Source organism: Martes martes (assembly GCF_963455335.1).
Source record: "Martes martes genome assembly, chromosome: 7".
Classification (NCBI taxonomy): domain Eukaryota; kingdom Metazoa; phylum Chordata; class Mammalia; order Carnivora; family Mustelidae; genus Martes; species Martes martes.
Window position 1 is genome coordinate 32,635,750 of NC_137894.1, and position 121,896 is coordinate 32,757,645.

The following is a 121,896-nucleotide window of genomic DNA, read 5'->3' on the forward strand; positions in this document are numbered from 1 at the left end:
TGTGGACATCGTATCTAGGTGGGTAGATCTGTCTCAGTGGCCCAAGAATGAGATAAGCTTCCTCCTCCTTGTATGAAAGAGCAAAATTTTCCTAGATTTGCCTGGTAGAATTTTCTCAATGGTTATTCAGGTAGGAGGCAGGTTCTTATTTTTCTGGTTCATCCTCTTCCAATTATAATTGATGGAATCTAAATGTAATGCCCCAAATGGCATCAATACTTTCATTTCACATCTTTTCATCCTGGGATGTTTAGGGCTGAGCACAAGATGGGAAAGAGGACTTTTGGGACCTGATATTGTACAATATGGTAGAAAATATGGTGAATCTTTATGTGTAGAGTGGTTGCAGATGGAATGTAAATGCCCTAAGTAGTGGTACCCTATTTAAACCATGATACATAGTATCTATTTGTCAAAGGGAAAACTACATATCATCTTGATATCTATTTGTCAAGAGGAGAGATACATAGTACCTTTAATTTGGATTGCCTTTCCAGGACCTAGTGCTAGTCAGTTTCTTGGCTCAAGAGTGGGTGTTCTATAGACATCTTTAGGTCTAGTAGCAGATGCTGTTAGTGCCCTTCCCATATCTCTTGGGCCTTAACACTCCAGTGTTTTCTGGAAGCCTTCCAGTAGCCAACATCTGTACCTCTTTTCCTAATAGCTTCTCTCCTTAACTGACCCAGATGTTCTGGGGAATTAACACCTAGTTGTGAGTAGCCCTCAACTAGCCCCCTACCCCTGTGTGTGGGAAGTGTAATTCTGAAGCTTAGGTTTTATATTGTTTCCCATTATCTCTGCAGGATTAAGCTCCAATTGACCATAGTGGTAGGTATATCCTTTATTGAGTGCCTTCTCTCCCTTTTTTCATTTCTCCTCTTTTCCACTTTATATACAGCCTAACATCCTGAGATGGAGAACAAAGTGTGAAAGGGAAAAAGTATTGATGCCAGTTGGAGCATCAGCTCCTCCCAACATTCCATTTCATTTTTCAAATAACTTACTTATACTTGAACCTCTGTCTAAGATTATCTCCAGGAGGAACTCAAAGACAGGTGACACACTGGGCTGACCCAATTAAAGAGGCAGAATCTAATGCCTGTTCACAAGTGTAAAGGTTCTTAATCTCAACACAAATGAGGGAGATGACTAACTTCCAAGAGAAACAGTATGATGGATCCTCAAGATAATCCCAGGTATGGCAAGAGAATGTTTGAGGAACCTATGAACAGCAGACCTACAAGAAAGTCCCTGCAATGGGAGGCAACATGCATCTGACCATTCTAACAAGTATCTTACATTGAATCACAGAAAAACTAGACAATTGCTATCTAAGTTACTCAAGACTACAAAAGTTGCCCTATTTGGGATTAGTCATATTCTGTTTCTTACTGGATATACTAGAACAACCCTTTCTTCCTTTTTAGAAAAATTTGGAAATAAACTGTAAATTTAGAGAAAAGTTGCAAGGACAGTAAAGGAATATCCCATACTCTTTATCTAAATTCACGTATTAATATATTGCTCCTTTCACTTTAATATTTGTTCTTTTATCTATCTATGTACACAAGGACCTTTTCAGAAGGCCTATTCAACTTCTATTTTTACCACCATCCAGCTCATAGGTGACAATAGTTCATTTCATCTTTTCTGTAGGACATGGGGCTCTTCTGTTCCTGAAAATAGTCTCCAATTCAGAGGTGATGGTAGTATTTGACTAAATATTTATGTTATTTGGGGCACTTGAGTGGTTCAGTTGGTTAAGTGTCTACCTTTGGCTCAGGTCATGATCCCAGGGTCCTAGGACGGAGCCCCACATCATGCTCCCTGCTCAGTGGGGTGCCTGCTTCTCCCTCAGCCTACTGCTCTGCCTGCCTGTGCTCTGTCTCTCTTTTTGTGTCAAATAAATAAAATCTTTTAAAAATATTTGTTATTGAAGTCTTGTCAGGACCTTTTACTTTTGATCCTTTCATCAATTACCCTTCAGTTTTATATGGATCTATTGTCAGTTTAAGATGCTCCTTTTTTTATTTGATTGGAGGTGGTATTCACATGTTGGTGTCAGCTTCTGACTGACTACATTTATAACAGAACAAATTATAGTTATTTCTTTACATACTTGAACTCTTGCCTTGCTCTTTGGGATCACCAGTTTTATAGCTTTAGTACAAATACATGAATCAATGCATTCAACAAATGTTTATTAAGTGTCTATGCATTCTAGGCACTGTTCTTGTCACTGACCATATATAGTGGTGAAAAACCTGACAAAGTCCTTGCTGTGCTGAAGTTTACATTCTAGAGGGGTATATCAGTCAGCTATCATTGCAACAGTGCTGCATAATAAACCCTCCTGGTGTTCTAAGTAGCTTACAATAGCAGGTACTTATTCTTCTCACTCACAGGTCTGCAGATCAGATGAGGTTTGGCTGATCTTGACTGGGTTTGCTAGTGTTTGGCTGGGTGAAGCTGAAGACCAGGTTTCAAGTCAAGTTCAGGTTCCCATCACATGTCTTCACTATTCTGGGACAATCTGCCTACCTGAGGCACATTCTCCCCATGGTGGATGACAGAAATATAAGAGACGTGAGTAGAAATCTTTTAGGTCCTCAACTCAGGATTGTCACGGCCACCTCTGCTTACACCCCATGAACCAAAGCACACTACACGCTATACATATACATATACATATACATATACATATACATATACATGTACGTATACATTTCACTGAGGTAGGAGGCTTTGCAGAGTCACATGGTGACAGTTTGGGCAGAAAAAAAATGATTCAAACTACCATGATGAAGGGTGGGAGAAAGGAAACAAATAAATATATATACCAAATATGAAGCAAGTTAATGACATAGAAAATGAAGAGAAGGAGTAATCTTTTGGATAGGATGGTCAGGGAAAGCTTTTCTGAAAAGGTGACATTTGAGCAGAGTCCTGAAAGAAGTGAAGGAACAAGATTTGTGGATTTCTGGGATACACTGTGGGAAGAGAGAACAGTAAATGAAAAGGCCCCAAGGTGGGAGCTTGCCTGAGGGGATCAAGGAATTTCAAGGAATCCTGCGTGACTAGAGTATAATGAGCAAGAGGGAAAGCAGTATAAAATGAAACCCATTCTTTTGTCAATAGATATTTAAGTTGTTCTAAGTTTTCACTGTAACAAAAAGTGCTAGACTGACTATCCTTACATGATGCCTTTTTGTGCATATGATAAAATCTTTCTTTAGGGTTAATATCTAGAGATGCAATTACTAAGTCATAGGGTGTACACATATCTTCGAGTAACTGTAACTGTTGTTACATTTTGTATTACAGAAGTTTTAATTTTAATTTTTAATTTTAAATTAGTCAAATTTATAAAGATTTTTCATTGTGGGTTATAAATTTTATTTATATTAAAAATGCCTGAAGGGATAGAGCCCCACATTGGGCTCTCTGCTCAGCAGGGAGCCTGCTTCCTCCCTCTCTCTGCCTGCCTCTCTGCCTACTTGTGATTTTCTCTCTGTCAAATAAATAAATAAAATCTTTAAAAAAAAAAAGAAAAGTTATTGGGGAACAGGATGTCAAATTATCCTTTCACTGAGTACTTATTAATTTCAAAGGGGAAAATGTACAATAGAACGATTTGGCAATCACAATTGTAACTAAGTCGTCAAGCTTGGCATCATCAACAGAAGGTTAGCTTAACATCACATGCTTCATGATGTAGAACAGTGGGAGGTGTGTACCATCATCTGTGAGGGGTTTTTGCTAGAAATGTTTGACTTGAGTTTAATGATAGTCCCACAAAACAGGAATGTGGGGCATTCTACAAGACAACTGACCCAAACTATTCAAGGATTTAATGTTGTGAAGAACAGAGGGAGGTGATAGGATTGTTCTAGCTGAAGGAAACTACAGACATAAAACAGATGAAATTCACTGATTCTGAATTTTCTCTAATTTTTAAAAAAACATTTTATTTATTTGAGAGAGACACAGAGTGAGAGAGAGAGAGAGAGAGAGAGAATATGAGTGCGGGGAAGGGTAGAGGGAAAGGCAGACTCCCTGCTGAGCAGGGACCCTGATGGGAGCCTATATTTTAGAACTTGCTTGACGTTCTCCATAAATAAATAAATAAATAAATAAACAAACAAACCCACAAAAAACTGTCAGTCTTTGTTTGGAATTGCATTGAATCCACAGATTAATTTAGAGATTTGATATCTTAATAGTTCAAAATGTTAAGTAGACACTGACAGGATTACAAAGAAAAAAATGGGAAAAGTCTAAAGCCATCATGGGAGATTTGAACATAGAGAAACACACAAATAAAGAGTAGTAAAGAAACAGAAACATTTTTGTATCTTTTTAAATATTTTATTTATTTGTCAGAGAGAGAGAGCACAAACAGGGGGAGCGGCGGGATAAGGAGAAGCAGGCTCCCTATTGAGCAAGGAGCCCGATGTGAGGCTCAATTCCAGGACCCTGGGATTATGACCTGAGCCAAAGGCAGACACAACCAACTGAGCCACCCGGGCATCCCGAAACAGAAATATTTTTAAAGTTTTATTAAAAGTCCAGCTATTAACATACAGTACAACACTAGTTTCAGGTGTACAATATAATGATTAAACACTTCCACACATTGCCTGGTGTTCATCACAAGTGCATTCCTTAATACCCATCACCTATTTCACCCATCCACCGCCCCCCACTGCTAACCATCAGTTTGTTCTCCATAGTAGTTACAGGTCTGTTTCTTGGTTTGCCTCTCTCTCTTTTTCCCCCTTTGCTCATTTGTTTTGTTTCTTAAATTCCACATATGAGTGAAATCATATAGTATTTGTCTTTCTTTGACTCATTTCACTTAGCATTATACTGTCTAGCTCCATCCATGTCATTGCAAATGGCAGGATTTCATTCTTTTTTATGGCCACATAATATCCCATTGTATATATGTATATACCACATCTTTTTTATTCATTCATCAGTCAATGGGCACTTGGGCTGTTTTCATAATTTGACTATTATAGATAATGCTACTATAAACATTGGGGCACATGTGTCCCTTTGAATTAGTATTTCTGTATCCTTTGGGTAAATAGCTACAGTACAATTGCTGGATCATAGGTTAGTTCCATTTTTAACTTTTTGAGGATCCTCCATACTGTTTTCCACAGTGGCTACACCAATTTGCATTACCACCAACAGTGCAAGAGTGTTCCCCTTGCTCTACATCATTCTCTCCAACACCTGTGGTTTCTTGTGTTGATTTTAGCCATTCTGACAGGTGAGGTGGTATCTCATTGCAGTTTTGATTTGCATTAAACTGATGATCAGTGATGTTGAGCATGTTCATGTGTCTATTGACCATCTGTACGTCTTCTTTGGCAAAATGTCTGTTCATGTCTTCGACCCATTTCTAAATTGGATTATTCATTTTTTGGGTGTTGAATTTTCCAAGTTTCTTGCATATTTTGGATACTAATCATTTATCAGATATGGCATTTGCAAATATCTTCTCGCACTCTCTAAGTTGCCTTTTAGTATTGTCGATTATCTCCTGCACTGTGCAGAAGGTTTCTATCTTGATGAAGTCCAAGTAGTTTATTTTTGCTTTTGTTTCCCTTGCTTAGGAGACATATCTAGAAAGACGTGGCCATGGCCATTGTCAAATAAATTACTACCTGTGTCCTCTTCTAGGATTTTTATGATTTTCTGTCTCACATTTAGGTCTTTAGTCCACTTTGAAGTTTTTTTTTTTTAAGATTTATTTACTTTTATTTTAGAGAGAGTGGGAGAGGGGCAGGAGAAGAGGGAGAGAGAGAATCTCAAGCAGACTCCCCGCTGAGCACAGATCCTGACATGGGCTTGATCTCATGACCCTGAGATCATGACCTGAGCTGAAATCAAGAGTCAGATGCTTATCTAAATGAGCCATTCATGCCCTCTTTAATACATTTTGAATTTATTTTTGTTTGTGGTGTAAGAAAGTGGTCCAGTTTCATTGTTTTGCATGCTGCTGTCCAATTTTCTCAACACCATTTGTTGAAGAGACTGTCTTTTTCTCATTGAATATTTCTTCCTGCTTTGTCAAAGACCATGCAGTTATGGATTCATTTTCGAGTTTCTATTCTGTTCCATTGGTCTATGTGCCTATTTTTGTGTAAGTATCATACTGCTTTGAGTATTATAGCTTTGTAATATAACTTGAAGTCTGGAATTGTGATGCCTCCAGCTTTTCTTTTTTTCTTTTTTTAAAGATTTTATTTATTTATTTGTCAGAGAGAGAGAGAGAGAGAGCACAACAGGGTAGAGGCAGGCAGAGGGAGGAGCAGGCTTCCCACTGAGCAGGGAGCCCAATGTGGGACTTGATCCCAGGACCATGGGATCATGACCTGAGCTGAAGGCAGATACTTAACCAACTGAGCCATCCCCAAGTCCCAAGCAAAGCTTTGGCTTTTTCACAATTGCTTTTGCTATTTGGGGTCTTTGGTAGTTCCACACAAGTTTTAGGATTGTTTGTTCTAGTTCTGTGAAAAATGCTGTTGGTATTTTGATAAGGATTGCATTAAATATGTAGATTTTTTTGTATAGTACAGACATTTAAAAAATATTTTTTCTTCTAACCCATGAGCATGGAATATCTTTCCATTTCTTTATGTCATCTTCAATTTCCTTCATCAGTGTTTTATAGTACAAGTCTTTTACCTCTTTGGTTAGGTTTATTCCTGGGTATCTTATTGTTTTTGGTGCAGTTGTAAGTGGGACCGATTCCTTAATTTCTCCTTCTGCTGCTTCATTATTGGTGTATAGAAATGCAACAGATTTCTGTATGTTCATTTTGCATCCTGCAACTTTACTGAATTCGTGTATCAGTTCTAGCAATTTTTTAGTTGTGTCTTTTGGGTTTTCTGCATATAGTATCACATCATCTGCAAATAGTGAAAGTTTTACTTCTTCTTTGCCGATTTGGATACATTTTATTTCTTTTCATTGTCTGACTGCTGAGGCTAGGACTTACAGTACTGTATTAAGTAACAGTGGTGGAAGTGGACGTCCTTGTTTTGTTCCTGATCTTAGGGGAAAACTCTCAGTTTTTCCCTATTTAGGATGATATTAACTGTGGGTTTCTCATATATGGCCATTATTATGTTGAGATATGTTTCCTCTAAATCTACTTTGTTGAGGGCTTTTCATCATGAATGGATGTTGTACTTTGTTGAATGCTTTTTCTGCATCTATTGAAATGATCATAAGGTTCTTATCCATTCTTTTATTAATGTGGTGTATCCTGTTGATTGATTTGTGAATACTGAACCACCTTGCAATCCAGGAATAAATCCCACTTTAAAACCCCACTTACATCAATGGACAGATCATCTAAACAGAAAATCAACAAGGAAACAAGGGCTTTGAATGACACATTGGACTAGATGGACTTCACAGATATATTCAGAGCATTTCATCCTAAAACAGCAGAATACACATTCTTTTCAAGGGCACATGGAATATTCTCCAGGACAGATCACCTATCATGTCATAAAACAGGCCTCAACAAATACAGAAAGATTGAGATCATACCATGCACCTTTTCTGACCACAACACTGTGAAACTAGAAGTCAACCACAAGAAAAGATCTGGAAAGACCACAGATACATGGAGGTTAAACAGCATGCTACTAACAATGAATGGATCAACCAGTAAATCAAAGAAGAAAGTAAAAAACAAAAAACAAACATACAGACAAACAAAACACATGGAAACAGACAAACAAAACACATGGAAACAAATGAAAATGAAATCACAACAGCTCAAAACCTTTGGGATGCAGCCAAAGCAGTCCTGAGACAGAAGTATGTAGCAATACTGGCCTATCTCAAGAAGAAAGAAAAAATCTCAAATACACAAACTAACCTCACAACTAAAGGAGCTAGAAAAAGAACAACAAATGAAGACTAAAGCCAGCACAAGGAAGGACAAATAAAGATTAGAGTAGAAATAAATTATATAGAAACTAAAAGAACAATAGAACAGATCAATAAAACCAGGAGCTAGTTCTTTGGAAAAATCAGTAATATTGATAAACCTCTCTAATCAGACTTATCAGAAAGAAAAGGGACCCAAATAAATAAAATCAGGAAGTGAGAAAGGAGAAATAACAACCAACACAAAAGAAACAGAAGTTTTAAACAATAAGATATGTTTGAGTAATATATATTTAATGTTAGGGGCGCCTGGGTGGCTCAGTGGGTTAAAGCCTCTGCCTTAGGCTCACGTCATGATCCCAGGATCCTGGGATGGAGCCTCGAATCTGGCTCCCTGCTCAGTGGGGAGCCTGCTTCCATCTCTCTCTCTCTGCCTGCCTCTCTGCCTACTTGTGATCTCTGTCAGATAAATAAATAAAATCTTAAAAAATATATTTAATGTTTTATATATCTATATAACATATTATCATTCCTGAAATTATTTATGTATGCTTTTTCTTTTTTCTTCTAATTAAATTGGCTGGTAGTTTGTCTTTTATTTTATTGTTTTCCAAAGAATTAGGTATTAGGTTTTTTGAGCCTAAAAACCTTTTCATATTTTACTGTTTACTTTAAATGTTTTTTCTTCTCCTTTTGGTTTGTCTAGTTATTCTTTTTCAAGTTCATGAGTTGACTGTATAATCATTTATTTTAAACTATTTTTTTAAAGATTTTATTTATTTATTTGACACAGAGAGAGATATCACAAGTAGGCAGAGAGACAGACAGAGAGAGAGGGGAAAGCAGGCTCCCTGCTGAGCAGAGAGCCCAACGTGGGGCTCGATCCCAGGACCCTGAGACCACGACCTGAGCCACCGAGGTGCCCCTTAAACTATTTTTTAATGTTTATTTTGTTTTAAATAAATGCACCTGTGGGCTTTTATGGTAGCAATTCTTTTATTGCTCTCTTAGATATTTTGTCATTTCCATTGTGATTTCCTCTTTACTCATGATTTTTTTAGGGAACATTTTTAGATAAAACACAGAGAATATTTTTTAAAAGTATTATTTTTATTGAATTCTAACTTAATGTCATTGTGGTCAGGAAACACAGACTGATTAATATAGCCTTTTAAAATTGTTGAAACTCGGGGCACCTGGGTGGCTCAGTCAAGTAAGGACCTGCCTTTGGCTCAGGCTCAGGTCATAATCCCAGCGTCCTGGGATAGAGCTCCCAGCAGGGACCCTGTTTCTCCCTTTCCCTCCGCCTGCTGCCCTGCCTACTTGCTCTCTCTCTGTCGAATAAATAAAATCTTAAAAAAAAAAAAAGAAAAAGAAACTTATCTTAAAAATATTGTTGAAACTTTCAGACATATTATTTGGTGAAATATTCTAGATATATCTGAAAATAAAATATTTCTCTCTTTGTTGAGTGTACCATCTAGGGTTTTATTTATTAGATTTTTTATTTTAATAACTACTATATTTTTCATTTCTATGATTCTACTGGGTTCTTTCTCATTTGAAACTGTTCTCTTTTTTTTAAGATTTTATTTATTTATTTCACAGAGATCACACATAGGCAGAGAGGCAGGCAGAGAGAGGGGGAAGCAGGCTCCCCGCTGAGCAGAGAGCCCAATGCAGGGCTTGATCCCAGGACTCCAGGATCATGACCTGAGCCGAAGGTAGAGGCTTTAACCCACTGAGCCACCCAGGCGCCCTGAAACTGTTCTTGTTTTACTTCCATATATTTTTGTTTCATAGTTTGGGGTCTTTTTTTTTTTTGGTAATATATGATTCTGTCATATATTTCTTTATGTATCCTAAGAATACTTAAAGCCTCTACCATACTATACTGCAAATTAATCTGAAATGAATTAATATTTTGATTGTTGATTTTGAATTTTTTTTCTTAACATTTCTTTACATGTTTGGAATTCCTATTTGCAAGCACACAAAATTTTTTGTTGCCTTTTTTCTTTCTTTTTTTCCTCTCCCTTTATGCTCATTCGATTGAATGGTTTTGGGGTTTCCTTACTTTAGCCAAGTGCCCCAGTCCAGAATCAGTTCTCACAATATGGTATTTCAGATTTCCTGTTCTGCTATGTTGTCAGGGAATATCACAGACCTGGTTATGAAACAATGGGTTTTTGGTTAAGCAAGGTTGTATTTGTGTCCTTTTACCTCTTCAAGGATGTGGTTCCAAGTAAGCTATAGCCCCAGTCAGGGCTTGGTGGCTTTCCATAAGGCCCAAGTTTGAGCTAGAATGGTGAACTTACCTCTAGTCCATGTCTTGAGATGTACTTTAACTCTTTTCACTCTACAGGAGCTATCTTTCTGTTCACTTCCACTAGCTTTAGGACTTAGAGCCCATTAAATCCATAGCGTAAGTCAAATCACAGCCTTGTGTTTGGGTCATTTTTCTAGTTTGTGAAAACGCTTGTCTTGTTTTAACCTGGCTATACTTATCAATCTTGTATTTCTCTCCCTCCTTTCTTCTCCCACCTCCTGCCTCCCTCTCCTACCCCCTCTCCCTCTCCCCTCCACTTTATCTATCATGCAATGTGTTTCAAGTAGAGGGAAGATATCAGAAGGGTGATTTACTGAGCTATCTTATTGGAAACTCACCTAAGCTTTTAAAGGAATTCTCTACAAGCAAAGAAAGAGAGAAAGAAGAAAATAGAGCATTCAGCTTCTAAAGGAGCAATGAAAGGTTGTCTCTTTCTTATAAAATAATGATCTTGCAAAGTAGAAAGCTTAGTTATAATTACTACCCATTCTCTCCTAAAAGTCACAGTCTTTATGGTTACTTTCTTCTTCTTCTTCTTCTTCTTCTTCTTCTTCTTCTTCTTCTTCTTCTTCTTCTTCTTCTTCTTCTTCCTCCTCCTCCTCCTCCTCCTCCTCCTCCTCCTCCTCCTCTTCTTCTTCTTTTTATTTTTTAAAGAGAGGTTTCTTCCTTCCTTCCTTCCTTCCTTTCTTTCTTTCTTTCTTTCTTTCTTTCTAAAGAATATTTATTTATTTATTTGAAAGAGGGAATGAGAGAGAGAGCACAAGCAAGGGAAGCAGCAGGCAGAGGGAGAGGGAGAAGCAGGTTTCCCAAGGAGCAGGAGACTGACACGGGGCTTAATCCCAGGACCCCAGGATCATGACCAGAGCTGAAAGCAGTCGCTTAACCAACTGAGCCATCCAGGTGCCCCTATGCTTACTTTCTTATAATCTAGCATCTTCCACTCTCAGACCTACTTTCTTCTTCTCATCCCACGTAAGACTTCCATCTCCTAAAGAGTCATGAACACTTAACTCTCTTGTCAGTTTAGTCCCACAGGTAAAGTATTCAAACTGAATTATAAATTAAACTTGTGACCTTAATGAACTCTTCATCAGTCAATGTGTGGGGTATACTTAGTGTATGAGGGGTGTGGGAGGAAGGGGAGCTGGACTTCGATAGATATATGTTCTTGCAAAGGCTCTGGAATTGCCTGAGGAGCCTCTGAAACGAGGCCCCTTGAAGTAAGGAGGCACCGGTCATTTTGCTATAACTAAGGTCACCTGCTAGGAAGAGGAGCCAACATGGAGAAAGAGTTTTCTAAGACAGGGTCGAAGTGCAGTGTCAGTATATATGTGTGTTTGTATGTGTGTCTCTAAGGGGGGTGCACACATGCATGTGTTGCTAAACTCCTATCCTTAGAAATAAAAGCTAAAATATTAATCTAGGGCGCCTGGGTGGCTCAGTCGGTTAAGTGTCTGCCTTTGGCTCAGGTCATGATCCCAGGGTCCTGGGATTGAGTACCTCATTGGGCTCCCCGCTCAGTGGGGAGCCTGCCCCTCCCCACCATGCTCTCTCTCTCTCTCTCAAATAAATATCTAAATAAAATCTTTTTAAAAAGATTTTATTTATTTATTTGACAGACGGAGATCACAAGTAGGCAGAGAGGCAGGCAGAGAGAGGGGGAAGCAGGCTCCCTACTGAGCAGAGAGCCATATGCGGGGCTCGATCCCAGGACCCTGGGATCATGACCTGAGCCGAAGGCAGCGGCTTTAACCCACAGAGCCACCCAGGCGCCCCTCTAAATAAAATCTTTTAAAAAGATTAATTTAATGGGCTTTCAGTTACCATGTGGAAATGTTTGTGTATTCCTGATCAGGGACCAGGATTATAAAAACTCAAGTAAAATCCTCTTAAAAAACAAACAAACAAAAAAAGAACTACATAATTGCTCCATGTCTGCTATGTTTGTTTTCTACAAAGGTTACCAATAAATCTCTAAATTAAATCAAAAGGATCCAAAAGCTTATCTTTAAGAGCAGCAAGGGGTGAAACCGGGCATTTTAGTCCATTCCGTTGCCAGATTTGGGGAGGAGAAGTATGGAACCTGAACCAGTAGAGTCGTAATAGTAGCTTCTAAAGGAATAAAGGACAAAATGAATGTGAGAGACTTTCTGCATGGAATCTGGTTTGGGTTTGAAAAGGATCTTTAACCATCAAAAGACTTACGTGGTGGCCTGAAATCATCGGCACGCCCCCTCACTTAGTTTTACAGGGTATATAAAACATGGAAAAAAAATCTTTCAACTTGGTTCACATATATACGTAGGCTGAAGAGAGTCAGCATCATCTGGCTCATTAAAACAAAATTGATACCCAAGGAATCGAAAGAGTCACAGGCCTACGAAGAATCTGATGGAGTCTGTGGCTTCCTTCACAGAAAAGTGCATACATAAATTCTGTGTAGAATTTCAGAGAGCTTGTGGGGGGCCTGGTCTCCCACCTAGGGAGAAGCAGTGGGTTCATGTAATAAGACTGTAAGGGTTTCAAATTACCAATCCTCATAGGAAATGGGATCTCACGGATTCCCCAGAACCCACTCCCTACCGCAGCACCCTTCAGCTTCTTTGGATGGTAGGTATTATCTCCACTGGTATTCATTCCATTGTCTGCAATTCAGATTCAACAATATTAACTAAATGTCTTCCACCCTGAGCGTGCTCAAGGCCACACACAAAAAGAAAATTTCAAGTAGAATTAGGTGGCATCTTTCTCCATGAATCATTCTGGTCTGTAAGATCCCTGATGCCCAAAGAGATCTCTGATCTACACACTGTATCCGTTGCTAGTTTCCTTCCTTCATGACCCTAACCACTGCTGTATTCTCTTAGAAATTTTTTCTTAAGTAAACTTCTATTATTCTATTATTCTATATATGTACTATAATACATATTTTAGATCCAGTGCACACAAAACACATTTCAGCAGGTTTAATGCTTTCTCCTTCAGTAACATGGACATGATATTAGGAGAGTTTCCTAGAATCTGCACCATCATTTCCAGTTCAGCCTCTCCTCCGTTTTTCAGACAAGTAGTAGTTGGGTTTTCCTATCACCATGACGGTTCTGATTCTGGGGTTGTTTTCTCTTCCTCAATTGTAGATTCCTTATCAGACCTTAAACTTTCATCTTCATCAGGTACTACTGTAGTCACCGGACCAACCCCCAGCCTTGACTGCTCTTTGGGAACTGCACTGACATTTTGATCAAAGGAAGGAAATCTGAAAGTTATGTGGTTGAGGAAGGAGATGATCCCTAGAGGAGAAGAATTTGAGGTGAGTTTCAAAACAGAGATAGTCTTTTGACTTTTAAAATTCTTACTCATGCTTTCCTCAGTTCTAAAAGCCAACCCTCCTCTCCCTCAGCAGTTTCTTCATCCTCCTGTGCTCTCATTGCAATACGTTATTTCTTACATGGTAAAGACAAAGCTTGAACCTCCTGGATTCAATGATAGTTGATAGTTCCACAACTTTCTGTATAGTCTCAGGCAAGTTGCTTAACCGGGGCATGCCTCTGTTAATGGTAGAACAGGTTGCTAAATCTAGGTTTTCAGACTCCAAAATCCATGCTTTCCTCACCATATCATGCTGCTTCTCCATGTATGAATGTTCCAAATAGGAACAGTCAGTGCTTCTATTTCTCCTAGACTCTACCTCCCTTTCAAGAAGGGACTTCCTTTTCTATCCTTCTTGCATTAGGCAGGGGAATGACTCACCAGAAAACGTGTATAAGAAGTCACTCCACCAATTAATATGATAGGCCCATAGGAAATCAGGCTCCAAGGCATCCTTAGCATGCCAGTGAACCTGTGCCAGAAATAGGACGAGGCAGAGGAGCAGGGAGATGGCTAGGACCAGAAGAAAAGATGTCACAGCGTATCAGTGTCTTTAGCCTGCCTTGACCATCACCCCCAACTCTCCTTCTGCTTCCAGATGCCATATGTATGGCAGAATTTAAATTTAGGGATTGACCAAGATGGGAAAGAGAAAGGGGCTTCTACCTCTCCCCTGGGCTAAGTCAGCTTGAGGTGTGTTTTATACAGTAAAACAGGGCAGGTAACTGGTAAATGTGATACTAAAGAAGAGGAAAGGGACAAGAAAAAGAGGAGGAAAGCCCCACCGGGAAACTTGGTTTGTTTGACAGTTTCACCCTGGTATTACCTTGCCAATCTAGGTCTGTACCTGCAATGAAGCTGAGCATGGAGACCTTCAGATCCAAGTTGGTGGTTAAGCCTCCTCTTCTCGGCAGGCAAGAGCTGATGAGCCAGGCAAGGGCAACGACTATGGAGAAGAGAGAGATGAGGAAGAAAGCCCTGGAAATTTGAAGGTAATCTGCCAAGAAGGAGGAGAAAGGGAAGGCTTGGTTAGTCCAGCAGAGGACCTCTCTTAAGAAAACCAGACAGAGGCTTAGAGAAGTGCATGAGGACTAAGGAGGATGAAACAGAGCTCGCCATGTGGCAACCAAGGCATAAGTAAGGATTTTATTTCCCAGTTTTTCATTGATAATTGTAATTATTTACTGTGAAGGTAAAGCCTTTATTGTAAAACTGAAGACGATATACAAATAGTTCTGGTTGCATTAACCCATTTAACTTAGATGTAAACTAAGTTGTTTGACAGAGAGAGTGATCACAAGTAGTCAGAGAGGAAGGCAGAGAGAGGGGGAAGCAGGCTCCCCGCTGAGCAAAGAGCCTGATGTGGGGCTCGATCCCAGGACCCTGAGATCATGACCTGAGCCAAAGGCAGAGGCTTAACCCACTGAGCCACCCAGGCGCCCCTGTAAACTAGTTTCTAAGAGGTGTGACTCCAACATCATGACACAGATTAAAACATTTTCTTATTCCTAATTCTAATTCTAAAAGTAATACATGTTCAATATAAGCATTGGAAAGGCTAGAAAAGTACCAAGAAGCAGGAAGAAAAACAGCTACAATCCCACTACCAAGGGCAGCTACTGTTAGCATTTTATATTATTTCTTTCCAGTATTTTTCTATCCTCTGTACATAGTGGATATGATACTAAAAATCAAGTGATTTTTTTCCTTAAGATTCTATGGTAAGATTTTCCCCCCAAATTACCTGTTGTAAACATCATTTTTAATTTTATTTAATTTATCATATTAACATGTTTCACTTAATGATTTAATCATTGTTGGACTTGTAGTTTGTTTCTATTTGTTTTTTCTCTTTTAAATATATCTGACTTGCATGTGCCTTGTCAGCCTATGACTACAAAATGAAGTCCTATTTACTTAAACTCCCATACTGTAATGATTTCAAGCTTGAATTTACTGGATTGCAGGAATTTAACATCCTAAAAATATCTTCTATTTGCTTTTTTTTTCCTGAGAGTTCCTCAAGACCCTTCCTCGGGGTTGCTCAGGGAGAGGTCTGCTAAAAAAGTCTTTAGCTCCAAAGCCTTTCATAACACTTCTTCCCTCACCTTCTGGTTCAAGATCTCTGCTCTCTGCAGACCGGATGTTGGTAAGAGAGAAGAAGGGGCATGACAAAAATTACTTTTTGCTACAACTTCCCTAATATGAAACAGATCCTTCCCTTGACTTCCACAGCAATTTTTTAAGATACATGCACCCCAGTGTTTACAGCATTATCTACCAATAGCCAAATTATGGAAACAGCCCATGTCCATTGATTGATGAATGGATAAAGAAGATGTGATCTAGATATATAGATATATACACACATCTATCTATATCTATATTGTGTGTACATATCTATATCTGTGTTTCTACATCCATCTATAGTGGACTATCAGTCAGCCATAAAAAACAATGAAATCTTGCCATCTGCAATGACATGGATGAATCTAGAAAGTATAATGCTAAGTGAAATAAGTCAGAGAAAAGACAAATACCACATGATTTCACTCATATATAGAATGGAAGAAGCAAAACAAATGAGCAAAGAGAAAAAAGAGAGAGGGGGCAAACCAAGAAACAGACTCTTAACTCTAGAACACAAACTGATGGTTACCAGAGGGGAGGTGGTTGGGGGTGGGGGATGGTGAAATAGGTGATGGGGACTAAGGAGGGCATGTGTTGTGATAAGCGCTGGGTGCTGTAGGGAAGTGTTGAATCACCATATTGTATACCTAAAACTAATATAACACTGTATGTTAACTAACTGTAATTTTTAATAAAAGCCTTTAAAAAAAAGAAATAAAGGATAACACACAATTGCAAGTAAATAAAGCTCTTCTGAGATGCTACAGATCCTGCAATCTCTTCACTAACCTTTAGAGGGTGCCTCCTTGTCTAGCTTCTTTCCTGTCTCAAGGTAGCAGGGGCCAGCTCGTCTCTACCACTGAAAATTCTCTAAGCACTTCTATGCCTGAGAATCCTAGTTCAGCTTCCAACTAACCAAGAGAGAAGAAAATATACTAAAACTTATCCCAGTTTAAGATCTGCCTCTTAAGTCTCATTTTCTTCTGCAGAACTCAGCACTTACTAACATCATTGATAATAGTAAAGTCCATGAAAGGAAACCACATGCCTACCCACAGAGGTGAGTTGTTCTGTGACCAAAACAAGTTAGCCACATTAAAACAAGATAACTCGGGGTGACTGGGTGGGTCAGTCAGTTAAGCATCTGCCTTCAGCTCAGGTCATGATCTCAGGGTCCTGCGATTGAGCCCCGCATCAGGGTCCCTGCTTAGGGGAGAGCCTCCTTCTCCCTCCCCTTCTGCCTGCTGCTCTGCCTACTTGTGTTCTCTATCTCTGTCAGATAAATAAATAAAATCTTTAAAAAAAATGATAACCCAAGAGCAACGCATTTCCTGAAACTTGGGTATCTCAGAATTAGCAAGATATGTAGCCAGTCAGAACCACCAGCCTGCTTTTAGCTGCATGAAGCCCAGTGTGATAGGCATCGTTCCTGGTATTTAGCCCACAGTCCCCCAGAGGACCTAGCAGCCCTTGCCTATAGCCCTGGCCCTTTGCCTGTAGTCCCCCAACCATAGCTAATTGGAAAAAGGAAGGAACTCTGACTTATGTTGGACTAATTTGATTCTTACGTTTGGAAATTTGGATTTGAGACTGATTGATGCTACTTTCCTCCTATATAGAACTTTGTTTTCTTGAACCAAAAAGATAGATTGCCAGTGATACAGAGATATCACTTTTGGGGCATTTGCATACTAATAAACAGGAAAAACTGAGCTGTAGTGATAAAGCAAAGTATAAACAAAGATGAGCGTCAAAGCATCTCTAAAGAGACTGAGTGGTTGGCTTGATTTTTCTTTGTCTGAGATCCCAGTCTCTTCTGGAATCTCCTAAGGTACAACAAACTTCCTGCCCTTGGGAATCTATGAGATTCTTCTGAATCTTCATAAATAGGTTCACTCTTTAGCTTATGCTAGTTCAAGTGAAATACAACATAAAAGTGTACTGAGATACCCAGTCCAAGTCCTGTCTAAGATATGTTACAGTCTAGTCTTTCTTCCACCAATGTGGGGAAGACTTGTCTTCATGTTCTTACAATCTTCTCTTAGATCCTCATCTCCTGAAACTACATAAACAAGATCACTCACACCTCCAAAGGAACAACTGAAGATTTACATCATAGAATAGTCTCACCTCCCAAGGAAACAAGTCAACTAGTTATAATCATACAAAACTAATTATCTGACCAATCTAAACACTTGGCTCCATAATATAAAATGGCTGCATTTGTTTAACTTCATAGTTTTTTTTTTCTTATTCACTGAGCAAAATAAAAGAAACATCCTAAAGCTGAGTTTGAACCTCCATCTCCTTTAAGACCAAAAGCCATCAGCTTTATTTTTAAAAGATTTTATTTATTTATTTGACAGACAGAGATCACAAGTAGGCAGAGAGGCAGGCAGAGAGAAAGGAGAAAGCAGGCTCCCCACGGAGCAGAGAGCCCGATGTGGGGCCCGATCCCAGGACCCCAGGACCATGAACCGAGCTGAAGGCAGAGGCCTCAACCCACTGAGCCATGCAGGCGCCCCCATCAGCTTTTAAACATCAGTTTTTACAGCAGCTTACTTGTCAAAGTTTCAAAGATCTTAGGACCTAAGTTATAAAAGGCCCTACTTTTCGGTAAGAAGCTTTGGTCCAGTGAAAGAGAAGTGTCCTAGATATAAGAAACACCCACCTAGGTCATCTGTATCCAAACATTTCTAAAGATTTCCTTAGTCCTATTCTTGGATGTGGGCTTGGGTTGCAAGAAAAGCAAAGCAAACATCCCAGTTTACTGAAGGCAATGAAGCTAACGCCTTGGGAAGAGAGGGGATGTCGATTTCAATCTGGAGAGGAAGAAATCCGAATGTTTGAAAAGCTTGCTAAGATCCTCGGAGGGTCCTCAGGGTCATCCCAGTCAGTGATTCTGTACTTCAGAGCACCATCAGGTAGGACATAAAAGCTACTGGAAGGAATACGACCCTACCAGAAAGCAGTAATGATTCTCAGTGAACTGAGAACACTCACCATTTGGCGGTTTGTAACTGGTGGGCAGGATCTCCTACTGTTATGAAAGTAAAACTTTGTCCTGCAGGCTCTGGAAGGTGAGAGGGGCAGGGCTATACATCACCTTGCTCTTGCTCTCACAAATAAGCTTAGTTAACACTAGATGCTCTTTTCCTTTACAGGTGTTGACACTCTGAAGAAATCAGGGGAGGAAGCCAAGATGACATGAGAAAGAAGCAGCATAGGAGAGAAGCCAGCCATAGGAAATGCTAAGCACCTGGTACTCCGCTGTACCAAAGAGATTTGGGGGTGGGATTCCTCTCACTGCATCCCAAGTCCTTCAGCAAAAATCAAAGCCAGGATAGGGAGGTAGTGCTCTGAAAGGATCAGGCTCCTTTTAACATGAGGGAGCTAGACTGAGTGGAGGTGGGGTGTGGATATGGATAAAGAAGGTGCTGCTGAGGGATTGACCCACTTATTTAGCCAAATATAACCTCCACACTGTTGATATCACACCTTCATTCCAACCACACAAAGGCGAGACAAAACCTCCACAGACTCAAGGAAAAGAAGGTGGTTTGGGAATGGAAAAAGTCGTGGATGGGGACCAGCACCCTGGAGAGGAGGCTGTGAAACTGGCTGAGGATTCAGGTTCCCTGGTAACCCCACTGGAGTGCCAGAATCAAGCATCCCCACCCAGCTTGCCTGTGTCTCACGTGCAGTGGTTCCCAGAGCCTGGCTCTGGAGGCCCCAGTGTTCTGACTAAAAGACCTACCCTGCTTCCCTACAGTCCTCCAGATGGTTCAAGTTACCCTCTGCGCCAAAACATTCCTTTACACTACGGTCTGTTCTCACCTGTGCTATAGGAGAGTTAAGAGAAGGGTCTGTTCCACACTTGAGACTTAGGAATAAAAGTGAAGAATGGTGTCTACTACTCCCCACTCCTTCCCCATTCCATTAGCAACAACTACAGCAGAGAAGCCATCAGTCATCTAGAACCAGGTCAAGGCAGAGCCAGAGCCACAGTGGCCTAATGGGAGTCCAGGACACAAGACCATGAGCACACATACTCTTGAGAACACCTGAGAGAGTCCCCATGAAACTCTTTTTTTTTTAAAGATTTTATCTATTTATTTGACAGACAGAGATCACAAGTAGGCAGAGAGGCAGGCAGAGAGAGAGAGAGGGAAGCAGGCTCCCTGCTGAGCAGAAAGCCCAATGCGGGGCTCGATCCCAGGAGCCTGGGATCATGACCCGAGCTGAAGGCAGAGGCTTTAACCCACTGAGCCACCCAGGAGCCCCCCCCGCCATGAAACTCTTAGAAATGACAGGTTTACCATGGAAAAGGGGGCTAAATTCTCAGTCAGTAGGTAAAAAATTCAAAGTTCTTGAATTTGGATAATAATGTTTGGGGCAATGATAATATATTGTCACAGGTTGATGAGACCTGGACATACTCATTACATTTGGGGACTTTATTATGAGTTCTGTATTGCAGACTACTTACTGATCTTAGAATTGGTACTAGTGAACATTGGAAATAGGGTAGATACTTGACTTATAATTGTGTACTTAAAGGAATCAGTTGACCTTCTCTAAATCATTAACAGTTGGCATCAGGTGAATTCCAGGCTGCAAGAAATAAACTATTTGCTACTGTGACAAATTCCAAGATTTTTAAAAAAGATTTTATTTATTTGACAGGGAGAGAGAGAGAGAGAGAGAGAGAGAGAACAAGCACATGCAGGGGGAGTGGCAGGTAGGGGAGCAGCAGGCTCCCTGCTGAGCAAGGAGCCTGATGTGGGGCTCAATCCCAGGACCCTGGCATCGTGACCTGAGCCAAAGGGCAGTTGCTTAACTGGCTGAGCCACCCAGGTGCCCCAAAATTCCAAGATTCTGACTCATTAAACATTAAAATAATAATCTCAGGTCCTGAATTTTAGCCTGGGCACAATATGATTGCAGTTCAATTTTTATGCCTCTATCTTCTACTCCTTTTATGCCTGTATCTTACACTCGTGAATTCCTAGATTTTCTCTAGAAATGGAATTTGTGAGTGTAAATCTCTGGATACACATAATCATATTGCTTTGGTTATACCCACTTATGGTCCCCAGTGTATGAGAGTGTCTAACATTGTGCATCATTTAAAAATCTCTGCTAATGTCATGTTTGAAAAATCCTATCTCATTGTTCATTTGATTTGCCTTTCTTTAATGATCGATTAAGGTTAGATGATTTTTCCTATTAGACATTTTTAGTTTCTGTTCTGTGAACTGTTTATTAAGAATTTATTTATGGGGGTATTCACCTTTTTATTAATAATACGTTTTTTAAAATATCAATGCCATTTAGCCTTTTATCTTTCATATTTGTTGCAAATATTTTCCCTAGTTTTTCTTTGAAGCTGAAGAATGCAATTGAATTATCTGCCTGCCTTTTATTTTAGTTTCATCTCAAGATCTTGCTCCTTAGCTCCACACGGCGTAGATGCTCTAGCTCAGGGTGGAGCCTAGGTGCAACCCCCAACCCCACCTCCAGCATCTGGGGCCCCTGCTTGTCTGATAAGGAGACATAAATGCTTCTTTCGTGCATGTTTTCTTTCACAATACCTGTTTCTCTGTGTAAATGTATTTTTTGAGGATGATGGGGAAATTGTTTATGGTAGTTATGTCTTTCCTCTAAGTTTTGGTTCTGATTTAAAAAACTTATAGGGGCACTTAGGTGGCTTAGTTGTTAAGCATCTGCCTTCAGCTCATGTCATGATCCCAGGGTCCTGGATTCGAGCCCCACATCGGGCTCCCTGCTCAGTGGGAAGTCTGCTTCTCCCTCTCTCACTCTCCCTGCCTGTGTTCCATCTCTCTCTGTCAAATAAATAAATAAAATAAAATTTAAAACCTCATGCATATAGTATCTTCTGGCCCTATAAACTTACTTTTAAATGTTTTGTATTGCATTGTTAGATTTACCTAAATTCATGTAAAATTTGACGTTAATAATTTATTCTAAATAGCTGGCATTTGTTATACCACATATCTGACATGCATTTGTATTCCCTTCTACTGTTAGCAGAAGAACAAATTGACCTTAGAAGTTAAATCTGGGGTGCCTGGGTGGCTCAGTCGGTGAAGAATCTGCCTTTGCCTCAGGTCATTGATTTCAGGGTTCTAGGATTGTGTCCCGCATGGGGCTCCATGCTCAGTGGTGAGTCTGCTTCTCCTTCTCCCCCTACTTGTGCTCTCTCTCTCACTCTCTCTCAAATAAATAAATAAAATCTTAAAGAAAAATTTTTAAAAAGTTAAATCTGATGGAGGCTGAGACACTTCACTTTGTTTCCCAATTCTGATCAATTACTTGTATTTCTACAACCACATTAGAATACTCACCACATTGCTTCGCAGTGACAGCTTATAAAGGCCCAGAGTTCTTCCCAGAGAGTAAAGAGAGTATCAGCTACTAAGCGGGGAGAGGAAGCAACCAGGAGTCAGAGGGAGAAAGGGTACACTGAGAACACCTAGGAAAAGCATGGCTACATTCACAATTTGCCTGAGACCTGTCTTGGACTCAAAGAGGTGAGGGTAAAGAGATCTTGAAGGAAGAGAGACAAAGAGCCAACGTGGCTGAAAGCTCTGGGAACTGTGGGGCCTGGTTCGGTGGCACTCACAGGGTGGTTTGGGTGTGCGGCTCCAGCACAGTTCATGGCTGCATGAGATCCAGAGTCCTGCGTAGAGCTCAAAGCCATTCTTGATCACCAGGAATTGCACCCAGCTCAGTGGGGTTGTGCAGATCAACATTAGGAGACCAAAACCACACAGGCTGCCACAGAACATTCGGATGTAGATGTGTGTCTGATCCACATGCTGCTGCCGCCTCTGGGGTGGCATCGTGACATTCAGATGTTTGCTGACGGGGAGGGTAGGCTACAAGGATGAGGGAAATATTGCCTACCGAAAAGATCACCCTTGATCCCCAGGGTCTCCTACTCAGCTCTCCCTTAAGCATCCCCATGTGGGTTTGATCTGTGGGTGTCTCTCCCTACCCAGGGTGATCTTTTCTCTATCTTTAGGACACTCCATCTAGGCCCGCCTTTAAGAAAGTCCTCTTCCTCCCATCTGACCTACAATTAGGTAGCTCCTCACCCTTTGGTATTTCCGGTTCCCCTGAATTTTGGGAGCCTTAGGATTATGGAAGGTCAAGACTAAATGTTGCCTCTTCTCCATCTTGGCAGCCAGCTTGCTTTCTAACTGCCACGGAATTTGTCTCCGCACCTCCCACACGTGCCGGCAGATTCCAGGTCTGTTTCGTATTCTGGGTCTGATTGGATCAGGAACAAATCATCCCATGTTAATCAGGTGCCTGTGTATATGATGGTCCCTACCCTCCCTTTTCTGACCCCTTTTAGCTCCTTCATTAAATAAATCCATAAATATTCTGTTGGCAGTTACTGTGTGTCAGGCTTTGTGTTAGGACCTGAACTAGAAAGATGAATCAGGCACAGCTTCCTAACAGCAAATAACGATGTTAACTCGGATGTCTTCAGGACTCAATAGCATGTGGTTAGAATTCAAGATTACTGGTAGCCACTCTTACCCCTCTGCTAAGTGGAAGGCCACAGGTGTGTCTCTGTAGGTTCAGGAGCCAGTGGATCAGTCACGGTTGGGCATGAAGCATCCAGCCTTTTCTTCCTTTCTTGCTTGAGTTCCCGTTCTTCAATGCCGTCTACTCATGAAGCCACTGAAGGGCGTTACACCCCTGCCTTCTGCTGCCAGTGCTGACAGGGCCCACTGTGAAAATGCCAGTCTCCCCAGCGCAGGGGGCTACCCGCCAGCGTGCTGAAAGCTACCATTCACAATCCGGCTGCAGGGTTGGGCTCTGTGAAAGCAAGGAGAATGGCCTTTCCCTGCTTCCAGAGGAGCTCAAAGTCTTCTTTTCAAACAACTCTCTCAGCGTTGGTCCTAACTCCTCCTCCCACAAGGGCTCGAAATTAGTCCAAGATGCTGAACAGACGCCATCCTGTTCCCCATCCTGGACATTTATTCAAATAAATGCCCAGCTGCATTGCCAGCTCTTGTTTTCCGTGAACAGATAAATTCTGAGTCCTAAATTTGGGCTGAATCAGAATGCCCCATCACACTTTTCTCCTAGCATGCCTTCTCGCCCGCCCCAACCTGTCGAAACCTATACTTTATGTCAGCTGTGGGGGACAACTGGCACTTAGCTTGCTTATGTCCATGCTTTAGCATGAAGTCCTCTTTCTCCAAAAGTGTCATTTGACTCTCTGATTCCCGGTACTTAACCCAATGCCTGGAAAGAATAGTATTTAATGTTAAAGGAATGAATGAGCAATATATATATATATATATATATATATATATATATATATATATATAAATACTTTATTTATTTATTTGAGAGAGGGAGATCACAAGCAGGGGAAAAGGGTAGAAGGAGAAGCAGGCTCCCCCTACTTGAGCAGGGAGAGCCTGATGTGGGACTCGATCCCAGGACTCTGGGATCATGACCTGAGCTGAAGGCAGATGCTTGACCGACTGAGCACCCCACCATATATTTTTATATAAAAGATAGAGGTTGGTACACAGGACAGCATGGTTAACATTGTCAGAGGAAAATTAGGGAGGGTTTACTGGAAGAGGTATTAGCTAGATTTCAAAGGAATTTTCCAGGTAATTGAGGTGACGGTGGCGGGACATTTGAGGCGAGGAGAATAGTACGTCTCAAGGCAGGAAGCCATGGACAGCATGAGGTTCTTGGGGCACTAGAAGCAGTGGTTCTACTACGTACAAACTCCAAGGGGAGAGTTGAGGGTTGCAGATAGAGGCCAGAGCTAGATCATAAAAAGTCCTATTACATTGTGATGTTTCAATTAACGTAATATGCTAGCACTACTGGCTTGATTATAGGAAAGACTTGTCCATCTGCAGCAAACTGGCTTGCATGGCATGACTATGAGATGCACGCGCATGCCTAGGGAGCTAGACATAGGCATCGAATATGCAGGCCTGCATTTCAGTCCCCATTCTAGCACTTACTTAGTTCCAACGCTCACTGGCTAGGTCCCTTGGGGCAATTTCCTTAACCTCACTGAACATCAGTTTCTTCTTCTCTAAAACTGGGTTAATAATCATTCCGCCTCATACAATTTTGTTAATATTAAATGAGATAATATGCCTAAAGCTCTTAGCACAGCGCCTTAATATGTGCTCAGTAAATACTATTATTTTTTATTTTTTTTAGTATTCTCTACATCTTGTGATCAAGAGTCACATGCTGCCCCAGCTTAGCCAGCCAGCCTCATTATTCTTTTTTAAATTGTCTTTCCAAGTTTGCTGGAGCATGACCTTGGAACAGGCCACCCTGAGACAGATGAAATACTAATGTTGATGGATAAAACATGTCACCCTGAACTGGAACATCACCGAAGACAGGATATTGATGTAATGGGGGATAACGGGTCATTTTGTGACCAGTGTCTGATTGGTAAATGATGCAATTTTCCAGCTATTGAAAGAACAGGTCAGGCACCACTGGACTCTAGGGCCTACTGAAAGGTAGGATGCTCTGGCCAGCTGGGAACTTACTAGGGCCTACATGCATATGACAGAACAAGCATTCGTGCATAACTGGGGGCTGTGTATCCTGCCATTTCCCCACTTTAAAAAGCAATTTGGGGTCCCCAGCCTGTGCAGCAGCCACTGACCTGCAGCCTGTGGGGTCCAGGAGGAGCCTCTACCACCAACCTGACACAACGTGGAGCTGCAGAAACCAGATTATAGGGGATCTTTATGCTCCCAGCCCCTCCCTGCAGAATCCTGGAGCTCTGCTCTTGCATTGATGCCCTTCAATGTGGAACCGGCTCAGGCTGGTTAAAGACTCAGTCTTTGAGAAAACAATTAGACTGATGTGAATGCAGTTTTGAAAAAAAAAAAAACAAAACATGTGGATGGTATATCCTGTAACATTCCACCACAGCAGCCGGTGGCCCGTGAACTAGGGGAGGCACCAGAGGAGGCAAGCCCCACTCCTGGGCCCCAAACTGACCTCGCAGAGCCCCAGGGGGAATGAAAAGCCAGGCCCCCAACATGAGGGACTGAGGGAAAAAAGCAGCTGGGAAGCTGCCATCAAAAGATATACTCTGACTAAAATATGGCTTATGACAATCATTGGTAAAGGAGACAAAATTTGGATGACAAAGCCTATCATAACACCAGGAACTGAAAAACTATGCTGAAAACGCACAGACCTCTCCTCTTCATTTAGCACTAGAACTACTGGGTAGAAAGGAACTTCATAGAGCTCATGCCACAAGTCTTATGGGAAAAGCACAGGGCATTGTCACATGCTTGAGAGCAACGCCCCATCGTGGTAGAAGGAGAGGGGTGTTCCTTCCCTTAGATACTTGTATGTTTGACAAATATAATACATGGTGTTTCACAAGAGGATTTTCTATGGAAGAACCAAGATATAAATGTGAGGGATGAAATATTTGTGTCATTGCTAGCCCAGCATGCTGGCACTTAAAGCATGCTAGGCCCTTCCGCAAAAGCGTTCTTGTGAAAGCATTTCCTGCTTTTCTTCAAGTTGCTCTGGAGGATTACTTAAAGAAAATCCAACAAATAAATTTTTATATATTCCAACCATCTTTACAAAAGAATGCTTCCATTACTTCCATTATTTGTATATTCAGTCATGAAGAAAAAGAACTTAATAATTTCATGGCATTGGAGAAAAAAGCAGTTTGGATAGAAGAAAATAGAGTAATATGTTTGTGACCTTGCAGTGGGCCAAGAATTGTTTTTATTTTGTTTTGGTTTTTTTTTAATAAACATATAATGTATTTTTATCCCCAGGGGTACAGGTCAAGAATTGTTTTTAAACAGGGCGGCTGACTTTGGCTCAGGTCATGATTCTAGGGTCCTGGGATCAAGCCCCACTTCAGGCTCTCTGCTCAGTGGGGAGTCTGCTCCTCTCTCGCTCTGTCTGCTGTTCCCCCTGCTTGTGTTCTCTCTCTCTCTCTCTCAAATAAATAAAATCTTTAAAAATAAATAAACAAACAGGACTTCTAGGGATGCCTGGGTGGCTCAGTCAGTTTGGGTGTCTGCTTTCGTCTCCATTCGTGGTCCTGGGGTCCTGGGATTGAGCCCCACATTGGGCTCCTGCTTCTCCCTCTCCCTCTGCTGTTCCCCCTGCTTGTGCTTCCTCTCTCTCTCAAATAAATGAATAGAATCTTAATAAGATAAAACAAAATAAAATAATGAGGACTTCTATTCACAAGAAGATACCACTGAGAACGTAAAAAGGCAATCCATAGAGTGGAGTAAGATCTTTTCAATATGTGTATCTAACAAAAAACTCATAGCAAGAATATATACAGAACTCCTGCAAATCAATGAGAGAGACAACCTAATCAAGAAATGAGCGGAGTCCTTAACTGATGTTTTGCCAGACATGACAACAGCCAATAAACATAAAAAAGGTGCTCAACTTTATTAGTCATGAGGAAAATGCAAATTAAAACCATAATGCACCAGGACACCTGGGAATTTGGGATTGATTTAATAATGAATGACTTTTGAGATAGATGATTCTTAATAGGAATAGAGTAGTAGTTATGATTGTGCCTCCATTAAAATTTTGACAGTCCTACTTACTAGCTCTTTGATGTTGAGTCCATTATCTAGCCTTCTATGCATCAATTTCTGTATATGTGAAATGGGAATGACGGTACCCTTCTCCCAGGGCAGTTACGAGAATTGTATGAATTAATGTTTGAAAAGCATTAGAATGGTGCTCAACGCATAGTATGATATTTGGGTTTCTTAATCATGTAACACCTAAAATTAAGTAAAAGTAGCCTCTGATCATGTATATGCAGAGAAAAGAATAAACTTTAATTTATACAAAATTTTATTTTATCCTTTCGAAACTCCTGTTTTGTATTTATTTATTTATTTTCCTATTTTGTATTTAAACGTGCTTCTTTAAATGACAACTAATCTGTGTCTTTAATTTATAAATTGTAGGGGGGCTGTGCAATTACTTTTTGTGCTGTATCATGACAATTTGACAACTGCTATTCCAGATTAAGAATCTGGAATATATAAAACTGAATATAAAACTGAAACAGATATTGTATAGGAATAAGTTATGTAGAGAGCATCACTGTTCTTTCAACATGATTAATATCAGGAGATATTAATGTGTCTTGTCCATTTTTAAAAGTGTGTCCTGGAGAATCTGAACTTCACAGAGCCTTTCTAAGGGGAAACCTGATGTACCACGTGATCACTGTCAATTACCTCTATTGGGTAATAAAAGGGTTAACCACTTGGAAAAAAGAAAGAAAGAAACCATAATGCAATATCACTACACATCCACCAGAATGGCTCAAATGAGAAACTGTTGGCAAGTATGCAGAGCAACTAGAACCCTCATACACTTCTTTTGGGAGTATAAATTGGTACAATCACTGAAAAACTGCTTGGCAGTATCTGCTGGAGCTGAATAAACACATGCCCTTCTCATTCTAGGTAGGTAGGCCACACAAAATTATCCACGTGTTCACCAAAAGACATGTATTACCATGCCCATAGCAGCACCTGTCCTAACAGTCCCAAATTGGAAACTACCCAATTGCCCATCAACAGAAGAATGGAAAACCATGGTACATTCATGAACCATGGTACATTCAGAAGAATGGAAAACCGTGGTGCAATGAAAAAATATATAGAAATATGAATTATCTACAAGCACACGAGCAATATGGGTGAATCTCATAAATACAATGCTGAGCAAAAGAAGCCAGATACAGAAGACTACATAGGTATGATTCCATTTATATGAAGTACAAAACAGGCAAAACTCTGTGTTTTCAGAAGTCAGAAATAACCTTGGGAGGAAGATGACTAGAGACTAGGAAGAACACACAAGGGGATTTTGGGGGTGCTGGAAATGTTCTATTTCTTGATCTGGGCATTGATTACCAGAGTCCTATATGTATACCATATTTTAATAATTTCAAAGTTAAAATAATAATTTGCATGTATAAAGTCAAGGATCTTAAAAATTTATCTTTTGTCTCAGTAATTTCACCTTTAGGAATCTATGAGATCAATATTATTTTTATAGCTTGTTAATATAACCTCTTATCTACTAGGAACTGTGCTAGGTGCTTTACATACATTAACCAACTTGCTTTTGGGCATCACATTTTTCCCATTTCATTTTCTAATTATTATTGCTAACATATAAATCAGCTATTTTGTTTATGTATTTATCTTTTATCAGGCCATTTGACTGAGTTATTTTAATTTCAATAGCTCCTTTGGCTAATTATCTAGGGTTTTCTAAGTAAACATTACATCATCATCAAAGAGTAGTAATTCTGTCTCTTCCTTTACAAAACTTACCTTATTGAATTGATTGGACCCTCCCAAATAAATAAATAAATCTTTTTTAAAAATTCCACATGTGAGGGGCGCCTGGGTGGCTCAGTGGGTTAAAGCCTCTGCCTTTGGCTCAGGTCATGATCCCAGGGTCGTGGGATCAAGCCCTGCTTCAGGCTCTCTGCTCAGCAGGGAGCCTGCTTCCTCCTCTCTCTCTGCCTGCTTCTCTGCCTACTTGTGATTTCTGTCAAGTAAATAAATAAAATCTTAAAAAAAATTCCACATATGAGTGAAATCATATGGTATTTGTCTTTCTCTGACTGATTTTGCTCAGCATAATACTCTCTAGCTCCATCCACATTGTTGCAAATGGCAAGATCTCATTCTTTTGATGGCTGAGTAATATTCCATTGTATATATACTCCATATCTTCTTTATCCATTCATCAGTTGATGGACATTTGGGCTCTTTCCGAATTTGGATATTGTTGATAATGCTGCTATAAACATCAGGTGCCCCTTCGAATCAGTATTTTTGTATCTTTTGGGTAAATACCTAGTAGTGCAATTGGTGGGTCATAGGATAGCTCTATTTTCAACTTTTTGAGGAACCTCCATACTGTTTTTCAGACTGGCTGCACCAGTAATATCAACATGTACTGTTAGTAGTCACCATTAATAATGAAAATATAGCATTGTTGAATTAATATATTAGCCATTATTTATGTAATATTAATTTTTTTTCCTATCTGAACTTGGGACATAGGGGAACTTATTCTAGTAATTTGAATATTATAATCAAAGCACAAGCTTTCTAGTATGTTTAGTATGTTTAGTTGTCCTTTTATTTTTCTATTTTTTAAAAGGTTTATTTCAGAAAAAGAGAGCACAGAAGGGGACAGTGGAGGGGCAGAGGAAGAAAGAGAATAGAATCTCAAGCAGACTTCCTGATGAGCACAGGGCTCAATGCAGGGCTTGATCTCAGGACTCTGAGATCATGACCTGAGCCAAAATCAAGAGTCGGACACCTAACCAACTGAGTCAGCCAGGCACCCCTTCTTTAGAATTTTAAAAATATATCCATATGGGGCGCCTGGGTAGCTCAGTGGGTTAAGCCTCTGCCTTCAGCTCAGGTCATGATCTCAGGGTCCTGGGACTGAGCCCCACATCGGGCTCTCTGCTGCGCAAGGAGCCTGCTTCCCCCTCGCTCTGCCTGCCTCTCTGCCTACTTGTGATGTCGGTCTGTCAAATAAATAAATAAAATCTTTAAAAAAATTTTTAAAAAGTATACACATGTTTAGATTTTTTTCCAGTTTTAGTATATTATAATCAAAGAACATGTCCTATAAGAATTCTACTTTTTGCTTCTCATCACAAGAAAAAAAATGTAACTATGTATGCTGATAGATGTTAACTGGACTGTTGTGATGATCATTTTTCAATACATACCAATATCAAATCATTATGTTGTACACCTAAAGCTAATATAATGTTATATGTCAATTATACCTCAAAAAATGAAAAAAGGAATTCCACTTTTTGGAATTTAGCAATATTTGGGTTTTTTTGACCAGTTTTTCTCAATGTCCTATAAACATTTAAAAACAATATGTAAGATACAAAGCATTGAATTTACTTGTGTAGAAAATGATTCTAAATCTATTACAGTCACATTATTAATATTGTTCAAGATGTTCCCATTTTTTACTTTTTCTGCACTTGATAAAATATTCCCTGATAAATGTTAATATATCTCAATTATAGTTTTTTCCCTTATAATTTTTCCAGTTTTTGCTTTATATTTATATTTGGTTTTTGTTGTTAGGTGTGTGATGGTTCATGATTTCCACCTTCTTTGTGACTTGAACCCTGTATTATTAAAAATATTCACCTTTGTTCTGTTTAATTTTTTGCCTTGGTTTCTGTCAAATCTTAACTTGTTCTTTTTGTTTTCTTTTGGTTTACATTATCTGTGATATACCTTTTTTTTTTACTGTCATTGTTTTGGTATCATTTTATTTTATTTTTTAATTTTTTTGAGTATAGTTGACCCACAATGTTATATTAGTTTCAGGTGTACAACATAGATATTCAACTTCTCTATGTTATGTTAGGCTCACCACAGTTGTAACTACCATCTGTCATCATATAACACTATTACAATATCATTGACTATATTCCCTATGCTGTACCTTTTATTTCCATGACTTATTCCATAACTGGAAGCCTGTATCGTCTACTCCCTTTCACCAATTTCGCCCATTGTCCACTCCCTTCCCTCCAGCAACCTTAAGTTTGTTCTCTGTATTTAGAGATCTGATTCTGCTTTTTGTTTATTCATTTGTTTGTTTTTTAGATTCCATATAGGGGTGAAATCATACAGTATTTGCTTTCGCCTGTATTATTTCATTTAGCATAATACCCTCTAGGTCCATCCATGTTATTTGAGTGGCAGTATCTCATCCTTTTTATGGCTGCATAATATCCTATTCTCTATATATACATATATATGGGATATATATATATATATGGGATATATGTACATATATGTGTGTGTGTATATATGTATGTGTGTGTGTATGTACATCTTCTTTATCTATCAACACACACTTAGACTTGGCTATTGTAAATAATGCTGCAATAAATATAAGGGTGCATAAATATTTTCAAAATAGTGTTCTCATTTTCTTTGGATAAATATCCAGTAGTGGAATTATTGGATCATATGGTATTTCTATTTTTTTTAAATTTTTGAAGAACCTCCATACTGTTTTCCACAGTGGCTATACCAATTTATATTCCCACTAATGGTGCATGAAAATTCCTTTTTCTTCACATCCTTGCCAACACTTGCTATTTCTCTTCTTTTTTATTTTAGCCATTCTGACAGGTATAAGATGGTATCTCATTGTGGTTTTGATTTGCATTTCCATGATGATGAGTGATGCTGAACATCTTTTTATGTGTCTGTTGGAAATCTGCATCTCTTCTTTAGAAAAATGTCTATTCAAGTCCTCTGCCAATTATTAAATTGCATTGTTTGTTTTTTGGTGTTGAGTTGTATAAGTTCTTTATATATTTTGGTATTAATCCTTTATCAGATATATCATTTGCAAATATTTTCTCCCATTCAGCAGGTTGTTTTTTGTTTTGTGGATGGTTTCCTTCACTGTGTAGCTTTTTACTTTGATGTAGTTCCAATAGTTTCTTTTTGCTTTTGTTCCCCTTGCCTTAGGAGACGCATCTAGGAAAATGTTGCAATGGCCAACATCAAAGAAATTACTGCTTATGTTCTCTTCTAGGAGTTTTATGGTTTCAGGTCTCATATTTAAGTCTTTAATCCATTTTGAGCTTATTTTTTGTGTAGGGTGTTAGAGAGCGGCCCAGTTTCATTCTCTTGCATGTGACTGTCCAGGTTTCCCAGCACCATTTATTGCAGAGACTGTCTTTCCCCCATTATATATCTTTGTCTACTTTGTCATAGATTAATTTGGTATCATTTTAATATTTTTTAAAGATTTTATTTATTTTTATGTGTGTGTGTGTGAGAGACAGAAAGCGAGTGAGCATGAGTTGTGGGGGGGGCAGAGGGAGAAGCAGACTCCCTGCTGAGCAGGGAGCCTAAAGTGGGACTTGATCCCAGGATCCTGGGATCATGACCTGAGCCAAAGGCAGATGCTTAACTGACTGAGCCACCCAGGTACCCACTATCATTTTAAATATTTCTTACCAACAACATTTAGACTGTTCTTTGTTCAATGGGACAGTCTTTGTCTTTGATTAGTGGAATTTAACCTATTTAAATATAGTGTGATAATTCAGACAGACTGGGCTTAGTCCTATCCTCTCATTCTTTCTATTTTCTGTTAAATACATATTGTTGTTTCCTCCTGTCTCCCTTTTATTTTGCCAGAATGATCCAATTTTCTTTGGTCCTTCTCTTTTTCTATAATGACATGGAAGCCATTATGCTGTTTCTGTCTTCCTAGATCTTACTTATTAATTTTATTACATATATTTAAAATAAATTTCAAGGCATTAACAGTAGCAATGAAAGGATAATACTAATGTTGAAAGAGAGTGACGAATACATCATTGGTAAGAATGTAAATTTTTATCCCATGTTTCCAAGTATTTATAGAGAGTGGGTGGGGAAAGTAGCCCTGACTATATGGCTTAATCCAGGAAGGGCCTAGGGCTGTGATCAATCTCATCCAAGGCACGAAACTGAAAAATGAAACTCTGAAGTGAAAAACAAGGTGTTAATGGTGGGAAAGTATAAAAATAGATGCGGGCATGGCAACCAATATCCTCTATAATGGTCACTGTAGTATTGCTTATATGTAAGAAAATTTGCAAGAAACCTACATGTGCACTAATGAGGAACTTATGGAACTTTCACACTATTCCCCTCTGTCATCTTGGGAAAGTTATTTAACCCCTCAACACTGATTTTTTTAATCTATAAAATGGGAATAATAAGAGCATCTATATCAATCATAAAGTTATTGTGAGGCTTCAATAAACATGTAGAACCCTTAAAACAGTGTCTGGCACATAAGTACATAGTATTTGGTAGCTACTATTACTATTATTATTCATTTTTAAAAAATAGAATATTATAGGGAGTGAGGTGAAGGGAAATTGGATGAAGGTGGTCAAAAGGCACAAAATCTTAGGGATGCAACGTACAACACAACGATTATAGTTACTACTGCCATATGATATATATGAAAGTCATTAAGGAAGTAGATCCTAAGAGTTCTAATCACATATATACAATATATGTGATAAATTACATATATATGAGATGATAGATGTTAACTAAACTAATTGTGGTGTTCATTACATGATATATGTAAATTAAGTCATTATACTGTACAACCTAAATTTATAGAGTGCTGTATGTCAATTATATCTCTATAAAACTGGGGAAAACTCCAGAGTATTAGCTTTTACATAATGTTTCTTTAAAGTTTTAAATTCCAGTTAGTTAGCATACAGTGTAATATTAGTTTCAGGTGTACAATATATTGATTCAACACTTCCATACAACACCGGGTGCTCATCACAAGTGCACTCCTTAATCTCTCTCACCCATTTAACCCATCCCTCATAACTCCCCTGGTAACCATCAGTTTGTTCTCTATAGTTAAGAGTCTGTTTCTTGGTTTGCCTCTCTCTTTTCTTTTTGCTCATTTGTTGTTTCTTAAGTTCCACATATGAGTGAAATCCTATAGCATTTGTCTTTTTCTGACTGACTTATTCCACCTGGCATAATACATTGTTAACTGAAAAATTACAGCATGATGGTAGTGATATCATGCTCTAATTTTCTGCTGTTAAAGATTATGGATGTGTGCATATAGAAAACGGTCATCTACAGAAATGACCATACATATTATGTCATACATATATATACACGGAACTATGTACTGAAGTGCCAGCAGTCTTTCTCTTTCTGGCTTTTATGTGGTCCCTTGGCATGGTAAAGAGCTCAAGAGTATGAAGTAAGCCCTGGGAAGGGTATGAACATCAGGAAGAACTATGGGGACATTTTCTTGTAGGCCCTCATGACCCAGCTGTCATGAAGTTAGACCATAAATTATCCTGGAAAACAAAACTGTAATTCCTGTATAGCTGAATTTGTGAACTGAGAATCATACCTTCTACCCACAACATTGTGCTTCTTGAATTCTTAAAAATAAGCATACCTTACTCTTATAATAAAGAAATGACAGTCATTACTTCCCCCACATACTCCCTTCTAAGTGAATCTATCCCTCACTAGCATCATCTCAAAGACAGAGCTTTGATCATCTACAGATTAGATGACTCTGTCATGTCTTACCTATAGCCACAGTTGTTTTGATCAAGAATGACATCTCTTCCTAGCTGGTCCAGTCATATTCTCTCTCTGAAGAACTTAAAACCGGAATATTAAGGGAATAAATTAGGAAGAGAAGGATAACGAAACAGATGCAGGGGTGGGGATGACAGGCAGAATGGGTCCCGAGAGACCCAAGGGGGTGACCTTGATTCCTAATAGATATTACAGGCCATTTGACCTTAGCTATAACTAACTTCTTACGTCTAGATGCTTGTAAAGATAAACTCCCCACTGTTGGGGGCACCTGGGTGGCTCAGTGGGTTGAGCCTCCACCTTCACCTCAGGTCATGATCTCATAGTCCTGGGATTGAGCCCTGCATCGGGCTCTCTGCTCGGCAGGGAGCCTGCTTCCCTTCCTCTCTCTCTCTGCCTGCCTCTCTGCCTACTTGTGATCTCTCTCTCTCTGTCCAATAAATAAATAAAATCTTTTAAAAAAAACAACTCCCCACTGTTGAGCTAGCTGGGTTCTGTTCCTTGCTACTAAAAGATCTCTAACAAGAATATCAAGTGTCTAAGCTTTTGCACATAGAATGTGAAGAATCATTTTGATTTCTGAGACATTCTTATATTACATATATTACATATTACATATATTATATTCATAGTAATTATAAGGATCACTATTTATTTGACCTTTATCTCCATGGATAGAGCTCTGATGACCTCATAATTACCTGTGTGCTCACTTGTTGACTCTGAACAATTCTTTATCCTTCCACGGCCTCCTCCCACTATCTGGCTAATGTGGACTCAAGAAGATTAACGGATTTTATTATTTTCCTAAGCAAACTTTAGGGAGTCAGCTGCTGTCAAGGGAGAGAAGCACTGGCCAAACACAGTGACTTCTGTATTACTTGCATCGTTTCTTCTTTCTAGCTCTAAAGTTAATTGAAAGTTGCCATGCACATTCAAATCCAGTGATCATTCCTTTCTAGAATAAGGCAGGGGGCTAAGAACAGGATGTAGGGTTAGTGGACTCCATGATTCAACTGCATTCAATCTCAAGGAGACTAGATGACTGCAGGCATTTCCAGAGGCACAATCCAGTGGGGTAGAGAGAATCCCAGTCAGGAAGGCCACACATCTGTGGTCTGGTTCCAGTCTTACCACTCTCTGGCTATATTTGCACCTAGCTGAATAATTGCAGTATAAAAATTTATTGGTGTGCCTACTGCATGCAAAGCACTGTATTATGTGTAGCAAGGAATGGATTTAGTCATTTGACAAACTTTTACTGAGCGTCTGCCATGTACATGTCACTAGGTGCTGTAAGTTTCACTATGAACAATATCCTACTCTTGCTCTTGAGGAACAGTCTTCACCTCTCGTTCCCAGTTCTCTTACCTCAAATAAGAAGTAAACTAGATAATTTCCAAGGTCACATCTAGGTCTAAACTTGTATGCCTCTCAGAATTTCCTCCTAGACCTCTGTACCCCTTTGGGGCGAGGGAAGGGCAAAGAGATTGGTTCGCTGTTGTTTTAATTCAAGCAAAAGTTTACAAGGGAGGATTAAATAGTTTTCAAATACGCATTACAAACAGCATATACACAAATTTTTCATTTCTTAAAAGATTTTATTTATTTATTTGAGAGAGAGAGAGCATCAGTGGGAAACAGAGGGAGAAGGAGAAGCAGACTTCCACCTGAGCAGGGAGCCTGGAATAGGGCTCAATTCTAGGACCCCAAGATCATGACCCAAGCCGAAGGCAGATGCTTAACCAACTGAGCCAACCAGGCACCCGTACATATTTCTTTCAAATAGCATATATTGATTTGAGTTCAGTAGCATAGTGTTTCTCCCTAAATCTTTGTTAGAAGTTGAACCTATCTCTATGGAATTTCATGAATGCTTGATCTTTACTGATGACTGCATGAGGCCCGGAGCAGAATATTCAAACCACTGAATTTTGACCAACTGCCTATTTGTGGTAGTAACCTGCCAGGTCCCTATGGAAGAGACATGCTGAGGATACTTCAGGAACACTATAGCTGGGGCCTTGATCCAGATCTTGAATGAATACTCTACACAGGCAAGCTAGGCATTACTACCCTGGTACCACAGGGACTGCTGCTAGCTTACATCTGCATCGTGCTCCTCCCTTTCTTCTGGACACCTCCTGACTCTCTCCCCAGTTCTTTCTCAGGTGGCAGGAAGCCCCAGGGCATTTTCTGTGTCACCTACACGGCAGAAAAATTCTAAGAAGGATAATCAATACTGAGATATAGAAAAAAAAAAGAAATCTAAGAGAAAGATCCAAAAGGCACTCCCAACAGAAGACATTTTAACTGTGCTCTTAGGACAAAGAGGTCTACCCATCACATCAGTGAAATTGGACATTTGGGAAACCTGAATCAGTGTAGTATGCCAGTAATGCTTTCTGAAGTCAAATGTTAATAGATGGCCAAAAACAGACGTGTTGAAGGGATCTGTGCTAGAGCTACAGCTACAGCTGTTAGTCAAGGAAGGAAAATAAAGATGGAGGACCCAAGCAGGAGGAGGATGGTAAGGCGGCAGGAAAATGAGTAATAAATCTTTAGGACTGATTGGGGAATTCCAGTGTGCAAAGGGGGTAAATTACTTTCCGTAAAGGACTTACATAATCAGTTTAAAGTTGCATCAGTGCTCCACCTCCTTGAAGGGGGCTGCAGATTACATCTGTGGGTTTGGCTAACATAAGCATTTATAACCACTAAGGCTCTAGGCAAAAGGCTTAAGAGATCAGACTGGAGCCAAGATAATCCTTAACCAGAGCAGCCATCAGGTTGCCTGGAGCAGGATGTAGTTTAAGCCAAAGGGGTCCTCACTGAAAGGGCCTTAAACATCACACAGTGGTCTTAACTATAGAAACTAGCCCTTTTTTGGTCTAAAACTCCCAATATCAGAGGCTGTTGCCCTGACCCTGGATCGGGTTGAGAGATATAAGCTTAAAGTAGGCGAAAACCTACAGTAAAGGGAAACTAACATCTTTATCAGTATTTCTCTTCATACATTATTGATTCTAGACCAATAGAACTCTCACCGCCCCAGTATCACTCCAGATTCCTCAGAGATCTCTGTCTAGGTTCAGTGCCAAGTCATTCTATTCATTCAAAATCATTCATTAAATGTCTGTGTGCCAGACACTGTTCTAGGACCTGCTGGATCCTAAACCAAACACGTTAGATGAAGTTCTCCTTCAAATTTCTAGTTCTTCTTCGCAGACTGCTTTTTGTCTACACACTGAAATTCTCACTGTCTTTAAAATTTAAACACAAATGCTCCTTCATTCATGCATTCTTTTTTTTTTTTTTTAATTTATTTATTTGACGGACAGAGATCACAAGTAGGCAGAGAGGCAGACAGAGAGAGAGGGGGAAGCAGGCTCCCCGCCGAGCAGAGAGCCCGATGTGGGGCTTGATCCCAGGACCCCAGGATCATGACCTGAGCCGAAGGTAGAGGCTTTAACCCACTGAGCCACCCAGGTGCCCCTCATTCATGCATTCTTTCAACAAATTCTGGTTGAACACTTAACTACGTGCAGAGTCCTGGCTCAGGCAGTAAAGAAACAACTGTGAAAACGGCACCATTCACTCAGCATGTGGTCTGTGCTGGATACAAGAAGCTAAAGTGAGGGTGCCATAAAGAAGTACTCAAAAAGGGGTGCCTGGGTGGCTTAGTGGATTAAGCCTCTGCCTCCGGCTCTGGTCATGATCTCAGGGTCCTGGGATTGAGCCTCGCATCAGGCTCTCTGCTCAGCAGGGAGCCTGCTTCCCCCCCCCCCCTCTCTGCCTGCCTCTCTGCCTACTTGTGATGTCTCTCCCTCTCTCTGTCAAATAAATAAATAAAATCTTAAAAAAAAAAAAAGTACCCAAAAAGAGGTAATGTATAAGTGCTTCTCAAAGTTCCTCATAGCACATACAGGAAGGAGATTGCTCTTGGCTGGAGGTGACCAGCTAGGATAGCTAGCTGTCCCAAGCTCTGCCTGGCCAACCTAAGGACTGAGGGGATCACTGTCTCAGCACACTTGTACCCCATTTACAGCATAATTGTTGGTCTAGTCTAGGCTAAGTCCTGAAGGAAAAGTAGATGCTAAATTGCAGAACACATATTCAGAGTCCTACAGGTACTCATTTAACAGGTCTTAATTGAGCAACTGCTATATGCCAGACACTGTGCCTGGGGCTAGGAATACAACAGTGAACACAGAACCCGTGCTTAAGAAGCTTTTACTCTACTGGGGAAGACAGACAAATGGACAAGCAATTAGAATACTATGACATAAATTCTCTCCTGGAGGTAAAATCAAAGGGTTATAGGACTTTACCCAGGTCTGAGAAGTCAGAAATTTATAGGGCGGTAAAACAAAAGTTAAGACCTTCTAGTAGGTGGAGTGGGAGTGGGAGGTAGGAAAGGCATTCCAGGGAGAAGAGTATGGTAAAAGTGAGATAATCATGGCACATCTCCTTTGGCTATCCCCATAAATGCTATGCTCAATACAGATTCCTCGCTATCTAAAAGTAGAGCATTCCTAGGACACCTTTCATAAATCAAAGTAGTCTAAAGCAAAGGCAAAGCAATGACCACTCATTTATATGGAAAATTGAGCATTCCCAGACCTAAAAAACAATCTCTTAGGCTTTTCTGATACCTTAGGACACATCTTGCTAATGGATGCCCAAAACAAACTGAGATAACACACAGATGTTCCCAGACACAGTTTAAAGCTATGGCGGCGAGGCCACTCTTGCTGCTTGGGACATGCACTGCCTCTATAATGACTGGGTACAAGACAAATGCTGAACAATGCTATTTTCACTTTTTGCCTTTTTTTTTTTTTTTTGGTAAAAACAAAAATCCTCCAGATTTCTTTAGGTTAGTGAAAACAGGTACTGATGTAGGTCTTTTGTAAAAGGGAGTGGCTTAATGGCAACTTTCAAAAACCTGTATGCCATATTTGTTCACTCCTCTGTGCTTTGCCCATGCTCCCTTCCCTGCTTGGCTCACTCATGCTTTAGGAGCCAGCTCAAAACTCACCTCCTTTGTGAAAGACTTCCTCAGGCAAAATCAGTCATTCCCTCCTCTCTGCTTCTACAGTGATGGCTGGATGAACCAAAAATGTGGACTCGTTGTCTGACAACGAATTCTTTTCCTGATATGTAAACCAATTTTATAAGAAGACACAGATATGAAATTAAATCATGTTTTATTCATTTATCAAGCTCTATAATAAAAGGAAAAATTGAGAAAACAACCAAATATCATATACTATATTATGTGTCATTATTCTTGATATTCATCTAATTAAAATTGATGGCCATGTTGAATTGAATATACACTAATTTAAAGAATTCATATTGTTAAATAACTAACTTACTTTTGCTACCATCTCTACGCCAGTCTCTAAATATATGGATTATGTTTTTTAAGATCGTATTTATTTATTTGAGAGAGAGAGAGAGAGAGAGAAGTAGCGATAGAGATAGCAATAGAGAGAATGAGTGAGGAGGAGAGGGAGAATCAGGCTCCCCGCTGAGCATGGAGCCATGGCAGGGCTGGATCCCAGGACGCTGGGATCATGACCTGAACTGAAGGCAGATGCTTAAATGAATAAGCCACTCAGATGCCCCTAATGGGTTTTTTGTTTTTGTTTTTCTTTCTTTCTTTCTTTCTTTTTTTTTTTTTTAACTTTTAATAGTTGTTCATTACTTTTCTGATTGATATACTGGTCAGAGAGAGGTAACTGGAATAATATCTTGAAATATTCTCTCAACAAAAATCTCTTGGGGGGACGCCTGGGTGGCTCAGTTGGTTAAGCGGCTGCCTTCGGCTCAGGTCATGATCCCAAGGTACTGGGATCCAGTCCCATATCGGGCTCCTTGCTCAGCAGGGAGCCTGCTTCTCCCTCTGCCTCTGCCTGCCACTCTGTCTGCCTGTGCTCACTCTCTGACAAATAAATAAATAAAATCTTTTAAAAAAAATCTCTTGGGGTGCCTGGGTGGCTCAGTGGGTTAAAGCCTCTGCCTTAGGCTCAGGTCATGATCCCAGGGTCCTCGGATCGAGCCCGGCATCCGGCTCTCTGCTCAGCAGGGAGCCTGCTTCCCCCCTCTCTATGCCTGCCTCCCTGCCTACTCGTGATCTCTGTCTGTCAAATAAATAAATAATCTTTTAAAAAAAATCTCTGCATTTTCATTAGTAATTTTTACAATCTCTTTATTCAGAGTCCAGCTCCTTTATTTTGTAACTTAGGTAAATGACTCCTCTCCTTGTCACATAAATCACATAAAGGGGTGCCCTGCACATGCTCAGTCCTGAAATCGTACTTTGACCTACTGTTCCTGTATTAACACCTGTCCTTTTGGATACCCACTATTTTCTGGCTCTACAAGTCCTCTTCCTTTCCCACTGCTGTGTTCAAGCTCCCATTACTTTCCACCCCCAATAAACAAGGGCTCCCTAACTGGTTTATCCATCCAACTATTCGACGTGAGGTTTCTAAAATGCAAGCCTTTGGGATGATTTTCACTAGCCCACAGGATTGAAGTGCTGAAGAGGCCTGTCTTATTTCCGGGTATTCTCCGTCTTGCATCCAAAGTCTAAGCAATGTCTTAATGCTTGCAGTAAGTACGTACCCCAGTTCGAGGAGTTTTGTTTTGGGGGAGGGGGCTTTGGGCGGCATTTACTAAAAGATTATCAACCACGGAGGAAAGAGCCCACACCCGAGGCTGGACCTCGGATGCCTCCAGCTTGCTCTGAAAGTACAGATTTTTTCCAGTCATAAATACATCACATTCTTGGGGTCTTGTGATCCCTCTCTAGCAGAACCAGTCAGGCTACCCGATTCCAGCCCCCTCCGCCCCACGGCGCTTCCCATTAAAACCACCAGCGGTTTGCATCCTCCCATTTTCCCGCTCCTCAAGTTCCCTGAGCCCGGGACGTCCTCTACCTCCCAGCTCGTTCGCCGTTCAGGCTGGGACAAAGCCTCTTCGCGTTCGCACGGCCGAGTACGCCTCTCGGCCCGGAAGGCCGGAGGTGCACGGAGGGGGTCGTCCGGGGTCGCGGCCGAGGAGCCGGCCGGTCACGTGGCACGCCGGTAGTCACGCGGGCGCCGCTCAGCTGACCGGGGGCTCACGTGGCCCCGCCGGCCGGGAGCGAGGAGACCGGCGGGCCATGGCGGGCTCGGGGCCCTGGTTTTCGCTGCTGCTGGCGGCAGTGCTCGCCGGCCGGGCCGCGGCCCTGTGGCCCTGGCCCCAGTACATCCAGACCTCCGAGTCCCACTACGCCATCTTCCCGCACAACTTCCAGTTCCAGTACCACGTCAGCTCGGCCGCGCAGCCGGGCTGCTCGGTCCTCGACGAGGCCTTCCAACGCTACCGCGACATCCTCTTCAGCTCCCAATCTTGGCAACCTCCTGAACCCACAAGTGAGTCGGACCTGCCCCGCCTCGTTCCCGGCTCCGAGAGAGCCTGCCCGGGGGCACCTCCCCAAAACTCCCGAGACGCCCTTCTTTTGGCTTCTGCCCTACCCTGTCGTCTAATCTCAACCCTCTGGTCTCCACTTCCTCCTGCGCCTTTTCTCCAGCTGCCATCTCTTGATTCCCCCCTGTCTAGCCCCCAGCTCCATTCTCTGCTTCACTGAACTGACTTCTGGAGCCAGGATTTCCCCGGAATCCTGCCCCTCCGCCCCCGGGCTCTGTTTCACCGAGAATGCCTGCTACAGGACTGCAGTTCAATAAGGATATCAAATTGCTGAAAACACTGTGCCAGGACACATCGAAGGTGATCCCTCTGACCGTGTTCAAATGTCTCAGGGTCCTAGAATGAGGCCAAAGAATGGCAAGATAAGACATTAGCGATGACTTGACCCGTGCAAAATTACATGAAAGTGCCTGACACATGGCATGTCCAGTAAATGTGAGAGAAATCGGAGAAGACTTCCATAGGGAAATGAATTTTGAGCAGCCACTTAAAGTGGGGTCATGGATATAACTGGCCAAGACTGAAAGAGTATTCCAGGGAGGAAGAAAGGCTTGAGCAGAGCCACAGTGGTTGAGCTCAAAGTGCTTTGAGGGGGTATGTGATGAGGATGGGGCCTGGGGAGTGGGAAAGAATGAGGTTGGGCAGAAGTGTGGGATTGAAGTAAAATCAGGAGTGCTTTGAATATTGGTTTCATCTAAAACAGCAGGGGTGAGCAGTTTTCTTTAAGGCAGTTGCTGAAAATTGTGTTTGAGGATTATTTCACAGCAAATTGGTAGGAAAGATTGAGCAACACAAAGGAATAAAATTCTACTTTCAGGGCTTAAAATTGAGAGGTTTTTTCCACACTATTTTGGAATCTGGTTCCCTCGATATGATGTATAGGTTGTTGGGGGGGGGGAGCCATATTTATGACTGGGTCATATGGTAATATCGTCTTGTACTGTGTTTCAAGTGTTTCAAATGTTCTCATTTGATTTATAGAATTAAAGGCATTTCAGGGGCGCCTGAGTGGCTCAGTGGGTTAAAGCCTCTGCCTTCGGCTCAGGTCATGATCCCAGGGTCTTGGGATCGAGCCCCAATTAGGGCTCTCTGCTCAGCGGGGAGCCTTCCCCCCCCCCATTTGTGATCTCTGTCTGTCAAATAAATAAAATCTTTTTTTTAAAAAAGGCATTTCATTAAACAGATGGTACTTAGAGCATGATAGATAATTTAGGGAAAGAAACAGAGTCTCAGCTTCAGGGTAGTTCTTAACTGGCAAGATAGATTAGGCCAGGGAGGATAAAAGGCCTGCTATTGTGTGTCATAGATCACATATTTCTATGAATCCTTTATGACAAGTAATGCCTTAGACAAGATTGGCACTCAGAATGTGTTTATTTTAGTACAGAAAAGTTAGGGCCTGGCTTCTGCAAAAAGAAAAAAAAGATCTGTCATCTAATTGGTGTGTCCCTATTCCAGTGCTGGGTATTCTGGAGGTTACAAAAAAAAGCACGCTCAAAAGTAGACTCAGGGCACGTAGGTGGTGCAGTCGGTTAAGTGTCCGACTCTTGGTTTTGGCTCAGGTAATGATCTCAGGATCCTCAGATCGAGCCCCACATTGGTCTCCACCTTCAGCGGCAAGTCTGCGTGAGATTCTCTTTCCCTCTCCATGCCCCTCCCGCTTATGCTCTATCTCTCTTTCTCTCTCTAAAATAAATAAATAGGGGTGCCTGGGTGGCTCAGTGGGTTGGGGCCTCTGCCTTCGGCTCAGGTCATGATCTCAGGTCCTGGGATTGAGCCCCGAATCAGGCTCTCTGCTCGGCAGGGAGCCTGCTTCCTCCTCTTTCTCTGCCTGCCTCTCTGCCTGCTTGTGATCTCTCTCTCTCTCTGTCAAATAAATAAATAAAATCTTTTAAATCAATCAATCAATCTTAAAAAAAAAAGTAGGCTCAAGCTTGAAGTCCAGTTGAAGAAGTATGAAACAAAAGGACACAATGTGTTATAAAATGCTTAAAAGATAATTAGAATGTTTGTTATTATGGTATAAATTAGGATAATTCCTACAAATCTAAATTAAGTTATTACCTCCATTGCTATAGGTCTAGAGTGTAATGAAGAAAATAGAAATGGGGATGATATGTGACAATGGTGTCCTAGTAAATTCCCTAATGAAAGATTTAGAGACCAATAAAAAACTAAATAAGATGTTGATTTCAATTTGTTACCTTACTGTGAATCAGTTTCCTATATTTGGAGGTTCTTAACCCAGTAAGAGATCATGAAAACTGGTTTGGATCAACATTACCAAAGACACAGAAGTAAGTTCCTTCTCTATCGTTCTTCCTATGCAGCCTTCCCTTTGGAACATTCATTTCCTGGAAGGCTTTCAGATGACTTGAACTGTAATCTTCTTTCTGCAAAAACAAGGGATGAATCCCTGGAGGGAAAAGCAATGTTAGCACACCCCAAACCAGACTGTATTTCTCTATGGGGTTGATTTTAGTAAAGAAAACAACATATGCAATTTAAATCTTAGCTTTAAACAGCTTTCCATCTCCTCCTTCCACATAACTTCTTTGTAGGTTCTGGGCCAATGTTCTTCTTAATATAGCACAACTTCTGGTTTTGATCTGAACCTGGAATTCAGTGGAATCCACAATTCCCTGAAAAACAAACCTGTTACTGAGGTTTGATTGATTCTGAATTCACCTTCAAGGATTAGCTGTAGTCCACAACTGCTGAATGGTCTATAGAGGTGTTTAGTATTTGCTACCTGTCTTTGTCATTGAGAGGTGTTTCTGCCAACTGGAGGGTGTGTGTTACATGTTGTTAAACCTGTTAAATGGAATTAGTTTAAGCTCTGGATACCTGAGTGAACCTAATTCTCTGTTTTGATTATTGAGCCACATCTTGTTTATGAATCAAAGATCTGTTCACTTGGGATAGCACCTATCCGATGTTGCCCCAGATACTTTTCTGGGTGCCTGATGGAGTTGATAAAGCCCCAGTTTTTCAGGTAAAATGGCTAAATCTGATTTTGCATTTGACTGAATTCTTTGCCTTCTGAAACTAGTTGATTGAAGCCACAATGGTTTTTAAAAGCCATAATGGAAAAGTTCGCATCCAGTTGTGATAGTCACACACATGTCCCTATGAGTTGCTTAGGATGGCACTGTCCCTGAATAGAATAACTCCTTTTATTTTAGAATGGAAGGAAGATTATTATATGAGTATCTGGCTCCTTCTGTAGCCATCATCAATATTTGATTTGCTCATTCTCAGACATGAAACAAATGACTGATAAGTGGCACAGTTGATTACAATCTAAATCTCCTAAAATACCTCCTTTGGCCATTCCTTCTATTACAATGCCTGGGACATAAGAGATACTTAATTATTTGTTGGCTATATTAACTTTAAAGGGCACTTTGTATAAAAGAAAGTCTCATGATTTTTGTCTATTTCTAAGAGCATCAAAAAGATGATTTGCAGGTTTCATTTAGAAATGATTGCCTTTCAGGCTTCAAATTTGGAATGTTATGTGAATTCCAGAGAAAGGAAGATCACTCTGTGTTGTGGTCCTAGCTCAAACTACTCTTATCTCATTACAAAATTGGAGATGCCTTAGGAGTGAATCTAGGGAGTGTAGGAGGGAAACAGATAAGGCTGGGCAGCTGGCAGGGGAGACGGAGCAATCCTGATTAGTGCTGCACTCTAATTGCACGGTGGCTCTGTCCCTTTAACCTTTTCCATGACAAGGACAGGTTATTCCTGTGAAGACTTTATTGCCACTGAATTTATTGCTTGAAAGCAAAAAGGAAGAAAACCACTGAGGAAGAATGTTTTGCAGTAGAATTACTTTTTTTGTGAAAGGGGTATGTGGGGAATGGAGGAATACATAAGGAGGAGAAATATATGAATTTGGAAGAAGATGGGTTGCATGGTAGTTTTTAGTGAGGGCCAGAATAATTGGGCTCCATTTTGAATCCCAAGGCCTGAACTAGCTTGGCCTCTAATCCTCAACCAGCCTCTTTCCCCACAACTTTATTTTCTCTTTATTGTTAAATCACAACACTTTCCCAGTAGCCCGGGATAGTACTGAGCCCAAGCAGCTCAGCTTGGTCAGGATGTATGTAGGTATCCCGGGCCTGGTTTATGAAAAACTCAAGTCTTACTTTCTTGAGCTGTTGTCACTCCCCCTGCCTTGGATATTCTGCTTGAAAACCTAAACAGTAGAGGACGCTGGGTCTGGAACAAGATTTATTTAGGAGTCAGCCAGAGAATGTTTATTAATCACTTGTTTAACTATGTGCCCTCAGGCTAATTTCCAAGTAGCTGCTGCTTTTTTTTTTTTTTTAAATCTGTCTCCATTTCAAGCATTTCTGAAGATAACAGGGGGATAGGGATGACTGTCTTTACAATCTTTGAAGGAAAGTACAGTCAAAGGAAGAAGTAGGTGATTTTAAATTAAAACAATAAAAATTAAGTCTGAGCCCCAGAGCTGCCCTTCCTCCCATCTCCTTCTACCTCACTTCCTCATCTCCAAACAGAAGAGTGAAGCAAGGCATTGCAGGTTTTTTGCCAGTTGGTACTTTGTTTTTGTTTTTTAATAGCAAGTGTGAGCTATTTTTTCTTAGAGCTACACGTTTTTTTGCTGGGGCACATTGTCAATTTCTTAGCCTCTTTAAGGCATAAACCGAAATCCTTTTCCTGTGGATTACATTTACTGCCCAGCCAATACTACTTTCAGAAATTAAAGAGGTTACTTTAATATTTCTGCATCTTCCTAAATTTCCTCTGCTGTCCCTGGAAATAATTGATAAGGAGAGAAACAATGTGCATCAACAAGAGGGTCGGCCAGTTGGATTAGGAGTTCTCGCCCACCTTTGTGGAGCCATAGACAAGAAGGACAGTTGAAGAGAGGAGGTTGGATCTGTAGAGGTGCTGAAAGTTTTAAGTGTGAAGGGTTTCCTGTGATCTTCCTCAAGGTTTATGGATCGATAACGCATCATAATAGAGAAATGGATTTGCTTTTCTTCTCAATTCCTGACTATAATGAATAAGACCCATTACTGTGTCACCTTCTCTCTTTCATTTCCTTTGCTTGTTTTAAGCTTTTGTTATTGCTTAAGCTTCCTTAGTGTTGCACTCAGCCCTGATCTCTAGCTGGTAGTGGTGTGCTGTTAATGTCTGCTTCTTGAAGGTGATTGGGCTTGGGTAAGGTGTAGAGCTCTTTCCTGTGGAAGTGTATGCTCAGATGCAGGAAATTTGGTTGCTTATCATCTTGGGTGTCAGTAAGTAGCCTCCCCTTCTTTTGCAAAGCTTTGGGAGCAAGGAAGATGGCTTACCAGGTACACTGTGTCTTAGTGTAAAAGTTTAACTTTTGTCTTATTTGATCTTGTCCTGGTAGTAACTAGTACTAAGATCCCACATTAGTGGCTTTGGTCTTTAGACTACGTCCACAGCCCTAGTTTGAGACAAATTTAGAGTTCTAAGCTCATGTCCCTTTTTTTTTTTTTTTTAAAGATTTTATTTATTATTTATTTGACAGAGAGAGATCCCAGTAGACAGAGGCAGGCAGAGGCAGAGAGAGAGAGAGGGAAGCAGGCTCCCTGCCGAGCAGAGAGCCCGATGCGGGACTCGATCCCAGGACTCTGAGATCATGACCTGAGCTGAAGGCAGCGGCTTAACCCACTGAGCCACCCAGGCGCCCTCATGTCCCTTTTTTATGTTGGAGTCTCAGCCTGTTTGCCATATAGGGTGTCATCACATAGTAGTGGAGCCTTCAGGCTCCTATGAGAAGCTCATGAAAAGCCTTCAGAAAAGCTGTTCCAATGGTATGGTTATCCCACAAGGCACCCCAACTCTGGGCTCCTCCAGCCAAGTGCAAAACTGACTTGTTTAGAGAAAGGAAGTAGAAGGTGGAAGGAAACTAGCATTTATTGAGTGTCTGGCACTTGCTGTATATTATGCCCTTTAATCTTTTTTTTTAAAGATTTTATTTATTTATTTGACAGACAGACAGATTACAAGCAGGAAGAGAGGCAGGCAGAGGCAGGGGGGAAGCAGGCTCCCTGCCGAGTAGAGAGCCCAGCTGTGGGGCTCGATCCCAGGACCCTGAGATCATGACCTGAACCAAAGGCAGAGGCTTAACCCACTGAGCCACCCAGGTGTCCCTGTGCCCTTTAATCTTTATAATAGCTCTGTGAGGTTGGTGTTATCCCCATCCTTCAGAACTGAGACTCACAAAGGCTACGTAACATGTGCGGGGTTTCACATCTAGTAGTTGTGGAGTAGAAATTCCAGTCAGATCTGTTTGTCTACAAACAGATTTCTCTCTTTTCAACGTGCAACCTTAGGGCAATCTACTACTCTTAAATATTTTCACCAAGCATTATACTGATTAGTGTTTTGGACAACTCCTGGCCTTTGGTAGGAGTAAGCCCTGATCACACTTGAGTGTTAATTGCCACAGATAGTAACTTGTAGCATCTAACTGCTTGATCGTTAGCACTCAAGAATGTTTTGATCCTGGCCCATCATTATCAGATTCCAGTAGTGTTTCTGGCCAACTTCCTTCTTTCTGTCCATCCTTAGTACCAGTAGTATCTATTAAGCAACTATAATTTATCAGTAGCACTTGTCCAAGAATATTAATTGAACTGTCCTTGTCCTTAAAGAATGTATAGTCTTTGGAGATGGGAATACAGACATACAGTAAAGTATCAGTACAGTGATTGTTACTGATAAATGTTGGTGTGGAGGAGAGGGCACGTTCTGAGAAGGCTTCCATAAAGAGCTGTCCAGTCATATTTGAAAGTAGAAGTTGGTGGAGATGCAGACAGTAATCCACATGGAAAGAACTGCATGTGGGAAAAGCCTTCAGGAAAGAAGCCTTCACGTCATGTATTTAAGAAACTCAGTGTCACTGTGGTTGAAGTACACAGATCTAGGATGGTTCAGCAGGTTAGTTATATAGTACGGAAGCTTGCGAGAATGAGCTGGAACACCTCCAGGGGATGAGAAGGTCCAAAAGGTGACCATGGGAGGGTGTTAAGGTGTTGTTGGATAACTGCTAAGCTAGAATGTGGGTTAGTTCTTCCTCTTGAGTGTTGAAATCACCTAGAATCAAAGCCAAGCTTGGAATGGAGAGGAAGACTGGGGACCAGGATCCAGTCTTGGGTAATAAAGACATGACCAGGATATTGCAGAGTGTTGGTGATAAGGAGAGGCTCGAGATTATACAACTGAATGTCATTAGCCACAGAAAAGAGGTGTTTGTTGTTTTGTTTTGTTTTGTTTTTCACTTGATGGTAGAGGCTAGATGTCCTGGAAGCCGCTGAAAAGGAGCTGTCTCTCAGAGCAAGTCATAGGGAAAATAATGTTCCTGGCGAGAGCCAGTTCTCAGTTAAGGAGGAAGTAGAAGAGACTGAGGATGTTGGTAGTTCAATAACAGGATTCCAGAGGCTTGTGGGGGTGGGTGATGTGTAGTCCAGGTGGCTTGGTGGAGGAGGAGAAACAACATTTATAGGAATGGGAGTGTGGGTCCAGAACAGAAATGAGCAGAGGCGTCAGTATACTGGGCAGCATGACAACAGATGATAGCAGTGTGACATGGTAGATCCTCCTGACTATAAGATTGCCATGAAAATAAGTAAGGTTCATATACATGGGAGAATTTAATATATGGTAAAGGAAACATTTCTAATCAAAAGTACAAAGTTACTTAGTCAATAAATATGTAGGGATGACTGGTTATCCATTTGGGAGAAAATAGAATTAAATCTATGTCTCATATCAAACACAAAAGTAAATTCTAGGTGATTAAAGATCTAAAGATAAAGGCCATGCCATAAAACTATTAGAAGTATATATAAGAAACTGTTTATATGGTCCCAGAGGCAGAGGAGGCCTTTCTAAGCAAGCAAATAGAAGAAACGATAAAGGAAAATATGAACAGATCTGACTACATAAAAGTCAAAGCAAGAGAACCATAAGGTTAAAAAAAATAAGGACAAAATGTGGGAATTATTTGCGGTCTTAAAAGACAGGTTAGGGGCACCTGGGTGGCATCTGCCTTTGACTCAGGTCCTGATCCCAGGGTCCTGGAATCGAGCCCCGCATCAGGCTCCCTGCTTCAATGGAGAGCCTGCTTCTCCCTCTCCCTCTGCCTGCCACTCTGCCTACTTGTGCTCTCTCTCTCTCTGTCAAGTTAAAAAAAAAAAAAAAAGTCAAAATCTAAAAAGAGCTCTGTAAATCAATAAAAAAAATCTTTAAAAAAGTGCAAAGAGTATGGCCAGTAAAGGGGTGCCTGAGTGGGTCAGTCGCTTAAGCGCCCGATTCTTGATTTTGGCTCAGATCATGATCTCATGGTCATGAGATTGAGCCCTGAGTTGGGCTCTATGCTGGGCGTTAAGCCTGCTTAAGATTCTCTTTCTCTGTGCTCCTCCTTACCTGCTGGCTCCCTCTATCTTTCAAAAACAAAATATGTGTGTGTGTGTGTCTGTGTGTGTACACACACACATATGGCCAGTAAATGTGAAGTGATTTTCAAATTCAGTTATTACATTTAAAATATGGATCAAAACAATGGTATATTTCTTTATCAGGCTAGCACAGATGAAAAAGAATTGAGACAGTCTAGTTTTGGAAGGATGTGGAGGAATGGGCTCATGTATGTTGGTTCAGATATAAATCAGTTTTGTACTTTTGTTCAAATATAACAATGTGGAAGAGTAATTTAGCAGTGTCAAAATCAAAAATTTTCCTATCTTTGTCCTAGCATTTCTACCTCTAGGATTTTTCCTACAGAAATCTCAACCAATGCATACACACGCACACACATATAAAATGTTGACTAGAGCATTGCTTATAATATCAAAAACTTAGAAGCATTCTATAATGTCCACAAAGAGGAGAGAAATTAGGACTTTCCACTTTTTAAAGTATATTTCAAAAATGGAATTCTATTTAGGATTTATAAATAAAGATGTAGATCTATATATAGACATTAAAAGATCTGCAAGTCATTTGGTAAGTGGGGAAAAAGTTGCAAACTATTACATATTAGGATCTCATTTTTGCTTTAAGTCTCATTTTGCTTTAAAAATGAATCTGTGTATTTAGAAAAAAAAATTGAAAGACTATGCAAAATATTAACTTATCTTTTTGGCATCCAGAATCACAGGGAGGTGCTCTCTCATGGTGGGAAGAAAGGAAGAGAACAGATTAAGTCTCAAAAGTAGGGGGAAATGAGAAAACTTTTAACTTTAGCACTTGCAAAGAAGATGGAAGGGAGAATATTCAGGATTCATTCATGGGCTGGATAGATTGTATTTCTGAGTGGATATTAGTAGTCTCTAGAGGGTGAAAAGTCTTGGGACTTGTGGGAGGAGGCACTACGGTCCAGACTGAATTCAGCAGCACTGTGGAGGGCCTCAAGGCTCAGGGGCAGCTGGGTTCTCAGACTTCTACTTAATGAGGATAAGAAGTTTTGACTGGAGTGGCCTTGCTTCTTCCCCTAGCCACAACAGTGTACTTTTGCACTGACTGCTTCCCAGGCTTGTATCTTTCCCTATTGGTAGCCTGGCAAACACCCATCTCAGGGTTCAAGGTTCTGCTCAGAGACCCTCTCCAAGGTAAAGCATCCCTTCCTTTCTCCTGGTAGCTGTAGTATCCACCCTAGCCCTAATCACACTGCTTTGTAATTATTGTTTGTATTTGTCTCTCCTACTGGACTGTGAGCTCCTCAAGGGCAGGGACTGGGCTTGTTTTTGTTTTGAACTGCCCCAGCACCTAGCACAGTTCTAGATGTACAGTATATCCTGGCTGGAATGAAGAATGAGTGGTAAATGAATGATGTCTAGGGCTTTCATTAGACTGAATATGGGGAGAGAGAGCCTGGATGTGACAGAGATAAAGGTGGGCAGGGGAGGGGAACAAGGTGAGCATGGAGAATTGACAAGGCCTAGGAGAGTACCAGGACACAAAGGGGCAGGATACACCTGAAAGAGCAGGGAGGTGCCTAGGCTGGGTTGACTTTTCTTGTGTCTACTCCAGAAGCCAAACCAAATGCCACTTTATAACCAAAATGAGGGTTTTCTCCATGCCACTAAAATCCTGTGAATTAAACACATTGATATGATGGAAATATTTTGATTCAGGGAGGAGCAGTTTGGGTGCAAGGAGAAGCTATTGTGCACTGAGGTAAAGACATAGTTTCTGGGTACCCTGATGCAGGAATGAGCGCTCCCTTCCAGGGAGTAGAGACACCCGAATCTTTGGATTAATGGAGCCAAGGTTCTTCGGAGCAGTGTCTGAAAAGGCACTTTTTGTATGCCTGGGTGTCTTCTTACCATTCCCCACCCTAGTCCCAGGACTTCACAAATACTAGGTTTGGGCGTATAACGGTTATCTCTCCATTAACTACTTGCCATTTATGCCTAATTATCATGTAGCACAATCATTATGCATACATAGCATTAAATGTGCATTTTTTAATTCTAGCATCATTCATTTTTTCAGCAAACATTTATTGAATGACTACCGTGTGTCAGGCACTGGAAATACAAAGGCCCTGAGATTGGCCCCTGCTGTTGAGGAACTTACAGCCTCGGTGAGGAGATAGACAAATAAACAGCATATATTAAGATAAGTGTTACCAAAAAATGTATGTATACGTTGTTTCATGATCTTGTAGGAAGGTCTCTTAGGAAAGGGTGGGGGAATGATAGAAAAGTCTTATAAAAGGAAGAATCAGAGCCATTTCATAATTAGGTGAGATTTGGAGGCAACTCAAAGTTTGCTTCCCTTGGAGGAAGCAATATGTGCAAAGGAAAGTATGGAGAAAACATGGCATTTTCAGGATTCTGTAAAGAGTTCATTGTGTTACCGTGAGAATTCCTGCTTAGGAGCAGAGAAAAGATCTCATATTAAAAGATCACAGAGAATGGTAGATTGAAATGGGATGTATATGGAGGCAGAGAGAACTGGGAGATTTTTTAGTCATTCAGGTGAGAATTTACGAGAGGATGTTTTAAGGCATTGACTCAGTGGGGGTGGGAAGGTGGTAAAGATTTTGAGATAATAAGGATTTTGTTATAACGACTTATTTGGGTCTTTCTTTTTTAGTGTTGTAATCTCAGTGCTTAACACGGGGCTTGAAACATAGTGGACCATTGGTAAATATGGGTACATGAATTTTTAATCTGCTCAGATGAGAGAAGAAAGAGGTATCTGGTCTGGATAAATCAATAGATGGTACAGATCAAACAGAGAGAAGATCAGCCAGGAAGAGGAATGAAGAGTTAATTGAACTTAGTATTTAAGATTTGAAGGGCTTTTAAGCTATCTGAGTGTTGGCCTATGAGCCTAGAATCCCGGAAGAAGAGTTGGCATGGAAAGGTAGATTTGAGAATCATCAGTCAACGGTGGGGTAGATGACATCGTCCACGGAGAGTATAAGTGAAGAGAAAAAGAGAAGCCTGGAGCTTGTAGGGGCTGGCGAAGGAAGGGGAGAATGAGGAAGCATATTCAAGGAGCTTGAAGGAAAACCAAGGGAGAGCCATGTCCCCTAAGCTAAGGGAGTTTAGTTTCATCAACATCAGGGATGTCTGATGCTACCAAGAGGTCCCCTAAGAAGTGAGTGGCCATCAGAATATTACCTCTGGGACAGCAGGGATTTTTGTCTGTTTTGATCACTGCTGTGTCCCCAGTACTTAGAACAGCCTGGCACATAGTAAGCACTCAGTAAATAACTGTTGAATGAATGAATGAAGAATTAATTGAAAAGGGTCCCTTGAATTTAATTATAGAACCACAGGACCTTGGTGAAGGCATCTGCAGATGAGTGGAGGAAAGGGAAGCCATGTTGTAGTGGACTAAGGAGTAGATAGGATGTCAGAAGTGGCTACCAAGAGAGGACTAAGGTTGGCCAACTCCATGAGTGCTTGTGTGCCAGGCACTGACTAAGCCCTTTACGTGCACTGACTCATTTAATCTTCCCAACAACCCAGTAAGGTAGGTACTAGTCCCAATCCCCATTTTTCAGAAGGAAACTGCAACACAGAAGGAAAATCATTTGTCCAGGGCCCCACAACTAGAAAGTCTTGGAACTAAGATTTGAACCCAGTTTTGTCTGGCTTTGGAGTTCAGCACTAACCGTCTAGGCTGCATTTCCTCTGGAGTTTCTTTGGGACCAGAAGGCAAGGGAAAGTCTGTTGGAGATGACATGGAGTTGAAACCAGGAAGACTTGCAAATATTTGAATGCTGGTGGGAAAGAATCAGTAGAAAGAAATAATTTGAAGATTTGGGGGAAATTTGGATCTCTCCTCAGGCAAGATCCAGAGGACATATGAAAGGAAACCCTTTCCACCAGGTTAGGAGGCACAGATGAAGACCAGGCATGTATTGCAGATGTTTCTGTATGGGAGGAGAGGGGAGGTCGAGAGGGATGGGAGTGCTCTTCTGATTGTCTGCTGAGAGGAAGGGCGGTGATGATCGGGTTACAGACTTGAAGAAAGTGGCTCAAACTTGAAGTAACTGTTGCAGAGAAGAGAAGAAAGCAATGGTGGAGACGGAGATGTTCAGGCAGCACCAAGGGCCCGGCCAGGATGAGAGACCATGATATTACAGCAGCCCAGTCCTGCTGTCACATGATTTTCTCTCTTCCCTCCAGTAGGATGCAGTAGCCAGAATCAGTGCACAGAAGGCAGACATTACTTGATCCACTGGATACAGCAGCAGAAGAAAAGGACAGGTTGCTGGGAGTACTGGCTAGACTGTGTTTGAGGGGATGGATCAGCACATGTAGGCCAGCAGGAAGGGAAGTGAAAATAGGAGAGAACTGAGAACAGGAGAGTAATGGAAAGGTCACAGCACTGGCATCTGGAGAAAGTACAACAGCAGGACTGTAGTAGAAAAAGGGTCTCAGGTGTTCCATGTCCGGAGCTGGGCTGTCTTGGAGGCTAAATGATGCAGAAAGGAAAGGGGTGCCAAAGGTAACTAATTTTTTTTGTTGTGAACACTTCTGTACTGTTTGAATTTTTTCCCCTTCTTAAATTTAGAAGGTGCAGACTTTTCAGTGAAGCAGAGGAGAAGAGCAGGGGTATATGAAAGCACGGGACGAGGGAGCAGTAGAGACAGGAAGTCATGGTCATGGACTGAGACCTTGGAGCATACTATCTGTGTGTGGAGTCACAGAGTAGTAACTCTTTGGAGGAGTAGCCAGAATGTGGTCCTACCTTGCCATTGTTTGCGGGGAGAAAATAAGAGCCCCGAGACTCACTCAGCTTAGCAGCGGCAGAACCAAAACCACCCTTTCCTGATTGCCCAAGTCAGTGCTCTGTTTGCCATGGTTCTTTCTGAGCACTTGAGGTTTCAGAATTTCCTGTTGTGCCAGCCGGGCTCCTTGTGAGTGTGCCGTGCCAGGCTTCCCACACGTCAGTCCTTCCCAGTGCAGAGCATGTGGTTGCGTGTAGAGGAAGGTGGCCTGTCCCCATCCTCTTTCCTGCTTGCTTCAGGGTAGAAACTTGGACGTGGAAAACCACAATGACGATACACTATTTACATCCTTTTAAATGACCCAGTGTCCCTCCTGTTTTGCCAGTTCCCACATTGCCGCCTCCCCCAGACCAGCCCCCTCATGGCTCGTTTAAATAGCAGCCATGACTCTCTACCTCCTTTATCAGCCCCAACCCAAAATGAGTCATTGAGAACGCTTCCGACAGGGATTCTTCACCATAAGATTGGAGGCAGGGGATGGAGAGATGAGCCCTCACTTAGGGCCATTGTTCTAGGGGGAAAAGTCCTTTTGTTTTTATTTTCATCGGATCTTTTAAGGAATCTACAGCCCTCCCCACCGGAAAAGACTCTGGATTTAGAGGATGGAGTGCAGGTGTGTTTTGGAAAATAAAAATACACTAGCAGCAACAACAGAAGTTAGAGGTTTTTTATGTTCCAGGCAATAGTTGCAGGCAGTCACCAGGCTGACGTTTAGCAGCCTCTAAATGTTATTAGGACAGTGACTGTGGCTGTTGCACAGGGATAGTTGTGATTTCTTCTCAGTTTTGCAGGCTGAGGTCCAGGGAATTAACACTGAAGCTCAGGACTTTGCTGTCTTTTGGATAGCTGCCTGGCTAGATACACAGATTAGCTCTCCACACTTGATATTGGGGCTCTGTGATATGTGGGATTGGAGTGGGGGCAAGAGATGAGGGCATAGTTTAAGGAGGAATATTCTTTCATAGTTTTCTTTGCTTCTACCTCTCAGTTAAGTCTTCCTTGGTCTTGGGGGTTTGTAGAGGTGGCCTGTCTGCTTGGGGAACTTGGGAGGGCCCTACAGATTCTGCCTGAGGGAAGTCCTTGCCCTGACAGTCTGGTTGTTCTCTGTTGTTGGAGATGGGTTTTCTTGATGGAGTTGGCCTGGCCCAGAGTAGATTCAAATTCTCTTCTCCCTGCAGGATTTAGGAAGGTATTAGTGTGGGATGCAGAGTATTTACAGGGAGGGGAAAGAATACGTTTTGTTCTTGATGATAGAAAAAGGCCCCTTACTGGCTTTTTTCTTGGTGAGCCGGAGAGCTGAGATGCAGCCCTGTGGTAGTGCTTGTGAAGTTCGAGCAGCTTTTCTGGAAAAGGCTCAAGGCTTTTGCGCTACTTCTGCCCTAAGGATGGGTAACATTGGGGATCCAGTTTGATTCTGAATTCTCTCTCCCTGCCTTTCCCCAGGCCATCCTATCCCTGACTCTGTGGTTCCACAGGAAGTCATGGTTGTGGTGCCAGTGTGGGTGCATGTAGTTCCAGAAAAGGATAGAAAGAAGGAGTTCATTGAGGTCAGGCTTGGGGCGGTACAATCAGAACCACACCAAGAGGAACCATTAGGAGGATGGGAAGGGATGGCGCATTAGTATTTTGGCTTTGGTTTTGGCTCTTTTGGTTTTGGGGCGGCATGGTGGGGTGCATCTGAAGAACTATGCTAGATGTTGGCTCATACTGGGTGGCTTTCCACTGTTGGGCAGACGTCTGCCTCAGAGAGAGAACCTGTTTGGAAAGAGAGAAGGAAGCAGGATAGGATGGTGACCATGTACCTTTGCTGGGGTACCAGCTCAGTGATCCCAGGCCTCCTTTGCATAGGAGCTCCTCTGGTCATCTGCTTCATCTTCTTGTATCAGCTTCTGGGCTTTGACAACACTGGAAACCTTTCACTGGGAGCCCTCAAGAACAGTGCTGCTTCAGACGACAGTCTGCAGTGAGAGGAGAAGTACACACACGGGAATGTAAAACTATTCCCTTCATCAAAAAATGAGTTATGAAGACATGTTAAGACTAAACAGCGTGTTTATTCTGACATAATTGACATTCTGGCGTTGTATAAGCTTCCTGTCAGTATCTTTCCTTTCACCCGGTATTGCAGCTTGCGAGTCAGCAGCTAGTCTGCCCACCACGCTTTGAGTAGAAATGCTGTCAAACTGCCTCTAGTTTAGAAGCAGTTGTCGAGGTAATGGAATCATGCTGACTGTACCACACTAGAAATACAGAGCCCTGGTTACAAAGAGCTGTTGCCAGGTCATTGATACATGGGTCAGGGAAGGTTCCTGGAGAGAGAGGGGAGCACAACCAAAATGAAAGAGTTGAACAGGTGATAAGGCAGTGCCTGTGCCAAGGGTAAATGCCCTCCCCACCCTTGCCTCTTCCCACACGGGTGCAAGCAGAAGGAACTAGAGCTAGGGACCTTCCTATAGGATCTTGGTTTTGCCTATTGCTTCTGGTGGCAGGTCAGCCACACTGAGGTTACCCTGTCCTTCCAGGAAAACAGCATGCACCGGAGAAGAATTCATTGGTTATCCTTGTGGTCGTTCCTGGATGTAATCAGCTTCCTTCTTTGGAGTCGGTGGAGAACTGTAAGTACCACCCTGTTCCCTGTTGTAGAGAGCAAGCACTTGTCTGGAGCTCTAACTCTACTTGGCCTGGCCTAAGTTCCTAATGCTAGGCCTGCAGCCCTCCAGGACTGTGGACACTCTGGGTCATCAAGGGCTGAGAGCCAAAGAAGGTGACTTTTTCATATGCATTCTAACCAGTGTCTGAAGGTGGTGTGGAATGTCACAGTGGCTTTTCATGGAGTCCCACAGAACACTTGCCTTCTGCACTGTGTATAATTTTGTTGCCATTTTAGGAGTTTGTACACTCTGGTGATTTTCTTTAAGAAACCCCACTCTGGGGAGAGAAGGAGTTTTGGGTCATAATGTTTTTGGATATAATGACTGGAATAAAGTCAGGTCATTAGCCCTATGATGCTTCCCATCCTCCAGCAGTATCTAGGAACTTCTCGGTCTCCAAAGTGAATGTTCAAAGTCTTGGCCGCCTCCTCACATTCTTGGATGAGGTACCTGAATGAAGCCTGGAGACAAAGGGAAAGGAGGGTGATTACGAGGCTTTGGGAACACCGTAACCTGGATACACCCTCCAAGCATCCCTGTCTGACGCCTCATACTTTCAGCTAAGGGCTGGCGGGAACTCATGTTTCAGGAGGGTTTGACTAACCACAAAGCAGGTGGTACTTTTCTCTAGCCTGACCCTCCTTGTGTATTATCTTCTAGGGCCTATAGAGCCTCTGGGAGACCACCCGCCCACTGTGGCCCAAGGCCTAGCTGGCCTGCAGCTGCTCTGCTCTGGGGATGTTTCCTCTTTGAAAGGAAAAAAAAAAAAAATGTGACCTTACTGTTGTTTTTTAATACAAGGATTTACACAGGACATGGCATCTGTAATCTGAGAGTAGAAGTCCTTAACCAATAGAGTCATTTCTGTCATTTCAGACACCCTGACCATAAATGATGATCATTGTTTCCTCCTCTCTGAGACTGTCTGGGGAGCTCTCCGAGGTAACATGGGGGTTAAAGTGGGAAGGTTGGCCTCCGTGGGTTGGGAAGACAAGACTGAGGGCCCAGCACATACTGGAGGCTTTCTTTATGGAGACCATTTGGAGTGTTTCTACCTGAAGGGAGTGTTCTCCTTACAGCTCTCTCTAGAAGTTGACAGGTGTCAGCCCATGCAATAGTGGCAGCAGCTGTCCTGGGCAGGTGCTCTGGAAAAGCTATGAGAGACCCTGCAGGCTGATGCTCAGCATGCCAGCAGGGAACAGGCTGCTTGGGGCTCTGCCACAAACACTGCCTGTGCAGCTCTCACTAAACACACATAATTGGAAAGTTTCTTCAAAAAGGAAAACTTGATCACAAGAAACAGATAAATGTCAAAAAAAAAAAAAAGAAGTAAATCATATAAGATACGTAGAACCGTAGTATTTCAGGAGAAATTGGGACTTTACTAGCTAACACATGATGGGCCTCTGCCCTTCCTCTTGGTTTACTGAAAAGGTATTTGGTCCTTAGATATAGACGTAGCCAAATACCTCTACTGCTTTTGCAAAGCCCCTGCTGGTGAATGAGGAGGGAAATTCTCACAGAGTTTCAAACCTTGTTTTGGTTCGTCTTTGTTCCCTTACCCCTTCTCTTCTCCTCTCCTGTGTTTTGGAGAAACTGGGAGCTGACTCCCCTCTCTACTGTCTTATACCTTTTGTGCAGGTGCTGTGATTAGGCAGGTTGGGGCAGGGGGAAATCCGGAACTCCAGAATTCTGGGTGTCAGAATCAGAGTTGAAAGAAGCCAAAACAATATAAGAGCAGTCTGCCTTGAAGTAGGTGCCAAGTGACCCCTAAGACCTCAGATTCTTTCATGCTGAAATTTTGGGACTCTGGAAATCCTTCTGCTGGGTTGTCAGAAGAGGGGCTCCAGCTGTCGAGAACATACAACACTCTGCACTCAGCATGCCTGCCTTTGCCAGAATCTAGGAGTTTGTGTCCAGTGGACTGGGGCAGTCCTTCTGGGGCTGTTCCTTCCTATCATATCTCAGCTCCCTATAGCTAGTTCCCTTCTCAAGAGGCAAGGTGGATGGTTCTTTGTCTTCTAGGTCCAGCTGTGGACCCAGGCTCCTTAGAAACTTAAGCTTGATTACTTTTTCACAGTTCAGTCTGAGATAATAGAAGGGGCAGAAGATTGAGGACCCCTTTTTCTCAGCTTCTTTAGTTCCTGATCTGTATTAATTTGGAAAGCCTGAACCCATGTGAGCTGGCTTGTCCCTGCATCTGTACTCATTAGCAGACATCTTGGCCTCTCTTAAGACTCTTGTCAGTTCAAGGCTTAGAAAATATGGATAAGAGGTATGTGGATTTTGAGGGTTAGTGTGTTCCTAGGAGAGGCACTAAAGCCCCTTACACTGCCACCTCCCAAAATCAAATGCAGAGTAAAAACAGATACTGGCTTCCTAGTATCCCCTTTGCATCTGTGTTGAGACTCATCAAGCCCGTACTATATCCACTTTTACCATATGCCCAAGCATCCTCCTATGTCATGTTGGGAACCTTCCAGATGGGTGCATCCTTTTCCCATATCCTTAAGTCTTTACTTTGCCTTTCTACTTCCCCATAGGTCTAGAGACTTTTAGCCAGCTTGTTTGGAGATCTCCTGAGGGCACGGTGAGTGGGAGTCCCCCGAAAGGGTTCCTTTTTATATCTCTGGGGATTTGCTCCAAATGTTGAGAGTCCTGGAAATAACTTACTTTGTCTTAGAGTCCTGGCGGCTCAAGATGGCCCCAACAAGAATTAGAAGGCGACATGAGTGGAAACCAGTTTGGTAGATTCGGTCTGTTTGGAATCACTGTAATTTAGTTCTCCTGAGTCATTATTTAGTAATGACCTTGAGACCACACTGCTTTAAAGAAAATAAACAGATTAACAGTGAAAATCCAGAATGTGTAGGCTGAGTGGTATGTGGGACGGCTATATCTGGCTAGCATGGGACCATTACCCTCTGATAGGTGCCTGCTTATGGTCGCTGAGGTTGAGATATGGGGCATTTGGGAGATAGTTGCTATGCAGAACAGTCATAGATTGGCTTTTGAAGGATCAGGAGACTTTTCCTTATTCCCGTCTATCCCCATGGTGAGTTCCCTTCAAATCCTGATATGTTCAATGTTTGGTCCACACAGTTCTTTATCAACAAAACCGAGATTGAAGACTTTCCTCGCTTCCCTCACCGGGGCTTGTTGTTGGATACATCTCGCCATTACCTGCCACTGACAAGCATCCTGGACACACTGGTACCCAGGCCTTAAGGCCATCTTTGCCTTTAATGTTCTGGGGTGATGGGGCAAGGGGCAGACCAGTTGCCATATTCCTAAAGAGTTGCAGAGGGAATGTATGTAACTTTAAGAATTCCTAGGGAAAATGGAAAAGAACCACTCGAAGACAAAAAAGAGGAAAAAAAGGAATGATTTAAATCTACCCCACTGGCTACCCTGGACCAATGTCCAGGTTATCTCCAGGAATGCCGAAGCTAGTTTGGGGAATTGGCTTCTTTGATCAAGCCAAGCTTATTTTAGTTTAGTTATGGACAAGGTCATAGGAAAGAGATGTTCGAAAGCCATAGCTCAGGATGTTCCTAACTATCTTAAGTTTGATGGGCAGTCTTATCCTACAGTTGCTGATCCAACTCATGTGTCTACCTTTTCCTTTGCTCCTCTGGTGGAACCAAAGGAGGGGCACATCCATCAGTCTTGGCTTCTGAGATTTATGGGTTATGGGGCTACTAAATTCACCAATCAACTTCACAGTTTGGATAAATGTTAGTCAAACAATCCAGAACAAATGGTAGGAAGACATACTAGTCTTCAGGGTATGGTGGTGCTTTTAGAAAACCACGGTACCACATAGTTGCAGCTGTTCTCTCAGTGTGGCTAAAACTCATCTCAAAAAGAGAAGGTAATGCCTCTGTCCGATGTCTTCGGATATGCTCTGGGAGAAGAAGAAATGTGCTAGGTCTTCTCTCTATAGCCAGGAGTTCTCTGAAGGGAAGATTTGATAGACCCTGTAAACATGTCTCAGGAAGCTGGTGCAGATTGAGGCTGTTGGGGTATGTGGAGCAGCCTGCCAGTCTGCCTGCCTTCCCAAGTTTGAGGCTGAAACCAGAGAAGCTGTGATGGGTTCACAGTGTGTGCTCTGATCTACAGGACGTCATGGCGTACAATAAATTGAACGTGTTCCACTGGCATCTGGTCGATGACTCTTCTTTCCCATATGACAGCTTCACTTTTCCAGAGCTCACCAGAAAGGTACGTCTCAATTTCTCTAAGAACAAATTTGTGGATCGATGTCTGAGCCTGGCTGTGGCCCTGCTGGCAAGGACATTGGCTCTCATCCTCAACAGCCAGTTGGAGGGACACACTGACTTGGGGGAAGGGCACAGGATTTGGAACAGGAGACCTAAGTTTGAGTCCAAACTTTGCCATTAATTTAGTCTGACAGATAATCTCTCCTGGTCTCATTTTGTTTTTGTTTGTTTGTATTCTGCTACCTGCCTACCTTGTTGTCTCACTGGCATTATGAAAGGAATAGATGTGCTGGCTTACTGGAAATTATGATAAAGATCCTTGGAGATAGTCCCTGATACCAGGAGCTGAGGGTAGATTTCCTGATACGCAGGGAGTCGTGGAGGCCTTCTGAGTATCTTCTACTCTGCTCGTCTTCAGGAAATGACATTGTTAAGGGTGTCTTGTGCCTTTCAGGGGTCCTACAATCCTGCCACCCATATCTACACAGCACAGGATGTGAAGGAGGTGATTGAATATGCACGCCTTCGGGGTATCCGTGTGTTGGCAGAGTTTGACACCCCTGGCCACACTCAGTCCTGGGGACCAGGTAAGAATAAAGTCAGATAGAAAGAGTCTACTAATCTCCCTCAGTGGGGCTTCAGGGCTTTGACTTGTGGATGTGGTAAGACCCGGCCTTGGTCCCTGGAAGAATGTTTTCCATCAACTCCTTCCACTGGGAATTTAGATAGGCAGAACTTCCTTTGGACAAAGGAGGCCACTGCTTACTATTGAACTATGGACATATTCTTCTCAGATGGTCTTGGCTTAATGATGTTCTTGCACATTGTGCCCTAGAGTGGAAGAAAGATCTTGCCATTTGACTGGATCAGGCAGTCTCTCTCTACTGCCTAAAGGCAGTGTGAGGAGAGCAGCCTTTGGGAACAAAGGTGACCCCCCTGCTGGAAGTAGGTGGCAAGGCAAGGGTGTGTGTGTGTTGATAGCTGTCTGGCAGTAACCCAATCTCTGTACATGATTGTGGATATATTTTTCTTTCTTTGACTGTGTCTAAAAGCTCATGATCACCAGCATCTGTGAGTACCTGATGGTCCCTATCTATGTACATGTAATGTTTATGAACATGATTATCTTACTTTGTACAACTTAATGTCTTTAAGTATATGACTGTGTGAGGGTCTCTGTATTTGTGACACTTGTGTGGGATTGATTCTCTGTCGGCCTAGGTGTCCCTGGATTACTGACTCCTTGCTACTCTGGTTCTCATCCCTCTGGCACCTTTGGACCAGTGAATCCCATTCTCAACAGTACTTATGAATTCATGAGCACATTTTTCTTGGAGGTCAGCTCTGTCTTCCCGGATTTTTATCTTCACCTTGGAGGAGATGAGGTTGATTTCACCTGCTGGTATGATCCCTTTGATCTTCCCATCCCTGCCTGATGAACTGCTCACTCAGAATAGAGGTTAGCTCCCAAGAGGCTACCTATCTTATGTGCTCCTCAGGGGCTAACCTCTGAGAACAATCTGTCTCAGTCCAGATGGCCCAGGTCTTGGGCCTTTCCTCTTTCCACCTACATGGAGGCCCTCCTGGATTTTGGCAAGGCTGTGAATGTGAAACTGTTCCTTTCTCCTGTCATATCATTGATAGACTTATGGAAGAACCAGGTCTGGGAACAAAATTGTCTTGGGAAAGTCCAGAAGAGAGAAAAATAATCCCCGCCTTTGTAAAATAGTCTGGTTGAAAAGTCCAGACACAAATGAATTTGAGACTAATATATGAAAGTGTCCAGTCAATGAGGGTCCAAACCCACATATCTGCTTTGCTGAGAAGAGGTTGATGGGCTTCTCTGAGAAGTAGACACTAGAGCTGGATCTGGGAAACAGGCTTTTCTGAGAAGTGGAGAGGGGGAAACATTTCAGGAAGAAATGTGAGCAAAATGTAAACGTTCTTGGGGGAGGGAGCCACAGCAGGTAACAGCAATACCTATATCCAGCTGAAATAAAGAATACGTGAGAGAGGAAGAGCTGAATATGCCTGAGTTGGGGGTTAAACAGGGAAGCCAGAATCCAGTGTGCCAGAGCCTCGGAGCCAAATGCAGTAGACCAGACAGGTTCATATGTGTTCTTGTTGAGAGTTTAAACTGAAAGCTCTTGGGGTCCAGACTCCTGCTTTCTCAGCCTGTGTCAGTGGCCCCATTCACATGGCTTTGTTCAGCCACACCTGCCATATTTGGGGCCCCTGAGATCTGAAGTTGATTGGTTTTTCAAGTGAAAAAAGAAATCATGGGAGGCCAGGTGACTAATCCCTAAGCTTTGGGCTTTGAGGATGTTGAAAGAATTAATCTTCATTTTCTCTTGGGATTCAGGAAGTCCAACCCGGATATCCAGGCCTTTATGAAGAAGCAAGGCTTTGGTAATGACTTCAAGCAGCTGGAGTCCTTCTACATCCAGACGTGAGGAAGGAAAGAGGGTGGGCAGGGTTTCTTGGGATTACCTCCTATGCAGTCCTCCCTTTCCATACCAGGCCCAGGCCCTGCTTTACTGGGCCCTTGAAGGGGTACTTTGTCCTATCTTTTCAGCTTTGGAGTAGTCAGTTCCCAACTGGGAAAGACACTGCTCGATCAGGAATGAGCCCCTAGGCAGCCTCCACCCCTAGAGCATTGGCACCAACAGCCTAGAACCTATTTGAGCTGAGCAGACCCTTTCTTTACTCTCCAGGCTGCTGAACATCGTCTCTGCCTATGGCAAGGGCTATGTGGTGTGGCAGGAGGTGTTTGATAATAATGTAAAGGTGAGCCAGGGGCAGAGAGAGAAGGAGCCACCTGCAGTGCTTCCCTCTGGTCTCTGAGCCCTTCTCTGCCTCTGCACAGACTGGTCCTCCCTGGGTTTGGATTAGGCTTTAATATTCAGAGCACTGGGGGGCCATCTCTCCTTTCCCCTCCAGAAAGGTCACAGAGGTTTAAGCCCTGGGCGTGAGTGTCAGAACATCTATCTGTCTTCCATCGCCACAAGCTGTTCAAGAGTTACTTCTGCTGCCAGGCTACTCAGGATTCCTGAGACTGGCATGCTGGGTTGGTCTTCCTCTCTGAGTCATAGACTCGGGGTCCTCCAGGTTTGGGAGCAGGGCTACTTTCTCCTTCATCGTTGATCAGTTAGGTCCCAGCCTCTTGCCAAATGCAGGGGCTCTGCAGGAACGTTGTCTCATCCTCAGAAACATCTGGAGATTCTTGGACAGGGAACCTCTTTTTTTTTTTTTTTTGGACAGGGAACCTCTTGATGAGTCTCCTGTGCTACTGCTTGTCTCCGTCAGCTCACAGCCAGTATTACTGTCTCAGTCCAGACAGGAAGGCTGCAGGAGGACTGAGGGTGGAGGCAGCAGGGAGGACTCCTAGGGCCTACAGAGTCCTTGGCCCCTGCACTGGGTTAGGAACCTAGGGGTTAGGAGTCACAGAGAAATACTTAGCTGCTTGAGAGCACAGTGGGCACATATCCCCTGTTTGCATAGCATATGGGCCAGAAATCTTCTCAGCCATGTGCCATTAATTTTGTGACAGGTTCGGCCAGATACAGTCATTCAGGTATGGCGAGAAGAGACACCAGTACATTATATGAAGGAGATGGAGCTCATCACCAGAGCTGGCTTCCGTGCCCTGCTCTCTGCCCCCTGGTACCTGAATCATATAACTTATGGCCCGGACTGGAGTGAGATCTACATGGTGGACCCCTTGGAATTTAAAGGTGAAAGCAGAGAGCTCTCCTGGCTGACCGGAGGAGGCTGGGCCGGTGCACAGAGTGGGAGACAGGAGGGTCTGGGCTAGACCTTTCAGGTTAGATGAGCTATGACCAATCTGAAGAGAGGGCTACTTTAGGAAGGTGTTTGAGGGGAAACCCTAGGGTTACCCCCCACCCCACCAGAAGCCTGTTGTTCCTTGTTTTCCCTTAGGTAGCCCTCAGCAGAAGGCTCTAGTGATTGGTGGAGAGGCCTGTATGTGGGGAGAGTATGTGGACAGCACAAATCTGGCCCCCAGACTCTGGTAAGGGTTTCCTGAGGATGTGGGTGGTTGGGCTTGTGGGCACGGGTTCTCCCTTAGAGACTCACTCTTGTCCAGTCACCCGCAGACAAGTACCTTCCTCCCCAGCCTGAGAGAGAAGGAGCTGTAATTTTGAGAACATCTGCTGCTGTTGTCAGTCACAGTTCATGATGTCTTTACAACTTACTCTGGTTCCATATCTTTGGGAGAGGAGAGTGGGATCGTGAGCCCCGTCTTAGTGAAGATGGAGCTGGGCCCTAGAAGTCCCTAGGAGCCCCCCAGCCAGGATGTCACTCTGAATAACCTTGGCCCTGAGTCCAGGGTGCCTGAATAAGAGGCAGCAGCCTGTGAGTGTCTGGCTCCCTTGAAGAAAGCCAACCTGCGGCGTGACCCTTCCCTCTAGGCCCAGAGCAGGGGCTGTTGCTGAGAGGCTGTGGAGCAACGAGTTGGTGACTAGCCTGGACTTTGCCTTTAAACGTTTGACGCGATTCCGCTGTGAGCTACTAAGGTAAGCAAGCAGGCCGTGTTGGGGCCTTCCCACAGTGGGTGGGCAGATGGGGGACCTACAGGAAAAACAATAGCTAGTGCTTACAGAGGTTTACTTTGGGGCAAGTACTGTGCTGAGCCCTTAATAGGCATTATTTTATTGAATCTTAACCATAACTCTGGAAGGTAGGCAGTTTTATCCTCCCTTTAGAGATAGGCAGCTGAGGCACAGAGAAGTTAATGTAAAGCCCCAAGTCACTCAGAACCAGAATTTGATCCAAGCCAACTTCAGAGTCTCTGCTCTTAGCCATGGCCATGCCTTTATGGGCTCTGATGACAGCTGTGCTGCTGTTGGGGATGGGCCTGCCTCAAATGGTCATTTCCCTGATGTATTCATTGACTAAGTCTTGAGGACCTGAAGGACTCAGCCTGGTGCAGGGCTGAGAGCCAGCCATGGCAAGGTCTAGGCCTCAACTGTGTGTAATTCACTGGGCAACTTTGAGCTAGTTCTTTACCATCTGTAAGTACATTGCTCATTTGAATAATAGGCCATGCCCAGGGGTCCACTATAGAGATTGGTCACATCCCAGAACTTGGGAGGCTCAACAGGATTTCATGTCCACACCCTGTGCATGAATAGGACAGCACAGTGGTCCCCCACCACCACTGCATTTATAGCATTTGAGCCATTAAAGTGGGGCTCGGGGCCAAGAGCACTAGGCACCCCTTAGGCATCAGCTCTTTTCTAAAGGAACTGCATTATTTGGGACTCAAGTACAGAGACAGGCAGGTTAGAAATAGGTGTCCCTTCGCAAATTCCTGGATGTCCCTGTGTCAGAATCACCTGGAGCGCCTGTTCAGAATGCAGATTCTTGCCAACATGTGAGCCCAGGCCAAGTAGGAATCTCTGGAAATGAGATCCCTGAGTAATTCTGGTGTACAGTGGCAGTTCGAGGTGTGCTGAAATAGGGGAAGGGGAGACTGTTGGTTGTGGTAGAGATGTTGTGGGGCCTTGGACTGACCCTGTCTGAGTGGCTCATCGCGCCCTGTTTCTTCATGTCCTCTTGCAGGCGAGGTGTCCAAGCCCAGCCCCTTAATGTAGGCTACTGTGAACAGGAGTTTGAACAGACCTGAGCAAGCAGCCCGAGGCACTGAGGAGGGTGCTGGCCCTGGGAGAGTGGGAGTGGGGCCAGGCTTCCACTGCATCCCGGCCGGGGGACGGAGCCCCTTGCCCACGTGCCCCTGTGCATGGAGAGAAGGGGGCCAGTGTTGGCACTAGCATCTAATAAAGAGTGATGTGGCATTTTCCATAATGAACATGGATTACCTGTGTAAGAGGAATGTGACTGGCCCTGGGGTAGGGAGCTGCCTGCACTGTCCTTCTGCTCCCGAGAGCGATAGGGTGCAGCAGCCCAGCCAGGCTGCTCACGGGCTGGGCAGCCAGTGTCTGCCCCTGGGGGAATCTTGTCAGTTGATAACTGGGAATGAAACCCTGCGCAGCCTCTGAGCTGTGTGATGCCTCCCCCACCCCCAGCATGTGGTCTAAACACATACCCTCATGCTCAGTCTGCTCACTTCCTTCCAAGTGTGGAGGTCACGTAGACCTCCGAGGCTTCTGTGTATGGAAGAAGGCACTGTAGTAGCCCCAGGAAGTTCCGGGAAGTGGCAAGGGCTCCAGACTCACCCTAGTTACAGAGCAGCCATCCCCGGTGCATACTCACACACTTCCTTCCCCTAGAGCTTTTCTGCTTTGGGTTTCTCCTTAGTTCAGTTTTGTGCAACCATTATTTTAATAATATTGAACATATATTGTGGTCTTGACCCTGTGGTAGGTGTTGCATTTGAAGGATTTGGTCCTTAGAGGCCCTGGTCCACTTCCCAGTATGTCAGCAGCTTCCACCCACCTCCTCCCATCCATTTGCAGCCCAATAGCATCTTCTCAAAGAATCTTCTCAAATCTTCTCAAAGAATTGATGGCACAGCTGAAGCCATGAGAGGAAAACCCCTGAGTGCCAGGAAGTGGTCATGTGTTTCTGGAAGAGAGTCTTTGCACACGTGACCAGTTTTGCCTAGGAAGAAAAGGCTCCCTGTTGGGCCAGACTGCCCCTTGGTGGTTTCGTGTTCAGAAGCAATGATGCAGTCCAGAGGCTGGGACAATAGTAGACAGCAGCTGTTTTAGAAGGATTTCTTTGACCATTGTTTAATTATTTTATCTGGCCCTGGCCTGAAAGGGCAGTGGAGAAGTCTCAGACGTTTCTTTCAGAAGGTTTCCAGTCGGGTGGGTACAGAAACTTGGGGAAGAGAGGCTGAGAAGGCATCTGAGTAGAATCTGGTCCTTAAATGGCATCTTTCAGTCCCTTTATCACACTCCCTTGGGGACCTGGTTGAAGGTACACTGGCCTTGCCTTCTTGTGCCGTTTTTACAGGGACAGGGTGGGCATCTTCTATCTGCAGACTCCTTTTGGGGATAGGGTCTCCATACAGCCCGGATTAGCCAAGCCTACGGCTCTGGCCTAGAGAGATACAAGCTAAGCCTCTACCATCTGCACTACCAAAGGAGCCCCCTCACCTGGGACCCTGAAATGCTGCTCACTTCAAATGCCCCGGCTTCCTTCCTGATCATAACTAACATTGCTACTCTTTGAGATAATTTAAATAAACTGATCAGACACTTAGTTTGTCTTGATCAGGTGGGAAGAGGCCGTGAAAACACTGTTGCAGCAGTATGTTTCTATGATTTCTTATTCCTATTATAAACATTTTCTATAATGTTATTATTTTTACAATTAAAATAAATCCGTGTGGCCCAGTCAGGACTTCACTTGTGGGATGTGCTGTTCCCCAACCTCCACCATTGCCCCTGTGGGCCCACCGATCATGAGCACATTGACCTAAAGATCCTCATCAGACCTGGAACTGCTGAGAGGTCACAGGCAGTGCGTGCAGCAACTGCCCAGTCTGTTCTAGTGCACAGAATCACGGCTTCTCCATCTCCACCTCTCCCTCTGGCTGTGGATTTAGTGCCCCACCCTGCGCAGGGCCAGACGGCTCCAGCCTGCTTATGTTCCCTATGCACCACCAGGGGGCGAGGAAGTGCCCAGACTGATTGCTGATTCTTCATCTTAGTGCAGAGTCCGTGCTGCTTTCCTCTAAATCTTAGTAAGGAGGCAAAGCAGGCCCAATGGGGATAAAAGTAAAGGAGTGAATGGAGGCTGGGAGGACATGCAGTGTCCCCTCTCCTTGGTAGGAATTGAGACCAAGTGCCAGATACCACCTCCTCCTGCCCTTGGAATCTAGCTGCACATCAGTGCCTTAGCATAGGGGTGGGAAAGCAGAGGACCTGAGAGCACAGGCACTCTGCCGTAGTAATGATGGGGAATAAATAGCAAGGGGGTTCGGAAAGCCGAACCTGGGGAAGGGTGGAAAAGGGGTCTGTGGACATATACTGATTTAAGTTATACTAATGTACATATACACACATGGTGGCAACATTGCTGTACTCTAAAGTTTAAGTTTTTATAGTTTTTGTCAACATCACTTGTAAGATTAATCAATACAGGCCATGACAGTTGAGTTTCATATAGTTTTTCCCACTAAGAAAATAAGTAGGAATTGGGTATTTTGTCTATTAAAATCATTCTGTATTTTTTCTTATAAATAAACTCTGAAAATTTGAAAATTAGTATCTTTTTATTCTAAGTGTTAATAAATAAATGTATAACATAAATACATATTAACCAATTTCAGTGAAATATTTATTTGTTGAATTTTTTCATTACTATTCACTCTGAATATAAATCTTCACAGTCCTCACAGTTGTTTTTAGAAATCCTTTTTGCAGCAGCCCCTGTGTGTGTATGTGTGTGTATGTATGTTTTCCTGCATTTTTCAAAAAAAATTTTAAAGTGAAAAAGTCCATGAGCCTAGCTTATTTTCACAGTAATTACTGTACTCTAACCATATCCATGTTATGTCTTCTCTACCACAGTAACTACTTATATTTTTTTCATTATTTCACATGTTTCAAACAAATGGAAAAGTGTAGAGAATAAAATAATAAACACAGTATAACCACCACCCAAATTTACCACATCTCAGTAGTTACATTTGCTTCAGATTTTTTTAAAAGAAAGGAAATGTTATATATGTCCCCTTTCCCAGTCCCAGTCCCTTCCCAAAATAACCACTTTCTAGAATTTATTTTAAATCTCATTTCCTTTGGAGTATCTGATACTTAGCTGTGATTTTTCTTCATTGTTAATAATTTTTTTATAGCTCACTTTATAGCAAATTACAGATGTTTTAAAAGGTACCCCCAAAAGAGGAGACGGGGTGTGTGTGTGTGTGTGTGTGTGTGTGTGTGTGTGTGTACCAGCTGAGAGGCAGCCACGGGCTGGGAAGAGGAACATCTCTGCTGTGCTGGGGTGCTGCTGAATTATAAGAGAAAGCATGTTGGAGGTATCTGGGTAATCTATTATAAAAGAGAAGATGTTGAACATAAGAATTTTGAGAAAACTATGTGGATGTGTAGAATCACGTAATTCAGAAATCTGAATGAAGATACTTGTGAAGATCCATCTAGGTGAACAGAGCTTCTTCATTTTTATGTGCTTTCTGTGTCAAGCACTGTTAAAAGGACTTTATTGGATATTAACTTATTTAACTCTCATCCTAACCAATGAGTTAGGTATCAATATTCTCCTCACTTTCTATTTTATTTTTTTATTATCATCAGATAAGGAAACAGAAAGATTAAATGGCTACAGTTAGGCTGAGTCAGGATTTGTACCAGGCAATATGGATCAAATATGGATTGCAGCTCACCTGGTTAATTCTGCCTTACACTGTAGCCGGCCATTGGCCACTGGCCCACGCTGCGCTCTTCCTGCTCTTGGACGCTACACTCAGGCGCACAGATAAAGCTGAGTACTCAGCAATATCTGGGCTCGAGTCCATTTCTTCTTGTCTTGCTCTTCAGACCCTTTCCTTATGAATGGTTCCTTTCTTTCTGTGCACAAACAGGCATAAATATGTTAGTTTTCTGCTTTTAATTTTTCAGAATTGCCCCCATTGTCCAATTCACTTAAGGTATGCTGGTTTTCCCCTTCAAAATGGGGTGTCTCTTGAACTCTCCATCATTTCCTGACATTCTATCTGTGTTAGTTAGGACTCCTTTAGTTGCAAGGAAACAAACTGGTTTAAGCAAAAAAAGGCAAACATTGCCTCATGTGATTGCATACTTCATGTAACAGGAGTCAACAATTATATAGTCCTAGGGGTACATCTAATAAAAAAATACAACTTTATAGAGAAAATTATTAAATTTCTGAAAGACACAAGAAGACCCAGATGTAGGTAGATAATATGTTCATGAGTGAGAAGACTCAAATTATAAGGATTTAAATATCTATAGATTCCATGTGGTTCAAATTAAAGTCCAAATTTTAGTTTTTATTCTACATTGTTCTAACAGTTTGTTCAAAAGAATAATAATGTATAATTATATATAATTATATATTTTATATATTATTATATATTTATATATTATATATTATGTATCATGTATATTATTATATTATAATATAATATATATAATATAATATATAATTATAATATATAATATATTATAATATATATTATAATAATATGTGTGTATTATGTACATATATTATATATAATTATATATAAATAATATTTATATAAATATATATAAATATATAAATTTATATATAAGTTTATATATATTTATTATATTATATTAAATTATATACATATAAATTTATTTATATAAATTTATATAAATAATGTATAATTATATATAATTATACATATAATTATATATATTATATATATTATATATAATATATAATAATAATGTATTTGGTTATTATATCTTACAAATGAAATAAATGACAGTAATGTTATCAATAATGGGAGGGAAGAATTGGAAATACTCTGTTATAAGGCTCTTGTACTACTTGTGAAGAAGTATAGTGTCATTTAAAAGTGGATTTGGATTAGTTGTAAATGTATTTCACAAAATCTAGGGCAACCACTAAAAAGGTTAAGAAAGTGTAACTGATGGGCTAATAAAGGAGATAAAATAGAATCATAAAATGCCCAATTAAAACCATAAAAAGCAGGAAAATAGCGGAGTACCAAAAATAGAAACAATGAAGAAGGGCAACAAATGAAAAACAGTAACAAATATGTTAGATCGTAATCTAGCTTTATCAATAATAACTTTAAATATGAATGGCCTAAATACACCAGTTAAGGGCGACTGCGTGGCTCAGCTAAGTATCTGTCTTCGGCTCAGGTTGTGATCCCAGGATCCTGGGATGGAGTCCCACGTCAGGATCCCTGCTCCATCTCCCTCTACCCCTCCCCCAACTTGTTCTCTCTCTCACTCACATCTCTCTCAAAATCCTTTTTAAAATTTTGCCAGGGACGATTAAAAGTAAGACGGAACTATATGTTGTTTATTTAAAAACTCACTTTAAATATAAAGACACAGATGGATTACAAGTAAAGGAATGGAAAAAGACCAGGCTAACATTAATTGAAAGAAAAGCTGGGAAAGTGATACTGATTTCAGACAGAGCCAGCTTGAGAGCAAGGAAGATTATTAGGGAAGAAAGGGGGGCATTAGATGATGATAAAGGAGTCAATTCCCCAAGAAGACAATCCTTAATGTGTGTGGCCTAACAAAGCATAAAAGTATATGAGGGAAGAATTTATGAAACTGCAAGGAGAAACTGACAGTTGGAATCTTCAACATTCTCAGCTGAAGACTCGGTAACTGACAAATTCAGCACATAGAAAATTAATAGTGACATAACATCATTTAACATAATTTAGTATCATCAGTCAACGGGATCTGTACATTCCCCTTGAGTTTACATGGAACAATCACCAAGATAGACCACATTCTGGGACTTAAAACATGCCTTAACAAATTTAAAAGTTGAAATCATACAATGTATGCTCTCAGACCACAATGGAATTAAACTCGAATCCAATAATAAATATAGCCCCAAATCCCAAAATATTTGGAAATTGAACAACAGAGTTCTAAGTTAACATACAGGTCAAGAGAAATTTTTAAAATATTTTGAACAAAGTGAGGGGTGCATGGGTGGCTCAGTCAGTCAAGCAACTGACTCGATCTCAGGGTTGTGTGTTCAAGCCCTGCATTGGGCTCCACACTGGGCATGGAGCCTACTTAAAAAATTAAAATTATATATATATGTGTGTGTGTGTGTGTGTGTGTGTGTATATAATAATACATAATATATATAATATAATTATATATAATATATAATATACATATTCTATATATTATATAATATATAATAATATATATACATAATATGTAATGTAATGTAATAATACATAATAAAATACATAATATAAATAATATAATAATATACATAATACATAATATATAATGATAATATATACATATATGTATATATACACGTGTATATATATATATAATGAATATGAGAACACAGCTTATCAATTTGTGAGATGTAAGAAAAGCAGTACTTAGGAACTTATAACACTGAATGTAAGGAAAGATCTAAGATCAAACTTTCACCTTAGGAAACTAGAAAAAAATCTGAAGTAAGCAAAGAAAAGAAATAAGAATTAGGGCAGAAATCAATGAATAGAAAAAACAAAAGTAGAGAAAATGAATGAACCAAAAGCTGCTTCTTTCAAAAGATCAATAAAATCAGTAAACCTCCAGCTGATCTAACCCAGCGGGTGGGGGAAGACATACGTTACTCTTAACAGAAATGACCCCATAGACATTAAAAGGATAATAAAGGAACATTATAGATAACTATTTGATAACCTAGATGAAATGAACCGGTTACCTGAAAGAAACAATCTACCAGAATTCTCATGAGGAGAACTAGATAATCTCAACAGGCCTATATATACTAAAGAAATTGAATCAATAATTAATATTGTTCCAAAATAGAAAGCACCAGGTCCAGATGGGTTCATCAGTGAATTTTACCATATATTTGAAGAACAAATTGACACCAATTCTCTACACTCTCTTTTGAAAGTAGAGGGCAGCATTATCCTAATCCAAGACCAGATAAATACATTTTTTTTTTTTTTAGAATTTATTTATTTATTTGACAGAGATCACAAGCAGGCAGAGAGGCAGGCAGAGAGAGAGGAAGGGAAGCAGGTTCCCCGCTGAGCAGAGAGCCCGATGCGGGGCTCGATCCCAGGACCCTGAGATCATGACCCAAGCAGAAGGCAGAGGCTTTAACCCACTGAGCCACCCAGGTGCCCCAGATAAATACATTATAAGAAAGGAAAGCTACAAACCAGTAACTCTCCTAAACATAGAGGCAAAATACTCAACAAAATATTAGCAAATCAAATCCAACAACGTACACAAAGAATTCTACACCATAACCAAATGAGATTTACTCCAGGATGCAAAGCTAGTTCTTCAACATTTGAGAATTAATTAATGCAATCCATTGTATCAACATGCTAAAGAAGAAAAATTACATGATCATATCAACACATACAGAAAAAGCGTTTGACAAAATCCAAAAACCATTCATGGTAAAAACTCTCAGTAAACCAGGAATTGAGGGGAACTTCCTTAATTAAATTAAATTCCTCAACTTGATAAAGGACGTCTACAAAAACCCTACAGCTACCATCATACTTAATTATGAAAAGCTAGATGCTTTCCCTGTAAGACGAAGAAGGCAAGGATGTCCCCTTTCACCACTCCTGTTCAACGCTGTACTAGAAGTCCTTGCTAATGCAGTAACAACAAGAACAGGAAACAGATACACAGATTGCGAAGGAAGGAATAAAACTGCAGATGACATGATTGTCTATGAAGGAAATTTGAAACAATCAGCAAACTCCTAGAACTAATAAGCAATTATAGTAAGGTTTTAGGATGCAAGGCTAATATACAAATGTCAATTGCTATCCTGCATATCAAAAATGAATAATTGGAATTTGACATTAAGACATGACACAATTTATATTAGCACTAAAAAATTAAATATGTACAAGAACGATATGAGGAAAATTACAAAACTATGATGAAGAAATCAAAGAAGATTAAACAGGTATTCCATGTTCTTGAATAGGAAAATTCAATATTGTTATCAGTTCTTCCCAATGTGAACTAGAGATTAAATATAATCCCAGTCAAAATCCCAGCAAGTTATTTGATGGACATTTACAAACAGATTCAAAGTTTATATGGAAAGACCCAGAACAGCCAACACAATATTGAAAGAGAAGGACAAAGTTGGGAGGTCTGACAATATTTAATTTCAAGACTTATTGTAGTCACCATAACCAAGACAGTTTGGCATTTGGTGAAAGAATAGACAAATAGATCAATGGAATGAAATAAAGAACCCAGGAAGACTAACACAATATGATCAATTGATCTTTAGCGAAGGAGTAAAGGCAACTTAATGGAGAAAGCATATTCTATTCAACAATGGTCCTGGAACAACCAGACACCCATACACCCCCCCCCAAAAAAAGGAACATCCAACATTAGTTAATATAATATAGCATATTAATAGAATAAAATACCCATATTCTTATCTCAATAGTCACAGAAAAAGCATTGGACAAAATATACATACTTATAATAAAAGCCCTCAACAATATACTATTAGGAAGGAATTTCCACAACCTGATAAAGAATATCTTTTTAAGGGCGCCTGTGTGGCTCAGTGGGTTAAAGCCTCTGCCTTTGGCTCAGGTCATGATCTCAGGGTTCTGGGATTGAGCCCCACATCGGGCTCTCTGCTCAGCAGGGAGCCTGCTTCCTTCTCTCTCTCTGCCTGCCTCTCTGCCTACTTGTGATCTCTGTCTGTCAAATAAATAATTAAAATCTTTTTTAAAAAAGTGGATACTTTCCATATTTGAATAGGTTAAAAAATAAATGAGAAGGCAAATCATTAAAAAAAAAAATCTTTTTAAAAAATCTACAGTTGACATCATACTTAATGATGAAAGACTAAATTATTTTTCCCTAATATTGGGAACAAAGCATGGACTTCCATTCTTGGCTTTTGTATTCAAGATTATAGTGGAGAAGAATCAAATGTTCCAGTTTTCTGAATTTTAAGAATTCAATTTTGGTAATGCTTACTGCAGATGTATGCTATCGACATTATGTAATAATAATATAGCATATACTAAAAACAAAAGTGCCTAAGGTAGAGTTTATATATTATAGTATCATCACTATGAGTAATGCCACTATGTAGGAGAAAAAACTCCCCTACCAGAGACCTGGATTCCATTAATATCTTATTTTTTATATATATAAAAAGAGGAAATTGGACTAGACAGAGCTAAACTTTGTTGGGTCCTATATTTCTGTGATTATTCCCTTAATGGTTTGTTTTTAAATACAACCAAAATATAAAACACCTTTTAAAAAAGATTGTAGGGTTGCCTGGGTGGCCTAGTCCTTAAGCATCTGCCTTCAACTCAGGTCATGATTCCAGTGCCCTGGGATCGAGCCCCGCATCAGGCTCCCTGCTCAGAGGAGAGCTGCTTCTCCCTTTCCAACGCCCCCTGCCTGTACTCCCTCTCTCTGTCAAATAAATAAATAAAATCACTTTAAGTAAGTAAATAAGATTGCATTGGAAGTTCTAGTTAGTGCAATCAGGCAAGAAAAAGGAAGGCATACAGATTAAACAGGAAAGCAGTAAAACTGTCTTTATTTGCAGATGATGTGGTTGTTCTTGGCAAATATCCTGCTGAATCTATAAAAAAGCCACTAGAACTAATATCTGAGTTTAGCAACATTGCAGGATATAGATCAATATACAAAAATCACTTACATTTTTATATACAAGCAACAAACTACTAGAAAATAATTTTTTTATTTTTTTAAGATTTTATTTATTATTTGACAGAGAGAGATCACAAGTAGGCAGAGAGGCAGGCAGAGAGAGAGGAGGAAGCAGGCTCCCTGCTGAGCAGAGAGCCCGATGCGGGGCTCGATCCCAGGACTCTGGGATCATGACCTGAGCCGAAGGCAGAGGTTAACCCACTGAGCCACCCAGGCACCCTGAAAATAAATTTTTGAAAAAGATACCATTTGAAATTCAACAAAATATATAAAAGACCTCATATACAGAAAATTACAAAATATTTTTTTGAGAGAAAAGCCTAAACTAATGGAAGGACATACTTTCTTCAATGAGCAAAAGTCTCAGTTTTGTTAAGATGTTGATTCTTCCGCAGATTGATGTGTAGATTCAATGCAATTCCAGGCAAAATCTCAGCAGGCTTTTGTTTGCAGAAATTGGCAAGCTGATTCTAGAATTTACATGGAAATACAAAGGTCCTAGTGGTCTCACACTGATTTCAAAAATTACAGTAAAGCTACAGGAGTCAAGGTGGTGTGGTATTGGCATAAAGATAGAGAAATAGATCAATGGAGCCAAATAGTCACACATATTCATATAACTGATTTTTGACAAAGGGAATTCAGTGGAGAAATGATAGCCTTTCTCAACAAATAGTGCAAGAACAAATGGATGTCCATATGCAGAAAAATGTGTATCTTTTAATTAGCTCAATCCATATCTCACACCACACACAAAAATTAACTAAAAATGATGCATAGAACTAAACGCAAAACTGAATGCTGTGAAACTTCTAGGAGAAAACATGAAAAATCTTTGTGTCGTGGCTTTGCCAAAGATTTCTTAGATATGCTACCAAAAGCATTATCCATTAAATTACAAGTTGATAAATTGTTCATCATAAAAATTAGAAAACTGCTCTTCAAAAGTTACTGTTAAGAGAGTGAAAATATAAGCAACAGCCTGGCAGAAAAATCTTTGCAAAGCATAAATTTGACAAAGGATTGGAACTAATTAAAGAATATCTAAAGAACTCCAAAAACATAACAAGAAGAAAACAATCCAATTTTTCTTACTGAGGAAAAGATCGCATTAGATTATAAATAGTGCATGAAAATATTCTCAACATCATTAATCATTAGGAAAATGGAAATTAAAACTATAATGAAATATCACTACGTGCCTATTAGAATGGCTAACATTTAAAATACTGACTATAAAAACTGTTGTCAAGAATGTGAAAGAACTTGAATTCTCATACACTCTGAGAATGTGAAATGTAAGAACCACCTTAGAAAGCTGTTTGGCATTTTCTTAAAAAGCTAACCATAGGGGCGCCTGGGTGGTTCAGTGGGTTAAAGTGGGTTTAAGTGGGTTAAAGTGCCTTCGGCTCAGGTCATGATCCCAAGGTCCTGGAATCGAGCCCTGCATCAGGCTCTCTGCTCAGCAGGGAGCCTGCTTCCTCCTCTCTCTCTCTGCCTGCCTCTCTGCCTACTTGTGATCTCTGTCTGTCAAATAAATAAATAAAATCTTAAAAAAAAAAAAAAAAGAAAAGAAAAGTTAACCATACACCTGTGATGTTATCCAGCCATTCTACTCCTTGGTATTGACCTAAGAGAAAAATAAATATATGCCTATAAGGAGACTTGTACATGAGTGTTCATAGCAGCTTAGCTTCAAATAGCCCAAAACTGGAAATAACTCAAATGTCTATCAAAAGGTGAATGGATAAACAAATAATGGTATGTAAGAGTATTCAGCAATAAAAAGGAGTGAACTATCAATGCACACAACAACATGGATGATTCTAAAAATAATTTGCTAGGTAAAGAGTCAGAAAAAAAGAGTACACATTGTATGATTCCATTTATATAAAACTATAGAGAGCACAAACTAATGTGTACTGGCAAAAAAAATGTATCAGTGATTGCTTGAGGATCAGTTAGGCAGGAAGGAGCCGAAGGGAGAAACAGGAGCACAACTAAACCTTTGAGTGTGATGGATCTGTTTGCTACCTTGATCATGGTGATTTCACAGGTTCTTACGTCAACATTTATCAAATAGTATATTCTAGGGGCCGCTGGCTGACTCAGTTGGTAGACCAACTTTGATCTTGTGATTGTAAATTTGAACTCCACATTGGATGTAGAGATTACTTAAATGAAATCTTTTGAAAGTTATATGTTCTAAATATGTGCATTTTATTGTATTTGATCAAACCTCAATAAAGCTATTTTAAAACAAGCTATCACCCAATAATCCCCCAAAATACTAGTGTTTAGGGATGAATCTATGCCTATCACAACCAACATGTATTCAGTATCTATGTAGGAAAAAACAAGGGAAGGCAATGAGGGGTGTAATATTCTTTAGAATAGTAAGTAACTGGTAAGTACAATCTGAGAATCACTCCACAACTGGGAGGAAGTCATGCAGACTCAATTTTCAGCCAAATCCAAAGAATCTACAGTAATTTCTGGAGAGGTTGAAGTGGTCTGAGTACTTATAATGTCTTGATACTAACAAATCAAAACTTCCTTTCAGGACAAAGCCAAACTGAGGAGAAACTGATGGGAGTAGAATCCAAATAGAGCAAGGCAGGGACTATAAGGGCAAAAGACAGAGAAGGCCCTGATGATCTCAGAAGTCAGAGGCCATACTTTCATTATTTCATTAAGGAAAAATAAAGAAAACTCTATAGCCTTGAAGCTAAAATACCTATTCTTCCCATTTTTCCTTGTAATCAGGAAAACTCATTGCACTCAAACATGAGCAGCTGAAACTGATCTCAGCTGAATCCCATACATAGTCATCACAAAAAAGAAAAGAATACAACAATGTTCCCATTGACAATGAAAGCATGGCAGAAGGATTTACCCAGAAAGAAAAGAAGAAAACCATTAAGAAAATGAAAAAAGCTATTAAAAATCAGTATAAGAATTTGAAAATTTCAGAAATGTGATAATAGGAAAAAATAAGATTTTTTAGAAGTCAGTTTATAGAACTCAAGAAAAAGAAAAAAACTAAAAGTTAAATGGGAAGGAACCCAAGAGAAAATGACAATGCATAAAATTTTCAGTCATACAAGTTTAAATGAAAGACTTTTTTTTAAAAGAAGAAAGAAATAAAAATGGATTTTAGCGAAAGTGATAGAAAAAGAAGATAGTCAAAGAAGATCTAACATATGTATGATAGGATTTACTAAAAAGGGAAAACAAAGCAATGGAACAGAATATGTACTAAAGCTATACTTTAATAATATTTTTCTCATATAAAAAGGCTTCAAACTGCAGGTTGAAGAGACACACATGTACTTGGAAGAACAAACTCGGATTGGCCAACAGAGAAGAAATGGTAACACACATCTGCAGTGCCAGCACTGGGCCCTTAACCAAAGATGGTCTCTGTATACCAGCCCTGTGTTGTTTACTCCTTCACACAGACTAAGACCTACTAGCCCAAAGCCCACTGGCAACATTTTTACACACTGGATAATTTTACTTGTTTTTAGCTTTTTAAAAAATATTTTATTTATTTATTTGAGAGAGAGAGAAAGAAAGAGAGAGAGAGATCATGAGCAGGGGGGTGGGATAGAGGAAGAAGCAAGCTCCCAGCTGAGCAGGGAGCCAGATATGTGGGACTCAATCCTAGGAACCTGGGATCATGACCTGAGCGAAGGCAGATGCTTAACCAACTGAACCACCCAGGCACCCTTCACTGAATTCCTTTAAAGATCATTCAAATAAGCATATTTTTAGCTATTTACAATCTGCCTGCTTTGTATAATGTTAACTTTAAAAACAAAATTGCCCGTTACTTTACCAGTTTAAGTGGGAATGACGGAATTGTGATTCAGGACAAGCAAACTACAGCAAGTCCACAGGCAAGTACAGAAAACAGAGGAGACGAATGCTGTTTTGTAGAAGAAAGGGGCAGTTCCGGGAGGGCTGTGGAGTAAAACTGGGAGTAAAAAAAAATGCTTAGTGGAGTAAACTGGGAGTCTGAAGTAAAGTGGAATTTCATTGGCTGAGTTGTGGACAGTCTTTTATTTGCTGGGCTGTTCCCCAGAGAGGAGAAAAGCCTTTTTTCCTCCTTCTTGGGTAATAAAGTAGTAGTTAAAGTAGTATTGACTTGCAAGGTATGTTTCTTCCAGCTGGACCTGCAATCTACCAGGAGCATGAGAGCTCCCCCTGCTGGTCTCCCGACTCCATTCTAAATTAAGGTTTCATTTCGTTAATTTTCATAATGCCTGTGAAACTGAAGCTGACATTAAAAGCCATAAATAAGATAAACCCCAGGGCTATAAAGACCCCAAGCCACTGTTGAGCATCACGTAGACATGTAAACCCTCTCTTTGGTCTTCCTCCCCTCATTGGTTCTTTTGCTGTCCTCCCCTTCTGGGTGGTAGCCCCTGTGCAGGTGCCCTTGGAAGGTCTCGGGCTCTGAGAAGCACCAACCCCCAAGACCCCCCTTGCAAACCTGTCAAAGCACCACACACATAAAACTCATTGTGTGCTACTGCCACCCTGTGGTCACATCTTTTACACTGATCAACCTTGAAATCTTTCAAACTCATACAGGCCAGCATTTCTGATTATTAAGTGATCCAGTCCTACAGACACCCTACTGCGTTCTCTGGGGTTTGTTTGGAGACATTGCCAATTGGGTTACAGAGTTCCCCACCTGCTTCTGAGGCCCCCTCCTTGGAGACCAGCTGTCCTCTTCATCATAAAACCCTACTCAATGGTTATATTGCCTATTACTAAATAATAGTAAGTGCTTTTGGCCCATGGTTATTACCACAGCAGAAATAGATGGGGAACCAAGGCACAAAGCTCCTGGCTCAACTTGGGCCCTTGCTCCTTGTCATATCTGTTTCCTGATTCTCACTATTACTTTTCAGTGTCCACAGGTCAGTCACTTTGATTTATGAACAGTGAGCTCTTACTACAGTCTAGTCAATCTTAATGTTTTGGGGCACCTGAGTGGCTCAGCAGGTTAAGTTTCTGCCTTCAGTTCAGGTCATGATCCCAGGGTCCTGGGATTGAGCCCTGTATTGGGCTCCCTGCTCAGCAGAGAGCCTGCCTCTTCCCCTCCCCCTCCCTCTGCTTGTGCTCTCTCTCTCTGTCAGATAAATAAATAAAATCTTTAAAAAAAATCTCAGTGTTTCCCTCCTTTCTCATTCTGTAACAGAAACAAAATGCTGGGCAAAGATATGTCTACCAAGTTCAAGGTATTGGATTAAAATTATGAGTAATTTCTCTAAGACAAAAAAGAAATGGGTTAGGATTAAAGATGAAGTCTCAATCCAGAAAAAATCATTGCAATAAGTGGGAATGGTTTCAGGGTATCTTCCAGAGTATATACACAGGCATACCTCATTTTACTGTGTTTCACTTCATGCCCTTCACAGATACTGCATTTTTTACAAATTGAAGGTTGGTGGAAACCCTGAATTGAGGAGGTCTATTGGCACTATTTTCCCAACGGCATTTGCTCACTTCATGTCTGTGTCACATTTTGGTAACTCTCATAATACTTAAAACTTTTTCCCTATTATTATATTTGTTATGGTGATCTGTGATCAGTGATTATGACTTGCTGAAAGCTCAGATAGTGGTTAGCATTTTTTAGCAGTGAAGAATTTTTAATTATGCATTTTTAAAGACATAATACTATTGCACACTTAAGAGATTACAGTATAATCTTTCTAAAAGAGATTTATTTATTTGACAGAGAGAGAACGAGAGAGAGAGAACACAAGCAGAGGGAGTGGCAGGCAGAGGGAGAGGGAGAAGCAGGATGGTGGGATCATGACCTGAACAGAAGGCAGCCGCTTAACCAACTGAGCCACCCAGGCACCCAAGAGATTATAGTATAGTCTTACATATAACTTTCACGTGAACTGGGAAACAACAAAAAAAATTGTTTGGCTAACTCTATTGTGAGATTCACTTCATTGCAGCGGTCTAGAACTGAACCTGTAATATTTCTGAAGTGTGCCTATTTAGGGTAAAATCAGCATAATACTGGGTATACCAGCAAAATCAGGGTAGTTGCAACTAGTTGCTTTAGAGAACCAATCCCTACCTTGTAGCAAGCAGTAAGGAGTAAAAATTTCAAAAAAGATGAACATAGAAATTAGTGAAATGAAAAACTACAACAGAGTTAGTCAATAATACAAAAAGATTATTGTTTGGAAAATGCAAACATTAGCCAACCATGATCAAGAGAAAAGAGAGGGACACCTGGGTGGCTCAGTAGGTTAAGCCGCTGCCTTGGGCTTGCGTCATGATCCCAGGGTGCTGGGATCGAGTTCTGCATTGGACTCCTTGTCCAGCAGGGAGCCTGCTTCTCTCTCTGCCTCTGCCTGCCACTCTGCCTGCTTGTGCTCTCTCTCTCTCTCTGACAAATAAATTAAAAAAAATTTTTTAAAAAGAGAGAGAGAGAGGCACCTGGGTGTTTCAGTCAGTTAAGTAGTCCACTCCTGATCTCAGTTCAGGTCTTGATCTCAGGGTCATGAGTTCAAGCCCCATGTTATGCTCCATGCTAGGTACAGAGCCTAGTTAAAAAAAAAAAAAAAAAGAGCGAGAGAGAGAAACTTTAAGAATGTAAAACAAGATATAGCTGCAGAAATAGAAGAAATGAAAAACTGAGAAAAAATTGGGTTAAATATTGTGCGAATACAATTAACACAGCAACACAAGTTTTTAAAGGAATTATTAATTACTAAAATTTAGTCATGAAGAAGTATGAACATATTTGTGTGGTACCAGATATCTGAATGGAAGAGATGGACCAAACCAAAACACCAAGCCTTTTAAAAATCAGTTTTATGCTTTTTTCCCCTAAAACACATTTTATTAAAATTTTCCAAGTCAGTGTGCTACAAAGTTTTGTAAAGAAATATCTTAAAATCAGAATTCATAATAAAAATAGCTGAAAATAAAATTAGTGAGCTAATCCAAAGTAATAGGTCTTAGGAAATTACCCAAAATGCATCAAAGAATGTCAAGGTTGTGGGAAATTGTTAAAGAGATAAAGAGGGAGAGACAGAGTGAGACCATCTGACATATCTAATCAGATTTTATGAGGGAGTGACTAGAAAGAATGGGATACTTCAGGTTTGTTTCCCTGGGAAGCTGCCTCTTAAACCAAGTTTAGCATTCAGGATGTTTATTAAGGAGTGCCATTGGAAAGACAGAGTAAGAGGAAGCAGGAATAGATAGAGGGAGAAGATGAGCTGTGATTCAGGGCCAACAACAACTACAGATGACCCCATAGGAGCTCTGTTGGCCTTCAAAATTGTTCTCATTTGGCCTGAGATATGTAGGCTTTTATAATCCTCTGTTGATCAATCACTGGATGTGGACTGCCCTGGACCACAAAAAATACCACAACCAAACATGACCTTGAGGCAATCTCTGAAGGTGCTGACAGCTGAAGGCTGCCTGCCCACAGCACTCTTAGCAACTATAACACCAGATTCTTCACCAAAGGGGAGGGAAGACGGCCTGGACAGCACATCATACCACATGGGAGAAAGATACTAATTAAGAAAACAATGACTGAGGATTCTCTAAAATTGAAGAAAAATATAAACATGCTGATTTAGGAAACACAAGAAATTTCAAGCAATTTAAAGAAAAAGAATTACACACTTAAACACATTTTGAAAGCGAAGATTATAGAAAAAAAAGAGAAAAGATCTTAAGAGCAGCCATAAAAAAAACCCAATTACCTGCAGAGAAATGACAAGTTGACTGTTAGTTGACTTCGCATAAGCAAAAATGGAAACCAGAGGATGGTGAAATCATATCTTCAAAATGTTGAGAGAAAATAATCATAATAATCATACACGCACTAACCTATCATTCAAGTGGGCCAAAATACAAAATTTCCAGATAAGCATAGCAAAGTTTACCACCAACAGACTCCTCACTAAAGGAAATTCTAAAGCAGTAGTTTTGAAACTTGTTTTCAAGGACGCTGAAATCAACAGGGCAGCTGTGAAACACCACGCCTATGTAACACCACAACAATTCTGATTCACGTAGTCTAGCCTATGGTTATAAGAAGGTAACCCTTCTCCTCCCACCACCAAGGTGGTGTCAGAGGAGGTCAAATGGGCAAGTAAGACTTTCATCCCCACCCAACATAACAAGCTCCTCTTCTCTGGGTTCAGTGAAGATCACCTGGGACTCAACTCCCTCCTTGCTGGAATGGTGTCTAAGGGGCCTAGTTGGAAGTTCCTACTTCCAACCAGAAGTAATAAGACCACTTTCCCTCCTATTCAGGGTGGTTTCAGCAGAGACCTAGGAGGAAACCTGAACTTACACCCCCATCTGTCAGTAACAAGGCTGTGTTTCATGATTAGTGTAGGGTCAAAGGAAACCTGCTAAAAAAGAAATCGTAAATATTCAGAGTTTCATTAAAAAAAAAAAAACCAGAGTCTCATAATAGGAATCAACACTGAGATGAAATAGATATTGGAATTAACTGCCAGAGATTTAAAACAGCCATCATAAAATTCTTCAAGAAGCAATTACAAACACACTTGAAACAAATTTAAGAAAAAAAAATAGAAAGTCCCAGCAAAGAAATAGAAGATATTAATAAGAACCACAAGGAGAATTGAGAACTGAAAAAATACCACAACCAAAGCGAATAACTCATCAGATGGGCTCAACATCAGAATGCAGATAACAGAGGAAAGAATCAGTGAACTTGAAGACAGAATAGAATTTACCCAACCTGAACAACAGAGAGAAAACAGACTTAAAAAATTTAACAGAGCCTCAAGGACCTATGGGATTATAACAAAAGATGTAACATTCCTGTCATCAAAATCCTCAAGAAAAAGGGGAAAGAGGAAGAGGTTTGTAAAAATACTTAAATAGGGCACCTGGGTGACTCCGTTGTTAAGTATCTGCCTTCAGCTCAGGTCATGATCTCAGGGTCCTGGGATAGATCCCCACATTGGGCTCCCTGCTCAGCAGGAAGCCTGCTTCTCCCTCTCTCACTCCCCCTGCTTGTGTTCCCTCTCTTAATATGTTTCACTCTGTCAAATAAATAAAATCTATTAGAAAAATACTTGGGGTACCTGGGTGGCTCAGTGGGTTAAAGCCTCTGCCTTCGGCTCAGGTCATAATCCCAAGGTCCCGGGATTGAGCTCCACATCGTGCTCTCTGCTCATCGGGGAGCCTGCTTCCCTCTCTCTCTGCCTGCCTCATTGCCTACTTGTGATCTCTGTCTGTCAAATAAGTAAATAAAATCTTTTAAAAAATACTTAAAGAAATAATGGCTAATAATGATAAAAATTTAGCAAAAGACAAAAAATCTATAGACTAAAGAAGCAGAGTAGGAACACCTGGGTGGCTCAGTCGGTTAAGCCCTGCCTTCTACTGGGGTTGTGATCCCAGGGTCCTGGGATTGAGTCGCACATTGGGCTCTTTCTCAGCAGGGAGCCTGCTTTTCTCTCTTCCTCTGCCTGCTTGTGCTCTCTCTCTCTCTCTCTCTGACAAATAAAATCTTTACAAAAATAAATAAATAAATAAATAAATAAATAAATAAAATAAAGAAGCAGAGCAAAGCCCAAACAGGATAAAGCCAAATAAATTCACATTACAACAGGAGTGCCTGGTTGGCTCAGTCAGTTAGGTGTCCCACTCTTGGTTTCAGTTCAGGTCATGATCTCAGGATTGTGAGATCAAGCCCTGTATTGGGTTCAGCACTTGGCATGAAGCCTGCTTGAGATTCTCTTTCTCTCTCTGCTCCTGTCTTCTCTCTCTCTCTAAAAAAAAACAAAAAACAAAAAACAAAAAACAAAAAAAAAAAAAAACAAAGGGGGTGCCTGGGTGGCTCAGTCATTAAGCGTCTGCCTTTGGCTCAGGTCATGATCCCAGAGTCCCAGGATCAAGCCCCATATTGGCCTCCCTGCTCGGCAGGACTCCTACTTCTCCATCTCCCACTCCCCCTGCTGGTCTTCCCTCTCTTGCTGTCTCTCTCTCTGCCAAATAAATAAGTAAAATACTTAAAAAAAAAAAAAGACATCAGTCAAACTTCTGATAACTAAAGACAAAGATAACAATTGTCAAAGCAAGAAAAAAAAGACACCTTACCAATGGTGGTGGTGGTGGTGGGAAACAATTTGAATGATAAAAGATTTCTCATCAGAAACTATGGATGCCACTTTTAAAAAGTGGCACAACATTTTTTAAGTGCTGAAAGAAAAGAACTGTCAAACTAGAACTTTATATCTGCAAAAATTTCCTTCAGGAAAAAAGAAACCAAAACCTTTTCAGACAAAGGAAAACATAGAGAATTTGTCAGCAGTACAACTATCTTAAAAGAATGGCTAAAGAAATTTTTAATATGTAAATGAAATGAAGAAAGAAGGAATCTTGGAGGGACACCTGGGTGGTTCAGTTGTTAAGCGTCTGCCTTTGGCTCAGGTCATGATCCCAGGGTCCTGGGATTGAGCTCCTCATCGGGCTCCTTGCTCAGCGGAAGCCTGCTTCTCCCTCTCCCACTCCCCCTGCTTGTATTCTCTCTCTCACTGTCTCTCTCTTTCTCTGTCACATAAATAAATAAAATCTTAAAAAAAAAAAAGAAGAAGGAATCTTGGCTTATCTGGAAGGAGGAAAGAACAATGGAAAGAACAGAAGTATCAGTGTATACAAGAAGCTTTACTGCTCCTTTCCCGTCTTCCAAATTGTTCTTGAATAACATTGTCTTATATGGTTCTCAAAATATGGAGAGAACAGGGGCGCCTGAGTGGCTCAGTCATTAACTGCCTGCCTTTGGCTCAGGTCATGATCCCAGGGTTCTAGGATCAAGCCCCACATCGAGCTCCCTGCTGGGGAGGGGGAGCCTGGTTCTCCTTCTCACACTCCCCTTGATTGTGTTCCCTCTCTTGCTGTGTCTTTCTCTGTCAAATAAATAAATAAAATCTTTTAAAAAATGGAGAGAACATATTTAAAACACTTATAAATGAGGGAATATAAAAGGAGTTAAAAGTAGTAAGTTTTCTGTACTTCACTCGAACTCATAAAATTTTAATACCAAAAAAATTTTTTTTAATACCAGTAAACTGTGATATTTATATATGATATACCTAGAATAAGGAACAACTAACCCTTAGGAAGGCAAAGGACAAAAGAGGGGAAAAAAGAACAACCTAGGGTCCCTGGGTGGCTCAGTCGGTTTAAGTGTCTGCCTTTGGCTCAAGTCATGATCCCAGAGTCCTGGGATTCAGTCTCATGTCAGGCTCTCAGTTCAGTGGAGATCCTGCTTTTCACTCTTCCTCTGCCCTGCACCCCCCCCCCAACTTGTGCTCGCTCTCTCTCTCTATCTCTATCTCAAATAAGATTAAAACAAACAAACAAAAAAAAAAAACAAACAAAAAACTAAGTGGCATATTTAAGCCCTAACATATGGATAATTACATTAAACGTAAATGGTCTAAATACAGCAATTAAAAGATGAAGATCAGCAGCTTGGATTTTTAAAATGACCCAATCATATGCCGTCTACAGGAAATTCTCTTCAAATATAACAGTATAGGCAGATTGAAAATAAAAGTATGGAAAAAGATATGCAAACATTAACCAGAATAAATCAGGAGTGGTTATACTAATATCAGATAAAGTAGATCTCAAAGCAAGAAATAAAGTAGATCTCAGAGCAAGAAATAAAGTAGATCTCAGAGCAAGATCTAGAACAAGAATGACATTACATAATGATCAAAGAGTCAATTCACCAAGAAGACATAGCAATTCGAAATTTCTATGAACCAATCAACAGAACTACAAAATATGTGAAGAAAAAACTAATAGAACTGAAAGGAGAAATAGTTAAATTCACAAGTAATAGTTCATAAAACAACTGCCCATAAAGTCAGCAAGGATATAGAAGAACTCAACACTATAAAGCAACAGGTTCTAATGGTCATTTTATAGAAAACTCCACCCACCTACAGAATATACATCCTTTTCAAGCACCAACAAATCATTTACTGAGTTTGATCAAGTTCCGAGGGTCACAAAACCTCAACAAATGTAAAAGAATTGAAATCATACAGATTATTTCTGACCAAAATGAACTCAAACTAGAAATCAATTACAGAAAGATAATGGGAAAGTCTCCAAACGCTTGGAAACTAAACAATACAGTTATAAATAATCCATGGGTCAAAGAGCAAGTTGCAAGGAAGTTAAAAAATACACCAAACTGAATAAAAGTGAAATGTTTTGGCAACACTCTTCATAATTAGGTAATTAAAAGGGTAGCTTTTATTAAAAATTTAAAAATTAAAAATCACAATTTATTTCTGAAATTGAATGTTTCTTTAAGAATATTTTGTTAATTCCGATTGCTACTGCTGCTCTTTAACAGTTTCTTGGAGTGGTCAATCAGCAGAGGTTAGCAATTTTATTGAAAGAAAGAAGAAAAAAGTTTTATGAAATAATTATAGAATTTATAAATTATTTATCCCTATTGGATTCTTCTGTTCAAACTTCATTAACCTATCAGAACATTCAGACATAAACAAGAGTAACAGGATTCCATCAGCTCTGATATTTTGCTAACTTTCAGACATATAAAAAACAGCTCTACACATACTTTTTAAAAATAGACGAGTTTTTGTGAAAATAAGAGGCGAACATATTCAACAAATTGTACCTTGATTTGTATCTTTTAAATATTTAGATACACTGTATGTGTATTTCTTCTCTTACCCTGTGCTCAGCGGTAGTTAGAGCGGTCCTGTCCTCCTTAACTCTCAAAGCCACAGCTCCCTTCTCCAGAAAAGGAGGATAACATTTCTGAGCTTACGGAATTGGAATGAACGAGGCAACTGAGCAAATATGGCTAATATAAGTTCCCTCACTCTCCTGAGGAGGAATCCGTGTCCAAGGAATGTTTTGGAGTTTTGTTTTGTTTTATTCTTTTTTTCTCTCATTAAGAATTTGTTTTAACTTTTATTTTGGGGGATGCAGGGGAGACGAACGTGCTTGAGGCGCGTGGCTAAGGAAGTGAAGGCACCGAAGAGAGATGTGTGATGGGGCGGGGTGGGATCGGCTCCGAGGAACTGGCTTTGGTAGTGGGAATGAAGAAGAGGAATCCCCATCCACCCCCGCAGGAAATGCTCCAGTGATTGGAAGTGTGTGTGGCTACGTGTGTGCCTCTGTGTGAGGAGGGGGCTAACTCCAACTCCCGCAGACATCACCACGCATGACGAAGCTACTTCCCCTCACGCGGTCCAAGGCGCACACGCGCGATCCACAGCCACGCCCGCACACTCTCGACACACACAGGGCGTCCGAGGGTCCAGTTGCCATGGCGAACAGGAGCGCGTGAGCCCAGCCGCCCCTCCCGCCCCCAGCCGAGCCCGGTCAACTCCAGCTCTGATTGGTCGCTGCTTCCTCATTATGCAAATCATTTGCGTAGACTCGGCAGCCGGCTGCCTGACGTCACCAAGCACGGGGGCTGGGGCTCGGGGCTCGGCTCCGGGAGAGCTCGGGCGGGAGCCCGGATAGCGCCGCGCGGGGACCTCAACCCAGACCCCAGCGTCCCGCCGCCTCGGCCCCGTCCTGCCCCGCCCCCTGCCCCGCCCCTTTCCAGCCCGCCCCACCCCCTCTACGCCCCTCCACCCGGACCCCGCCCCCTGTGCAGCCCCCCGCCCTCGCCGCCCGGACCCCGCCCCCTCCCCCTGGCCCTCATCACCGGTCCAGGGAGGGGACGGCGGGACAGGCGGGACTAGTGGGACCGGCGGGAGGGCGGACCGGGCGGGGATATGGCCGCGGCGCCCGGAGGGTCTGCGCCGCCCGCCGGCCCCGGCCCGCGCCTAGGTTTCAGCACCGCGGACAGCGGCGTCGGCATGAGCGGGCTAAACCCCGGTCCTGCCGTGCCCATGAAGGACCACGACGCCATCAAGCTCTTCGTGGGGCAGATCCCGCGGGGCTTGGACGAGCAGGACCTCAAGCCGCTGTTCGAGGAATTCGGCCGCATCTACGAGCTGACGGTGCTGAAGGACCGGCTCACCGGCCTCCACAAAGGTGCGCGGGGTCAGCCCAGCCCAGCCCAGCCCAGCCCAGCCCTGCCCCAATCCGATTAGAGTGGGCCCGGCCCAAACCCCAGCCTCAACCGCAGCCCCATCCTTAGATCTACCTAGAGTCAGTCCAACACCAATCCAATACCAGTCCCACTTCAGCCCAGTCTCCTCTCCAGATCACAGAACCCCCAACCTGGAATTTTCTCTCTGATATCCTCCCACTGATCATCATTCTGATCCCCTGACATGTTCTCCACTCTAACCTCTAACTCCCTACCTTTCACCTCTCACATCCCAACAGTCCCGACCTTTCAGTTGGACCTTTCTCCACCCCTCTCATCAGACATTCCAAATCCTGGAATTCGGAAAGTTATTTGACCTTTGATATCCTCAATCTCCCAAACCCTGGACCCAATCATTTTTTACCTCCTCCCCCAATCTGGTACCCGCCCCCCACTCAGGCCTAACCACCTGCACATATATCTTGGATTTGTACCCCTCATTCTGGCCTCTAAGCTCAGCCAATCCCTACAGAGCCTCCCTTTGAGGCAGATTGCAACCCGCCCCCCCAAACCCAAGGGCCTTCCTTCTTCAGAATCCAGGCCTGGTTAACTCACAAAATCCAATTCCCCTCAAGGAGGCTCTCAGCTCCAAATTCCACCCTTATGTTGGACAATAACCCAATCTCTCCACCCCCCTGCCAGAATGCCAACACTCTGCCTCTTCCGACTTGATTCCAGAACTCTGACCTCAGCTGGGAAAATCTACCACCTTGTGCCCCCTTGTTTCATGTTTCCTGTCAGCTGAACCCACCCTTCTTTTATCCTCTAATCTCCCCACCAGGTGCCTCATCTTCACCCCTCCCCAATCCTCTTTATAGCCTCCTGCTCTCTCCCTCTTTCACAGGCTGGTCCTGGAGCAAAGCCTGTGGACCAGAGCTTCAGGGTGGGTCAGGGTGAAGAGGCAGGAGGGATTTTTTCCCCCTGCCCTTGCTAGAGAGACAGGCACCACAGTCCTGTCCAGCCACACCCCTTTCTTCCTGTAGAGAGAGGGAGGAGGCTTGTTTACATGCAGAAAAGTCTGTCCAGGCTGGGCTGGAGTAAGAGAGCTGGAGTCACATGTCATACAGGGGCAGGGGAAGGAAATTATTTGAGGAGAAACACTTCTACCTCTCTCCACGTTCATCACACTTCAGTTTCAGGATTTGAGGGGGAAGGGTCACCAACTATCCTCCATGATTTTCCTAGGAGAAAAGTGGTGGGCCCTGGATACCAGGTAAAGATACTTTCCTAAGGGCTGAGAGCTGGAATGAGGCTGCCACCTCTTTTCAACTGGGAGGTTTTGGAACATCCCTAGGCACACTTACACAGGGGCTTCACAAAAATGCCCACAGATCTGGGACCAGCGAGGTAGCAATGTGTCTTTGACACTTTGGGGTGGGGTTACATTAAAAGGGACATGAAAGAATAAGACTGTATCACCCAGATTCCTTCTAATGCTGTCCAACTGCCTGCCTGTCCATCCACCCATAGCAATTCATCTTCTTATTTTCTAGACATTTATTTCAGTATGTAAGCACAAGCTAATCTTTCTGGGCCATCTGTACAATAAGGGAAGTGTATAAGATACCTTTAATTATCACTCTTCTCGTTCAAATACCATCAGAGTCTCTGAATTGTTCCCTTATCCTTTTTCTCCCTCTCCATCTAGCTCTAATTCTTCCTGTTTTTTATTTTTGTGTGTCTCTCCCTCAAGTCATGCTTCTCTGTCTTTTCATCCCTTCTTTTTCCACCCCTATCCCAGGTAGGGATGGGGCTCCTTTGGGCAGCAATTGGGCCCCTGAGCCTTTCAGACAGGGCCCCGGCCCTGCCCCGTTCTGACGTCAGCTGATATGGCTGAGTGGCAGAAGATGGAGCAGAGATGTAAGCAAAATCAGGTGTTTGGTGATATATCCCCAAACCAACCCAAAGTTCTCCAAGGCAGCGTTGCCTTGCAGGATGCAGGGTCTCCAAGTCAACATCTTCCCTCCTTACTCCCCAGCAACAGCGACATCCAAAAGCCAGAGTGACTCATTTTCCTTCTGATGACTGGGTACTGAGGGAGGCAGCCACAGTGCTTTGAAAACAACATCAGCCCAGGAGTTAGGAGATTCAAAACCCTATTCTGCCACTGACACACTCTCTGGGTTCAGTTTCCCTAATGATACAGTAAGAGTTTCTCTCAGGTGTTCTCTAAAGTCTCTTTAATTAAATGAATAGCAGATAGTCACCCACCTTAAGCGTGCAGCCACACAGAAGACATCAGAGAAAATGTTCCCATTTGCCTTCCTAGTCTGCTGAGGTCTACGTGGAAAGCTTCACGAAGCTCCTAATGGCTTCTCACATCCACTTTCTCTTCCTTCAGTCTTTCTCCTTCCTACACTCAGAAGGCTCTTTTTGAAAACATAGATTTTATCATGTCAGATCCCCACTTCAAATCCTTCAATGGATCTTCATTGGTCTTAGAGAAAAGTTCAAAATCCAGACTGAGGCCTACAAGGTTATAGATGACCTGATCCCTACACACCTCATTGTCCACTCTGCTTCCCTTCACCGATCTCCAACCATACTAGTCTTCCATCCATCTCCCCAAGACACCAAATTCTTGCCTCAGTCTTCATACGTGCTATTTCCTCAGCCTGAAATAATCACCACCCTTCTTGTCACCTTGTTAAGCCCTATTTGTCATTGAGGGTTCGATGTGTTCTTTGAAGCATTCCTCAACCCTTTGGACTCAAATTACATTCCTCTCATGATTCTTTACATGATCCCCATGAGAACAGGGAATGGGTCTGCCTTGTTACCACTTCATCCCCAAGCCCATTATAATGCCCCACTATAACAAGTCAGTACTCAACAAATATTTTTTGAATGCGTGAATGCTCAGTGACTACTGGAAAGGAAGAGATCCCTGCCTCAGTGCTTCTTAGCAGGCTACAGTTTCTGAGGCTAAACCTAAAGAGGAGTAGGACTGATCCTTGGACTCAACCCAGTCTCTGTCCCATAACTACTGGTTCTTTTAGAGAAGTAAGATTTGGGGCACAATAACCCTTTAACAGGCCCTATCTTGAAGTACTGGGAGAGCTGACAGATCAAGCTTCTTTGATAGGATTGGAGGTCCCTGAAAGCTCCTCTCTACAGAAAGTCCTTAAATCAGCCCCATCTTGCAAGCCTCAAATTAACACATTCCTCAGGTTCAAACTTGGAGGAGGGAGGCATTAAGAAGAAGTTGTGATATCTTGGGTTTGACTGCCAACCTTCCTCCACCTTTTTGCCTCCTCCCATCTGAAACTGAGTTGGGAAGGAATTGAGGCTGATTCTGGGAGACTCTGTGAGTATAAATACGAAAAGGAAGGGAGAGGCTGGGGTTAAAGCTGAAGGAAAAGCTGCTTAGGGAGGTTTAACCCCAACCGGACTTATGGCTGAAGTGGGGAGGGGAGATGTGGGATTGTATTAGCATGTGGCTGGATGTGGGTACACATGTTCCCTAGGCAAGAAGCCAGGAGCAAATGAGAGGGAGCCAGAGTCTGGGACTCAGATACATGAAGGCCCTCCATTCAAAAAAGGCGGGAGGCAGAGAAGGCTTCTCAGAGCAGTGCCTTGTTAAAGGAGAGTGGCCTTAAGTTTGTCACTTAATGGGGTCTTTCCACGAAGAGTATTTGGGGGTTTCAGGAAACCCCCTGAGCCAGCCTCTTCCTCTCCAGGCTGTGCCTTCCTCACCTACTGCGCCCGGGACTCTGCTCTCAAGGCCCAGAGTGCACTGCACGAGCAGAAGACCCTGCCAGGGGTAAGTCCACCAGGGTTGGGGGGTGGGGATCACCTCAGGCTGGGGACATGCCCTCTGTGCATGCCAAAGTAGCATGTAGGGGCTGGGCTGGGACCAGGAACTAGAAGCAGAGTTACCTTTCTAGAAGTTAGCTTACCCGTGCCCCAAACAGCTATAGGTTCTTTGGTATATTTAATCTTCTGGCTCAAAGAAATGGGCTTAACACTTGGGCCAAATATTCCACCTTACCTTTTCAGAGAGGCATAAGTGTTGTGGGCTATGCTAGAATTTGCCAGCCTTGGCTAAAGTCATGGCTTAATGTGTCATTTGTCCCTGGTGTGAGAATATATGCAGATACATGGGGTAGAGACTCTGCTGGGCTGGTATCCTACTTTTTTCCAGTTCTAGGGTCCTTTACAGCACTTCCCTTTGTCCTCTTCCTGTAATGTTTTTTTGGGTGCCTTGACTCACCAAGATTGCTTTCCTTCTTTTCCCCCAAACACTTGGTTAAAGCTAAGAGGACCCGATTATATGTGCGCAGTTAAGCCATTATATATCAATGGCACCTCATATGGCGTTAGCTAATGACTAATCACTGGACAAAAAGCAAAGTGGGACCTACAGACCATGTGGAAGGAAGAGAATGGTGATTGTTAAGAACTAGTGTGGGTTCACCAAAAGCAAATCATACAACAGAACCTCATTTTCTCTTGTCAAAGGAGTGATGGATCTACAACAAAAGCACTATTCAAATGCCCTGGGCAGGCCAAGCCTGGGACTATTTCCAGTTTTAAGCTTCAGACTTAAGAGGATCATTAGCCTATCATAAAGAGACCAGGATGGGATGGGGACATAAACTATGTCATGGATGATGATTTGAAGAAATTGGCTGGAGAAGATAGGGCTTAATGGGGGCTTTAATAGGGAGGCATCACAACATAATGATTAAGAATACTACTTTTTGAGTCTCACAGACCTAGATTTGAATCCCAGATTTGTCATTTAAGTTCTGTGTCTCCAGATACATTATTTAGACTCATGAGCTTTAATTTCTGCATCTATAAGGAGTGGGTTATACTAACACTTAACTCACTGGGCTATCATGAGGATTAACTGAGGCTTAGCAAGTACCTGGCACAAAGTAAGATCTCAATAAATATTACTGTTGGGGTGGGGGCAACCACCTTCAGATTATTAAGAGGATTTGGTTTGCTGTGGGTGGTTCTAAAGGGCAGGATCAGGATCAGTGGATATAAAGAACAGACACTAATTTCAGCTCAGTATAAAGAAATCACTTTTCTGAATCAGAGCTCTCTAGCCATGGCACAAGGTTTGCCGAGAGCTGATCAAGCTGTTAGTGGGCCATCAGTTCATAAGACTAATCCCAGTAACTGAAGCAACTTGAGCCTCACTCATGAAGACTCTGCGTTAAGTAACACCAACGTATTATCCTCACCAAGTCTCTGTGTGTGGGCTCTGGAGTCAGACAGACTTGGGTATGGATCCAGGCCCTACCGCTCACTAACTCGGTGTATGACCTTGGGCACGTCTTTACTTCGAAGCCTAAGCATCCTCATATGTAAAAACAAATTCATAGAATAGTTATAATAATTAAGTGAACTGACTCACATAAAGTACTTAGCATAGTTCCTTGTAGACAACAAGCACTCAATATGGGTTAGGTGGTGGGGATGGTAGTAGTAATAGTAACAGCAGCATTTGTAGGGGTAGTAGTAGAAGTTATTACTCATCCAACCATGGGAGCAAATGACTTCTGCTGCTAAAATTGAAAGTCATTGAGACAAACTGTAACATTCCATGTGGGAAACAGCATAGTAAAGGTGCCGAGACAGAAGGAACAAGATGGGTGTGAAATGGGGTTGGGAGTGTGGAGGAGGGCCTGTGCGAGCCTGGGCCAGGCCAGAGAGAAGATCCACCAGAGGGCAGTGGTGGAAGAGGAAACTTTGGATGCCAGGATGAGGGACTTGGACTTTATCTTGAAAGCAAATGGGAGCACTGAAAAAATTAAGATGAACTTTGGAATTAAAAAACAAAAGCAAAAACAAAAACCCTCTTCAACCACATGGCTCCACAAAGGGAGGACCGAATGAGGCTGAGGGCACCTGAGATAAGAGCTGTGAGGCTCTGGACTAACAGAATAATTTCTGAAGGAGAAAAGAGAAAAAAATAATAACTAGCATTTGTTGATTCCAGATAATGTTCCTAGCATTTTGCATGTTCAAAGTCATTTAATCCTCTATCGAGAAGGTATTATTGGCCTTCCCATTTTACAGATGAGGAAACTCAGTCAAAGGAAACAAGTGACTTACCCAAGGTTATGAGGCTACTAGTAGGAAGACCTGGGAAGATGCAGGTAGTCTGGCTCCAGAACTCATTCACTTAACTACTACACTATTACCTGGGCCAAGCTGGTGGCAGACAGGTCCAAGCTTCTGGAGGGGATGATGACTGGGTACATCTGCCCTCTCCCACCATTTCATCTGCAGGCTTCCAACGTGGCCTGCCTTTGCACTGCCAGGATTGGCTTTATTCACCCTCTCCAGCTTAACAAAGTGAAAATTAATATTTAATTATTCTCCTAAATGAAAATCAATGGCTCTGTTGGCCAGCCCAAGCAATGTCCGTGCCATCAATCTTTCCTCTGGGCCTGCCAGGGGCAGCAGCAGCTTTAGTCACCTGGCCTCAGGCCCACCAGCATGAAGGGAGGAGGGTGTCCAGCTCTCTGTAGGCACTGGGTCCTGGGCACAGCTGCCATCTGCTGGAGAAGCAGGGGAAGACTTTAATTTGGGCTCCTACTAGGGACAGGCAGGACTGTCACTCTGGGAGCCGTAAAGGTTGGGGCTCCGCAAAGAGAAAGCCTGAAACTCTGGGGAAAATTTCACTGTGTCTACTGGACTGGGATCTCCCTTTTGCTCCCTTTCACATGCCCCTGCTAATTTCTGTTACCTATCAAAACTTGGCTCCCCACTCAGGACTTCCTTTAAACCTCAGTGCTCTGTCCCATCTTCTGTAGCTTCTTCATAAAGCTGAAGCTACGTCTTGCAGCCTCATATTAGGCTGCAGAATCCACCTAAAGAAGATGGGCCCAACCCTAGCCCAGAAGGTGCCGCCCCGACTTGTCTCTCTCCCTGCTCATGACTTCCTTTCCGTTGGGCATTCATCCCTTCAAACACCATGAAGGAGACAGACAACTGAGTGCATTTGCTTTTGCAGGTTGTGCTCTGCACAAAACAGCTTGTGTGGAAAGGGCAAGTGGCGGCTAAAATTCATCCATGCTCTCTTGACCAAGCCATGCACATTATCACAGGGCTGTGTCAGCCCAAAGGAAGAGGCACATTTTTTTTCAAATTCATCCACAGAGTTGGGGGAGCGCCTTTTTGTAACTCACACAAGGCACTGTATGTGCGAGCAGCTGCCTAGTGAGGAAATCGGAACTTTGCCCTCAAGGAGCTTTTTCCAGCCCAGAAATAACTCACTGCATCTCAGTGCAGTTTATGCCTGGGCACATAAAAGAAGCATCAGGAGTGGAGAGAGAGGAGATGCTTCACAGAAGAAATGTTACCTGATCCCAAATATGATCATATTTCATCACATCTGAGGGTCTAGAAAGCTGAAAGACAAGACGACTTCTGGGATTCTGGATACAGTGTGAGGACTGGCAGGGAAGGTGTCCAGTGAAGACAGCCAAGGCTCTGTGTGAATGAAGAGTATTGTGAATCTGGGGCAGCAAGGGAGGCAGGACTCACAAGTTTGGACTGCCAGTCTTAGGATCTTGGGTTTTATCGGGAGGTTTGCAATAGGGAACCATAGGTGGATTTTATTTTATTTTTAAAAAGATTTTATTTATCTATTTGACAGACAGAGATCTCAAGTTGGGGGAGAGGCAGGCAGAGAGAGAGAGAGGAGGATGCAGGCTCCCTGCCGAGCAGAGAGCCCGACGTGGGGCTTGATCCGAGGACCCTGGGATCATGACCTGAGCTGAAGGCAGAGGCTTTAACCCACTGAGCCACCCAGGCACCCCCATAGGTGGATTTTAATCAAGGAAGAGTGAGGGACTGGTTTTAAAAGCTCACTTCAGCTATAGTATGATGGTTGGGTTAGAGAGGAAAGAACACTGGAGGCAGATGATCCATTAGGACACTGTTGCTTGAATGCAGCTGAATGAGTATGCTGGCCTAGCGCTGGGGATAGGGCAGGAATGGGGAAGAGAGGATAGCCTTGAGAGCTATTTAGGATATCCGTTTAGATTCTAGAACTAGTGGGACTTGGCAGTGGATTGGATTAGAAGAGGGGGTAGGTAGAACAAAGAGCTGAAAATGGTGAAGTTTGTTTTTTCTCTGCCTCTCTCTTCCCTGCATCCATGACACCTCTCTTGGACACACCAGAAATTCTGATAAATATTCTTCCCATGGTGGTGGTTAAGAAGTTGAGGGCACAAGTGCTCAGTGTAAGACACAGAAGTGTCTTGATGGACCCAAGTCTGAGCCCAAAGCAGGAATTTTAGGCAAATTAAGCAGGAAAAGGGGATAGGGCCTTGCCTTCCCTTCTACTCATCGGGGCCAAAGTACCAGGGTCTCATGTATGACTGCACTGTCTCCAAACTTTCCCACTCCACTGCCTGGAATAGGTTCTTCTCTCTGCTTTCTGACATTCTCTCCTTTGATTTCCCCACCAGGGCTGGGCCCTGAAGTAGACATGGGCCTGGACTCTTATCTGGGAAACTCTCAAGTGAATAGGTACTCAGCCAAGGGCAAGAGCTCACCTGAGGTCCCATGACAAATTCTTGGCCAAGGATGCAACTCCCCTTCTTCAAAGGGGAACTGGGATTGCCTCACCCTACTTCCACATCCCTCTGCTGGCTGTGGGCAAGAACGAGGCAGGGTAGGGTTGCTTAGGCAGTTCATGCAGACAGCTCTCTTTTTTCTCCAGTCATACAGAGTGTACCTAAATCCCAGGTGTCCTCCCTAACCACTTCCCAGTGGGGACCAAAGAAGAACCATTCTCCCCACTTCTGTCCTCATCCTCTTGGGCTCCTCCCCTGGGACTTCCCCTGCATCTCCAAACTCCCAAATTCCTCAACACCTAAGTCATAAACCTAAAGGTCAGCCAATACTTCCTTCTCTCCCTCAGTTCCCACGTCCAATAGAACTTTAGTCCAGTTAATCCATTCTAAACATCTCTTGAATCTGTCCATTTCCTTCTGCCCCGGTCCAGGTCACCCTCACCCCTTACCTGTATCATTGATTTTCCCACCTCTAATCTTTCCTTTCCGATCTTTTTTTCTGCATAGTGACAGCTCATGGGATCTTTCCCCATTTAATAACCTTCCCTGGATCCCTACTGCCTTGGAAATACAACAAAGCCAAAATTCCTTGTTGTGGTTTTCACAATGCCTCCCACCGTGGTCATTGGCTACCTTTTAGTTTCATACCCTTCCATTAAAAACAAACAAGCAAACACAACACTGCACGGTAGGATCGTAATTCTCCCTTTTACTAATGTGCATACTGGGGCTCAAAGACCTTAGAGAAGTTGCCACTGATGGAGCCACAACTTAAATCCACATCCATATGACTCAGAAGCAATTTGATCTACCCTGGCTACCTGAATCCTTGCTCCTTCAGACTTGCAGCTTCCTTTCTATCCCCCAGCCATCTGGAGTGCTAAGCCTCCAGCTTTCTCTCTCCCATTATCTCCACATGGCTCAATGACCCCAGTTTGCAAAGTCCAGGTCAAACTTTGCCTCCTCTGTGAAGCTTTCCCTGTGTCAACCTCTCCAGTTGGAGTCAGCCTCTCCTACAGCATTCTACCTTGCACTCCTCCTAAGGCCCTGGTCACTCTATGCCTCATTCCTTGTGTTCATGTCTTAAGAATGGAGTTGAGCAGCACAATGCAAAAACATGGACTTCAGCATCAGACAGACTTGGAGACAAATCCCAGCTCAACCACTTACCCATCCTGTGACTTGCACAAGTGATTTATCCTCCCTCAGCCTCAGCTTTCCCATCTATATTATGGGGACAATGGTATTACCTTGCAGAGCAGTTGGAAAGAATTTAGAGACAATGTATGTATGGTGTCCCAGAAAGGGCCTGGTACATAGCGGGCTCTTACGAAATGGTGGCATTATCTTCCCCTCCATAAGTCATCGAGGACAGGGTCTCAAGGGTCACTGTTGTCTTCCGTGAAGGGCCGAAGCTGGGGCTCTTCACAGAGTTCAGGAAATGCTGGCAGCATGCCCGAACGGTGGTAAGCTTAGGTGCCAGACTCTGAGGCTTGGACTCTGCCAGGTCTATGAGCATGTATATATCACCTAATGCCCACTGTCCATTCAAGAGTTGGGTAGGGTGGAGGGGGAATGGGGTATCCCCCAGAGAACTGATGAGATCCATCTCTCCAGAAACCCAGCCAGGGAGGCAGCTGCCATGGAAACCACTGCTGTCACATGTGCTTGTCACTCTAGGTTCCAGAGAGAAATTCTCAGGATCTATTTAAGAACTAATAAAATAATGATGGTCTTGCTCACCCTCACTGCGCCCCACCCCAGGCTTCTAGCCCTTTTTCCTTCCTCCCTGCCATACTCCTCCCTGCCTTTCCTGTGTTCCTTCCTGACCCCTTATCCCTTCGTTTCCTTCCCATATCCACCAGTATTTCTCTCTTTCCTTGCCCCTTTCTGGGTGTGTCTCTTTTTCTCATAATTTCTGTCTTCTTATGTCTCTTCATCTCTCCTTGTTTCTCTGCTCTCCATGGCTCTGTCTCTTGGTCTCTCCTCCACAATCACAGGTGGCCATGCCCAGGGACGGTTCCCGTTCCTCCTGGTCCCTGGTCCCAGCCAATCCAGACCTGTCCAGCTCGCCCTGATCTGCTTGGATTGATCTGTCATCCCCTCTAGACTGCAGCCTGAGTCCTGTCGGTGTCTCGGCCCCCACCCACAACCTGGTACACTGCAGGGGCTCCACTGCCAGTGGGGGGGGTGTGTCAGAGCGTATAAGAACCTGAGCCCTGGGTGGGGGGGGATTGCGCTGGTTCAGGCCTGGCCTGTTTTCCTTTCTTTTCCTTTCCTTTCCTCTTTTTTTTTTTTAATAAGCCCTCCCCAGTCCCCCACCCCCAAATTTGATCCAAAGGAAATTGCTCAACTGTGACTGCCAGGGCGTTACCATGGTTACTGGGTAGCACTTGTGGCTATGGTAACAGGAAGCTGCCTGTTGTCTCGGCAACGAGCACATTGGTAGAGGATGGAATGGCCCTGATTGGTGCAGAAACAGTGCATTTCCTGAAGGGAGGGGGTCAGATCATCACCTTCTCAGGCCAGATGGGCATCAGTACCCCTTCCTCCATGAACAGGAAGGCCGCTGTTCTTTCCTCCCGGCACTCAGCTGTCTACCCCCAACAATAATTCCTCACATCCTACGCTCCCAGCTTTTGGCAGTTTACAAAGACCTTTTGCGTCCCCATTATCTCATGTGATCCCCACAACACCCATGAGAGGAAGGTGAGATGGGGATTCAATCATGAATTCTCTCAGGGTGGTTGGGGGATGGGAATGTGTGGGAGTGTATGTTGAAATCACCTAGGAGCTTTTGCAAATTGTACAATCCCCCAACTTGAGAGTCTGGTATGGTTTCCAGGTGATTCTTATCCACCCTTATCAGGGGACCCCTGAATTAGAAGGTGAATCTGGTTGGTGGGGGAGGGGATAAAGGGAAGAGTCAAGCTGCTTTCCAGGTTTCTAGCTTGGATGACTGGAAGGATCAGGTCGGGGCAAAACGATAAGCTCTGGTGTGGGTGTGTTGAGTGGAAGATGCCAGCGGGACTGTCCAGCAAGTAGCTGGGTACATGGGTCTGAAGCTCAGGAGGGAGGTGTGGGCTGGGGATGCAGAGCTCTGAGTCAGCCCTGCGGGGATGGTAGCTGAAGCTGCGGGTGTGGGCGAGACTATCCAGGAAGAATGGGAACAGTGGGATGAACAGGGCCAAAGATGGTACGCTGGAGAATGCCAGCATCCTCAAGGGAAGGGGGGCCCAGGGAGCGAACTGAGGGGGTGAGTGTAGAAACTGTGGCGACACAGAAGCTGGGGAAGGTCTTCCCCCATTTAACACGCTGACTCTGAGAGAGGGTGGCTTACTCGAAGTCATACAACCATGAAAAGGCAGAGTTGGGGTAAGCAGCACTAAGTCTGATTCCCAGATTGTTTAATCTAAATGACATATAGAATTATATTCTGTTTTAGCACAAAACACAAATCTTTAGTAGCAATTCCACCCTCCCACCCAACTCCTCACCCAAAGCCTGTAAGGAGGTCTAGGAGCCAGAGGGACAGGCCTCACGTAGTCCCAGCCCAGAGCCGAATCTCTTTAGCCGCCACGGTTCATCCTGGCTTGGCACCAAGCTTCCTATCACCCCACCGTCCAGGTTTCCTACCTTCTGAATTTCCCAGTTTAAGGAAGAATCTTGGAGAAAATCTATAGTCCACCATGAGAGTGGTGGAGTACAGAGTTTAAAGGGGCCAGGGCTTAGATCCTGAGGCATCGAGGGGAGGACAAGCCCGGTGCCAGGACCAGGCAGTCATGCTGACTGGGTGTGTTGGTCCAATGTCTTTCAGATGAATCGTCCGATCCAAGTGAAGCCGGCTGCCAGTGAGGGCCGAGGAGGTAACTTCCCTACGTGACAAACCTCAGGGTATCACCTATGTAGGGGACGGTGGGCCTATTCCTCGAGTCAGTCCCACCCATGGTTTATTACTAGAGCTCCCCCTTGGGTCGAAGGGAAAGTGGGTCTCAGAATTGCTCAGCACCAGAAACAGCTTAGTCTTCCCAGATCAGGCTGAGGAGAGATGGGGTCCCAGGGCCCCTAGACTCCAAAGAAGCAGGAAGAGACTGAGAAGATGCTGGAGATAAAGGAAGGGGGGCTCTTGTCACCTTGCCCTGGAGAGAGTTCATTCCTGTTTTTTCAGATGTAACTTCCATATTTGTTTGAAAAACCAGGCTGGAATTTTTTTTTTTTTTTCATATTCTTCTGATCAGAGAGGACCCAGTCCACTCTGGATTGGGACCACTCATTTCCTCACTGCAATTGCCTGGTTACTTATGGTAAAAGATGAGTCTGGTAAGACAGACTTTGCAGGTCATATGAAGGAATTTTACTCTATAATGAGGACCATGGCAAGTCTTTGAAGTTTTTTTTTTTAGTATTACTGTTTCCTGGAACCAATGCTCCTTAAGAACAGGAGGGGTAGAAAGCCTGTGCTTTTTTTTTTTTTAAGATTTTATTTATTTATTTGACAGACAGAGATCACAAGTAGGCAGAGAGGCAGGCAGAGAGAGAGGAGGAAGCAGGCTCACCGAGGAACAGAGAGCCCGATGTGGGACTTGATCCCAGGACTCTGGGATCATGACCTGAGCCGAAGGCAGAGGCTTTAATCCACTGAGCCACCCAGGCGCCCAAGCCTGTGTTTTTTGACAACCAGCTACATTCTAGCCAGTTTCCACACTGGAAAAGTGATGCTAGCTTTTGGTGTCAGTTCTTTGGTGTCTTTCCCACCCTTGGGTCTTATATCATTCCGGGATATCTGCCTATAGTCCTGATGTCTGCTGACTCTCTCCCTTGGATAAGACTCTCTCCCTGCCTTACCCAAGATCAGTCATGGCACTGTTAGGTGGAACAAGCTGCCCACAATCAGGGAGAGAACGGAACCCAACTGACAGGCCTTTATTAACGCCTACTAACTGTGCACATCCTCTCAGACTTCATGCTCACTGTCTGCACTTACAAGGGGCTCTGGTAGCTTCATGGGTCCATTGTGGAGTTAAATCCTCTATGAAATCCTCCTTTATCCTTTTAGATTATCTGACCTCTGGTCTCTGATTCTCAATTTGAGGCCAAGGTGTTACCACCTCTACTTTGCCTTGAAGAGATATTCCCACACATGTCCTCCTTTCCCATTTCATTCTTTCCATACAGGTTTTTGAAAAGTTCCAGCTTCCCTATGGAACCTCTGGTTCACTTGTCCCGAGAATTTCTGCCTTTTGGGAAGCTCTGTTAGGCATCAAGGCCGTTGTTGGCCATTGTTGGACCTCTTCTAAGCCTTGTCCACAAACATTAACTACTCCATAGCTCAGAGGCTAGCTTAGAGCACCTGAGTGAGCTAAGAAGCAGGCAGGTTGAGCCTGTAGTTTATTCAACGATCCAACCAACATCTTCTGAGTAACTTACTCCACATTAGGAATAGAGATGTGAGCATCTCTCTGTGAGCATCTGTGACCTGGCATCTGGCCTCATTGAGCTCTGGAGCTATGGGGGGATAGTAAATAAGAGGTTACTATTCAGTGTGGTCAGTGCTTTTCAAGTCCTGGAGGGACTGTGGGAACAATAACAAGGGGGCATCTATCTTAGTCTGGGAGGTCAAGGTGGACTTCCTGAGGTCTGAGATCTCAAGGATGAAAGCTGAGATCTCAAGGATGAAAAAGTAGTAGTCAAATAGAGAAAGGAGGGGAAAGGGAGCAAGTGCTTAGGCAAAGGGAATAGCATGCACAGAGTTCAGGACATGGTGCAACCTGGCTCTGGTTCAGGAACTAAGTTCACAGTGCTGGGGGCACTCTTGCTGTCTGGAGTCCAAAACATCTTGTTGGGGAGAGGGCAGCTCTACAAAGCATGCTTCCGATGATGCTTCTGCTTGGCCTGGTCCATATGTCCTTATCATCTGGACCCCACGCAGTGGCATCAGCCGGAGTTTTATTATTATCCTCCCCTTTTTGCACAGAGTTTTCAGGTGTCACGTCATTGACAGATTCTGTACCCACCTATATACGCTTGTTCAGATTCAGAGCAGCTCAAGAGAGCAGGAAAAGCAAATCTAATTGAAAAGAGGACTGCCTGGCAGTACAAGTCATAATTTTAGTAGTTACGTTTTGCACAGGTATTTCTTGACAAGTGATGGCTCTTAATGAGTATATACTCCAAAGGCATCCATGAATAATCCTTCTTGCAGGTTTAGATGACCAGATCTCTCAATTCTTCCCTGCTCCCACTCAGAGCCACCAAATGTTCCCTGCTACATCTTCAGGAGAGAGGAGGCATATGTAATAAGCCTTGCAAAAACAGTTGGGCCTTTACAATTTACAAGTATTTAACTACCAACTGATCTGTGTTAGATAATCTTGTTAGTAATCAAAATGTGTTCCTTTTCTTCAATGTTATATATTTCTTCTTAAGTGAATTCAGCTTCCTGCTGAATTTTAAAACAAACTAACGCTTTAGAAACTCAGCTTTTTAAAATGGTACTGAATTTTGCTTTTGAAATGTGACGTTTGACATCAGTGTGGGACAGCTTGCCCTATTCAAGTCTTACCTCTGTGATCCCATTCAATAAGCCTTCAGAGTCAATGGTCACACCTGTCCTAATATATTTATCTCTATAAGCTTGCATGTGTTTTTTTAATTCCTGAAATTAAATCCCTTAGTTTACAATTGAATAACAATGATTTCTATATCTTTTAAGAATACTGGTATCTACATTATATGTTTATAAAATAATTTAAAAAATTAAAAAAAAGAATACTGGTATCAATGCAGATGTAATCTAAAGGGTATCAAGGCAAACAGTGTAATCTTCCAAGATTCCACCATTTTCTTTCAGAAGGGATTATTAGATTTCCATCCCCCACCCTCAATAAAACAGGGATTTCCAACTCAAATGCTACAGGAGCCAGGCAGATAACTTTAAATAGATGAGACTGACATGATTTAATTACAATTTACATTTTAATTATATTAAATATTGGCAAATGATTCCACTTTTAAAAGTTGACCAGCACTGCCAGAACTTAACCAAACTTACCAGTTTTGCTTCTTTGGCCCAAAGACTTCCATTCTTCCCATCTGCATATAGGAGGAATCTATTGCGCACACATGAGCTTTTAATGAAAACAGCTACTTTACATTATCTTTTTTTTTTTTTACATTATCTTTCTTGAATTTTGATGCCAATGTAGCAGAGTAGTATACCTCTTATTTTAAATCAATAGACATGAAGTTTATGGTTGAAATAACCTATGTTTTAAACACACTGTATGTGTATCACTTTTAGAAGTTACTGGCAACACCTGTACATTCGATACTTACAATGCAATAATAGTAGCAACACAACAGAATCTGCCTGATAGAAGGTGCTGGGGTCCTCTTCTTCCATGGCCATCCTCTGCAACCCTGATGATACTCTGAGTGTTAGATGTCCATCCAGGTCTTCATGGACTATGTTATAGCAGGCTTTTTTTTTTTTTTTTTAAGATCTTATTTATTTGACAGAGAGGGAGACAGCAAGAGCAGGAACACAAGCAAGAGGAGTGGGAGAGGAAAAGCAGGCTTCCTGCAGAGCAGGGAGCCTAATGTGGGGCTCGATGCGGGGCTCTATCCCAAAACCCTGGGATCATGACCTGAGCCCAAGGCAGACGCTTAACCATCTGAGCCACCCAGGCGCCCTATAGCAGCCTTTTCGTGATCTCAAGCTTGTTCCCATTATTTCTGCGGCTAAGTTCCATGCTGTTTATGTACTTCATACTCCATGCCTATATTTTACATCCTGTGGCATTGAGCGATACTCTTAAAAGGAAAATGCACCTAACTGTCCAAACAACCTGATATCCTAATTATAGTAAAGGCACCCATTTCTACATAAAAAATGAACATAATGCCAGAAACTTTTCTCCTCAGCATCTGGATTTATTTGAATGTACACATTAAAATGCCTGGATGAAAATTCAAGGGTCGTGTATTTCAAAATGTCAATGTCAAATTACACAAGGTCAGGGACCCCCAAATCCTTCAGACATTGGTCATTAAGTCTGTTTTACTTGCTGTTCAGCATGGAGGCTGCAGTTGATTTTTCCTAACTTTCATGATCCCTTCTATGGAAGCACAAAAAATAAGATTAATGGTAGGCACCAATCTAATAGGAAAAGTATTTTTAGTCCTAAGGCAAAATATTCAAAATCATTGAAATTCCTGTATAGGGGCGCCTGGGTGGCTCAGTCGTTAAGCGTCTGTCTTTGGCTCATATCATGATCCCAGGGCCCTGGGATCGAGCCCCACATCAGGGTCCCTACTCAGCGGGAAGCCTGCTTCTCCTTCTCCCACTCCCCCTGCTTGTGTTCCCTCTCTCGCTGTCTCTCTCTCTCTGTCAAATAAATAAATAAAATCTTAAAAAAAAACTTCTGTATATTTTCCCCTGTCTTTCAAATTTCATAACATAAAATCAATAAATTCATAAATCACAATAGTGACTGCTCCGCTCGTTCTATTCTCCAACCTTGGCAGTATTTCTTTTTACCAAGGATTTTTTTTCCAGGATGCCTGAGGTACAGATATCAGCTAAGTAATCAACCCGTGCACTCTTTCCACTTTAGTTTTTTTAAACTTTAAAAACGGTCTCTGAAGTGAGGCATCTCTTTTTCAATCTTGAAGTTTGGCTTTACTGAAGAGACCAGTTATCTGTTATCACATCAACCCTCCCATCACCATCCTATAATGAATGGTTTAGGTCATTTCTAACTGAATTTATATGGTTTTGTTTAAATATTAGCCCAGATTTTGAATAATAAATATATATAATTATTGAACTAGGTGAGTCATGATTTTTATGTAATTTTATCCAGGATTCTACTTCATTCAGGATTTAACAACTAAACTTTGAGTTAAAGTTAAATTTTGAGCTAGAATTTTCAGAATTTCATTAACACTGGGACACATTCTCTGATCTAAATGAAGTATGGATCTTGGATACAACCGTTCTGCCAGTCAGTGGACACGCTTATCTGTCTTTGATCCTTGTACTTACTTAATTCTATGAAGTACTCTTCCAGGGAAGACCTGACTGGATAAGTTTCACAGTACTGCTTAAGACTACTCAAGTTAAGGTTTCACTTCCTGAAATTAACTCTACCTCTGGGAGGGGCTTCCCTTCTGCTTGACTCAGAGCAAATCACCCAGAGATTATTGTTAACACTTTTAGGTCATGGCAATGGCTAATCCTCACAAGCCCTTCGGGTACAGGTATACAGCCTGCAAAAGGAAAATGAAATCTAGAGGCTGAGATTCTTTTCTCTTGGAGGAACTTGGAATCTCGGGCTTGGTCTACCTTTCTGCCTCACTTCCTGGTTCTCCTGGATCAGAATGAAGGGACAATAGAGTCTCTGTTCTTCCTTGGTCTGTGTACTTAGTTTTCAGCCCTCCTTAAAGATCTCCTTCATTTTCAAAAATGATAGTAAAATAGGCATGACATAAACCTTATCACCTTTACCATTTTTAAGTGTACAGTCCAGTAGTGTTAAGTATAGTCACATTGTTGTGCAAACCATCTCCAGAATTGCTTCCTCTCACAAGGCTCAAAATCTGTACCCATTAAATAACTTCCTTTTCCCCCTCCATCATTCTACTTTCTGTTTCTATGAATTTGACTTCTCTAGATACCTCATATAAGTGAAATTGTACAGTATCTGTCTTTTTGTCACTGGCTGATTTCACTTAGCATGATGTCCTCAAGACTCAGCCATGTTGTAGCTTGTGTCAGATTTTCCTTTTAAAGGCTGAATAATATCCCATGGTATGTATTCACCACATTTTGTTTACCCATTCATTGTTTCAAAGACATTTGGGTGGCATCCACCTTTTAAGTGTTGTGGATAATGCTACTGCGAACATAAGTGTACAAATATCTCTTTGAAAAAAAGTATCTCTTTGAGACTCTGCTTTCAGGTCTTTGGGTTATAATACCCAGAACCTGTATTGCTGGATCATATGATAATCCTATTTTTAATTTTGGAGGGAACTGTCGTCCTGTTTTCCACAGTGGCTTTACATTCCCACCAGCCGTGCACAAAGGTTTCAATTTCTCCACAGTCTTTCCAGCACTTGCTATTTTCTTCTCCTCCTCCTCCTCCTTCTTTTTCCTCTTCCCCTCCTCTTCCATCTTCTCCTCCTTCTATACATTTTCTTCTCCTTCTTATTCTTTTTTCCCTCCTTCTCCCTCTTCTTCCCCTCCTCGCCTTCATCTGCCCCTCCTCCTCTTCCAGCTTCCCCTCCTCCTCCTCCTCCTTCCTCTCCTCTTCCTTCTCTTTCTCCTTCTTCAACAGTCATCCTTCCGGTGTAAGGTGATATCACATTGTGATTTTCATTTGTACTTCCTGAATGATTAGTAATATTGAGCATCTTTGCATACGCTTACTGGCCATTTGTGTATCTTCTTTGGAGAAATGCTTATTTAAGCCCTTTGCTTACTTTTTAATAGGATGATTTGTTTTCTTGTTTGAGTTGTAGGAACTCTTCATTTTGGACATTACCAGACTTTATTTGGATATTATCAGACACATGATTTGCAAATATTTTCTCCCATTCTGTAGGTTGTCTTTTCACTGAGTGTGTCTTTTCATGCATGAAGTTTTAAATTTTGATGTAGTCTGGGGTACCTGGGTGGCTCAGTGGGCTAAGCCTCGGCCTTTGGCTCCAGCCATGGTCTCAGGGTCCTGGGATTGAGCCCCGCACTGGGCTCTCTGCTCAGCGGGGAGCCTGCTTCCCCCTCTCTCTCTGCCTGCCTCTCTGCCTACTTGTGATCTCTTTCTCTGTCAAATAAATAAATGAAATCTTTAAAAAATTTTTTGATGAGGTTCAGTTTACTTTTGTTGCCTGTGTGTTTGGTGTCACATTTAAGAAGTCATTGCCAAATGCAAGGTCATGAGGCTTTTTCCCTGTTTTCTTCTAAGAGTTTCATAGTTTTAGCACTCATGCTTAGGTCTTTGACTCATTTTGTTCATTTTTGTATATGATGCAAAGTAAGGGTCCAACGTCGTCATTTTGCAACCACTTTTCTCAACACCATTTTCTGAAAAGACTGACATTCTTGTCAAAAATCATTTGACCTATATGTGAGGGCTTATTTCTGGCCTCTCTCTTCTATTCCATTGGTCTGCATGTCTTTCTGCCACTGTCACACTGCTCGATTACTGTAGCTTTGGAGTAAGTTTTGAAATCTGAAAATGAGATCTCCAACTTTCTTCTTTTTCAAGATTGTCTTGACAATGGGTTCTTGAGATTTGATATGAATTTTAGGATGGATTTCTCTAATTCTGCAGAAAATGCCACTGGGATTTTAATAGAAATTGCATCAAATCTGTAGATTTCTTTGGGTAGTACTGATATCTAACAATATTAAGTCTTTCAATCCATGAACACAAGATGTCTTCCATCTATTTGTGTCTTTAATTTCTTTCAGCAATGTTTTATAGTTTTCAGGATACCAGTCTTTTTGCTTCCTTTTTAAAGTTTATTCCTAAGTATTTTATTCTTTTTGATGCTATTTTAAGTGGAACTGCTTTCTTAATTTCTTTTTCGGATTGTTCATTGCTGGTGTATAGAAACACAACCCATTTTGTTTGTTGATTTTGTATTCTACAATTTTGCTGGATTTGTTTATTATTTCCAGCAGGGTTTTTTTTTGGGAATTAAAGCTCTTCTTGATGTTTATCAGATCAGGCCAGAAGACTTTGTTTGCCCTGGATATTTCCTCATTGACTTTCCCAGGCTTTCTTGGCTCCTTATGCTGGAGTCATTACTAAGAACATCAGGGGAAAGATGCTTTGCTCCATATGCTGCCACCAGCAGGATCCCCTGGGTTGGTATTTGGACTGAAAAGTGGATGAGTATTTTTAGGATATATTTGGTGGTTGGTACCCCAATGCTGAAACTTCATTCCTACACAGTCCCTACAATCATGGCATCACACCAACAGGAAGGTGAATGAGTATGAGAGGCCTAGAAGCTAGAAACTCGGGCCCCTCGGGAATTCCTTTGAGCCGACTTGAGGTAGAGCCTCTTTTCTTGAATGGCATCTTGGCGCCTTTCCTGAGGAAGAGGGAATGGACTGACTCTGACTCTGATCTCTCAATCCCATCATTTGCTACATTAGAATCCCTGACTTATATGACCAGCTGCACAAGGCAGCTTTATGGAGCTGGGCCTCGGGGGCTCAAACAGCTTGGTTTGGGTTTAGAAAAGCATTTGGTAGAAGAGCAAGGCATGCACATTAGTTGACAACAGGAGAAGGCAGTTATACCATTCGTCTGTGTTTCTATCCAACTATGTCTCCATTCTACACTTATGCTATCTTCCAATTCCTTCCACTCCAGGAAGGCTGAGCCTCCTTATTTGATATTCCCAGCTTTCTGGGGACCCACCCAGGGGATGATTTTATTCAGACATTTCTGATCCATTTCTTATAGAATCTTCTCTTTACCTAATTGGTAGAGTTTGAAGTAGAGGAAATTGAATTACCTGGGCTAAATCCCATCATCACCTCCCTCTGGGGGCACTGACCCTCAGAACCTCCAGGGCTGTATATTTGGGGGCTAGTCTAGGAGGTCAAGTCTGTACTTCTCTTAGACAGGTCTCCTGAGAAACTTATCCCACCATTTTGGGATCACCTGAAACTCCTGGTCATTGTGACCTTGATCATCCTGTTGCCAAACGTTATCAGGTTCCCTGTAAAGTGGCAAAGAGAATATCAGCATTCAAGGTGATACCTGTGAAACCCAGGTATGTGGGTGTGTGAAGCCCAGCCTATAATGCAGCCTTATTTCAATTTTAAATTCTGTATAGCTCAGTAGTCCAGGAACATAGGGTCTGTGACTTTTCATGGAGATTAAAATTCTTGACAAGGCACTGGAAAAGAGGGATCAGAGAATTTCATGGTCTGTGGCATGAGCTTGAACTAACCACCATCAGCGGGAAACAGCAACAAGAGGAAGGGCAGTTAAAGGATCAGACCACTGTCCACACAAACCTATTTCCTGCCTTGGGGGCTCCATCTTAGTCTTGACATTTCACTTCCTACCTAGGGCTACCTGGATGCTGGTCCCTGTGGCATGATATCTTACCTAGGAGCCATCACCATCTTGCAGACCCTATCCAATGACACAGCTGCACTATAAATCAGGGTATTATTAAGCCCTCTTTAAGCCTTGGGACCCTGGAGGCCATAGGATCTTCTCTAGCCCCTCTTGGGCCTTGGAGAGACACATGGGCATGCTTTAGAGTCACAGCTCAGAACAATGACACAGTCTTGTGATATTTGATTCCCTGACCAAATGGGGCCTGTCTTCCAATGTCAAGGCAAAGCCACTAGCAGACTGATCAAGCAATTTTTTCTTTATCTTTTTGGTTTCCTGAAGAGAGTGATCTCAGATCCCTCTGCATATACCATGTGGAACTCTATTCATTATCTTTTCAGTCAGTGGTTTTTAAAGGACTTTCCTTTCAACCCCCTCTAGGTGGTACTAGGAGAAGATGAAGCAAAAGGAACTTCAGCCCCAACCCCACTCTCCACCCTTCTGGTTTCAGTCAGAGAAGTTCTATTTGTCTCTCATTTTTTAGCTTCATCCTAACATTTTTGTTAGAACAATAGATTCCACAGCTTTTTTAAAAGGTTGGGAAACCAGTGATCTGTTCCAAAAGCACTATTTTGTGGCTAACATTCCCAGAAGTGAAGGACACTCACCGACTGTACTCTCACATCAGACTGGCACTTCCTCTAAGATTCCAGCCACAAGTACATTACATATCCCTTCCCCCTTGAGATCACTGAGCAGTAATCCTCTGGAGAGGAGGTGGGATTCTGTTGAGACATATTCTGCCCATCCCATTTAACCACAGCCCTCACCCTCCTCACAGACACAGCACTGACAGACACTTTAGGGTCCCTGGGCAGCCTAGGCTGAATCCCACACCATCCAGATAAAATATGGACACATACATAACCCTACTGGAAAGTCTGTCCATGGCTAACTCCAGGCAGGATGTTCTTCCTTTTCTTTGCCACCCAGGCTTTAGTCTATGACCCACACCAGCCTTGTCTTCCTTGGACTCAGGATCCAAGGATCCCCACTGGCCTAGCCAAAATTGTCAAGGAGTAAAGGAGTTTAGGATGGGTTTTCTTGGGCTCCAGGATCAGAAGGTGAAGCCTGAAACCAGATTCTCACCCGCTCCTCTCCCCACTTCTGTTGCCTGCATGAAGCCACATCCTATTTCAGAGATTTATGTTGGTACAGAAAGGAGCAGGACTTTGACACCAGGCCCTGTGACCTGGACCCTTCTATCCTGGGTTCCTGGACAGTCTCCTGAGGCCTGACTTGCTAGAAGTGTGGCTAAGCCCTGGTTTCCAGCCCCAGCTCTCCAGCTTTCTCCAAGGAACACTCTCCCAGAGGAAGAGGGAACAAAGGGAGGGATCAGACTTGTTCTCAGGGGCCATCCAAGTCTATAGGCAGAACTTGTCCTTCCATTGTGTAAACACCGGGGGAAGGATCAGGGCAGAGCACAAGGGAAGGCAGAAAGGAGGCAGAAGGGCTCACCGAAGGCCCTGGAAGCTCAGTTGGGGAATGAAGCAGTGGAGGTGGGAGTTAAGGAAAGGGGTCAAGGGCTTAGCAATTGTAGGGGGGGGCGGTGCTAATGTTGGAGGCTCAGGAACCCAAGCTTCCTGCCCTCTTTAGGCCTTCGGGAGGAGCACCCAAGTTGAGTTTGGTGCTAGGCTTAGAGATTCATCATTCCCAGTGCTCAACATCTGGGAATGAGGCAGTATGATGAGACAACTGTTTTCTGTGCTGTTTTTTGTTCCAGAGCCCTCCTTGATTTGAGCAGGAAGGGGCATTGATGGTGCTGCCATCAGCCTGACTAGCAAGGGTGTGCTTTCTTTCTCCAATCCAATCTGAATACAAAGACCTTCTCTGAGGACACCTCCCCATAGGGCTAAAATGGTCCAAAATTGCCTTTCCCAAACTTTCAGAACAGAAAGCTCAAAAATACAAAAGATGCATCTAGGGCTGTATCTAACCAAAGACATCACTGAATCACTTTCCACAAGGGCAGCAATCAGTCTTCCTTGTTCTTTCCCAAGACCCAGGTTTTCATGATGGATCTGGGTTGAGTTCTTTTCCTCCAGATCTGTCTATAGATCATCCTGCTCCTCAAAGAAACCCACCGTTATAGCCCCAGGGCCTTCTTACTCCCTATACCTCTTCCCAGAGCTGGACTGGTGTAAGCTATCTTAAGAAGGTAGTCCAAGAGGACTTAGGGTCTCCAGATCACTCCTGGATTTGTCCCCAGAGGACCGAAAGCTGTTTGTGGGAATGCTGGGGAAGCAGCAGGGTGAGGAGGACGTCAGACGCCTGTTCCAGCCCTTTGGCCATATCGAGGAGTGCACCGTCTTGCGAAGCCCTGATGGCACCAGTAAAGGTGACTTGAGCTGACCCTGGGATTTCCTGCCTCATTCTGGGCAGCGTGACCCTTTGGCCCCTGTGGCCTGAGCCACCCAATCCTTCTATTCTGCCCCAGGCTGTGCCTTTGTGAAGTTCGGGAGTCAGGGGGAAGCTCAGGCAGCTATCCAGAGTCTGCATGGCAGCCGGACCATGGCGGTGAGGGCGGGCACCAGGGGCCCAGGGTGAGGCCAGTGGGGTGGGGACGGGCTTTTCCTCCCCACGTGCGATCAGTGCCCCAGCAAAGAGCCTGATGGGCGAAGCGCTTGGCCTAGGGCCAGGGCTGGGGTCTGGACTGGTCACGGCGGCCTCCCCTGCCCTACCCAGGGCGCCTCGTCCAGCCTCGTGGTCAAACTGGCGGACACGGACCGGGAGCGCGCGCTACGGCGGATGCAGCAGATGGCCGGCCAGCTGGGCGCCTTCCACCCCGCACCGCTGCCGTTAGGGGCGTGCGGAGCCTACACCACCGCGGTAGGTGCCTGACACCAAACCCCGCTCCCGGGGGACAGGGGCCTGTGTGCGCCTGTGGGCCTGCCCTGGAGGAGGCCGGGAGCCGGGACACCTGCCCACCGCTGGGTCCTACACACCTGTCTTTCTTCCCTCCCAAAGATCCTGCAGCACCAGGCGGCTCTGCTGGCAGCAGCACAGGGCCCAGGACTAGGCCCGGTGGCCGCAGTGGCAGCCCAGATGCAGCACGTGGCGGCTTTCAGCCTGGTGGCCGCGCCGCTGTTGCCCGCCGCAGGTACTGTGCTTAGGAGCTGAGCGGCGGCTGGGATCCCGCAAGGCAAGGCTGTGGCCTGACTCTCCGACCTCCTCTGCCTCCAGCAGCCAGCTCCCCGCCTGGCAGTGGCCCAGGCTCGCTTCCAGGTCTGCCAGCGCCCATCGGGGTCAATGGATTTGGCCCCCTGACTCCCCAGACCAACGGGCAGCCGGGCTCTGACAGTCTCTACAATAACGGGCTCTCCCCTTACCCAGGTGGGCCCTCCGCTCCGCCCAAATCTCCCCGAAATGGAGTGGGGAGCGGGGGGGGGGGTGAGGGAGGGGGCTACGGCCTTGGGAAGGGACTCCTCTTTCCCTGCTGCCTCTCACAACGTCGCTCCACCTCCCCACCCGCCTGCCTTCACTGTGGGCCCCGCGCCCCTCTCTCCCCAGCCCAGAGCCCTGGCGTGGCTGACCCCCTGCAGCAGGCCTACGCTGGGATGCACCACTACGCAGGTTTCACTTGGCGCTGCGCGGCCTGGGGGGTTTGAAGGGCCCCAGAAAGGAACAGGGAGATTTTGGGGGGGGTGGTTAGGCTCTCTTTGAGTCGACCCTCCCATCCCCCCACCCTTGGGCCCAGAATGACTTCTCTAAGGGGAATTACTTGGACTGGGCTGAATTGGTCCAAGGTGGCCAGGCAAATGGGGACATGCTTGGTTGGGGGATGACTTCTGGGGGTCACTGCCCACTCCCACCTCTGTCTCCAGCAGCCTACCCATCGGCCTATGCCCCAGTGAGCACAGCTTTTCCCCAGCAGTCTTCAACCCTGCCCCAGCAGCAAAGAGAAGGTGAGGGACAGGGGGCTGGAGATCAGGGCCTGGTGGGGCTCTGCTCAGGGTCCCTCGCCTGAACCAGTCTGTTGCTCTTCCTGCAGGCCCAGAAGGCTGTAACCTCTTCATCTATCACCTGCCTCAGGAGTTTGGTGATGCAGAACTCATACAGACATTCCTGCCCTTTGGAGCTGTTGTGTCTGCCAAAGTCTTTGTGGACCGAGCCACCAACCAGAGCAAATGCTTTGGTGAGCTGAGCCCCATCCACGGGCCTCTCCCACTCCTAACTTTGAGATTCACTGCAGACCCTAAGCTTGTCTGTCCATAAGTCAATGGCTCCCAGAGACTGGGTGTATGGCAGGCAGAAAGCAGGCTCACAGACCAGTGACTGGGCTAAGCCCAGCCCAAGAACAAGTCTATTTCAGGTTCACCCAGAAGAGTCAGGTGTCTGGAAGACGCTCAACCAGGTCAGGCTTAAGAGTCTAGAAGGGCAGGAAGAGTAGGAATCTGAAGCAAGAGATCCCCTCCAATCCCAGCTGCAGTTTAGAGGACCAGAATGGGCGCTGTAGAGGGAGAGAATACAACCGCTGCCAGGGAAAGACAGGGAAACACTCCAACCAGTACACTCCTCACCCCAACACACACACTCAGAATTGCCTCCTGTCCTTGCAAGAATTACACCTGTAGGAGACTTGGGCCGTTTGCCTATGTAAGTATGACTGTGTGTTTGTGTGTGGGGGGATGCACGTGCAAACAATGAAGGTTGGAGGGGTATATGTTTGGAACCGGCCTGAGGGGACACGGACAGAAGGGGCTGGTCAGAGAGAAGGGAGGCCCTGCCAGGCCGAGTTTCCAGCTGACCTCTCTGCCTACACCCCCTAGGGTTTGTTAGCTTTGATAATCCAACCAGTGCCCAGACAGCTATTCAGGCCATGAACGGCTTTCAGATTGGCATGAAGAGGCTCAAGGTCCAGCTAAAGAGACCCAAGGACGCCAGCCGGCCTTACTGATCTTCTCTCACTGACCAGCCACAGAAAGGTAAGTCCAGGGGTGACCCTAGGCAGATGGGGCCCGAGTGATGGAGGCCCTGCCAGCTTTGATGTTCCTTTTGAGATGTCAGGAGCGCCCGCCTCTGAGAAAGTCTGGGAGAGAAGAGCCAGAAGTTAAGGAGGGATCCTCCATTGGAGACTTTGTGTTTCTCCTTTGGTCCAAGGATGGAGATAAATTCGACACCGTCCTGCCCCCACAATCTGGGAGAGACAGTTACGGCAAGATCTAACCAGTTAGTTCTCCTCCAGAGGTGGCCACAGGGGGGAGCAGAGACGCTGTGGGGGGGGGGGGAGGGCAGAGGGGTGGAGAACGAGGCCAGAACAGTTGTGAAGGCTCATGAGTTGAGACTTTCTCCTGAAGATGGTAGGGAACCATTTGGGGAGTTTAAGCAAAGAGGGGATAAGATGCAGGCGCTGGGCTATTGGCAGAGAACCTGGAGATGAGGATACAAGCAAATAAGCTAAAGAAGCAGGATCTGCAGGGCCTGGGGGTGATGGGGAGAGAGAGGACAAGCTCCCTTAGGTTTCTGGCAGGGCCAGCTGCCTGCACCTGGAGATTTGCCATCTCCAGAGGTCCACGTGGCCCGGCCTCACTGACGCCTCACTGACGCTACCCCAGGGAGCCCTTTAGGGAGGCTGAGGGGCTGGGGTCATCTTCCCCAGAGGCCCCAAGGTCACTTCAGTGGACCGGGCTGCTGCCTTGACCCTGCAGCAGGTCTGTTCCTCAGGAAGGGAGGTCGAGCCACTCACCTGCGTTGTCATTGCTGGGGCAAGCTGCTCTTCTTGTCTTGCCTGCCAGAGTGAGTTTTGCCTTTTTTTAATTTTCTCTTTCCTCTGTCCTAATCAACAAATCCCCAACAACAGAAACTGAAGAGTGAGAAGAAAGGAAAGGAAAAGCACAGAAATGCTTGAGCAGCCCTTCCTGAAGGAGCAGCCACAGATGGAGGTGGATCGGACCCCAGGCCGGCGCCTGGGGCTCAGGCCACATTAAGGATCGTTTTCATCAAGTGGGTTGTCCCGTGCCTGTGGCTTAGAGCGCAGGCTGGCAAGGCAGCTGGGGCTGGCTGAGGACTGACTGTCTAGGGGAACCAGCAGAGGGCCTTGGGGGTGCCAAGGGCTTCTCTGCAAGGGGAGCCCAGATTTACTTCTTTCAAAATCATATCATTCCTTAGAGTTTAGGGACCAAAGGACTATTGCTTTTTTAAGAATATAAATATATCTATATAAATTAAAAGAAGGAAACAGAAAATAAAAACAAAAGAAAAGGAAAAAAAACCACAAGAGAAACAAAAAGACAGTATAGAGTCTCATACAAGTTGCCTTTAAATATCCCTAGGAGACAGGGTGAAGGAGATCTGTAAAAGCCCAGCCTAGGCAGAGGGAGGCTGTGGAAAGAGTGTTCTGTGTCTCATTCCCTCTTAAATTGTCCCCCCTCCCCACCTTTTTAAAATAATGAAGGACTTAACGTTTAGGGGTAGGCTCCCATGCAGGCAACAAAGAGAGTTATGGAAGCAGGGAACCCACGATCCCCAAACTCAGAGAACATCCCTGAAGCCAGGAGGAGCTCTGGCCTGCCCTGGCCTTTGCCATCCCGAGGGGCCCACTGGCTAGCAGGAGGGTCCTTGACAGCCTTTTCCGTGGAACCACTGCTTCCCCAGACAGGAAGAAAGAGGGAGTTTTAACCACCCCAGGATTTCCCTTCCCCATCTGGATAGACAGAGGCCCTCCTCTGGCTGAGCCAAGACACCTCCTGTTTCCCCTCACCTTGAGCCAGCCCCAGTGTCCCCTTGTTCCAGGCCACCTTCTGTCTCCAAGTCTATGTTTGCCCACCTGTAAAGTAGATTCAGGATATACCTAGAGGGCTGTGACAACAGACTTGGAAGATTTGCTACTGTATATACTGCCATTGAGAAGGGGATCATTTTCAATATGTAGAAGCTTCAGAATTTAGAGGTCCCTCTTTACCCAGGACCTGGGAGGGAAGTAGATGTTTTGCCAAAATACTTCTTCATTCCTTTAAAAAGTACATCTTTCCTATGCAAGAGTGTCTCACATGTGCTTATCCAAGGTGCTTCTAGATGGTGAGCAGTGTTCAGCTTAGAAGTGGTGTGTGCTCTGTCTGTCTTTGTCTCTCTGTTGTATTCAGTGGGTGCCATATAAAACTGATCAATGGTGGTGCTTCCTGCCTGCTTCTGTGAGATGGGCAAAAGATTCAGCTTAGAACACCATGACTCACCTTGCCTTGGTCAGCCTGTCCTGGGCCTGTAGGGCCTTGCACATATTTTCCCCAGGAGGTTAATTTCCCCTCCACCTCACAGACATGGATCAAAGTAGTATGGGGCCCCAGCTGTGTGGTGGGCACTGATCCCCAGATGTCGCTGAGGCTGGAGGCCTCTGATCTGCTATCACATCAGACAGTAAAGGAAAGGATGTGGGGGTAGGGTTGGAGGGTTCCTCCTTCATAACAGTTTCTAAGAAAACTTGTTCCCACCTGTTCCTCTGTCTTTGACTCGTTTTTGGAGGGAATGGGATGAAAAATAGATATGGTAATGACATCACCAGGTAAGGGGTAATGTATATCAACAAATTATTTCCAATCCAGAGGGGAAACAGTGTTGAGGGCATCATTACACCAGCACAATGCTAACACCTAGACTGATCACCCTGGACACAGGAGGACGTGTGGAGTACCCACGCCTGCAAACAGATACTCACATGGTGGCAAAGAGGACTTTCACTCCTAGGCGCTAAACACTTTGCTAGGAGCTGGGGCTCAGGCATGTAATACATGCCCAGAGTTAGTGGGAAAGACAGACCAGTTAGGTAGTTATAATGCAAGGCCTCACAGGGTCTATGATCACAAGCAGAAGAGTATCTAATTCAGACTCAAATAGAAAGGGAGGTGGGAGAAAGATTTCGTAAAGGAGTTTAAGGAGAAAAGGGTCTTCAAGGAGGCACTGGAACTTTGAACAAAGCTGTTTGGACAGCTGCACCATTTTGATAAGTTACCCTTATTACCAAGAAATAATAATGATTACCATGTATTCCATGACAATTATGTGGGAGAAAATGGGGATGAAGACATCTCCACCCGGATCCTTAACTCATTACCAAGTCATATCAAG

The 121,896-nt window shown here is 42.9% G+C and overlaps 3 protein-coding genes across 10 annotated transcripts; 2 read left to right on the top strand and 1 right to left on the bottom strand.

The window, feature by feature from the left end:
- Window positions 1-13,336: 13,336 nt before the first annotated feature.
- Window positions 13,337-22,950, bottom strand: TMEM202 (transmembrane protein 202; the record flags this gene model as incomplete). Its single annotated transcript, XM_080809666.1, has 5 exons — window positions 13,337-13,539; window positions 14,000-14,131; window positions 14,466-14,615; window positions 22,395-22,650; window positions 22,870-22,950. 5 exons carry the CDS (start codon window positions 22,948-22,950, stop codon window positions 13,337-13,339), a joined length of 822 nt encoding a protein of 273 aa, XP_080665792.1.
- A 19,177-nt stretch (window positions 22,951-42,127) lies between these two features.
- Window positions 42,128-68,438, top strand: HEXA (hexosaminidase subunit alpha). Its single transcript, XM_080808748.1, has 14 exons — window positions 42,128-42,422; window positions 58,261-58,353; window positions 59,266-59,331; window positions 60,933-60,979; window positions 61,492-61,602; window positions 62,512-62,613; window positions 63,067-63,199; window positions 63,834-64,014; window positions 64,975-65,061; window positions 65,327-65,399; window positions 66,163-66,346; window positions 66,552-66,642; window positions 67,043-67,147; window positions 68,196-68,438. The coding sequence occupies exons 1-14, from the start codon at window positions 42,170-42,172 to the stop codon at window positions 68,257-68,259; spliced, it is 1,590 nt and encodes a 529-aa protein (XP_080664874.1). The 5' UTR covers window positions 42,128-42,169; the 3' UTR covers window positions 68,260-68,438.
- A 23,383-nt stretch (window positions 68,439-91,821) lies between these two features.
- CELF6 (CUGBP Elav-like family member 6) lies at window positions 91,822-118,732 on the top strand (the record flags this gene model as incomplete). Of its 8 annotated transcripts, XM_080808749.1 has the most annotated exons (12): window positions 91,822-92,083; window positions 95,822-95,904; window positions 104,505-104,553; window positions 116,045-116,173; window positions 116,273-116,352; window positions 116,521-116,664; window positions 116,803-116,935; window positions 117,019-117,168; window positions 117,346-117,408; window positions 117,660-117,740; window positions 117,827-117,970; window positions 118,605-118,732. In XM_080808749.1, the coding sequence occupies 12 exons, from the start codon at window positions 91,822-91,824 to the stop codon at window positions 118,730-118,732; spliced, it is 1,446 nt and encodes a 481-aa protein (XP_080664875.1). The 8 variants fall into 8 exon arrangements, with proteins under 8 accessions (XP_080664875.1, XP_080664880.1, XP_080664876.1 ...); XM_080808754.1 differs by lacking the exon at window positions 117,660-117,740; XM_080808750.1 differs by lacking the exon at window positions 117,346-117,408.
- Window positions 118,733-121,896: the final 3,164 nt, after the last annotated feature.

Bases quoted from the DNA above. Each gene is read 5' to 3' on its own strand.
- HEXA (XM_080808748.1), top strand. From the start codon at position 42,170: ATGGCGGGCTCGGGGCCCTGGTTTTCGCTGCTGCTGGCGGCAGTGCTC. The intron at 60,980-61,491 runs GTGAGTGGGAGT...TGGTCCACACAG, and splicing joins GGAGATCTCCTGAGGGCACG to TTCTTTATCAACAAAACCGA. The intron at 65,400-66,162 runs GTGAGCCAGGGG...ATTTTGTGACAG, and splicing joins TGTTTGATAATAATGTAAAG to GTTCGGCCAGATACAGTCAT.